General features: G+C 42.8%; 7 protein-coding genes across 9 annotated transcripts; 1 reads left to right on the forward strand and 6 right to left on the reverse strand.

The window, feature by feature from the left end:
- Nucleotides 1-18,564: 18,564 nt before the first annotated feature.
- LOC311146446 (parafibromin) lies at nucleotides 18,565-72,310 on the reverse strand. 2 transcript variants are annotated; one of them, XM_084182949.1, is made up of 17 exons: nucleotides 72,158-72,310; nucleotides 71,092-71,197; nucleotides 70,827-70,896; nucleotides 70,647-70,709; nucleotides 70,300-70,352; nucleotides 70,002-70,090; nucleotides 64,761-64,974; nucleotides 63,243-63,341; nucleotides 62,556-62,634; nucleotides 61,927-61,991; nucleotides 37,241-37,298; nucleotides 27,442-27,477; nucleotides 27,258-27,345; nucleotides 24,491-24,652; nucleotides 22,311-22,411; nucleotides 20,280-20,421; nucleotides 18,565-19,755 (listed from the first exon to the last, which is right to left on the reverse strand). In XM_084182949.1, the coding sequence occupies exons 1-17, from the start codon at nucleotides 72,286-72,288 to the stop codon at nucleotides 19,719-19,721; spliced, it is 1,593 nt and encodes a 530-aa protein (XP_084039075.1). In that variant the 5' UTR covers nucleotides 72,289-72,310; the 3' UTR covers nucleotides 18,565-19,718. The 2 variants fall into 2 exon arrangements, with proteins under 2 accessions (XP_084039075.1, XP_084039076.1); XM_084182950.1 differs by lacking the exon at nucleotides 18,565-19,755 and having other exon boundaries at nucleotides 20,336-20,421; nucleotides 22,248-22,411.
- Nucleotides 50,144-53,432, forward strand: LOC311146447 (beta-1,3-galactosyltransferase 2-like). The gene is made up of 2 exons (XM_084182951.1): nucleotides 50,144-50,416; nucleotides 51,669-53,432. The coding sequence occupies exon 2, from the start codon at nucleotides 51,927-51,929 to the stop codon at nucleotides 53,034-53,036; it is 1,110 nt and encodes a 369-aa protein (XP_084039077.1). The 5' UTR covers nucleotides 50,144-50,416; nucleotides 51,669-51,926; the 3' UTR covers nucleotides 53,037-53,432.
- Nucleotides 72,311-74,054: 1,744 nt separating the features above from the next.
- On the reverse strand, nucleotides 74,055-92,935 carry LOC311147207 (RNA-binding protein RO60-like). Of its 2 annotated transcripts, none has more exons than XM_084183845.1 (9): nucleotides 92,826-92,935; nucleotides 90,947-91,538; nucleotides 90,458-90,678; nucleotides 83,496-83,642; nucleotides 83,271-83,408; nucleotides 79,966-80,082; nucleotides 79,523-79,639; nucleotides 79,079-79,225; nucleotides 74,055-75,264 (listed from the first exon to the last, which is right to left on the reverse strand). In XM_084183845.1, the coding sequence occupies exons 2-9, from the start codon at nucleotides 91,518-91,520 to the stop codon at nucleotides 75,109-75,111; spliced, it is 1,617 nt and encodes a 538-aa protein (XP_084039971.1). In that variant the 5' UTR covers nucleotides 91,521-91,538; nucleotides 92,826-92,935; the 3' UTR covers nucleotides 74,055-75,108. The 2 variants fall into 2 exon arrangements, with proteins under 2 accessions (XP_084039971.1, XP_084039972.1); XM_084183846.1 differs by lacking the exon at nucleotides 74,055-75,264 and adding an exon at nucleotides 76,745-76,851 and having other exon boundaries at nucleotides 92,826-92,933.
- A 7,111-nt stretch (nucleotides 92,936-100,046) lies between these two features.
- Nucleotides 100,047-102,709, reverse strand: LOC311146300 (regulator of G-protein signaling 5-like). The gene is made up of 6 exons (XM_084182790.1): nucleotides 102,635-102,709; nucleotides 102,350-102,422; nucleotides 101,225-101,247; nucleotides 101,013-101,074; nucleotides 100,698-100,864; nucleotides 100,047-100,350 (listed from the first exon to the last, which is right to left on the reverse strand). Exons 1-6 carry the CDS (start codon nucleotides 102,688-102,690, stop codon nucleotides 100,156-100,158), a joined length of 576 nt encoding a protein of 191 aa, XP_084038916.1. The 5' UTR covers nucleotides 102,691-102,709; the 3' UTR covers nucleotides 100,047-100,155.
- A 14,347-nt stretch (nucleotides 102,710-117,056) lies between these two features.
- Nucleotides 117,057-119,542, reverse strand: LOC311146354 (regulator of G-protein signaling 21-like). Its single transcript, XM_084182842.1, has 5 exons — nucleotides 119,380-119,542; nucleotides 119,098-119,157; nucleotides 118,923-118,984; nucleotides 118,612-118,778; nucleotides 117,057-118,194 (listed from the first exon to the last, which is right to left on the reverse strand). The coding sequence occupies exons 1-5, from the start codon at nucleotides 119,460-119,462 to the stop codon at nucleotides 118,009-118,011; spliced, it is 558 nt and encodes a 185-aa protein (XP_084038968.1). The 5' UTR covers nucleotides 119,463-119,542; the 3' UTR covers nucleotides 117,057-118,008.
- A 5,023-nt stretch (nucleotides 119,543-124,565) lies between these two features.
- LOC311146301 (regulator of G-protein signaling 21-like) lies at nucleotides 124,566-128,042 on the reverse strand (the record flags this gene model as incomplete). Its single annotated transcript, XM_084182791.1, has 3 exons — nucleotides 124,566-124,736; nucleotides 125,760-125,926; nucleotides 128,027-128,042. The coding sequence occupies 3 exons, from the start codon at nucleotides 128,040-128,042 to the stop codon at nucleotides 124,566-124,568; spliced, it is 354 nt and encodes a 117-aa protein (XP_084038917.1).
- Nucleotides 128,043-132,029: 3,987 nt separating this feature from the next.
- Nucleotides 132,030-137,729, reverse strand: LOC311146448 (regulator of G-protein signaling 21-like). The gene is made up of 5 exons (XM_084182952.1): nucleotides 137,473-137,729; nucleotides 135,749-135,847; nucleotides 135,299-135,360; nucleotides 134,513-134,679; nucleotides 132,030-132,968 (listed from the first exon to the last, which is right to left on the reverse strand). The coding sequence occupies exons 1-5, from the start codon at nucleotides 137,592-137,594 to the stop codon at nucleotides 132,708-132,710; spliced, it is 711 nt and encodes a 236-aa protein (XP_084039078.1). The 5' UTR covers nucleotides 137,595-137,729; the 3' UTR covers nucleotides 132,030-132,707.
- Nucleotides 137,730-144,179: the final 6,450 nt, after the last annotated feature.

Raw genomic sequence — 144,179 nt, forward strand, 5'->3', positions numbered from 1 at the left:
TCAAAGCTGAAAGCCCATTGTGCCTCCCAAATGGCACCATATCTCTACATAGTGCACTACTATGGGCCTGGTTAAAAGTAGTGCACTATATAGGGAATAGGGTGCCATTTGAGACAGAACCCATTTGCGAAGAATGGGGAAGGGAAGATAAAAGTGTGAAGGAAGGGGAGAGAAAGTGTGAAGGAAGGGGAGAGAAAGTGTGAAGGAAGGGGTGAGAAAGTGTGAAGGAAGGGGAGAGAAAGTGTGAAGGAAGGGGAGAGAAAGTGTGAAGGAAGGGGAGAGAAAGTGTGAAGGAAGGGAAGATAAAAGTGTGAAGGAAGGGAAGAGGAAGTGTGAAGGAAGGGGAGAGAAAGTGTGAAGGAAGGGGAGAGGAAGTGTGAAGGAAGGGGAGAGAAAGTGTGAAGGAAGGGGAGAGAAAGTGTGAAGGAAGGGGAGAGGAAGTGTGAAGGAAGGGGAGAGGAAGTGTGAAGGAAGGGGAGAGGAAGTGTGAAGGAAGGGGAGAGAAAGTGTGAAGGAAGGGGAGAGAAAGTGTGAAGGAAGGGGAGAGGAAGTGTGAAGGAAGGGGAGAGAAAGTGTGAAGGAAGGGGAGAGGAAGTGTGAAGGAAGGGGAGAGGAAGTGTGAAGGAAGGGGAGAGGAAGTGTGAAGGAAGGGGAGAGAAAGTGTGAAGGAAGGGGAGAGGAAGTGAGAAGGAAGGGGAGAGGAAGTGTGAAGGAAGGGGAGAGGAAGTGTTTCACCACTCTCAAAGCCTTATTGTCCATGACCCCACAGCGTGACTTCTACTGTCCACACCTATTTCGAAATGTAGGATACAGCAAAACAATTACTCTTGGAGGACTAGATTTCTGACCATCGCATGTGATACAAATTAGATGTTATGGCGACTCCCATATATGTCATTCTCAGCCTCTGTATGAGTACATTAGAAACTGCATCAGCAGCCATACTATATAAATATTCCCATTCCCATCACCCACCTCTACAGAGCCCCATTCACTCTCCCATCACCCACCTCTACAGAGTCCCATCACCCACCTCTACAGAGTCCCATCACCCACCTCTACAGAGTCCCATCACCCACCTCTACAGAGTCCCATCACCCACCTCTACAGAGTCCCATCACCCACCTCTACAGAGTCCCATCACCCACCTCTACAGAGTCCCATCACCCACCTCTACAGAGTCCCATCACCCACCTCTACAGAGTCCCATCACCCACCTCTACAGAGTCCCATCACCCACCTCTACAGAGTCCCATCACCCACCTCTACAGTGTCCCATCACCCACCTCTACAGAGTCCCATCACCCACCTCTACAGAGCCCCATTCACTCTCCCATCACCCACCTATACAGAGTCCCATCACCCACCTCTACAGAGTCCCATCACCCACCTCTACAGAGTCCCATCACCCACCTCTACAGAGTCCCATCACCCACCTCTACAGAGTCCCATCACCCACCTCTACAGAGTCCCATCACCCACCTCTACAGAGTCCCATCACCCACCTCTACAGAGTCCCATCACCCACCTCTACAGAGTCCCATCACCCACCTCTACAGAGTCCCATCACCCACCTCTACAGAGTCCCATCACCCACCTCTACAGAGTCCCATCATCCACCTCTACAGAGTCCCATCACCCACCTCTACAGAGTCCCATCATCCACCTCTACAGAGCCCCATTCACTCTCCCATCACCCACCTCTACAGAACCCCATTCACCCACCTCTACAGAGTCCCATCACCCACCTCTACAGAGTCCCATCACCCACCTCTACAGAGTTCCATCATCCACCTCTACAGAGTCCCATCACCCACCTCTACAGAGTTCCATCATCCACCTCTACAGAGTCCCATCACCCACCTCTACAGAGTGTCATTCATTCTCCCATCACCCACCTGCCTCTACGATCGTTACTGGCTCAAAGCTGACTAATCAATTGTGGAGGGAGAACGGTCCTGAAAGTGTCACTCTGATCATGTGTTTGATATTCCTCATAGGTTTGATGTACCATACAGACACAAGCGAGGAGGATTTTTCACACCACAAGTGCTCACGATCCCACTATTGAAACAAGGTGACAGTGTGAGAGGAATAGGTCAGCCATTAATTTTTCCCGTAATGAAATATGAATATGCAGACTGGGATGCAATTATTGATGTAACTATTGAGTCACGTGTACTGTGCGTAGAAGATTGGTGTCACGCTCTGGCTCCGGTACTTTGTATGTTGAGCCAGGGTGTGTTCGTTTCGTTGTGTTCTGTTTGGTTGGGTTGTTCTATGTGGTTGTATTTCTTTGTTTGGATGAGTGACTCCCAATCAGAGGTAACGAGTGTCAGCTGTTTGGCTCGTTGTCTCTGATTGGGAGCCATATTTATACTGTCTGTTTTCACCTTGTGTTTGTGGGTTTTTGTTCCTTGTCAGTCATTGTCTGAGGACGTTACGTATCGTTTATTGTTTTGTATTCGTGTGTGCACTTTACTATTAAAGTATGTTCGCTCAACACGCTGCGCCTTGGTCCTCTCTAACCAACGATCGTGACAATTGGTGACCGTTGGTGACCATTGCCATTGATAGGCATTCTCCCCTACAGTATATCTCAATAATTCTCCCGCATTCTCAAACTTACATCAGATGTCAAGCGACACGCTCAAACTTGATAAAACCACGGGAGATTAATGTATTGCTTTCAAATGTTAATCTGACGAAAAACCAGCAAACAAGCGCCATTTCCCATATGTCATACATCAGGCTTAGCAGTAGGGTGTCTACCCATCTGAATAGCTGCCAACAACATGCCTACTTGAATCTTAATTCAACACGATAAGACACAGCATCAACATACAGAGTAGCATAAACTACACAATCCTTAGTTTGTTTCATGACAGAAATGACAGACCCACCACTTGGTTCGGTATAACGCTGAGAAATTGGGCTGGGGAATTGAAACTACTCTCAAATTCATAGATGGAGTTAATCAATGGAGTACCTTATACAGTGCCTTGCAAAATTATCCATCCCCCTTGCCATTTTTCCTATTTTGTTGCATTACAACCTGTAATTTAAATTGATTTTTATTTGGATTTCATGTAATGGACATACAGAAAATTGTCCAAATTGGTGAAGTGAAATGAAAAAAATAACTTGTTAAAAAAAAATCTAAAACATAAATAACGGAAAAGTGGGGCGTGCATATGTATTCACCCCATTTGCTATGAAGCCCCTAAATAAGATCTGGTGCAACCAATTACCTTCAGAAGTCACATAATTAGTTAAATAAAGTCCACCTGTGTGCAATCTAAGTGTCACATGATCTGTAACATGATCTCAGTATATATACACCTGTTCTGAAAGACTCCAGAGTCTGCAACACCAAAGACTCCAAACCTGCCAAGAGAGGGCCGCCCACCAAAACTCACAGACCAGGCAAGGAGGGCATTAATCAGAGAGGCAACAAAGAGACCAAAGATAACCCTGAAGGAGCTGCAAAGCTCCACAGCGGAGATTGGAGTATCTGTCCATAGGACCACTTTAAGCCGTACACTCCACAGAGCTGGGCTTCACTGAAGAGTGGGCAGAAAAAAGCCATTGCTTAAAGATAAAAATAAGCAAAAATGTTTGGTGTTCGCCAAAAGGCATGTGGGAGACTCCCCAAACATATGGAAGAAGGTACTCTGGTCAGATGAGACTAAAATTGAGCTTTTTGGCCATCAACGAAAACGCTATGTCTGGCGCAAACCCAACACCTCTCATCACCCTGAGAACACCATCCCCACAGTGAAGCATGGTGGTGGCAGCATCATGCTGTGGGGATATTTTTCATCGGCAGGGACTGGGAAACTGGTCAGAATTGAAAGAATGATGAATAGCGCTAAATACAGGGAAATTCTTGAGGGAAACCTGTTTCAGTCTTACAGAGATTTGAGACTGGGACGGACGTTCACCTTCCAGCAGGACAATGACCCTAAGCATACTGCTAAAGCAACACTCGAGTGGTTTAAGGGGAAACATTTAAATGTTTTGGAATGGCCTAGTCAAAGCCCAGACCTCAATCCAACTGAGAATCTGTGGTATGACTTAAAGATTGCTGTACACCAGCGGAACCCATCCAACTTGAAGGAGCTGGAGCAGTTTTGCCTTGAAGAATGGGCAAAAATCCCAGTGGCTAGATGTGCCACGCTTATAGAGACATACCCCAAGAGACTTGCAGCTGTAATTGCTGCAAATGGTGGCTCTACAAAGTATTGACTTTGGGGGGTGAATAGTTATGCACGCTCAAGTTCTGTTTTCTTTGTCTTATTTCTTGTTTGTTTCACACACAAAAAAATATTTTGCATCTTAAAAGTGGTAGGCATGTTGTGTAAATCAAATGATAGAAACACCAAAAAAATCCATTTAAATTCCAGGTTGTAAGGCAACAAAATAGGAAAAATGCCAAGGGGGATGAATACTTTCGCAAGCCACTGTATTTTGGGGTGTGATAGGGGAAGAAACAGTTCTAAGCCCATGAGGCATTATATTCTTCAAGATGCAATGGGTATAAATCATTAATATCCCAGATTGTGCCTATAAAACTGTCACTCCATCCTGACTAGAAAAGGGCAATTCTCCATGGGCCAATTACAATGTGCTGCAGTAACCTTGTCTGGGTCACAGCTCATAGATATCCTGTTCCTTTTCTTTAAAGCGACACTGGGGCTTTAGCGTTTATGTTTGCCCCACTCCCAGCAGCTTCATTAATTTGAGTCGTAAATCAGACTTGGAGCCCATTAAAACAGTGTCCGAGAACTAGTTGGAGAGCATCTATATTTTAAACGTTATATAAACACACCAGGGGCCTCTTTAAAGGAAGCAGGCACCAGCTGGCTTCTTCTATTGTTTTTCTGTTTTACGTTGTTCTAACTTGAAATATACTTCCTGTCACTATATAAGAACTTATTGATTACGTTACATGTATGATAACTGTTTATGTTCTGTGTCAATAAAGGGTGGAAAAGGAATGCGAATGGAAAGATACTGAGGGAGGCAAAAGGCAACAGTTAGTCTCTGATAAGGCAGGTCAGCTGCAGAACTAGGGAGGAGCGAGGAATTCGGCTTGAGGTCAAGTCAACAGACGAAGTGAGAAGAAACCTCTAGGAGGGGGCCCGGAGAGGCCCAACCCAACAACCCTCCTACTACAGTCCTATCTCACACACATACACTTCCACGCCCACGAAGGTTCTAGCATCAGGCAGGGCCATGACTACACCTGGGAGAGGAACCAATTAAGTTCCGGCATAGCAACAGAGATGTATTGGCTGTCTAGATGTGTAAAGAGTTGACCCCGCCTAGTAGGAGGTTATAAATAGATGTGCTTGTGTAATCATACCTTGTCTTTGCAGCTGTATGACCTAATGGGATGAATAAACTTGGCTTGAGCTTTTTCTAGTCCTCAGGCTGAGTCATTAATATTTGTTCAGAACCTAACAACGTTTCTAAAAGAGAGAGAGAGCGAGAGCGAGAGCGAGAGCGAGAGAGAGAGAGAGAGAGAGAGGCATAGCTAAAAAGCAGATACTGAATATATTTGTATCTGCTTAACGTTGGTCTCATTTAAACATGACACCATTAAAACACACTCCTTTGTCAGTTGTGTACCAGCAGTTTTAAGGCATGCCACAAGCTGGTCAAATTCCTCTTGCTAATCAGTCCAGAGGGGTACTGCTATTCCTGATCCATCACTGTTGACATTGACAACGTTAGGAAATCAGAAACTCCTGCGATGTGCCTGTTTCAGTAGACAGATAAACATACAATAAAATCATTAGTAATATCCTTAAAGGGACAGCTCAGCTAAATTACAACTTTGATGGTGGTGGGGGCCATACAAAATGGAACTCATCATGAGGGGCCGCAGTGGCTCATGGGTCTGCGTACCCACATCCATACCCCCCCATTTTGCCATGGGGCGTAGAGAAAATGTTGCCGTTTTAAAGCAAGTTCGCTGCAATTCTACAAATTTTTCCATGGGGCGAGGGTAAGCGTTTTCCAATTTTATATCTAGTTTCCTGCAATCTACACATTTTGCCATAGGGTGGAGGCAAATGTTTTTAATAGGATAACTGATGATCAATACACTCCACCCTGGTCGGTAATTCGAGTCCCCCCCCCCATAAAGTATATAGATATATTTATTTTGTATAATTTTATTTTAAATGGGGCCTACAAAAAGGGGGGTCTGTGGCCCACAGCTGCCAGTTGCCCATCCCTGGTGTAGCTCAATGACTTGACTTAAAATGTAAGTAACTTTAAAAGGATTTAGGTATAGTCTCTCTAGTCAGATGGGTTGCTTCACACAATGTACCAATAGTCCAGCTTACATGTCTGTAGAAGTTCCGGCTTCAGTTGGGACAGAGAGGACGAGTCGGAAATGAGACACTCCTCACCGGTGACATCACTGCCGTCTCCGACCTCTTCTCCTTCTGTTGTCCGGATTCTTTTGAGGCCCACTGCAATCTTCCTCTGCTCGTCAGAAATACACTTAATCAAAATAAGACCACTCCTGGTCACTCCGACAGACTCCACTTTTCCAAGCGCATACTTCACCATTCGACACCTCATTCGTGTTTCCCACATCCTTACTCAACAACCACATCCCAACAAGATTCATTCTCATTTCCACACGTTTCCTCCCCTGCAATTATGGACAATTTCCTTTTTGTTCCAGTTTTCGATATTACTGTTGTCCATTCAGAACATTCCTCTTCACCAAATTTACTGGATGCGCTGTTTAATTCGAACTCACAACCACTACAACCATCTTTCCGACTCCTGGCATGTTTTATTTCCGCCTCTTCCCCAGCTAAACATGAGCACAGTTCCCGCTCATATTTTATGCCCCGCCTACCCAAAGACGTGATTTGTTTGGGGGAGTTGTCTGTCTGAAGAGGACCCTCCTCTGATTTTTGTTTTTTTCCTTTGGAAATGTCCAAAATAATCTGACATCCATTCCTCCCCAGACCTTGTGCCGTAGCTCCAACATTGCTCCAAGGTGTGTGATTTCCGAGACCAACTTGGGTATGACATTTTACATGCAAAATCTTGACCAATGTAATGTGAGCATTTTACATGCCTATTAGGGTCATCATCATCATATTGCAGGAACATATGGTGACCAGTTAACAGAAATGGAGCATGCACACAAAGACACACACTAGATATAAAAACAAGAAGGGAGAGAGAGAAGAGGATTTGCATATGACTATGGCCACACTCAAAGGCATGAACAACGGATTAAATCGTGTATGACATAAGTAAAAAGACGGACGACCGTTTGTGCGTGCTCTGTCGGACAATCATCATCCATTGTCATTCAACTGGCAACGGATGACTCAAATCAAATCAAATTTTATTTTCCACATGCGCCGAATACAACAGGTGTAGTAGACATTACAGTGAAATGCTTACTTACAAGCCCTTAACCAACAATGCCTTTAAAAAAAGTTTTTAAAAAAGAAGAAAAAAAAGTGTTAAGTAAAAAAATAAAAGCAAATAACTAAAGAGCAGCAGTACAATAAAATAATAGTAGGGAGGCTATATACAGGGGGGTACTGGTACAGAGTCAATGTGCGGGGGCACCGGCTAGTCGAGGTAATTGAGGTAATATGTACATGTGGGTAGAGTTAAAGTGACTATGCATAAATAGTAAACAGAGTAGCAGCAGCGTAAAAGAGGGGGATGGGTGGGGGTGGGGGGGTAGTCTGGGTAGCCATGATTAGCTGTTCAGGAGTCTTATGGCTTGGGGGTAGAAGCTGTTGAGAAGCCTTTTGGACCTAGACTTGGCGCTCCGGTACCGCTTGCCGTGCGGTAGCAGAGAGAACATTCTATGACTAGGGTGGCTGGAGTCTTTGACCATTTTGAGGGCCTTCCTCAGACACCGCCTGGTATAGAGGTCCTGGATGGCAGGAAGCTTGGCCCCAGTGATGTACTGGGCCGTACGCACTACCAGCTGTAGTGCCTTGCGGTCGGAGGCCGAGCAGTTGCCATACCAGGCAGTGATGCATCCAGTCAGGATGCTCTCGATGGTGCAGCTGTAGAACTTATTGAGGATCTGAGGACCCATGCCAAATCTTTTCAGTCTCCTGAGGGGGAATAGGCTTTGTCGTGCCCTCTTCACGACTGTCTTGGTGTGTTTGGACCATGATAGTTTGTTGGTGATGTGGACACCAAGGAACTTGAAGCTCTCAACCTGTTCCACTACAGCCCTGTCGATGAGAATGGGGGCGTGCTCAGTCCTCTTTTTTTTCCTGTAGTCCACAATCATCTCCTTTGTCTTGATTACGTTGAGGGAGAGGTTGTTATCCTGGCACCACACGGCCAGGTCTCTGACCTCCTCCCTATAGGCTGTCTCATCATTGTCGGTGATCAGGCCTACCACTGTTGTGTCGTCCGCAAACTTAAAGATGGTGTTGGAGTCGTGCCTGGCCATGCAGTCATGGGTGAACAGGGAGTACAGGAGGGGACTGAGCACGCACCCCTGAGGGGCCCCCGTGTTGAGGATCAGCGTGGCAGATGTGTTGTTGCCTACCCTTACCACCTAGGGGCGGCCCGTCAGGAAGTCCAGGATCCAGTTGCAGAGGGAGGTGTTTAGTCCCAGGATCCTTAGCTTAGTGATGAGCTTTGAGGGAACTATGGTGTTGAATGCTGAGCTGTAGTCAATGAATAGCATTCTCACGTAGGTGTTCCTCTTGTCCAGGTGGGAAAGGGCAGTGTGGAGTGCAATAGAGATTGCATCATCTGTGGATCTGTTGGGGCGGTCTGCAAGTTGGAGTGGGTCTAGGGTTTCTGGGATAATGGTGTTGATGTGAGCCATGACCAGCCTTTCAAAGCACTTCATGGCTACAGACGTGAGTGCTACGGGTCGGTAGTCATTTAGGCAGGTTATCTTAGTGTCCTTGGGCACAGGGACTATGGTGGTCTGCTTGAAACATGTTGGTATTACAGACTCAGTCAGGGACATGTTGAAAATGTCAGTGAAGACACTTGCCAGTTGATCAGCACATGCTCGGAGTACACGTCCTGGTAATCCGTCTGGCCCTGCGACCTTGTGAATGTTGACCTGCTTAAAAGTCTTACTCACATTGGCTACGGAGAGCGTGATCACATAGTCATCAGGAACAGCTGATGCTCTCATGCATGCTTCAGTGTTGCTTGCCTCGAAGCGAGCATAGAAGTGATTTAGCTCGTATGGTAGGCTTGTGTCACTGGTCAGCTCGCGGCTGTGCTTCCCTTTGTAGTCTGTAATAGTGTTCAAGCCCTGCCACATCCGACGAGCGTCAGAGCCGGTGTAGTACGATTCAATCTTAGTCCTGTATTGACTCTTTGCCTGTTTCATGGTTCGTCGGAGGGCAAAGCTGGATTTCTTATAAGCGTCCGGGTTAGAGTCCCGCTCAGTGCAGCTCTACCCTTTAGCTCAGTGCAGATGTTGCCTGTAATCCATGGCTTCTGGTTGGGGTATGTACGTATGGTCACTGTGGGGATGATGTCATCGATGCACTTCATGATGAAGCCAGTGACTGATGTGGTGTACTCCTCAATGCTATCTGAAGAATCCCGGAACATATTCCAGTCTGTGCTAGCAAAACAGTCCTGTAGCTTAGCATCTGCGTCATCTAACCACTATTTTATTAAACCGAGTCACTGGTGCTTCCTGCTTTAGTTTTTGCTTATAATCAGGAATCAGGAGGATAGAGTTATGGTCAGATTTGCCAAATGGAGGGCGAGGGAGAGCTTTGTATGCGTCTCTGTGTGTGGAGTAAAGGTGGTCTAGAGTTTTTTTTCCTCTGGTTGCACATTTAATATGCTGGTAGAAATTAGGTAGAACGGATTTAAGGTTCCCTGCATTAAAGTTCCCGGCCACTAGGAGCGCTGCTTCTGGATGAGCATTTTCCTGTTTACTTATGGCTTTATACTCTCATTGAAAGGGAAGACATCCAGAGGTGTATTCACTAGGAGTCAAATCGAAGGAAATGGCGGAAACGGGGCGGGACTAACCTCAACTTGTCCAATAAGAAACGCTTGTTTTTTGTGGCAAAACATTTTTCCTGCAAAACTGTTTGGTACGGTGTGCACTAATGAATACTACCTCTAGTGGGCACCAGAGGCCTTTATAAAACCATCACCGTCACCTACTCACCTCCTACAATCCAAGCACGACGCCACGACGACCAATACAAGCTTGACGGATGGATAGAAAAGAGCTATCCCAACCAGGACCAAGACACATACTACTACACACCTGCTACTACTGTTAGTTCTATCTACGCCTATATCTGATGCAGGGGCGTCAGTTGGGTATGGAAGGGTATACCCTAGCTAAAGACCAAAAATTTGAAGTAGGCAACAACAAGAGAATTAGGCTAAAATCATTCCAATCCCTTTTAGGCAGTGCGCCGACTGCTTTGAATTTGATGTCGGCATTTGAACTCGGCCTTGTAAACCTTGTTGTAATCTGATAGCCAGGGGTTAATTTAATTGGGAGTTGGGGAGCCCTCCTTTTCGGTGACCATTCGAAACCAAAAGCTGTTTTATTGCTATAAAAATATATATGTTGTGATAGCTGTAAGCCTAATTGTTATTTTCATTTATTCGCCCAGTAGGATAGTGCAATTTTGGTTTCATGTAGGCCTATTGGTATGAAAATAAACAACTAAACAACTTGCTATTTAGAGCATTTCCACCAAATACATGTCCTGTTTTTGGCTTCAAAGACAATAACAATTGTAGGCTATAACAAATGTACATTGTCATGCAGTGACAGAATGACAATTGAGATAATGCAAATCATTAATGACTACTTAGTTGGGCTAACTTTTTAACTTCTTGCTGTAGACATACTTCATCATCATCATCCTCTGCCTGCATCCCTAATCCCTACCTGTAGCCTACCTGCCTCTGGTATAATGCATTTCAACCTCTCACTCTATCAGTCTTGCTCGTCCATCTTCCTGAATTAAAATATTCTAACAGATCAATCTTGCTGGCAAAACGTCATTAAATATTGCTAAGTTATTTACATTTTATACGCCAGGCGAAATCGCGTATCATTAGCTCATTGTTAAGGATGTAGCCAAATAAATGTAACTAGAAAACAGCTTAAATGCAAATGCAGCTACTTTGCTGTTATTCTGGCTGCAATGACTAGTAGTTGGCTAGCCAGCTAGTATGGCAATGGAACATTTAGAACGAACGACTGGGTCGAGTCCATACAGTGAGGGGAAAAAAGTATTTGATCCCCTGCTGATTTTGTATGTTTGCCCACTGACAAAGACATGATCAGTCTATAATTGTAATGGTAGGTTTATTTGAACAGTGAGAGACAGAATAACAACAAATAAATCCAGAAAAACGCATGTCAAAAATGTTATAAATTGATTTGCATTTTAATGAGGGAAATAAGTATTTGACCCCTCTGCAAAACATGACTTAGTACTTGGTGGCAAAACCTTTGTTGGCAATCACAGAGGTCAGACGTTTCTTGTAGTTGGCCACCAGGTTTGCACACATCTCAGGAGGGATTTTGTTCCACTCCTCTTAATAGATCTTCTCCAAGTCATTAATGTTTCGAGGCTGACGTTTAGCAATTCTGGGCTGATTCCTCACCGTTCTCATGATCATTGCAACTCCACGAAGTGAGATCTTGCATGGAGCCCCAGGCTGAGGGAGATTGACAGTTATTTTGTGTTTCTTCCATTTGCGAATAATCGCACCAACTGTTGTCACCTTCTCACCAAGCTGCTTGGCGATGGTCTTGTAGCCCATTCCAGCCTTGTGTAGGTCTACAATCTTGTCCCTGACATCCTTGGAGAGCTCTTTGGTCTTGGCCATGGTGGAGATTTTGGAATCTGATTGATTGATTGCTTCTGTGGACAGGTGTCTTTTATACAGGTAACAAACTGAGATTAGGAGCACTCCCTTTAAGAGTGTGCTCCTAATCTCAGCTCGTTACCTGTATAAAATACACCTGGGAGCCAGAAATCTTTCTGATTGAGAGGGGGTCAAATACTTATTTCCCTCATTAAAATGCAAATCAATTTATAACATTTTTGACATGCGTTTTTCTGGATTTATTTGTTGTTATTCTGTCTCTCACTGTTCAAATAAACCTACCATTACAATTATAGACTGATCATGTCTTTGTCAGTGGGCAAACGTACAAACTCAGCAGGGGATCAAATTCTTTTTTCACTCACTGTAGATAAAGAACAAAAAGACTGAAGGACTGGGTCGCGTCTCTGACAACCGAACCGATTGAACGAACGACCAGCCGGCTTGGGTAACAACCCTATATTTGTGTCAGGACTATATCTTGTGTATGGATGAAATAGTATGAATTAATTCATCAAAATAACGTTTTTAATGAAAACATGTCAATCATTATTTGAATACTGTACCAGTCAAAAGTTTGGACACACCTACTCATTCCAGGGTTTTTCTTTATTTGTACTATTTTCTACATTGTAGAATAATAGTGAAGACATCAAAACTATGAAATAACACATGGAATCATGTAGTAACCAAAAAAGTGTTAAACAAATCAAAATATATTTTATATTTCAGATTCTTCAAAGTAGCCACTCTTTGCCTTGATGACAGCTTTGCACACTCTTGGCATTCTCTCAACCAGCTTCATGAGGTAGTCACCTGGAATGCATTTCAATTAATAGCTGTGCCTTGTTAAAAGTTAATTTGTGGAATTTCTTTCCTTCTTAATGCGTTTGAGCCAATCAGTTTTGTTGTGACAAGGTAGGGGTGGTATACAGAAGATAGACCTATTTGGTAAAAGTCCATATTATGGCAAGAACAGCTCAAATAAGCAAAGCGAAACAACAGTCCATCATTACTTTAAGACATGAAGGTCAGTCAATAAGGAACATTAAGAACTTAAAAGTTTCTTCAAGTGCAGTCGCAAAAAACATCAAGCACTATGATGAAACTGGCTCTCATGACCCAGAGTTACCTCTGCTGCAGAGGATAAGTTCATTAGAGTTACCAGCCTCAGAAATCGGCAATTAACTGCACCTCAGATTGCACCTCCCAGAGTTCAAGTAACAGACACATCTCAACATCAACTGTTTAGAGGAGACTGCATGAATCAGTCCTTTGGTCTGATGATTTTTGGTTCCAACCGCTGTGTCTTTGTGAGACGCAGAGTAGGTGAATGGATGATATCCGCATGTGTGGTTCCCACCGTGAAGCATGGAGGAGGAGGTGTGATGGTGCTTTGCTGGTGACACTGTCAGTGACTTATTTAGAATTCAAGGCACACTTAACCAGCATGGCTACCACAGCATTCTGCAGCGATTCACCATCCCATCTGGTTTGCGCTTAGTGGGACTATCATTTGTTTTTCAACAGGACAATGACCCAAAACACACCACCAGGCTATGTAAGTGTAATTTGACCAAGAAGGAGAGTGATGGAGTGCTACATCAGATGACCTGGTCTCCACAATCACCCGACCTCAACTGCTGGTTGAGAGAATGCAAAGCTGTCATCAAGGCAAAGGGTGGCTACTTTGAAGAATCTAAAATATATATTTTTATTTGTTTAACTCTTTTTTGGTTACTACATGATTCCATATGTGTTATTTCATAGTTTTGATGTCTTCACTATTATTCTACAATGTAGAAATAGTAAAACTAAAGAAAAACCCTTGAATGAGTAGGTGTGTCCAAACTTTTGACTGGTACTGTATGTTGGTAACCTGTTGTATAAAAGTGATAATGCCCTCGTGCCAATATATCCTCCAAACACCGGCTTCTCGGGCATTATCACTTAAATACAGTGCTATGAAAAAGTATTTGCCCCCTTTCTAATTTTCTCTACTTTTGCAAATTTGTGATACTGACTGTAATCAGATCTTCAACCAAAACCTAATATTATATAAAGGGAACATAAGTGAACAAATAACACAACAATTACATATTTATTTCATAAACAAAGTTATGCAACACCCAATTCCCCTGTGTGAAAAACGAATTGCCCCCTTACACTCAATAACTGGTTGTGCCACCTTTAGCTGCAATGACTCCAACCAAATGCTTCCTGTAGTTGTTGATCAGTCTCTCACGTCGCTGTGGAGGAATTTTGGCCCACTCTTCCATGCAGAACTGCTTTAACTCAGTGACGTGTGGGTTTTCAAGCATGAACTGCTCGTTTCAAGTCCTGCCACAACATCTCAATTGGGATTAGGTCTGGACTTTGACTAGGCCATTCCAAAACTTCCAATTTGTTGCTTTTTAGCAATTTTCATGTAGAAGCATCCCCAAACCATCACACCACCACCACCATGCTTGACCTTTGGTATGATGTTCTTACTGTGGAATGCAAAAGGTCAAGCATGGTGGTGGTGGTGTGATGGTTTGGGTATGCTTTGCTGCCTCAGGACCTGGACAACTTGCCTTAATAGAAGGAACCATGAATTCTGCTCTGTATCAGATAATTCTACAGGAGAATGTCAGACCATCTGTCTGTGAGCTGAAGCTGAAGCGCAGCTGGGTCATGCAGCAAGACGATGATCCAAAACACACAATCAAGTCTACATGAAAATTGCTAAAAAGCAACAAATTGGAAGTTTTGGAATGGCCTAGTCAAAGTCCAGACCTAATCCCAGTTGAGATGTTGTGGCAGGACTTGAAACGAGCAGTTCATGCTTGAAAACCCACACGTCACTGAGTTAAAGCAGTTCTGCATGGAAGAGTGGGCCAAAATTCCTCCACAGCGACGTGAGAGACTGATCAACAACTACAGGAAGCATTTGGTTGGAGTCATTGCAGCTAAAGGTGGCACAACCAGTTATTGAGTGTAAGGGGGCAATTCTTTTTTCACACAGGGGAATTGGGTGTTGCATTTTTTTTTGGGGGGGGGGGGGGGGGGGGGGGTTGAAGGATTACTTTATCCTATCCCAGGTATTCCTTAAAGAGGTGGGGTTTCAAATGTCTCCGGAAGGTGGTGAGTGACTCCGCTGTCCTGGCGTCGTGAGGGAGCTTGTTCCACCATTGGGGTGCCAGAGCAGCGAACAGTTGCAATATTAATATTCTCGGAGGTGCCTTGTTGATACAAAATGTTTCAATATTCTCTGAGCCGCCTCGTTCATTGATACAATGCTTCAATATTTGCATAATGTTTTCCTTCCCTGCCGCGAATAATGCACACAGGCAAATGCAAAAATGAGCTGGGCGCACACATTAGGAAAATCTCTGAATGCATGGCAACAACTTCGGTGGGAAGCGCACGAGACAATGACTGTCATAGTAGACTGTATGCACCGTTCCACAAGGGTGGCTTCATATAGCCTATAGCAGGGGGTCTGCAACCTTTTTCATATGAGTACCAATTTACAATTGATCCTACCATCTCTAAAGATCTGCGTGCCAGTTATGATTTTCATACACAGTTGAAATCAGAAGTTTACATACACTTAGGTTGGAGTCATTAAAACTCGTTTTTCAACCACTCCACAAATTTCTTCTTAAACTATAGTTTTGGCAAGTCGGTTAGGACATCTACTTTGTGCATGACACGTAATTTTTCCAACAATTGTTTACAGACAGATTATTTCACTTATAATTCACTGTATCACAATTCCAGTGGGTCAGAAGTTTACATACACTTAGTTGACTGTGCCTTTAAACAGCTTGGAAAATTCCAGAAAATGATGTCATGGCTTTAGAAGCTTCTGATAGGCTAATTGACATCATTTGAGTCAATTGGAGGTGTACCTGTGGATGTATTTCAAGGCCTACCTTCAAACTCAGTGCCTCTTTGCTTGACATCATGGGAAAATCAAAAGAAATCAGCCAAGACCTCAGTCTGGTTCATCCTTGGGAGCAATTTCCAAACGCCTGAAGGTACCACGTTCATCTGTACAAACAATAGTACGCAAGTATAAACACCATGGGACCACGCAGCCGTCATACCGCTCAGGAAGGAGATGCGTTCTGTCTCCTAGAGATGAACGTACTTTGATGCGAAAAGTGCAAATCAATCCCAGAACAACAGCAAAGGACCTTGTGAAGATCCTGGAGGAAACGGGTACAAAAGTATCTATATCCACAGTAAAACGAGTCCTATATCGACATAACCCGAAAGGCCGCTCAGCAAGGAAGAAGCTACTGCTCCAAAACCGCCATAAAAAAAGCCAGACTATGGTCTGCAACTGCAGATGGGGACAAAGATCGTACTTTTTGGAGAAATATCCTCTGGTCTGATGAAACAAAAATATAACTGTTTGGCCATAATGACCATCGTTATGTTTGGAGGAAAAAGGGGGGCTTGCAAGCCGAAGAACACCATCCCAACCGTGAAGGACGGGGGTGGCAGCATCATGCTGTGGGGGTGCTTTGCTGCAGGGGGGACTGGTACACTTCACAAGATAGATGGCATCATGAGGAAGGGAAATTATGTGGATATATTGAAGCAACATCTCAAGACATCAGTCAGGAAGTTAAAGCTTGGTCGCAAATGGGTCTTCCAAATGGACAATGACGCCAAGAATACTTCCAAAGTTGTGGCAAAATGGCTTAAGGACAACAAAGTCAATGTATTGGAGTGGCCATCACAAAGCCCTGACCTCAATTCTACACAACATTTGTGGGCAGAACTGAAAAAGCGTGTGCGAGCAAGGAGGCCTACAAACCTGACTCAGTTACACCAGCTCTGTCAGGAGGAATGGGCCAAAATTCACCTAACTTATTGTGGGAAGCTTGTGGAAGGCTACCCGAAACGTTTGACCCAAGTTAAACATTTTAAAGGCAATGCTACCAAACACTAATTGAGTGTATCTAAACTTCTGACCCACTGGGAATGTGATGAAAGAAATAAAAGCTGAAATTAATCACTCTACTATTATTCTGACATTTCACATTCTTAAAATAAAGTGGTGATCCTAATTGACCTAAGACAGGGAATTTTTACTAGGATTAAATGTCAGGAATTGTGAAAAACTGAGTTTAAATGTATTTGGCTAAGGTGTATGTAAACTTTCGACTTCAACTGTAAGCATTGTAGGCTACTTACTCAACGGTGCCCAAAAAACGTCAAACTGTCCACAAACTGAATAATTCTAGCTAGCTACTAGACATAGACGCTGTCAATTCAGCCACACGCCACGGAGCTCCATTATGCCTACCTGTACCGAGGCACTGTCCATTCAGCGGTGCTGAAATCACATGCGCGGCCTTAATGTGCAGATTTTTCTTTTTGCATTTCATGAATTGTTTTAATTCCTTGTTCGTGTTTGTTTATATTCATGCGTCCTTGTCAATTGTACCCCTAAGTAAGTCCTTTGATGTATGCCTTTTATTTCAATGCATGTGTAGGAATGATCTGGCATAGTTTGCATTCAGTCAGCGGTTTTATGCTCCGGTTACTTTCACATTGATGTCGGTATTTGAAGTCGGCCTTGAGACCTTATAGCATGCAATATGCATCCATTTCATGTTGCACTGTATGCGCTGTTCCACAAGTAAATGAGTATGTATGAGGAGGTAATGTAGTACATTGTACATGACACGCTAGACATTTAAACCTAATATAAACGTAATATAATAATAATAATTCATGTCTGGGGTAATTTGTTTGTTTTTGCTGTTCTCCAAATAGCATTTAGAGTTTTTAAATGATGTAGAACTACATTAAATACGCTTCAACTGATACCACCCCAGTTTAGCTGAACTGACGCCACGGATATAAAGCATCTGCACCACACTTCAGGTGAGCAATAAATATTTCGGACCAACTCCACTCCTGGATTTAACCTGGTCAATATAATGTGTTAATGTTGTTACTTACCTCTGTGCTGCTGGGAGTTGTTTCTAAACATGTTTCTGAGTTATGACTCAACATTCCTACCTATTTAGGAGATTATTCATGAAAATGTGTATCATCGGACCAACGATGGTCACCGACTGTGGCTCTGCCACTGATGAGTTCAGATACCCAATTTCGAAAACTCCCCAGAGTCAATCAATCTTGATTTGGTCAGGTCACCTTCACAGGAGGATCACGTTCCATAATAACATAACCACAGAGAGAGTGGCTGGTCATCTATTACACCAGCGTAATATACATTAGTGCACATGGAATCACTTAGAATGGCGCTGCAATGTATAGCAGCTGTTTTACAGGCTCCTGACCAATTCGGGTATTTTTGTGTGTTTTTTTATTGCTCCATTTTCTTCTCTGCATTGTTGGGAAGGGCCCGTAAGAACTTCACTCTTAGTCTACCTATGCCTGCTGTTTACGAAGCATGTGACTAATACAATTTGATGTCATAGCAAAACATTTAACGGAAGACAAGCGTTTCATATTGGACAAGCGCAGGAAGTCCCTTTATGGTTTGTCTGTTTTCTCTCCGTTTTGCGTCTAATGAATAGGACCCAGAGACATGGCTCTGAGCTTACAGGAAGACTGATCTGCTGTCTCTCCCCCCTCCACTCCAACACTACTACCTGGTTGTGTTCCATTTAGGTGGGCCCATCTCTGCGTGGTAAAGGCAGAAGTTAACAGCAACACAAACAAGACCCATTCCTCTACCAGCTTTTATGATCCATTTGCACTGTGAACACATAAGGAAATGTTCGCCATCATTCCTTTCATTTACACAACACAAAAAAAACAACAACAAAAAATTACATGGACCAGAGATTGAACTAGACTGTGGACTGAAAAATGTGAACGCATCAACACTACTAGATCATAAAAGAGCTTTGTTATGCATCAATAATAAGACTAGCTTCTTTGAGTTTCTTAAAAGTCTGTTCAGAAAGTTTGGCTCTAATTTCATCATATATACATTTCGATCGCATGGAACATCACTTAGATGCTACAGGGCTGCATCATAGTGCCCAAAAGCCAGTTTTAGCATGGGCAGCTTTTGACCCTATATATGGAGTAGGGTGCCATTTGGGATGCACACTAGAATGGAGAAAAAAAAACAAAAAAACAAAGAGACAAATATTCCATTCGTAAGAAAGTAAAAACACCGGAAAATGAAACTGACAGAGGTCTCATATCCCTTATGGTTAGCAGTGATTTTAATTTGTACCACCAGATTTCCAAAGGGCTTCTCAGCCAGCTCATGTTTCACATGGAATGTACAGGATCCATTTCACAAAAGGAAATAATACCAGAAGTTGTTTCTTCTCTCACCATCTACCCATCCCCCTCTTCCGCTCTCTCCATCTCGCTCTCTCCATCACCCTCTTCCGCTCTCTCCATCCCCCTCTTCCGCTCTCTCCATCCCCCTCTTCCGCTCTCTCCATCCCCCTCTTCCGCTTTCTCCATCCCCCTCTTCCGCTCTCTCCATCCCCCTCTTCCGCTCTCTCCATCTCGCTCTCTCTTCAACCTCGGTCTCCACAGTAAGATGCTCTGCTGTTAGAAAATAGTTTTGATATATCGTTTTTTTTACATTAGAACTTGAAAAACTTCCCCTCCCAATGTCCAGAGTGACATACTGCATCTGCTGCTTGTAACTATGGAGACCAGGTAGAAGGTATTTTCCTGACGGACTAGCTGAACACAGGGGCTTATTCTGGGACCCCAATGTGCTGGTAGGGTGCCCATTCTCTTCTAGTGGTAGTCCTGGTGGTGAGGAGGAGGGGGGGGGGGGCTAGGTTTGGGGCAGGGGGTTTATAAATGCCTTGACGGGACCTGTGGAGGAAGGAGGCCGCGGTCCAGGCTCAGAACCTCAGGTGGGACTTGTGTTTTACCATGTATCTGTAGGTGGAACAGGAAGAGAATGTAGAATGCATGAGCTCCTTCTGACCACACAATGTCATCTTATTCAAATACACTGTACATCCCAAATGTTTCTAACCCCAGAGAATATGAAGTAGAAACATTTACAGATTAGGTTATTTAACTCCATGTACATGAGTGCTAAAATGTACAATAAACCATCTATATAATAATAATAATAATAATAATAATAATAATATGCCATTTAGCAGACGCTTTTATCCAAAGCGACTTACAGTCATGTGTGCATACATTTTTTTTACTTATGGGTGGTCCCGGGGATCGAACCCACTACCCTGGCGTTACAAGCGCCGTGCTCTACCAGCTGAGCTACAGAAGACCACATGTACACATTAGATGTTTTCTCTCTATTTTTCCCCAGACATTTTATTGAAAATATAGCCCAGTATAGAGGGAAAGGAGGAGAGGTTACATGACGGAGGAGAGGTGGGTTTAATATCGACCCCATTGCGTCACGAGCACACATGCTTTCAAAAACACACCTGTCGAGGGTCTCCCAGAACTTCAGGAACATGGGCCGGTCCAGATGGCGCTTGTGGTGGCTCAGCTCCAGCACGGTCACGTCCCACTTCTGAACGTTGGGGTCCATCTTCTGCTCGTCATACTTCAGATGGAAGGCTCTGACTGCAGGGCGACCACAACCACACATGGTCTATTAGGTAGGACTAACACTAGTTGAGACTTGGGTTGTACAGGTTAGCTTGCAAATATGCATTAACCTAAGTCCAGTTCATTGAACAGGTATACAGTGGGGGGAAAACAAGTATTTAGTCAGCCACCAATTGTGCAAGTTCTCCCACTTAAAAAGATGAGAGAGGCCTGTAATTTTCATCATAGGTACACGTCAACTATGACAGACAAAATGAGATTTTTTTTCTCCAGAAAATCACATTGTAGGATTTTTAATGAATTTATTTGCAAATTATGGTGGAAAATAAGTATTTGGTCAATAACAAAAGTTTCTCAATACTTTGTTATATACCCTTTGTTACCAATGACACAGGTAAAACATTTTCTGTAAGTCTTCACAAGGTTTTCATACACGGTTGCTGGTATTTTGGCCCATTCTTCCATGCAGATCTCCTCTAGAGCAGTGATGTTTTGGGGCTGTCGCTGGGCAACACAGACTTTCAACTCCCTCCAAAGATTTTCTATGGGGTTGAGATCTGGAGACTGGCTAGGCCACTCCAGGACCTTGAAATGCTTCTTACGAAGCCACTCCTTCGTTGCCCGGGCGGTGTGTTTGGGATCATTGTCATGCTGAAAGACCCAGCCACGTTTCATCTTCAATGCCCTTGCTGATGGGAGGTTTTCACTCAAAATCTCACGATACATGGCCCCATTCCTTCTTTCCTTTAAACGGATCAGTTGTCCTGGTCCCTTTACAGAAAAACAGCCCCAAAGCATGATGTTTTCACCCCCATGCTTCACAGTAGGTATGGTGTTCTTTGGATGCAACTCAGCATTCTTTGTCCTCCAAACACGAGTTGAGTTTTTACCAAAAAGTTCTATTTTGGTTTCATCTGACCATATGACATTCTCCCAATCCTCTTCTGGATCATCCAAATGCACTCTAGCAAACTTCAGACGGGCCTGGACATGTACTGGCTTAAGCAGGGGGACACGTCTGGCACTGCAGGATTTGAGTCCCTGGCGGCGTAGTGTGTTACTGATGGTAGGCTTTGTTACTTTGGTCCCAGCTCTCTGCAGGTCATTCACTAGATCCCCCCGTGTGGTTCTGGGAATTTTGCTCACCGTTCTTGTGATCATTTTGACCCCACGGGGTGAGATCTTGCGTGGAGCCCCAGATCGAGGGAGATTATCAGTGGTCTTGTATGTCTTCCATTTCCTAATAATTGCTCCCACAGTTGATTTCTTCAAACCAAGCTGCTTACCTATTGCAGATTCAGTCTTCCCAGCCTGGTGCAGGTCTACAATTTTGTTTCTGGTGTCCTTTGACAGGTCTTTGGTCTTGGTCATAGTGGAGTTTGGAGTGTGACTGTTTGAGGTTGTGGACAGGTGTCTTTTATACTGATAACAAGTTCAAACAGGTGCCATTAATACAGGTAACGAGTGGAGGACAGAGGAGCCTCTTAAAGAAGAAGTTACAGGTCTGTGAGAGCCAGAAATCTTGCTTGTTTGTAGGTGACCAAATACTTATTTTCCACCATAATTTGCAAATAAATTCATTAAAAATCCTACAATGTGATTTTCTGGATTTATTTTTCTCATTTTGTCTGTCATAGTTAACGTGTACCTATGATGAAAATTACAGGCCTCTCTCATCTTTTGAAGTGGGAGAACTTGCAAAATTGGTGGCTGTCTAAATACTTTTCCCCCCCACTGTAACAGGTTAGGAGCCAAAGACCCGTATGGGTAGCACGTTACTTTAACTGGGTAACCATAGTAATTATCAGTAGTTACCTGTAACAAGAAATATATTCAATTACCTTGTAAAAAGTGCTACTCCTGTGTGTATAAAAACAAGTGAAGGGAAACGGGAGGAATCTCACTTTTAGCGAAAATGTCCACAGGAGATCCGTCAGGCAACAGCCAAGGCCAACCCTTGAACTGCCAGGCTGGGCCCTGCACGAACACAGCCACCACACGATCCCTGCACAACACAAAGTCAATATCAACTTTCTAACCCTGGCAGACATTCTGATTGCAGATTGTGGGTGAATTTTTCAAGGGGCGGCAGATAGCTGAGTGTTGGCCCAGTGACCGAAAGGTTGCTAGTTCGAATCCCCGAGCTGACAAGGTGAAAAATCCGCCGCTGTGCTCGTGAGCAAGGCACTTAACCCTAATTGCTCCAGGGTCGCCGTTGATAATGGCAGAACCTGGCCGTGACCCCACTCTCCGAGGGCGTCTCAGGGGGAGTTGGAATATGAAGAAAAAATAAAAAAACATTTCCAATTCACACATGTGTAGTAATACACACTTTTACATGTGTGAAATAGGACACATAAGCACCCACCAAATTATTATTACAAACTGGGTGGTTCGAGCCCTAAATGCTGATTGGGTGACATCCATGGTATATCAGACTGTATACCATGGGTATGACAAAACATTTATTTTTACTGCTCTAATTATGTTGGTAACCAGTTTATAATAGCAATAAGGCACCTCAAGGCCAGAGAAGGTGTGATATATGGCCAATATACCACGGCTAAGGGCTGTGTCCAGGCACTCTGGACTGCGTCGTGCGTAAGAACAGCCCTTAGCCGTGGTATATTGGCCACATACCACACCTTCTCTGGCCTTATTGCTTATTTATAAGCCTCAGAAACCCAATACAACCAAATCATACAAAATGTACCATGTGGCAATTTGTTTTGGGACTAAGACAACCATGGGTCGCATAAAAATTTTAATACAAATCGGCTCACAGGCCACATCTGGCCCAGGGGGCCGTAGGTTTATCTTGGTCAGGTCGCAGTTGTAAATGAAAACTTGTTCTCAACTGGTTTACCTGGTTAAATAAAAAAAATAAAAAATAAAGGTTTGAGACTCCCGGTGTATGGCTATTCAAACAAGACAGGCTGCCTCCCGTGGCTGCTTGTTTATAGTGCCCAGGCCACACAAACCAAGCACCGCCCCCCGCCACTCAAGCAGGCAGCACACAGTTCGTCCACGCTGTTTATTCTCTCAGCATTACATTTACGTAATTTAGCAGACGCTCTTATCCAGAGCGACTTACAAATTGGATGCTGTCAATTCATGCACTCCACACATTCTTCCAAAACAAGAATGATGCTGCTTTCCACATTGCTTCTAAATATGAATGTTTTCTCTATTATACTATTAGTTTGTGTATCTTGCTCTATGCAAAACACGAGTTCGTTAAAGGAAGCTGGCATGTGCCGAAAATAATGCTAATTGCTAACTAGCTAGCTAAATGCCATTTAGCTAAACGTAATAGCTAGGGCAAAGCAAACGTTAGCTCTAATACAGGTTGCTACTAGTGGTGGTGTAGATCAGCATGTTGTTTGTGCAACGGCATGTTCTGAATCAGATAGCCTATTCTAAAATCTTTGTCTAAATGCTATTCAAATGTGATTAGAGTCCCATGGGAAACACTGACCAACACTTTGGTTCCTACCCTGACATAACTCCTACCTGGCTTTTTCATCTGTTGTCATGCCAAACACCAACCATATAATTATATTTCTATGATTCAAACAGTTCACCCCAGTCTTTTGATCTATATCACAAGTAAAATCGTAATATATGGTTTCAAAAATAATAATAAATCGCAATTAGATTTTTTTCCCCAAATCGTGCAGCCCTACTAACAACCTGGTAACTTTACCAGTATATGCAAACATTTGGTGGGTATGGCACAGAAGGAAAGGAAAATGGATACCTGCTTCAAAAAGATCTTCTTCAAAAGTAAGTAGGATTCCTATAGGCCCAATGCAGGCAATATCTCAATCAATTAAAAAAATATATTTTTCTGGTGCTCCTACATTTTTGTGTGGTGCTCCTAACTTTTCTAAGTTAGGCGCACCAGTGCTACTAATGAAACATGTTAATTTAGAGCCCTGTGTAGTCATGTACAGTCCTGGTGACTCCTACTGAGTAAAATGTATGTATGGACAATAATGAATGGTGACTCGGGGCTGTTCGATGATATAGAGTGGAACATATGTATGGAAGATTACAAATATGTCCGGTGGTGGTGACTCACCAGTCCTGCGGCGCTAGTTTGAGGGGCTGGTCGATGACCCTGTAGGGCACGGTGACGCTGAGCGTTGCCCCCCCGGGCTGGATCTGGTCCTTACGTCTCTGGAGCAGCACCTCGTTGTCCCGCTGGATGCCCTGCTTCTTCTTCTCCTCTGAGGTCACAAACCTGACAGACAAAGGTAAAAATGGAGGTTTAAAAAAATAAGAAATTTAAAAAGGGTTGGTTTGTGTGTTGGTCAAAATCAAAATCGCCTGATGTCAATGGGAGATATGCACATCTTTAGGATTTGGTCAATATCAATGCAGTATGAGAGGATGTCGGAAAGCAGCAATTACTGATTCCTGAGAAATCTAATCCCTGACGCATGTATAACCAAGTTCAAGGATGCATTACTGTTATCAACTGTTCTTCAGAAAGGGGGGCAAAGCTAAAAAGAAGTCTATTTTGGGATGATGAAGGTGACCTATAGCTTTATGGATATATGCAAATCTCAAAGGCATTTTAATTCTAATAATGAAGTAAAGTGTTTTTGGAATTTATTTTATACATATGAAGAATTGGTAGTAGTGGTCTCTTGAGGACAAATGTTGCCGACTTGGGTGTGATTATAAGATCAAGTTACTAAATGTCCCAAATAATGAAGTCTTATTACTCATTTCCAGCACTTATTTTATTTATAGCCCAGTCTGAATGGTTTCCACTTGGCCGTCATTCGTTCCAGCCTCTACCTTTAAAGCCCTCCGTTATCTCCCTAGCATGCTAACAAAAAAAACAAGTCCTATCTTTTCCCAGTCACACTAAATCTATAGCCTACATAACAAAACAACAAAAATACATCCCCCGTAGGGTTGTTTCATTTTTTTGCCTGTTTTGAAACTTGGCAGCTGCTAGCACGCTAGCCTCTCCATACACAAAATAAGACGTACCGTGAGTGCCCTGGCCATTCGTAGCCCTAGTATTTAATGTATCAAAAATGTCCGTAAGTTATTCTTGACCAAATGTGCAGATCCTGCTCTTTCGTTTAGGAGAACCAGTTTCTTGACCTCCTTATGTTTATTCTCTTGGACGATAAGGCCATTAACAAGTGCTCATTAAACAAGATCCCTAATAAAAACAACCCTGTTTTTAAGACACTATGACCTCAGGCAACAGGCTGGCTTAGTAGCCAATAGCTATGTGCAGCTATGGTAGCAATGTTTCTAAGGAGCTGTCATGTGTTCGCAAAGCAGGGGGGCGTTTATAAGGAGCTGTCATGTGTTCACAGAGCAGGGGACGTTTCTAATGAGCGGTCATGTGTTCACAGAGCAGGGGGCGTTTTAAAGGAGCAGTCATGTGTTCACAGAGCAGGGGGCGTTTCTAAGGAGCGGTCATGTGTTCACAGAGCAGGGGGCGTTTCTAAGGAGCGGTCATGTGTTCACAGAGCAGGGGGCGTTTCTAAGGAGCGGTCATGTGTTCACAGAGCAGGGGGCGTTTCTAATGAGCAGTCATGTGTCCACAGAGCAGGGGGCGTTTCTAAGGAGCGGTCATGTGTTCACAGAGCAGGGGGTGTTTCTAAGGAGCGGTCATGTGTTCACAGAGCAGGGGGCGTTTTAAAGGAGCGGTCATGTGTTCACAGAGCAGGGGGCGTTTCTAATGAGCGGTCATGTGTTCACAGAGCAGGGGGCGTTTCTAAGGAGCGGTCATGTGTTCACAGAGCAGGGGGTGTTTCTAAGGAGCGGTCATGTGTTCACAGAGCAGGGGGCGTTTTAAAGGAGCGGTCATGTGTTCACAGAGCAGAGCAGGGGGTGGGTAGCTAGACCCTGTGTTCTGCCGTCAGTGCTCTCCCTGGTTATATCTCTCCCTACACCACCATGCTGCTCATCCACATAGACCCTGTGTTCTGCCGTCAGTGCTCTCTCCCTACACCACCATGCTGCTCATCCACATAGACCCTGTGTTCTGCCGTCAGTGCTCTCTCCCTACACCACCATGCTGCTCATCCACATAGACCCTGTGTTCTGCCGTCAGTGCTCTCTCCCTACACCACCATGCTGCTCATCCACATAGACCCTGTGTTCTGCCGTCAGTGCTCTCCCTACACCACCATGCTGCTCATCCACATAGACCCTGTGTTCTGCCGTCAGTGCTCTCTCCCTACACCACCATGCTGCTCATCCACATAGACCCTGTGTTCTGCCGTCAGTGCTCTCTCCCTACACCACCATGCTGCTCATCCACACAGCCGGAGCCGCCACCATCTTATGACATCCAGTGATTTATGACGCCAATTAAACTGCAAAATAGCAATTACTCCACTCATGTGAAGTCTGTGTGTATTTATGTACGCACCTTCAATGAACACGCCGGTGTAATTCACCTTTGTGAGGTGTGGAGGTGGCGAACAATGGCAGTGTTTCATTTTGTAAGCTTCACTCGTGAAGTATTGTTATAAATCAAATAAGAATGTGAATTTGTCTTGGATAAAACTCAACTTGAGGTCATGTACCTTATTAATTAAACTTTTACCACTTTAGACAAATACATGTGCACGTTTCAACGGATAGGGTTTTGCTCAGTCAATCACCTGCTTCCTATTTAGCACTTTATGTTTGATGTATTTGTACAAAGCAGAAGACAATTCAATGATTGATAATGACCGACACCCACCCCCACAAACAGAGTAGCATAAATACTGTGCGTGTATTGATATGATGACTTACCAGGGCTGAACACCAATAGGATTTATCCAAGTTTTTCCTATAGACTCTCTCTCTCACACCAGCCTACTTACTTGAGGTCCTGCAGGAGGTCCTTGGCATTGAGCATGGTGATGAGGGATGTGGTAGCCGCTGGAATGATGACGATGGGGGTCCTAGAGCCTGCAATGAAACAGGATCACAATATGCATTAGTTCATATATTCCCATTTAACAACATTTATCAATAACACACACACTTTGACGTAGCAGTACATACCCTTCTTTTGATTTGGTGGGGGTCTGGCTTGGGAAACTGCAGGGAGAAGGAGACATGGTATGAAACGCATTACAGAGGGAACAGCTCTGGCTTGAATTCAGCTTTCAACAGAAAGCCATAGACCAGGTAAAGCCAAAACACTGCTTTAGTGATCCAATTTAAAGTTGAAGTCGGAAGTTTACATACACCTTAGCCAAATACATTTAAACTCAGTTTTTCACAATTCCTGACATTTAATCCTAGTAAAAATTCCCTGTCTTGGGTCAGTTAGGATCACCACTTTATTTTAAGAATGTGAAATGTCAGAATAATAGTAGAGAGAATGATTTATTTCAGCTTTTATTTCTTTCGTCACATTCCCAGTGGGTCAGAAGTTTACATACACTCAATTAGTATTTGGTAGCATTGCCTTTAAATTGTTTAACTTTAGTCAAACGTTTCGGGTAGCCTTCCACAAGCTTCCCACAATAAGTTGGGTGAATTTTGGCCCATTCCTCCTGACAGAGTTGGTGTAACTGAGTCAGGTTTGTAGGCCTCCTTGCTCGCACACGCTTTTTCAGTTCTGCCCACAGATTTTCTATAGGATTGAGGTCAGGGTTTTGGGATGGCCACTCCAATACCTTGACTTTGTTGTCCTTAAGCAATTTTGCCACAACTTTGGAGTATGCTTGGGGTCATTGTCCATTTGGAAGACCCATTTGCGACCAAGCTTTAACTTCCTGACTGATGTCTTGAGATGTTGCTTCAATATATCCACATAATTTTCCTTCCTCATGATGCCATCTATTTTGTGAAGTGCACCAGTCCCTCCTGCAGCAAAGCACCCCCACAGCATGATGCTGCCACCCCGTGCTTCACGGTTGGGATGGTGTTCTTCGGCTTGCAAGCATCCCCCTTTTTCCTCCAAACATAACGATGGTCATTATGGCCAAATCAGACCAGAGGACATTTCGCCAAAAAGTAAGTTCTTTGTCCCCATGTGCAGTTGCAAACCAAGGTTTGGCTTTTTTTATGGCGGTTTTGGAGCAGTTGCTTCTTCCTTGCTGAGCGGCCTTTCAAGTTATGTCAATATAGGACTCTTTTTGCTGTGGATATAGATACTTTTGTACCCGTTTCCTCCAGCATCTTCACATGGTCCTTTTGCACCACTCCTTCCTGAGCGGTATGACGGCTGCGTGGTCCCATGGTGTTTATACTTGCGTACTATTGTTTGTACAGATGAACGTGGTACCTTCTTTTTTATTTTATTTTCATTTTCTTATTTCACCTTTATTTAACCAGGTAAGCCAGTTGAGAACAAGTTCTCATTTCCAACTGCGACCTGGCCAAGATAAAGCAAAGCAGTGCGATAAAAACAACAACAGAGTTACATATGGAATAAACAAAAACAAAACATACAGTCAATAACACAATAGAAAATCTATATACAGTGTGTGCAAAAGTAGTAAGTGATGGAGGTAAGCAAAAAATAGGCCATATTGCAAAATAATTACAATTTAGTATTAACACTGGAGTGATAGATGTGCAGAAGATGATGTGCAAGTAGAGATACTGGGGTGCAAATGAGCAAAATAAATAACAATGTAAATAACAATATGGGGATGAGGTAGTTGAGTGGGCTAATTAGATGGGCTGTGTACAGGTGCAGTGATCGGTAAGCTGCTCTGACAACTGATGCTTAAAGTTAGTGAGGGAGATAAGAGTCTCCAGCTTCAGAGATGTTTGCAGTTCGTTCCAGTCATTTGCAGCAGAGAACTGGAAGGAACGGCGGCCAAAGGAGGTGTTGGCTTTGGGGATGACCAGTGAGATTTACCTGCTGGAACGCATACTATGTGTGGGTGTTGCTATGGTGACCAATGATCTAAGATAAGGCGGGGATTTGCCTAGAAGTGATTTATAGATGACCTGGAGCCAGTGGGTTTGGCGACGAATATGTAGTGAGGGCTAGCCAACAAGAGTGTACATGTCACAATGGTGGGTAGTGTATGGGGCTTTGGCGACAAAACGGATGGCACTGTGATAGACTACATCCAATTTGCTGAGTAGAGTGTTGGAAGCTATTTTGCAAATGACATTGCCGAAGTCAAGGATCAGTAGGATAGTCAGTTTTACGAGGGCATGTTTAGCAGCATGAGTGAAGGAGGCTTTGTTGCGAAATAGGAAGCCGGTTCTAGATTTAACTTTGGATTGGAGATGCTTAATGTGAGTCTGGAAGGAGAGTTTACGGTCTAACCAGACACCTAGGTATTTGTAGTTGTCCACATATTCTAAGTCAGACCCGCCGAGAGTAGTGATTCTAGTCGGGCGGGCGGGTGCAAGCAGCGTTCGATTGAAGAGCATGCATTTAGTTTTGCTAGCATTTAAGAGCAGTTGCAGGCATCTAGTTTAGATTGTAGGACGGCCGGGGTGTTAAGCATATCCCAGTTTAGGTCACCAAGCAGTACGAACTCTGAGGATAGATGGGGGGCAAGCAATTCACATATGGTGTCCAGGGCACAACTGGGGGCTGAGGGGAGTCTGTAGCAAGACTCCGCCCCCTTTGGCAGGTCTATCTAGACAGAAAATGTTGTAGTTCGGAATGGAAATTTCTGAATTTTTGGTGGCCTTCCTAAGCCAAGATTCAGACACTGCTAGAACATCAGGGTTGGCAGTGTGCTAATGCAGTGAATAACTCAAACTTGGGGAGGAGACTTCTGATGTTAACATGCAAGAAACCAAGGATTTTACAGTTACAGAAGTCAACAAATGATAGCGCCTGGGGGGTAGTAGTGATACTGGGGACTACAGGGCCTGGGTTAACCGCTACATCACCAGAGGAACAGAGGAGGAATAGAATAAGGATAAGGCTAAAGAAGGCTTTAAGAACTGGTCTTCTAGTGCGTTGGGTACAAAGAAAGGGGGTAGATTTCCGGGCGTTTGAAGAATAGATTCAGGGAATTATGTACAGACAAGGATATGGAAGGATATGAGTACAGTGGAGGTAAACCTAAGCATTGGGTAACTATGAAAGAGATAGAGGTACCGATTGAGCCGGTCTCCGCGTGTATGGGGGGTGGGACAAAGGAGCTCTCTGAGGCTGGTTGAGCTGAACTTGGGGCTCTACAGTGAAATTGTATAATAAGAACTAACCCAAATAGCAATAGGCTAGGCATATTGAAATGGGAGATAGGCATAAAGCAATCACAGGTGTTATTCGAGAGGGCTAAGACAACAACTGGTAATGGCGACGAAAGTTTGGGCTGAGGCTAAACAGATAAACAGGATGGGGTACCGTGTAAAGGAACAGTCCAGCAGGCATTAGCTGTGTAGCTGAGTGATCATAAGGTCCAGTGAACAGCACTAAGTAAGTACGGGAGCAGATCGTAGGCTGCTAAAGCACAGGCGAGCAGGAGGCACGGCTGTTGATTGCGCGTGCTAGTGGGCCGGGGCTAGAAGATGGATATTCGTGGTCGGCCCAACGGGAAGCCATTTGAAACCACATCAGATGATTACGTCGGCAGACCAGGCGTGATGGATCGGCGGGGCTCCGTGTCGACACTAGGAGGTCCCGTCCGGTTGACAGAGAGGTAGATAGCCGGGAGATGGGCCTGGCTCGAGGCTAGCTCAAGGCTAACTGGTACGCAGGGAAGTGGATATTAGCCAACAACATATTAGCCAACAACAGCCATTCGGTTGCAGCTAGCTAGTTGCGATGGTCCGGTGTTAAGGTCCAGTGATTCAGTGATTCCTGCGTTTGTAAATTGCTCCCAAGGATGAACCAGACTTGTGGAGGTCTACAATTTTTGGCTGATTTCTTTTGATTTTCCCATGATGTAGGTCTCCCGAGTGGCGCAGTGGTCTAAGGCACTGCATCGCAGTGCTAGCTGTGCCACTAGAGATCCTGGTTCGAATCCAGGCTCTGTCATAGCCGGCCGCGACTGGGAGACCCATGGGGCGGCCCACAATTGGCCCAGCGTCGTCCAGGGTATGGGAGGAAATGGCCGGCAGGGATGTAGCTCAGTTGGTAGAGCATGGCGTTTGCAACGCCAGGGTTGTGGGTTTGATTCCCACGGGGGGCCAGTATGAAAAAAATAATATATAATAATGTATGCACTCACTAACTGTAAGTCGCTCTGGATAAGAGTGTCTGCTAAATGACTAAAAATGTAAATGTCAAGCAAAGAGGCACTGAGTTTGAAGGTAGGCCTTGAAAACATCCACAGGTACACCTCCAATTGACTCAAATTATGTCAATTAGCCTATCAGAAGCTTCTAAAGCCATGACATCATTTTCTGGAATTTTCCAAGCTGTTTAAAAAGGCACAGTCAACTTAGTGTATGTTAACTTTTGACCAACTGTTGGGTTGTGGGTTAGTTTCCCACGGGAGGCCAGTATGAAAAAATTTATGCACTCACTAACTGTAAGTCGCTCTGGATAAGAGCGTCTGCTAAATGACTAAAATGTAAATGTAAATAATCTGTCTGTAAACAATTGTTGGAAAAATTACTAAAGTAGATGTCCTAACCAACTTGCCAAAACTATATTTTGTTAATAAGAAATGTGTGGAGTTGTTGAAAAACAAGTTTTAATGACTCCAACCTAAGTGTATGTAAACTTCCGACTTCAACTGTAGCATCAAGTCACGTATTGCTGTTCTGTTTACCGATTTCAGTTTCACTTGTTCCGAGACACGACCTATAGCTATTTTTGTCCCCGTGCCCAAGGACTCTAAGATAACCTGCCTAAATGACTACCGACCCGTAGCACTGACGTCTGTAGCCATGAAGTGCTTTGAAAGGCTGGTCATGGCTCACATCAACAGCATTATCCCAGAAACCCTAGACCCACTCCAATTTGCATACCGCCCCAACAGATCCACAGATGATGCAATCTCTATTGCACTCCACACTGCCCTTTCCCACCTGGACAAGAGGAACACCTACGTGAGAATGCTATTCATTGACTACAGCTCAGCATTCAACACCATAGTGCCCTCTAAGCTCATCACTAAGCTAAGGATCCTGGGACTAAACACCTCCCTCTGCAACTGGATCCTGGACTTCCTGAAGGGCCGCCCCCAGGTGGTAAGGGTAGGTAACAACACATCTGCCACACTGATCCTCAACACGGGGGCCCCTCAGGGGTGCGTGCTCAGTCCCCTCCTGTACTCTCTGTTCACCCATGACTGCATGGCCAGGCACGACTCCAACACCATCATTAAGTTTGCCGACGACACAACAGTGGTAGGCCTGATCACCGACAACGATGAGACAGCCTATAGGGAGGAGGTCAGAGACCTGGCCATGTGGTGCCAGGACAACAACCTCTCCCTCAACGTGACCAAGACAAAGGAGATGATTGTGGACTACAGGAAAAAAAAGAGGACTGAGCATGCCCCCATTCTCATCGACGGGGCTGTACTGGAACAGGTTGAGAGCTTCAAGTTCCTTGGTGTCCACATCACCAACGAACTATCATGGTCCAAACACACCAAGACAGTCGTGAAGAGGGCACGACAAAGCCTATTCCCCCTCAGGAGACTGAAAAGATTTGGCATGGGTCCTCAGATCCTCAAAAAATTCTACAGCTGCACCATCGAGAGCATCCTGACTGGTTGCATCACCGCCTGGTATGGCAACTGCTTGGCCTCCGACCGCAAGGCACTACAGAGGGTAGTGCGTACGGCCCAGTACATCACTGGGGCCAAGCTTCCTGCCATCCAGGACCTCTATACCAGGCGGTGTCAGAGGAAGGCCCTCAAAATTGTCAAAGACTCCAGCCACCCTAGTCATAGACTGTTCTCTCTGCTACCGCACGGCAAGCGGTACCGGAGTGCCAAGTCTAGGTCCAAAAGACTTCTCAACAGCTTCTACCCCCAAGCCATAAGACTCCTGAACAGCTAATCATGGCTACCCGGACTATTTGCACTGCCCCCCCACCCCATCCTTTTTACGCTGCTGCTACTCTGTTAATTATTTATGCATAGTCACTTTAACTCTACCCACATGTACATATTACCTCAACTACCTCAACTAGCCGGTGCCCCCGCACATTGACTCTGCAACGGTACCCCCCTGTATATATAGCCTCCCTACTGTTATTTTATTTTACTTCTGCTCTTTTTTTTCTCAACACTTTTTTTGTTGTTGTTTTATTTTTACTTTTTTTGTTAAAAATAAATGCACTGTTGGTTAAGGGCTGTAAGTAAGCATTTCACTGTAATGTCTGCACCTGTTGTATTCGGCGCATGTGACCAATAAAATTTGATTTGATTTGATCCTAAGTGTATGTAAACTTCCGACTTCAACTGTAGCATCAAGTCACGTATTGCTGTTCTGTTTACCGATTTCAGTTTCACTTGTTCCGAGACACGACCTATAGCTATTTTTGTCTCCGTTTGTTCAGAGGCTTGGATCCAATGAGTAGCGAGCAGCTGCTTTTGGTATGTTTTCTGTATTTCACTATAGCAAAGCAGCTCTTACTATGGTTTCTACTATGGTTTCTTTTATAGTTAAAGGGCCTGTATTCACAAGGACTCTCAGATTATGAGTGCTGATCCATATATTCTTATGCATTATGCTCTGAAAGGCAAAACTGATCCTATATAAGCTCTCTAACTGAGACTATTTGTGGCGCAGTGGTCTAAGGCACTGCATCGCAGTGCTAGCTGTGCCACTAGAGATCCTGGTTCGAGTCCAGGCTCTGTCGCAGCCGGCCGCGACTGGGAGACCCATGGGCGGCCCACAATTGGTCCAGTGTCGTCCTAGGTAGGGGAGGGTTTGGCCGGCAGGGATGTGGGTTCGTTTCCCACGGGGGGCCAGTATGAAAAAAACAACAAAAAACATGTATGCATTCACTAACTAAGTCGCTCTGGATAAGCGTGTCTGCTAAATGACTAAAATGTAAATATAGGCCCAGATCTCATCCAACAGAGCCATGTGTGTGATCGGAGGCTTCCAAAAATAGATTTGCTGTGATGTTTTTAAACGCTTGCATCTCTTTTCCACTGTTGCCCCACCAAGGACACTAAACAGCATTGATTCTGCCAGAGATACATTTATGCTGGTTGCTGCCTCGATTATTAATAGCTTTTGTGACAGGAGAGATGAGACACCGTGTTGCATTAATGCAACAAACGAACAAATAAGCAGCAAAAGAGAACGACGTTGAAATGTGGGGTTCACAAACCAAATTAAAGTAAAGTTGTCATTAAAGGGACAGATTTTTAAAGATATTTTTTTCATAACTCAAAAGCGGTCCTCTTGAGTTAAGCCCACAACCCAAAATGAATGGAAAGGATAAGCACCATGTAACTTCGATTCGCTGTGCTAATTTTTTTAATTTATTTGGGATTGGAGACAGCTGGGTCTACACATTCAATGGCGTGAGATGTGGACTCATCTTGACTTTAGACTGTACAGTCACATCAAATTCCGTCCTGTTTTCAGACCAGAAAAAGTAACGACCCCTTTAAAACTAATGTGTTGTGTACTGTGGCGATTTGCTCAAATTTACCCACAGCTGAATTTCAGCATTCCTTCCTCCAGGCCAGTGTTTGTGACGTCTGCTACTTTATCAAACTAAGCTCATCTAATAATCTACATCAGCGGTGCGGTGGAAATGTGTCACATTCTGCCTGTCAGGCTATCGCTCATGACGTGGACGGATGTCACACACAAACACTGAACATGACTTTTTCTCTACACAGCCACAGAGACGCCAAATGTCAGAATGGGATAGCAGAACAAACGTGGGATTCAAGGGCCTGAGCGGTGACCTCTACATTTCCACGATAAATGCTATGGGTGGAAACAATGACGGACGCTCGATGACAGCTGCCAAACACTGGTCTGACGGCGCTCCTTGGAGGACGCCGCTCATGGAATTCACAGGACTTTCTAACGTTGCCGTTTGGTGAAGGTCGTGCAACTTTGAAGCAATGACGGTTGTCCCAAGAAAGGTTTTGAAAAGAGTATCCAACGGAGACAGGGGTTAAAGCAACAACAAAAAAATCCCAAGACTGAAACTTATGTCATTCTCAGATCAATTGTTTGGGGCCATGTTAACCTCTCCCCTTTCATGTAAGAAAGTCATGACCATCATGCTTTTAGGGAAAGAGGATAATTTTGTACATGTATTAAACTGCGAGTTTGACAGATTTCAGGCCCCTTGCTCAGGGGGTAGGGTCTGGGGTCCTCCCCTGGAATTTTTTAAATGTAGAAGTACTGAGAAGCTCAGTTCTGGTGACTTTTTAAAAAGGACATTCTACTCAAATTAATTAAAATAAAATGATGCTGATACCATCTAAAATATAATTTCCACCTCCAGAAATTATTTTAACATATTGGATATAGCCTACGCATGGTCTATATTATAGTGCTAATAGCAATAAGCACTATCACCTGTAGCCCAACTGATGAAGCAGTGGCTATATAATGTACACTACCATTGAAAAGTTTGGGGTCACTTAGAAATGTCCTTGTTTTTCGAAAGAAAAGCCATTTTCTCAGACTGGCCAATAAAAATAAAAGATTAAGATGGGCAGTCTGAGATATGGCTTTTTCTTTGCAACTCTGCCTAGAAAGTCAGCATCCCGGAGTCGCCTCTTCACTGTTGACGTTGAGACTGGTGTTTTGTGGATACTATTTAATGAAGCTGCCAGTTGAGGACCTGTGAGGCGTCTGTTTCTCAAACTAGACACTAATGTATTTGTCCTCTTGCTCAGTTGTGCACCGGGGCCTCCCTCTATTCTGGTTAGAGCCAGTTTGCACTGTTCTGTGAAGGGAGTAGTACACAGCATTGTACGAGATCTTCAGTTTCTTGGCAATTTCTCGCATGGAATAGCCTTCATTTCTCAGAACAAGAATAGACTGACGAGTTTCTGAAGAAAGTTCTTTGTTTCTAGCCATTTTGAGCTTGTAATCGAACCAGATACTCAATTAGTCTCAAGAAGGCCAGTTTTATTGCTTCTTTAAATCAGCACAACAGTTTTCAGCTGTGCTAACATAATTGCAAAAGTGTTTTCTAATGATCAATTAGCATTTTAAAATGATAAACTTGGATTAGCAAACACAATGTGCCATTGGAACACAGGACTGATGGTTGCTGATAATGGGCCTCTGTACACCCATGTAGATATTCCATTTTTTTTTTTTATCAGCCGTTTCCAGCTACAATTGCCATTTACAACATTAACAATGTCTACAGTGTGTTTCCGATCAATTTGATCTTATTTTAAATGGACAAAAAAATAGAAATATCCTTGTTTTCCAAAGAAAAGCTAAGTGACCCCAAACTTTTGAACGGTAGTGTACATGGACAAACCCTTTGCTACAGCCTATATGCATTTACCCCATTAGACACTTCATGATTGTTAGGATTACAAATTATGATTATTTTATAATGATTATTAATTATTATAATATGAAAATATAATATACTTTATTTTTTATTACAAAGTAAATATATTTTGTAGAACCGACATGCTTTTTTTTCTTCTGCGTGGCAGTACAGGGGGAGCTACTCAGAGGGAACATTGAGCACAGGGCATGCAGTCCAGCCCATTAACAACATTCTCCATTCAACCCATAAAGATATTGAGGACCTTGAATCACACAAACACCATGTTAGGAGTCCAGCGTGACAACATGGTGTGCAGAGTTTCATTCCAGCCCAGCACCAAAACTTACTTTCTGGACCAGGGTTGGTGGTGACCACTGATACAGTGGTTTTGAAATTACTTGGAAAGCAGTCTCTACAAAAAGCCTACTTTAACACATCTTTTCCATTTGACCAGCTTTGGTGCTGCTAGATACAGACCTGGTCTGGGGACGGGCTGCAGGGCTGGTGTCTGGGCCTTCCTGGCCGACGCTCCCTCCTGAAACACACAAACACACTGGTCAACCTGCAGCTAGGGTTGGCACAGTTACTGTATAACCAATGGTTATGGATGAAGACCGTCATAAAAATAAAATAATCATGAACTCTGTACTGGTACCCCCTGCATATAGACTCGTTATGGTTATTTTATTGTTTTACTTTTCTTAGTTTATTTTGTATGTATTTTTAGGACATTTTCTTTTTTAAATAAATCTGCATTGTTGGTTAAGGGCTTGTAAGTAAGCATTTTATGGTAAGGTCTACACCAGTTGTATTCGGCGCATGTGACAAAAAAAAAAGAGGAAAAAAAGAAAATTGAAGACGGGACGGCCTGGCATTCGTGCGGTTGAGTCTGTTTCTGCGGTTATATGGACTCTTAACAACGCCCCCCACAATGCAGCAGCAGCACACATAGAAATAGAATGGGCTTGGAACCCTCTTACCCTGGCAATCTGACTGGTAAACTCATGGGTACACTCAAAATCAAGTATGTGTAGCTGCAGCCCAATATGGCGAACGGAGTATGGGCGAGTCGAAAGGAGTGGGTGTATGGAAAGCGAATCAGCTAATTGGGCAGATTTGTTGCCACTCAAGACCGTTCTGCGTGGCTGATTGGGCTGCACGATGAGTCGGTGACCAGTGCACCAGTGTATCTACGTGCCTGTCGACCTGCTTCCTACTGGGTATCATGGTCGTGTTGCCGGCGGTAGCTAACGTGGACATTTCTCCCCCCCCCCCACCCCACATTATTTTATTTCAAGTAGGATAGCAGCCGAGTTCCGGCAACGATGTTGCGAGGAGCAGCTGCTAACTAAAGAGGCTGTGTAGCTCCAACTATAACTAATTATTCAACTAGTTACACATTTTGTTAACTAATTGTCCAAGATATCGGTTACATGGAAAAACACTTTTGACAAAAAACACGAAAATGTTGTCTCTACCTGCAGCTAGCAAGGAAAATGGCGGAAAAGAACAGCCTGATGACCCAATTCTAAATGAGATTCATAAAATGAACAAAAATCTCGAAGACAAAATAGCAAAAGTGGGCGGAGATGTGGCTGAAATAAAAAAACATACAGTGGGCGCACTGAAAACAAAAAGTGGACACTCTTACAAACGCAGAAGAGAGGAAATCAACCTTTGAGGACATAAACACCCACCTAAAACGACACTTTAAAAAAATGGAGACTGATTGAAAAACTTGAAGAACGACTTCAATACCAGGAAAATTACAGTCGGAGAAACACACTTCGGATCAGAGGGGTTCCCGAAATCCACATAAATACGGAGGAGTGTGAAAGTGTGATTTTACGCAACCTATTTGATAACACACCGGAGGATGTTAACAACATGACCATTGAGAGAACACGTCGGACACTGACGACACAGCGCCCAGGACCAGCCCCACGCAACCCCCGGCCTATCCTAGTGGAATTGTTCCGATACACCGACAGAGAGAAGGTCCGGCTCAGAGCAAAAGAGCTTAGGACTTTTCACTGGAAGGGACAAAGGTGGAGTTTTTCCCCTGACTTTTCCGAGGTGGTTCAGGACAAGAGAAATGCGTTCACGGAGGTGAGGCATATGAGCATGAAACGGGGACTGAAATACTTGTTTCAATATCCTGCCGTGTTCTGGGTTAGTGTGAGAGGATCACTACGTAGTTTTACAGACCCAAAGGAGGCAAAGAAGTGGGTCACGGACGTCAATGAGGCTGAACAAATTAGCGTGGTAGGCTATGGAAGATCTGCATGGTGGCGGTGGTTCATCATGGATGGACTACCATTTGTCTCTAAGATGATAGGAGAACTATAATTATAATCAGGTCCCTGATGCTTTTTTTTAGATAAATCCAAAATTGGTCTAACCAGGACCTAAAAAACTCAAGCAGCAATTAAAACACTGTGTAAAGATGCTGGTCTTTATGATATATGGAGATTGACCAATCCAACCGCTCGTGATTACACATTATTTTCGAATAGGCACACTGTTTATTCACGCATCGACTACTTCCTGATCTCACACTCTCTCATAGATAAAGGGGGTGCTTGCAGTGTGGGCACGTTAGCTATGTCAGATCATGCACCCATTGATCTGACTGTTGGAATAGGTGAAGAAAGAGAAACATGTAAATGTTTGCGAATGAACACGAGCATCTTACAGGACAAGGTGTTTTGTGAATTCCTTATGTGATTGAACATTGTATGTTGGTGCTTTTCTATAAAACACACTGTGTTCATGCAAGTGACTGATTGAACGAATCCTCACTACCAATATCGGCAATTTGGCAGTACGCCCAGAACCTTGTTTAGAGAAAGGAATATCTCAGTTTCAAGGTCTCAGCTTAGAGAGAAGAAGCCTCGTGAGGTATTGGTCTGTCACATGCATGACCCAGTATTGGTTGGTCACATGAATGAAGCAAACGTCAATGATTAATTAATTATGAATAAGCTAAATCATGCAAATATGACTTGTCTGCAGCATATAAGAGAACTAACGGGACTCCCCTGTTAGAGCTTCTGACAGACGTTTACTATGGTGCATTAAGTTTGTTGGAACCTCTTCAGCGTGCTGACAAACAATGATTCATTTAAGATTGACTTAGAGAGTGTCCCTGTGTAAGAATTTCCACAACAATTTGGCATCAACGAACAGGATGATTGAGTCTGCCTGCAGAGCTTTCCAGTGGTTGGTCTGCGAAGAAAACCGGTGGTGCATTTTATGAAGCGTGAGGGAAATTCCCGCCTGACCAAAAGACGACGAGACCCGCCCAGAACAGACCATTACTGTGAGCTTCCTAGGAGACACATCATCCGCAAACAATTGAGGGACGGCAACTGATTTCAGTAAGTTAATTTAAATGAATCTGTAGAAAAAATATGATACAAAATAAAAGTACGGCGAGTAACGCATAAAAAGGTACCCATTGTCTTATAGAGAGAATAATAATAATAATAATAATAATAAAATATGCCATTTAGCAGCCGCTTTTATCCAAAGCGACTTACAGTCATGGGTGCATACATAAACAATTTTTGTGTATGGGTGGTCCCGGGGATCGAAACCACTACCTTGGCGTTACAAGCGCCGTGCTCTACCAGCTGAGCTACAGAGGACCACGGAAGACTATTCACTAGTTTTATGAGAACTAGAGCGAGGGCGTAACGGTACCATGGAAAGCCCCGCTGACAGCTGTCTCTAGGCATTTATAAGAAACGTCTACGTGGTCTGCAGCCACTACAAAATAACAAGGTATTTTCGAATACGGGGTGTTATTTATATGTATAGCAAGTAGCGGCAAGAGAACCGTCGAAGATACATTTTGTGCATAGCAAGTAACGACAAGAGAATCGTTGAAGATGCACATGGGGTAATGAGGGATTGATGTTAAATTAGTGGCCGCTCACTTGTAAAGGCCTGGTCCCCTGCTCTCGTGTTTATGTCATCTGTTGTTTGGGCTAGAGATAACCTTCCTGTGAAACAATAGATAGCCAGCAGTACACACTGAACTCAAACAGGCTGGAAGCGAGACAGTGGGGAAATTAGGGACAGTTTGTACAGAATTCCATGTCAACACAACAGGTCAAATTTACAATGATTACAAGAGAGGGGCTCTGGGATTGTTTACTTTAGAAGGTGCCTATTCGATGTGTCTTAAGTATAATTCTGTATACGACTGATGGAATGTCCGCTACCAAGTGTTTTTTTCATGTTTATCAATGATTCTGTATCTCTCCTTTGAAAGGCTTCCTAAGGCAAGTGCCTTGGGAGAGCAGTTAAAGGTACCCGGATCCAGCTGTTAAGGGAGCTCCCAAATAAAGTAAGGCCTGGCCATTATTATTATTTTTTCCCTACATACACAAGCCAGCACCCACACACAACCCACCTGTTAATGAATATTTGTTAGTGGTTAATACTCTGATTTATTGTGTGGGGTCTTTATTTTGGTTTTAGGATACTGTACACAAATGACATTTTCTGAAGTTTCTATTGTCAGAGTTTTGGGTGCACACATGTCAATTCTCTTGATTCGAATAAATGTACTGAAAAACCCAATGCAAACCTGATACACAAAATGTTTGAAATATCTTTAAATAATGCCTGAGGTACAGGAAAACAAACACTCACTTAATAGGGCTGACTGACCTCTGTACTGACTTCCTGGTGAGGCCTGATCACCCTCACTAGAAATACTGGAGACATTGGGTGAGATTTAAATGGGCTACAGTGAGGGAAAAAAGTATTTGATCCCCTGCTGATTTTGTACGTTTGCCCACTGACAAAGAAATGATCAGTCTATAATTTTTATGGTAGGTTTATTTGAACAGTGAGAGACAGAATAACAACAAAAAAATCCAGAAAAATGCATGTCGGAAATGTTATAAATTGATTTGCATTTTAATGAGGGAAATAAGTATTTGACCCCCTCTCAATCAGAAAGATTTCTGGCTCCCAGGTGTCTTTTATACAGGTAACGAGCTGAGATTAGGAGCACAATCTTAAAGGGAGTGCTCCTAATCTCAGCTTGTTACCTGTATAAAAGACACCTGTCCACAGAAGCAATCAATCAATCAGATTCCAAACTCTCCACTATGGCCAAGACCAAAGAGCTCTCCAAGGATGTCAGGGACAAGATTGTAGACCTACACAAGGCTGGAATGGGCTACAAGACCATCGCCAAGCAGCTTGGTGAGAAGGTGACAACAGTTGGTGCGATTATTCGCAAATGGAAGAAACACAAAATAACTGTCAATCTCCCTCAGCCTGGGGCTCCATGCAAGATCTCACCTCGTGGAGTTGCAATGATCATGATAAGGGTGAGGAATCAGCCCAGAAACTACACGGGAGGATCTTGTCAATGATCTCAAGGCAGCTGGGACCATAGTCACCAAGAAAACAATTGGTAACACACTACGCCGTGAAGGACTGAAATCCTGCAGCGCCCCGCAAGGTCCCCCTGCTCAAGAAAGCACATATACAGGCCCGTCTGAAGTTTTCCAATGAACATCTGAATGATTCAGAGGAGAACTGGGTGAAAGTGTTGTCGTCAGATGAGACCAAAAACGAGCTCTTTGGCATCAACTCAACTCGCCGTGTTTGGAGGAGGAGGAATGCTGCCTATGACCCCAAGAACACCATCCCCACCGTCAAACATGGAGGTGGAAACATTATGCTTTGGGGGTGTTTTTCTGCTAAGGGGACAGGACAACTTCACCGCATCAAAGGGACGATGGACGGGGCCATGTACAGTCAAATCTTGGGTGAGAACCTCCTTCCCTCAGCCAGGGCATTGAAAATGGGTCGTGGATGGGTATTCCAGCATGACAATGACCCAAAACACACGGCCAAGGCAACAAAGGAGTGGCTCAAGAAGAAGCACATTAAGGTCCTGGAGTGGCCTAGCCAGTCTCCAGACCTTAATCCCATAGAAAATCTGTGGATGGAGCTGAAGGTTCGAGTTGCCAAACGTCAGCCTCAAAACCTTAATGACTTGGAGAAGATCTGTAAAGAGGAGTGGAACAAAATCCCTGAGATGTGTGCAAACCTGATGGCCAACTACAAGAAACGTCTGACCTCTGTGATTGCCAACAAGGGTTTACCACCAAGTACTAAGTAATGTTTTGCAGAGGGGTCAAACACTTATTTCCCTCATTAAAATGCAAATCAATTTATAAAAATTTTTACATGCGTTTTTCTGGATTTTTGTTGTTGTTATTCTGTCTCTCACTGCTCAAATAAACCTACCATTAAAATTATAGACTGATCATGTCTGTCAGTGGGCAAACGTACAAAATCAGCAGGGGATCAAATACTTTTTTTCCTTCACTGTATGTAAACACTAATAATTAGAAGAAGTTTATAATTAATCAACAGTCCCATGTGTGATTCGGACCATGAGAAGGACAGAGAGAGAGCACTGCCCCTGAAATGGGACACCTGTCTCTAGTCTATTTCCCATTACCTTATGGAATCCAATTAAGTTAAGATGGAGTCATCAAGGGTTGTTATTCAAATTGTATTTGTTATTTTGATTTCACAGGCAGTGCTGTTGTTTTTTTGGATGCATAAATCACGATGTGAGTCATGTGTCCAAAAGGGGGAATTACCAGTCCCCAGGGGTATCAGGTTGATTGTTGAGGTCTGCACACTGCGAAATGTATGGTCATTTCGGCTAAGAATGCATTGAGACACTAATCTGTCATTACCACAAGTGATGAGAAAATAAACATAAGATGAATATACTGTATGTCAATGTAAATGTACATTCTGCCAGTATCGGTTTGTGTTAAGTTGAGGGTCTTAAATTAAAGTGATAGAACCAACATGAAGCACTAAGGACTGTCATTCTAAATTTGGGTTGGATAATTTATCAATAGTTATAATTATGATTTGGAAAGGCAAGGCTTCTAGAGACAGAGCTATTCCACTAAAATGTGAGGAGAGCCACTAGATTGTAGCTTGGGCTAACCTTGCCCCAATCTCATTCTTATCAAGGATGGTATGAAACTGTTATAACGTGTTCTCTCTCTTCCCTGTGAAAGTCAATATGACCAAATTCAGAGAGATCTCTAGAGACGCAGAGGAAATTGGCAATACTAAAAGAATTGTGTAAATTGGCTCTTGACTATCTTTTGGCAGGTCAAGGGGGCACTTGTGCAATCATTGGCGATGAATGTTGTACTTTGTCCCAGATCACTCTTCTAATTGTGACTGATCTTGCCGAATACATTGCCACTGTTGCTAAGAATAATTCCCCAAAACCAGAAATTGCCCAATGGGATGCAGTGTGTGTTTTTTTGTTTGTTTAATTTGCTTAATTTTGTTATTAACATGCTGTAAGGCGATCTGTGCCTCTCTGGCTGGTAAGATTTCAGCAGCTATCATGTTGTTTTCTGCTCCTCCAGAGGATGGTGAAACTAATAAGCCGCCAACTCTGGATGAGCTCCCATTTCCCCCTGTAGATAGGGACGATGAGTAATGATTGAAGGTAGTTTTGAGGGTAAGGTCATCTAAACCCTTAAGCCTGTTGCCATTATGTGGAACACTGAGCTGATGACCCAGAACAAACCTTTTGAAGGTCTTAGCAGAATTGTTCAACAACAGGGTTTTATATTTGACTAAGTCGATGTCCCAGGGACATCAGGTCAATCCAACCCGATTGTGGTAAGAGATATGGAAACAATGGTTAACATTGAGATTTATTAACCTCTGAATCTACAGATCCTTGCGTATGTGTGCATTTTATATACTCAATGCCGTTGATTAGAACCTTTTGATAGTAGATTTGAGATTTATTGTGATTCATTATAATTATGTAGTTAATAGAAGTATAACCTTTATTATGATGTATTATAATAATGTAATTTGATAGAACCTCCTTTTGATAGAAGCTCAAATCTAATGCTTACTTTGAGTGATAAGAGGATGGTATGTTGAATATTGAAAATATTTAATACATTGATTGACACAGGTGAGCTCCCATCTTCTATGAGTGATGCAGTATTCACCCTAATCCTCAAAAAGGGAAAGGATCCTCTATGAGTGTGGGAGCTACTGCCCAATTTCTTTGATAAATTGTGATGGAAAATTGTTTACAAAACTTCTGGCTATGAGGGTGAATCATATCATTAAGAAAATCATAAATCCAGACCAGGTTGGATTTGTGAAAGGCAGAACTTCATCTGATTATCTTAGACGCCTATTGCATGTAATCTGGAAGGCAAAATATTTGGATACTTCAGATTATCCCTAGACGCAGAGAAAGCCTTTGATAGGGTGGGCTAGGACTACCTGCATTATATAATAAATACATTTGGATTTGGACAGGGCTTTCAGAATATTTTCAATTTATGTACAACGACCCCAAATCCATAGTCACTAACGGACTACGATCATCTCCATTTTCAGTAGGACGAGGCACGAGACAAGGTGACTCTCTCTCAGCTCTCCTATGTATTATAGCATTAGAACCATTAGCCGAAGCCATTAGGCTGCATCAGTCAATCAAAGGGGTTACTATGGGAGGTAGGGAGAATAAACTACTGCATTATGCAGACAACATATTACTATTAATGTCAGACCCCCAACTCCCCATATCACCTTTACTGGACCTTGTAAATGCATTTTCAGAGATATCGGGCAATAATATTTTTTCTTTTCACCTTTAGTTAACTAGGCAAGTGAGTTAAGAACAAATTTGTATGTGGAGGATGAGGGCTGCAGTAGGTATCTCAGATAGGGGGGAGTGAGGCCTAAGAGGGTTTTATAGATAAGCATCAACCAGTGGGTCTTGCGACAGGTATACAGAGATGACCAGTTTACAGAGGATGATAGAGTGCAGTGATGTGTCCTATAAGGAGCATTGGTGGCAAATCTGATGGCCGAATGGTAAAGAACATCTAGCCGCTCGAGAGCACCCTTACCTGCCGATCTATAAATTACTTCTCCGTAATCTAGCATGGGTAGGATGGTGATCTGAATCAGGGTTAGTTTGGCAGCTGGGGTGAAAGAGGAGCGATTACGATAGAGGAAACCAAGTCTAGATTTAACCTTAGCCTGCAGCTTTGATATGTGCTGAGAGAAGAACAGGGTACCATCTAGCCATACTCCCAAGTACTTGTATGTGGTGACTACCTCAAGCTCTAAACCCTCAGAGGTAGTAATCACACCGGTGGGGAGAGGGACATTCTTCTTACCAAACCACATTACCTTTGTTTTGGAGGGGTTCAGAACAAGGTTAAGGGCAGACAAAGCTTGTTGGACACTAAGAAAGCTTTGTTGTAGAGCGTTTAACACAAAATCCGGGGAGGGGCCACCTGAGTATAAGACCATCATCTGCATATAAAATGGATGAGAGAGCTTCCTACTGCCTGAGCTATGTTGTTAATGTAAATTGAGAAGAGCATGGGGCCTAGGATCGAGCCTTAGGGTACTCCCTTGGTGACAGGCAGTGGCTGAGACAGCAGATGTTCTGACTTTATACACTGCACTCTTTGAGAGAGGTAGTTAGCAAACCAGGCCAAAGACCCCTCAGAGACACCAATACTCCTTAGCCGGCCCACAAGAATGGAATGGTACCGTATCAAAAGCTTTGGCCAAGTCAATAAAAATAGCAGCACAACATTGCTTAGAATTAAGGGCAATGGTGACATCATTTAGGACCTTTAAGGTTGCAGTGACACATCCATAACCTGAGCGGAAACCAGATTGCAAACCAGAGAGAATACTATAGACATCAAGAAAGCCAGTCAGTTGATTATTGATAAGTTTTTCCAACACTTTTGATAAACAGGGCAAAATAGAAATAGCTTGATCTCCCCTATAAATTAAGGAAGCACCATGGCTGCCTTCCAAGCAATGGAAACCTCCCCAGAGAGGAGAGAAAGGTTAAAAAGGTCAGAGACAGGCTCGGTGATGATAGGAGCTACAACCTTAAAGAAGAAAGGAGCTAAACCATCTGACCCAGATGTTTTTTGGGGGTCAAGTTTAAGGAGCTCCTTTAGCACCTCAGACACAGTGACCGCTAGCAGGGAGAAACTTTGTAGCGGGAGAAAAAGAGAGGGAGGAGCAGCGGGGCTAGTTGCATTAGAAGGGCTGGGAGATGAGGAAATGTTGGACGGGCAAGGATGCATGGCTGAGTCAAATAGGAATCCTGACTTAATGAAGTGGTGATTAAAGAGCTCAGCCATGTGCTCCTTGTCAGTAACAACCACATCAACATTAAAATTGACCAAAACTGAAGTAATGCCCCTATCAAAACATTGTCTGAGAAATTACTTCCTCAGCTGGAGGTTTTAATGGGTCCCTAAAAACTTGAGGTACCTGGGGATCGCTTTAAATCCTGGTCTAGAGAACATGATTTCTGAAAACCTTGACCCACTATTGAACAAAATTAAACTCCAGTTTAAGAGCTGGGATAAGCTACAAATCTGATTATGGCGTAGGTTACAGGTTATAAAGATGGTCATAGCGCCTACACTGAATTACGTCATCAGCATGTTACCACTATCCATACCTGTCTATACTTTTAAATCCATAGACAAAATTATTACTGAGATATATATATAGCCACCTTATTAGGTGGATTTAATGGAACTTGTAAGGCCTAAAGGCTGTATGGGAAAAAGACTTGGAGGTAACATTTGGAGAGGAGGAATGGAATATATAATAGTACAACAGATGCTCCTCCCTATGAGAGATGTCCGGTCCAAGCTGATTCAATTTAAAAGTGTTCAATAGGATTTATTGGACTCTTCCGAGGTTGAACAGAATATGTTTGATAGAATCTAACCTATGCTGGAGAAGTACAGGTGACATGATGTTCTGTAACTGTCCAAGCTTGCTTACCTTTTGGCAGAAGGTAATGGAAAAGATTGGGGATATTCTGGGTACCACAATACTTGGAAATCCTGCTTTGCTATTACTGAATTTAACTAAAGGATATCGAAAGACTGAGAAGCTCATGTTAAAACTGGCTAAAAGTTGCTCTAACCACAGCCAAAAGAGTCATATTGAGACACTGGAGAGAGAAGGATCCTCCCTCATATAAGGAATGGTATATAGCCTTGGTAGAAACAGCTTCATATGAAAAAGATTGATTTATAAAATGAATGGTGAACGCGATAACTTTTCTGACATCTTGGGCCATTCTCTCTCAGACATAGAAAACAATATGTAATGGCCTGATAGACTACAGACATGCATAGAACACGGGTAGGGTCTTTTGTTTTGTTAGAATGGATTAGGTATATCATTTTTGGTTGGCACGTGGTGCCCGGTTTGGGGAGCTGTTTTCGAATTGTCATTGTGGGGTGTTGTGTGTTGATTGATAAGGAAGGTTTTTTTATTTGGTCCGTTTTGGAGTGGGGTTGTGGCGTGGCAGGGGTCTGGGTGCTTTCCGAATGCACTGTATATTCATGTCTGTCACTGTATATTCATGTCTGTCACTGTTTAATGCCAAAAGTAATTAAATTGCATTGTTGTTATATCGTGAAAGGAAACAATAAAAACTATAATTACAACAACAAAAAGTAGGATAGCAGCCTACACAAGAAATAACTACTATTGATAACCATCTAGATGGCACCTTGATATATACGCTCTACTAGTCAATGGGGAGGGCATGAAAGACAACATCAGGAAACAGTGCCCTTCACTCCCGCTGGACAAGCACTACTGTCCAGCAACTGAGTTTGCAACACCAGGGTTGTGGGTTCGATTCCCACGGGGGGCCAGTATGAAAAAAATAAAAATAAATAATGTATGCACTCACTAACTGTAAGTCGCTCTGGATAAGAGCGTCTGCTAAATGACTAAAATGTAAATGTAATAGTCTAACCTATAGCAGAGTGCTTTCGACACCCACTCCTTTGCTTTTGCCATATCGGGCAGCAGCTACCCACTTCTCCAAGCAATGGCTGCCTGGTATTGTGATCCAATAATTTCCATGGTAATATAGAATGTTCATTCAAATGATGTTAACTGATGTGGCTCATGCAATGGAATGTATTTTTTTTATAATGTCAGTTGAGTTTAATCAACAGCAAACATTGATGGGTAAACTTCCAGCTTTTACTTCCTGCTTTGCTCCTATGGGTACACCGTCACAGCCCTACCTACAGCCTGATGAATGAAGATCCAACCCTACATATTGGCAGGAGGAAGGCAAGTCCCATCCAACTGGGAGTGGTCTCTAACATATTCATTAGGGACGTGCATATTTCCCTTTTAAGACGATTCAATTACACATCTAGATACATGGGCTCTGATACGTTTTAATTCGGTTTGAATAGAGTAAAGAATCGATGCGATACACTAACATTTGTTGCAAAAAACATTCATTTTCCATTCTAATTTAAAATCTGCTGCTGATGGAGCTCCTGAGCTGGGCTTCTCTGAGTTGGATCTGTCTGAGCTGACTCCTCTTGGTGTGTGCGCGTGTGGTGCCATTTTAGCCTCAAAACACCACAATGGGCACCTCCATATTCCACCCCACTAGAAGCTTCTCACGTCCCACTCGCACACAAAAACCTGAGGGGAGAGAATTGAGAGATAAAGCAAGGGTGGCAGGGTGAAATAGCATTTTGTTGTGCTCCAGTGAGAACATGCTACAGTTACAACTGCCACTCCGGTAAAGGGAAAAAAAGGCATTGAGCTTAAGGTTTGGAGTCCCTCCAAATGCTCTGGCAAAGATCAGCTTATGAGACTGCCTACATGCCTTGGGAGGGGAGCACTGTAGCCCTCCCCTCAGAGAAATCCTTTTGTCCTCCGTCGGAGGTGTGGGAATTAATAGTTCAGGAGCCCTCCTCTTTTAGAGCCGCGGGTGGTGTGTGAGACGTGGAGCATACTATCACCAAGCCTGCAGCTGTCTATCAGACTGTACAGAGAAAACAACCCTCAGTACCCCCCACCAGAGAGAGCGAGTGAGAAAGAGAGATAGCGAGCGAAAGAGGAAACACGAGGGCAGAAAAGATGAGGCTAAGAGCAGTGAGAGAACCAGAGACGTACAGAGGAAAGAACAGGCAGGTATTCATTCATCCTGCGCTCTGCCTAGCAACGTCGTGAGGGAGCAACTGGAGCGGAGTGCCTTTGCCCCTCTCAGCAGCAGTACCGATGATCTGCTGGATCTCATCTCCACGGCTCTGCTAGCCTCAAGTTATCAGCAGCAGCACACAGCCACCACTGAACATGAGACTGCAGCGCTGGTGCTCTACACACACACACACACACACCGAAAAGCAGTGTGTGCTCATGGGAATTTCGTAATGAGTAATATTGAACTAAAACCAAGGGAGGGACAGCTCTGCATGTGGGCGTGTTCACAGTAAGAGGAAGAACTGAGAAAACATAGCAGAGGAAGAACGACAGCATCCAAACCTGAGGATGGGATCCATAGAAGCAGTGGCTGCATGATTGGGCCAACCACACAGTGGGAAAAGTGTAACCGTGCGACGGTGATGAGAGCTGAGCCAAGGTGTGTGGTGGCCAGGGAGAAGAGATAGCTAAACCATTCAATCTGGGGGCAGCACTGGGCAGAGGCATAGGGAGGTTGTTGTACCCTGAGAGATGTGCAGAGCAATTCCTTAGTCCTCCTCCGAAAACGACTTGCACTGGGAACAGGTATGTCTTTTGGTCCGGCGTGCTCAATTCCAGCTCCAACACAGCTGACATATACTCACACACATCGCTCTTCAACAGCGTAGTGGTAGTAAAAACTGCTAAGTACACAGTTTCTGCCTTGTTTTTGTTTAGAACACACTGGGTTGTGTAAGTGTCAGTGTTTCTTTGTGTTCCTAAGTACGTGTCCATGAGGGCTTAACATTGGGCTTTTCAGCGCCTCTTGTGCACTCACAAACAACCCTTTGTTGTTGTCAGAGATGGACAGAGAAGCTCCCTATTTAGTCCACACCTATAGGTATTGACCTTAAAATCACACACAGGAGCTGTTTCACAAGGAAATCTGCAAATAACCCTAAATGTATGTATGACAAGCAGTATCAAAGTGAGACCGGTTCTCCTCATCTCCAAGCAAACTAATACTTTTCAGCTTTATCAATGCCTCCAGTGTACTCTAAGTAAATAGCCGTTGACTGGTCTGGCTCAATTGACGGAGGAGTTCCTACATTGATGTCGTTAGGCATCTCCGACCTGACTAGAGATCTGCTAAGGCTGACCTATAAAAAAAAAAAACGGAATGCAACAAGCAACTGCTAACTTTTTTCAAGCAGCTTTATCAACACTTCTGTTGTACACCGAGAGACAATGTACTATAGTTCTGGATAGTCTATTTACAGCCCAGCCGTTGCCTGGTCTGGCTCAATTGACGGATGAGTCTGTGTTGGTCCATTGACAGGGAGTCACCCCTGACCTGCCAAGAGATCTGCTCAAGCTGACACACGAAGCCTTGTCTCACCACTTCTCTTTTCTTCAGCACATTTTGTTTTTAATGCAAACTTGTCAGTAAGTGACAAAATCAGTCAGTGTAGAGTTTCATACAATCCACAATTCAAACCCATCAGAGGTGGAAAACAGCTGGAATGGATCTCCACTCTGTCAAAGACCAGACACTGTTAGCGTCGCACCCAGCCCGTTTGACACTCGGCCAGTTTTACATAGTGTAAATAACAGTTACCAACGGCTCTCTCAGAAAGCAAGGGAGACTCATTAGCCAGTCTAATCTCTAAATGAAATGCTAAACAGGACTCATAAGCTTTGAAGAGCTGATTACACTTCTCATAGTTAATTCATCATTAGTAGATTAATAGTAGTAGAGTTATGGTCGAGTCACACCAATACAATCCCTCAGTCACCCCACACCAAGTGTTTGGTTTAAGCATGGGTGTTAACAATATCACTGTTGTTTTTCTCCTAGATAAAAACATCAGCCTCTGTTGAAGACTGCACTTCGTCTCTGAGCATCAAGCTGGTTGAAACGTACAGGCAGGTCTGACAACTGACCAGCAATTCAAAAGTGACTTGAATGGAAATACAGCATGCACCACCCCTGGTGTAGCTCCCTCAGGAACCCACGACACGTCACCCTGTCATCGGCGATAAAGGTTTGTTCGCACACAACAAGTACCTGACCGAGTGTCAACGCTGCCCAAGTGAGGTGGTGCACGCAGCCACCATGCAGTGGAGGCGGCGCCACTGCTGCACGCACATCGCCAGGCTCCTGGCTCTCCTCTCGTTGCTGGGGGTCCTGGTCATCCTGAGCCATCAGGACTGGCTGCTGGGCATCAAGGGCTCAACATGGCAGAGGGAGAACCCAGTGGCTTACACTGAGGGAGGAGGACTACACTTTAAAGACAAAGGGAATCACAGCTCCTCACAGATTCTATGGAGGGCGACTAATGCTAGCTTGAGCGGAGAGGTCGGGCTAGGGGGCCTGCTGACCTCGGAACCCTACCCTTACATCATCAACGAGCCCAACAAGTGCCAGGAGGGTGACCCAGCGCCATTCCTGGTACTGCTGATAGTCACGGAGGCCCAGCAAGTGGAGGCCAGGGAGGCCATCCGGCAAACATGGGGAAACGAGAGTGTGGTCCCGGGCCTTGTCCGGCTCTTCCTGCTGGGCGTGAAGGAGGGTGAGGTGGGCCGCCTGCAGCAGAGCAGCCTGGAGGCAGAGAGCCGGAGGCACCATGACATCATCCAGCAGGACTACATGGACACGTACAACAACCTGACCATCAAAACCCTGATGGGCATGCACTGGGTGGCCGCGCACTGCCCGGGCGCCAACTACGTCATGAAGACAGACAGTGACATGTTTGTCAACACCGAGTATCTCGTCCACAAGCTGCTCCGGCCCGAAATTCAGCCCAAACGGGACTACTTCACAGGCTACCTGATGAGGGGCTATATTCCCAACAGGAACAAGGAAAGCAAGTGGTACATGTCCCCCGAGCTGTATCCCAGTGAGAGGTACCCCACCTTCTGCTCAGGAACTGGCTACGTGTTCTCGGGGGACCTGGTGGGGAAGATCTACAGGGCCTCTCTGGGCATTCGCAGGCTGCATCTGGAGGACGTCTACGTGGGCATCTGCCTGGCCAAGCTGCGGATCGAACCCACGCCACCGCCCAATGAGTTCCTGTTCAACCACTGGCGGGTGTCCTACTCCAGCTGCAGGTACAGCCACCTTATCACCTCCCACCAATTTCAACCCAACGAACTGCTCAAGTACTGGCACCACCTCCAGCGCAACAAGCACAACGCCTGCATCAACACGTCCAAAGTCTAGATGGGCAGGTTTCACCAGAGGAGACTTCAGGGGTACAGCCTATTTGGTGACAGAGGATCATGGGTGATGTTTGATCATGGCCTGTGCAGGAGTCACTGGCAAGATGTAACCGAGTAAAGCACATGTTTTTGGACAAACTAATGGTTGACGGCAGTCTTTTTTTTTTTTACTGCCACTATAGTTGTTTTTTATACATACATTAATTGATTGTAGAAATGGATGCGTCGGTGTACAGAGGAAGACCTGAATTAAGGCCGCTATACACTTCATGCAAACAGCGCGACATAGCGTCATATACAGGCCGTTCCAAAATTTAAGCCACACAAAAGTACATAGAACTAAATCAAATCAAAATGTGTCAAATGTGCCAAATACAACAGGTGTAGACCTTACAGTGAAATGTTTCCTTACAAGCAAATAGTCTGGGTAGCCATCTGATTAGATGTTCAGGAGTCTTATGGCTTGGGGGTAGAAGCTGTTTAGAAGCATCTTGGACCTAGACTTGGCGCTCCGGTACTGCTTGCCGTGCGGTAGCAGAGAGAACAGTCTATGACTAGAACCTTCCTCTGACACCGCCTGGTATAGAGGTCCTGGATGGCAGGAAGCTTGGCCCCAGTGATGTATTGGGCTGTACGCACTACCCTCTGTAGTGCCTTGCGGTCGGAGGCCGAGCAGTTGCCATACCAGGCAGTGATGCAACCAGTCAGGATGCTCTCGATGGTGCAGCTGTAGAACTTTTTGAGGATCTGAGGACCAATGCCAAATCTTTTCAGTCTCCTTAGGTTTTGTTGTGCCCTCTTCATGACTGTCTTGGTGTGCTTGCACCATGATAGTTTGTTGGTGATGTGGACACCAAGGAACTTGAAGCTCTCAACCTGCTCCACTACAGCCACGTCAATGAGAATGGGGGCGTGCCCGGTCCTCTTCTTATTCCTGTAGTCCACAATCATCATCTTTGTCTTGATCACGTTGAGGTAGAGGTTGTGTTCCTGGCACCACATGGCCAGGTCTCTGACCTCCTCCCTATAGGCTGTCGCATCGTCTGTGATCAGGCCTACCACTGTTGTGTCATCGGCAAACTTAATGATGGCGTTGGAGTCGTGCCTGGCCATGCAGTCATGAGTGAACAGGGATTATAGAAGGGGACTGAGCACGCACCCCTGAGAGGCCCCCGTGTTGAGGATCAGCGTGGCGGATGTGTTGTTACCTACCCTTACCACCTGGGGGTGGCCCGTCAGGAAGTCCAGGATACAGTTGCAGAGGGAGGTGTTTAGTCCCAGGGTCCTTAGCTTAGTGATGAGCTTTGAGGGCACTATGGTGTTGAACGCTGAGCTGTAGTCAATGAATAGCATTCTCAAGTAGGTGTTTCTTTTGTCCAGGTGTGAAAGGGCAGTGTGGAGCGCAATAGAGATCGCATAATCTGTGGATCTGTTGGGGCGTTATGCAAATTGGAGTGGGTCTAGGGTTTCTGGGATAATGGTGTTGATGTGAGCCATGATCAGCCTTTCAAAGCACTTCATGGCTACAGGCGTGAGTGCTACGGGTCGGTAGTCATTTAAGTAGGTTACCTTAGTGTTCTTGGGCACAGGGACTATGGTGGTCTGCTTGAAACATGTTGGTATTACAGACTCAGACAGTGAGAGGTTGAAAATGTCAGTGAAGACACTTGCCAGTTGGTCAGCGCATGCTCGGAGTACACGTCCTGGTAATCCATCTGTTCCTGTGGCCTTGTGAATGTTGACTTATTTAAAGGTCTTACATCGGCTACGGAGAGCGTGATCACAAGGACGAGGGAGAGCTTTGTACGCGTCTCTGTGTGTGGAGTAAAGGTGGTCTAGAGTTTTTTTCCCTCTGGTTGCACATGTAACATGCTGGTAGAAATGATGTAAAACGTATTTAAGTTTCCCTGCATTAAAGTCCCCGGCCACTAGGAGCGTCACCTCTGGATGAGCGTTTTCCTGTTTGCTTATGGCCGTATACAGTTGAGTGCGGTCTTAGTGCCAGCATTGGTTTGTGGTGGTAAATAGACAGCTACTAAGAATAGATGAAAACTCTCTTGGTAGATAGTGTGGTCTACAGCTTATCATGAGATACTCTACCTCAGGCAAGCAAAACCTTGAGACTTCCTTAGATATTGTGCACCAGCTGTTTACAAATATACATAGACCGCCACCCCTTGTCTTACCAGAGGCTGCTGTTCTATCCTGCTGATACAGTGTATAACCCGCCAGCTGTATGTTATTCATGTCTTCGTTCAGCCACGACTCGGTGAAACATAAGATAATACCGTTTTTAATGTCCCGTTGGTAGGATATACGTGCTTGTAGTTCATCCACTTTATTATCAAGCAATTGTAAGTTGGCCAATAGTATCGATTGGCAAAGGCAGATTAGCCACTTGTCGGCGGCTCCTTACAAGGCACCCCGATCTCTTTCCGCGATATCTCCTTTTCTTTCTACTGCGAATGACGGGGATGAGGGCCCTGTCGGGTGTCTGGAGCATATCCCTCTCGTCAGACCCTTTAAATACAAATTATTTGTCCAGTTCAAGGTGAGTAATCGCTGTTCTGATGTCCAGAAGCTCTTTTCGGTCATAAGAGAGGGTAGCAGCAACATTACATACAAAATAAGTTACAAACAATGCGAAAAAACACACAACATAGCACAGTTGGTTAAGAGTCCATAAAACGGCAGCCATCCCCTCCGGCGCCATTATGTTTACTACATGTCAAATATGGGCTGTAGCTGCGTTTGTGTGAAGGGCCCACCCCGATTCCAGGCTGTATCACAACCGGCCGTGATTGGGAGTCCCATAGGGCGGCGCACAATTGGCCCAGCGTCGTCCGGGTTTGGCCGGTGTAGGCCGTCATTGTAAATAAGAATTTGTTAACTGACTTGCCTAGTTAAGTAAAGGTAAAATAAAATAAAAATATGTGAATAGTGGATACTGATACATCTTAGACTGTATTGGTGGACTGTCACTGTCCGGTATCCATTTTGTTCAACTTGGGTTTAAATAATTTCCTTCTTTTTTTTTTTTTAATGTTGTGTTTCAAAGAGCCTTCAAGGGTACTTCAATTATTCCCCCCAAAAGATTGTTGGGCATACCTGAGCATTCTCAAAACGGTGGTAAAACCACTTCTAGTGCCAATAAAAAGTGTGAAGTATCAAAAAAAAACAAAAAGGAACATTGAATCATCTCACAAGTAGCAGTTGAGCTGCAGGAAGAATGAAGGGCAGGAAATCTGCAAGAGCAGAGAATTTAGTTGAAAGAGGAAACAGATGTGGGTGGTACACAGGGCATAAATTAACACCTGCCAAATGAGTAGATTTAGGTATTGGCGGGTAAGAATGTGTATTTCACCAGCCACAGGGCCCTACAGTGCAAGCATTACATGTGTGAATAAAAATTGTCAAAAGTCAAGTACAAGCACATGTACGAGTTAGAAAACTGCTGCAGTATTTGTTTTCAAAGTACTTCTGCTGTTTTGTTTCATAGCTACTAATTGCACAAATAAATACTAATCTTATATCCCACCTCGCGCAGCAACACTGACTGGCAGGGGAGCTGAGCTCACTGAGTGAAGTACTGATAGATTAATTTTTGGATGAGCTGCGAACAGGCATTTACTCAAAAGTCTACAAAGTGAGACTGTCCTCGTGTTTCTTGGCTATTTACAGTGGGGAGAACAAGTATTTGATACACTGCCAATTTTGCAGGTTTTCCTACTTACAAAGCATGTAGAGGTCTGTCATTTCTATCATAGGTACACTTCAACCAAAATCCAGAAAATCACATTGTATGATTTTTAAGTAATTAATTTGCATTTTATTGCATGACATAAGTATTTGATCACCTACCAACCAGTAAGAATTACGGCTCTCACAGACCTGTTAGTTTTTCTTTAAGAAGCCCTCCTGTTCTCCACTCATTACCTGTATTAACTGCACCTGTTTGAACTCGTTACCTGTATAAAAGACACCTGTCCACACACTCAAACAGACTCCAACCTCTCCACAATGGCCAAGACCAGAGCTATGTAAGGACATCAGGGATAAAATTGTAGACCAGCACAAGGCTGGGATGGGCTACAGGACAATAGGCAAGCAGCTTGGTGAGAAGGCAACAACTGTTGGCGCAATTATTAGAAAATGGAAGAAGTTCAAGATGACGGTAAATCACCCTCGGTCTGGGGCTCCATGCAAGATCTCACCTCGTGGGGCATCAATGATCATGAGGAAGGTGAGGGATCAGCCCAGAACTACACCTGGTCAATGACCTGAAGAGAGCTGGGACCACAGTCTCAAAGAAAACCATTAGTAACACACTACGCCGTCATGGATTAAAATCCTGCAGCGCACGTAAGGTCCCCCTGCTCAAGCCAGCGCATGTCCAGGCCCGTCTGAAGTTTGCCAATGACCATCTGGATGATCCAGAGGAGGAATGGGAGAAGGTCATGTGGTCTGATGAGACAAAAATAGAGCTTTTTGGTCTAAACTCCACTCGCCGTGTTTGGAGGAAGAAGAAGGATGAGTACAACCCCAAGAACACCATCCTAACCGTGAAGCATGGAGCTGGAAACATCGTTCTTTGGGGATGCTTTTCTGCAAAGGGGACAGGACGACTGCACCGGATTGAGGGGAGGATGGATGGGGCCATGTATCGCGAGATCTTGGCCAACAACCTCCTTCCCTCAGTAAGAGCATTGAAGATGGGTCGTGGCTGGGTCTTCCAGCATGACAACGACCCGAAACACACAGCCAGGGCAACTAAGGAGTGGCTCCGTAAGAAGCATCTCAAGGTCCTGGAATGGCCTAGCCAGTCTCCAGACCTGAACCCAATAGAACATCTTTGGAGGGAGCTGAAAGTCTGTATTGCACAGCGACAGCCCCGAAACCTGAATGATCTGGAGAAGGTCTGTATGGAGGAGTGGGCCAAAATCCCTGCTGCAGTGTGTGCAAACCTGGTCAAGACCTACAGGAAACGTATGATCTCTGTAATTGCAAACAAAGGTTTCTGTACCAAATATTAAGTTCTGCTTTTCTGATGTATCAAATACTTATGTCATGCAATAAAATGCAAATTAATTACTTAAAAATCATACAATGTGATTTTCTGGATTTTTGTTTTAGATTCCATCTCTCACAGTTGAAGTGTACCTATGATGAAAATTACAGACCTCTACATGCTTTGTAAGTAGGAAAACCTGCAAAATCAGCAGTGTATTAAATACTTGTTCTCCCCACTTTTAAATTAAATACTTGTTCTCCCCAATTGTTTTGTTCACAAGCTTGGTTGTTTTTCAACATTAGTTTGAGTCTGCTGCTTCAACTGAGAGCAAAGAGCTGTTGCTCAGATCCCAAATCTCATGCACACAGGATTTGAGTGGCTCCATTACCACAGTAACCTCCTGCAATTAAAGGGGCAGCTTTTTGTTTTAGAAACATTACAAAGCATGGTCATCTGTATTTTTTATTTTATTTGTATGTAATTATGGCCCAAGAAATGTTGGCTGGTAAAACATCAGATTGGCTTGTAGGGGGCTACCTGCCAGTGGCTGGTGGACCAAAAATGAAATTTTAGACCCTTGTGGTACACCAAAAACCAAGAGTGGTAACAGACATTTAAAATCAGGTTATACATTTTTCAGCCAATTGCAGAGAGAAAAATAATGAAAACTCCTTGGACAATGCTCAGCCTGAGGGCACCCCACCCCCATCAATGACAATCAGCTATGCAGAGAGAGAGAGTACGTCTGGCTGGAAATTGAATCGTTCTTATAATAATAATAATAATATGCCATTTAGCAGACGCTTTTATCCAAAGCGACTTACAGTCATGCGTGCATAATTTTTTTTTTGTGTATGGGTGGTCCCGGGGTCGTTGATAGTACTGTGGTAAAAGTGCAAAGCCACTTCAAGGGTGTAGCCAACATTTGTGTGAAAGTGCCTTGACACGTCAAGGGTGTAGCCAACATTTGTGTGAAAGTGCCTTGACACGTCAAGGGTGTAGCCAACATTTGTGTGAAAGTGCCTTGACACGTCAAGGGTGTAGCCAACATTTGCGAAAGGTCTTTCTAGCGTGCCATGTTACCATAGTGAAGAAACAGAACACTTACATGCTACAGTTCGGTTGTTACACAGCTGTTAAACGTTACGGTAGACACAATGTAGTTGTAGCTATGTAACAAATAGCTGAAAACACAACGTTGTAATAGAATGAAACGCACTAAAAATAAATAGTTCAGCCTAGTAAATGAGTCAGAAAGGAGATGTCTACATGGTGAGTTATCCTATGCATAACCCTTCATCCATTTTCACACAATTCAGAGTAATTCTATTCTGCTTTGTGAATGAACTTTCTTCAGAAGCAATGTTCTGTGAAATGTATGAAAATGATGCCTTGAGATGAACTGAAACCACAGCAACGGCTAGGTAGAATTTCAGAATGATAAAGCTGGTAGAAACACACTGAAATGAGACCACTGCACTGTGTGTGTGGATGAGGAAGACAAAGCTGCTTGACCTAGGTTTGCCCATTTGTTGAGATGTCACTGAGCCGTGACATGTTCCCCTGTCCTCTGTGGTTCCCTGCAAGCAGCACCTGGAACCCGATCTCATGGGCAGCCTCTGGGTACATTTACATTTTAGTCATTTAGCAGACGCTCTTATCCAGAGCGACTTACAGTTAGTGAATACATATTTTTTTTTATACTGGCCCCCCGTGGGAATCGAACCCACAACCCTGGCGTTTATCACAGGCCCAAAGACCTGCCACCACAGAGGTGGAGTGAGCCAACAGTACACTCCCGAGTGGCGCAGCAGTCTAAGGCACTGCATCTCAGTGCTAGAGGCGTCACTACAGACCCTGGTATCACAATCCGGCCCGTGATTGGCAGTCCCATAGCGTGGCGCACAATTGGCCCAGCGTCGTCCGTGTTTGGCCGGGGTAGGCCGTCATTGTAAATAAGAATTAGTTCTTAACTGACTTGCCTAGTTAAATAAAGGTTAAATAAATAAAAAAACATTTTAAACAAATGGGCTGGGCAGGGCACAGAGCAACAATATGCCTCAATCTTTGGGTGATAGGCTAGTCACTGAAGCCAATCAGTGCAACATGAGTAAGAAATTGACTTGCGTGTTTGCACCTGCTATTTTCCACAGTATGTCATCATTTAAAACAGATTGTTAACATTTAAAGTAGATATTATTAATATCCGTTTACTTTCACTTTGTTGTGGTTCTAGCGCCATGTCTCATTTATAGCATGGTACATGCAATGCTGGGGTTGTTTGGTTCCTGCATGGAGTAAACATACTGAATCTATACTACCAGTCAAATGTTTGGACACCTACTCATTCAAGGATTTTTCTTTATTTTTACATTGTAGAATAATAGTGAAGACATAAAAACTATGAAATAACACATATGGAATCATGTAGTAACCAAAACAAGTGTTAAAATCAAAAATATATTTGATATTTGAGATTCTTCAAATTGCCACAATGACAGCTTTGCACACTCTTGGCATTATCTCAACCAGCTTCATGAGGTAGTCACCTGGAATGCATTTCAATTAACAGGTGTGCCTTCTTAAAGGTTAATTTGTGGAATTTCTTTCCTTCTTAATGCATTTGAGCCAATTAGTTGTGTTGTGACAAGCTAGGGGGGTATACAGAGGATAGCCCACATTATGGCAAGAACAGCTCAAATAAGCAAAGAGAAACTTACTTTAAGACATGAAGGTCAGTCAATACGGAAAATGTCAAGAACTGTTAAAGTTTCTTCAAGTGCAGTCGCAAAAACCATCAAGCGCTATGATGAAACTGGCTCTCATGAGGACCGCCACAGGAATGGAAGACCCAGAGTTACCTCTGCTGCAGAGGATAAGTTCATTAGACTTACCAGCCTCAGAAATTGCAGCCCAAATAAATTCTTCACAGAGTTCAAGTAACAGACATCTCAACATCAACTGTTCAGCGGAGACTGCGTGAATCAGGCCTTCAAGGTCAAATTGCTGTAAAGAAACCACTATTAAAGGACACCAATAAGAAGAAGAGACTTGCTTGGGCCAAGAAACACGAGCAATGGACATTAGAAATGTGTCCTTTGGTATGGAGTCCAAATTTGAGATTTTTGGTTCCAACCGGCGTGTCTTTGTGAGACGCGGTTTAGGTGAACGGATGATCTCCACATGTGTATTTCCCACCGTAAAGCATGGAGGAGGTGGTGTTATGGTGCTTTGCTGGTGACACTGTCTGTGATTTCCTTAGAATTCAAGGCACACTTAACCAGCATGGCTACCACAGCATTCTGCAGCGATACACCATCTCATCTGGTTTGGGCTTAGTGGGACTATCATTTGTTTTTCAACAGGGCAATGACCCAACACACCTCCAGGATGTGTAAGGGCTATTTTACCAAGAAGGAGAGTGATGGAGTGCTGCATCAGATGACCTGGCCTCCATAATCCCCCAACCTTAACCCAATTGAGATAGTTTGGGATGAGTCGGACCGCAGAGTGAAGGAAAAGCAGCCAACAAGTGCTCAGCATATATGGGAACTCCTTCAAGACTGTTGGAAAAGCATTCCAGGTGAAGCTGGTTGAGAGAATGCCAAGAGTGTCCAAAGCTGTCATCAAGGCAAAGGGTGGCTATTTGAAGAATCTCAAATATAACAAATATTTTGATTTGTTTAACACTTTTTTGGTTACTACATGATTCCATATGTGTTATTTCATAGTTTTGATGTCTTCACTATTATTCTACAATGTATAAAATAGTAAAAATGAAGAAAAACCCTTGAATGAGTAGGTGTCCAAACTTTTGACTGGTACTGTATGTTAAACTATAAGCAGACTAGGGTAGCAGAAGACGAAAGGATGGTCTTACCGTCACAGACTTCAGGGTCATGCCGTGGTATGTTCCCATGGTGTCAATCTTGAAACCCTCAGTTTCTAAGGACACAATTAGTCAATCAGTAATGCATCTTACTTTTTATATTAAAATGGTTAAAAAATGATTGGTATCTTCATTTGTTCATTACTGTGTAAGGAAATGAAATGGATAACACGCTACAATATATATATTTACTTTACAAAGTAAAGCACCATCTATGAACATACAGTGCCCCTTGACTTTAACCATATTTTGCTACGTTACAGCCTTATTCTAAAATTGATTAAATAAATAAAAATTCCTCATCAATCTACACACAATACCCCATAAAGCACACTGGGAAGCTGGACAGAAATCCATATTGTGATAAATGGCCTGCATTGATGCAATAACAATAAATAGAACGACAAGTTTATAACATTCATGTGCAGTAGTTTTCTTTAAACTACTGCTTGTTTTATGATTGTAGCCATCAATTGTCCCACTAACAATCACCCATAGTAGCAAACTTCTTTGATTTCAAACTTCACATTTCTCTAGCATAGGCTACTTATCGTAATGAACGATATCAGCAAAATGCCTGCAATAAGTGATAATTTTATCATCCCAGCTCCACCACTCACCCTCTTTTCCTTTGAATCTCTCCTGATCGTATCGGTTATAGGCAGCTGGGACAGGCTGTTTGATCCTTATGGATGGATCCTTGAGGGGAGACAAGAGGTTACACTTAAAACACAGGTCATTTCCAATTAATGATCCACAGAGACTATAATATTGGAGAGTTCAGTGGTAATAATACACTCAACCATGCTTCCAAGGGTTAAATACTCATTGACCTTTTTCTGGAGAAGCTCCAAGTTAATTGCATGCTCCATTTCTTTGAGAAATTAGAACAGGGAGGCATTCATTGATTTTATGGAATTCGTCAGCAAGAGCCTTTACTGGTTAAGGATGTCATTCTCAATTACGCATTTTTACATCACAATGGCAAAAATTTATCACATGGCTGGATTCCTAGGATGCAAAAGTGTGTATCCAAAATCAAACTATGATGGTACATCCCCATCAGTGTGCATCCAAAATCAAACTATGATGGTACATCCCCCATCAGTGTGCATCCAAAATCAAACTATGATGGTACATCCACATCAGTGTGCATCCAAAATCAAACTATGATGGTACATCCACATCAGTGTGCATCCAAAATCAAACTATGATGGTACATCCCCATCAGTGTGCATCCAAAATCAAACTATGATGGTACATCCGCATCAGTGTGCATCCAAAACCAAACATGGGCTGTTCCTTACCACCTGAGTGGTGTTCTGTGCTGGTCTCTGCTCAGGGGCCCGTCCCTCCTCCCTGGCCTTCACCGATTGCAGGATGGCAAAGATGTTTTTGGAGAAGTTCTGCAAGAGCAAAAGATGTATCAGCACAGTGTAAACGGTAGGTGAGACATCTACTGTTCTGTTTAATAAGAGAACAGCAGATGTACCCTACCAAACCAATACATTTCCCTTGACGTGATGCTGCCACCTGCAGGCGTTAAAGAACAATGAAGTGTGAAAACAGATGAGCCAAAGATTGTTGATCACGATAACATAGCACTATACACACACGTACACATGGATTTTGTGTTATAGATACGTGGTAGTAGAGTAGAGGCCTGAGGGCACACACTTAATACGTTGTGAAATCTGTTATGAATGTATTGTAATATTTTTAAAATGTATAACTGCCTTAATTTTGCTGGACCTCAGGAAGAGTAGCTGCTGCCTTGGCAACCATAATAAATACAAATAAGCTATGGATATGGACCATTGCCTCCACCCTTCAAGGCTAGGATTGGGGAAGCTGATCCTAAGTCGGTAACCACAGGTAACGTCTACATGGAGTGAATACGTGTGTTCTTCCCATGTGGCCGGGTTCCTCCTAATAATGTCCAGATGTCCATCTCATTACCTTAACCCATCAGAGTCTAAGCCGGGGGGGGTTCTACTAAGCTATATGGAAATTGTTTTAAGAAGTTCATACCAAGGATAATTTAGCTATTTGATTTTGAATTTTAAGACCCCTTGAAGTATAAAACAAATATATTAAAAAATGATTTGATGAAAAAGTATTTTTGCCTTACTGCTATTAGCCCATACAAATACATTGCCTAACAGATTCACTACATGGAACAACAGATAGTCCCCCCAAAAAATATCAAAAGGAAGTTTGTTCTGAAGTGTGTCTACTATAATTGTTTTTTTTAACATGTATTTAACCCCATATTTTTGGCACTAAACAGTCTTTAAATACTTCCATACATTTTTTTCAACTGGTACAGGGGGACCTTCAGACGAGTCTTGTGAGGCCTGTGGGTGTCCTAGAGCAAAACATGTACATGTTTGTGAGACACTCACCTTTGCACAGAGGGGTCATATTAGTGCGTAGCCCAAACGGGTCTGAAACTACAAACAGAAGTTGGCAGATCGGTTGTACCAACTTCAGACGAGTCTCCTGACACTTGTGGAGGTCATAGAGCAAAACGGAGAACACCATCGTGTTCATGAGCCTCTCATAGAGGGGGTCATAATAGTTTGTAGGCCAAAACATTCGAACGCTACGTACGATTTTGTGAAAATACCTATTTTCAGGGTGTCTCATGGTCTGACAAACACTGCTCTAGCTCTGTAACCTTTCACCGCAGATGCAGAAGTGCAACTTAGGCGGATGAGGTTGACTAACAACAGGGGCACGGAAATCAACCATAGGGGGTTAAAGACAGCATGACCCTTGCGCAGCCCCCCCCATCATAGCCAGTCTAGGGATTGACCTCTGACCTTTCCAGTGCTCTGTAGGATGGTGGTCCTGGTCCTCCACACCCGCTCCCTGCTGACTATGTCCCTGGTCACGTCCACCTCGGCATCAACAAAGCTCCTCTGCTTCAGGGTGATGTCCTCATCCAGGTCTGTCTTGATGGTGGAGCGCTTCTTGGCCATGATCTTGGCTTTGATGGCGGCGATCTTCTCCACGGACATGGCCTCGGACAGTGACCTGGGGTCAGAGATGATTTCTGTTAACCCTTATTTCACCAGGTAAACTGATAGAACACATTAATAATTAGGTGGGTGTTTATATTTGTCCTATTTCACATGTAGAAGTGTGTATTATACACGTGTGTGAATTGGAAATGTGTTTTTAGCATATCCTAACTCTCCCTGAGATCATCATTTAGAGGAAAAAAAATCTAATAAAATGCTAAGTTGCCTCGAGTAGAAATGAATGTTCGGGGTTGATTGAGCAGAACATTTAAATAGTGCAGTGTTTCAAATCAAATCAAATCAAATTTTATTGGTCACATGCGCCGAATACAACAGGTGCAGACATTACAGTGAAATGCTTACTTACAGCCCTTAACCAACAGTGCATTTATTTTAAACAAAAAAAGTAAGAATAAAACAACAACAAAAAAGTGTTGAGAAAAAAAAAGAGCAGAAGTAAAAATAAAGTGACAGTAGGGAGGCTATATATACAATAGAATAAAGTGACAGTAGGGAGGCTATATATACAGGGGGGTACCGTTGCATAGTCAATGTGCGGGGGCACCGGCTAGTTGAGGTAATATGTACATGTGGGTAGAGTTAAAGTGACTATGCATAAATACTTAACAGAGTAGCAGCAGCGTAAAAAGGATGGGGTGGGGGGGCAGTGCAAATAGTCCGGGTAGCCATGATTAGCTGTTCAGGAGTCTTATGGCTTGGGGGTAGAAGCTGTTGAGAAGTCTTTTGGACCTAGACTTGGCACTCCGGTACCGCTTGCCGTGCGGTAGCAGAGAGAACAGTCTATGACTAGGGTGACTGGAGTCTTTGACAATTTTGAGGGCCTTCCTCTGACACCGCCTGGTATAGAGGTCCTGGATGGCAGGGAGCTTTGCCCCAGTGATGTACTGGGCCGTACGCACTACCCTCTGTAGTGCCTTGCGGTCAGAGGCCAAGCAGTTGCCATACCAGGCGGTGATGCAACCAGTCAGGATGCTCTCGATGGTGCAGCTGTAGAATTTTTTGAGGATCTGAGGACCCATGCCAAATCTTTTTAGTCTCCTGAGGGGGAATAGGCTTTGTCGTGCCCTCTTCACGACTGTCTTGGTGTGTTTGGACCATGATAGTTCGTTGGTGATGTGGACACCAAGGAACTTGAAGCTCTCAACCTGTTCCACTACAGCCCCGTCGATGAGAATGGGGGCGTGCTCAGTCCTCTTTTTTTTCCTGTAGTCCACAATCATCTCCTTTGTCTTGGTCACGTTGAGGGAGAGGTTGTTGTCCTGGCACCACACGGCCAGATCTCTGACCTCCTCCCTATAGGCTGTCTCATCGTTGTCGGTGATCAGGCCTACCACTGTTGTGTCGTCGGCAAACTTAATGATGGTGTTGGAGTCGTGCCTGGCCATGCAGTCATGGGTGAACAGAGAGTACAGGAGGGGACTGAGCACGCACCCCTGAGGGGCCCCCGTGTTGAGGATCAGTGTGGCAGATGTGTTGTTACCTACCCTTACCACCTGGGGGCGGCCCGTCAGGAAGTCCAGGATCCAGTTGCAGAGGGAGGTGTTTAGTCCCAGGATCCTTAGCTTAGTGATGAGCTTTGAGGGCACTATGGTGTTGAATGCTGAGCTGTAGTCAATGAATAGCATTCTCACGTAGGTGTTCCTCTTGTCCAGGTGGGAAAGGGCAGTGTGGAGTGCGATAGAGATTGCATCATCTGTGGATCTGTTGGGGCGGTATGCAAATTGGAGTGGGTCTAGGGTTTCTGGGATTATGCTGTTGATGTGAGCCATGACCAGTCTTTCAAAGCACTTCATGGCTACAGACGTCAGTGCCACGGGTCGGTAGTCATTTAGGCAGGTTATCTTAGAGTTCTTGGGCACGGGGACTATGGTGGTCTGCTTGAAACATGTTGGTATTACAGACTCAGTCAGGGACATGTTGAAAATGTCAGTGAAGACACTTGCCAGTTGGTCAGCACATGCTCGGAGTACACGTCCTGGTAATCCGTCTGGCCCTGCGGCCTTGTGAATGTTGACCTGCTTAAAAGTCTTACTCACATCGGCTACGGAGAGCGTGATCACATAGTCGTCCGGAACAGCTGGTGCTCTCATGCATGCTTCAGTGTTGCTTGCCTCGAAGCGAGCATAGAAGTGGTTTAGCTCGTCTGGTAGGCTTGTGTTAGGATGGGTATGTGAATAAAGCAAGGTTCCTGGTTTGTGTTTACGTCTGCCTGCTCTCATTGGGATACCTTAGCATCTTTAAAACCGGTGTAGCAACGGTGAATGGCTTCATGATAATTGCCCACTTTTTGTAACTATGGTCGTTCAATAACAGTGCCTTCATACCCATCCTAACGCTGGTCATAAGACAGTGATAAGAGCTCTCCTCAAGCCAACAGCAGATTATAAATTATTAGTTACTTTCATCCATTGATTAGGACATACACTACCAGTCACAAGTTTGGACACCTACTCATTCAAGGGTTTTTCTTTATTTTTTACTATTTTCTACATTGTAGAATAATAGTGAAGACATCACAACTATGAAATAACACATATGGAATCATGTAGTAAACAAAAGAAGTGTTAAACAAATCAAAATATATGTTTTATTTGAGATTCTTCAAATTAGCCACCCTTTGCCTTGATGACAGCTTTGCACACTCTTGGCATTCGCTCAACCAGCTTCATGAGGTAGTCACCTAAACAAAGGAGATGATCATGGACTTCAGGAAACAACAGAGGGTGCACCCCGCTATCCACATCGACGGGACCGAGGTGGAAAGCTTCAAGTTCCTTGGCGTACACATCACTGACAAACTGAAATGGACCACCCACACAGACAAGTGTGGTGAAGAAGGTGCAACAGAACCTCTTCAACCTTAGGAGGCTAAAGAAATTTGGCTTGGCACCTAAAACTTTTACAGATGCACAATTGACAGCATCCTGTCGGGCTGTATCATCGCCTGGTACGGCAACTGCGCCGCCCGCAACCGCAAGGCTCTCCAGAGGGTGGTGCGGTCTGCACAACGCATTACCAGGGGCAAACTACCCACCCTCCAGGACACCTACAGCACCCAATGTCACAGGAAGGCCAAAAAGATCATCAAGGACATCAATCACCCAAGCCACTGCCTGTTCACCCCGCTATCATACAGAAGGCGAGGTCAGTACAGGTGCATCAAAGCTGGGACCGAGAGACTGAAAAACAGCTTCTATCTCAAGGCCATCAGACTATTAAACAGCCATCACTAGCACATTAGAGGCTGCTGCTGCTGCCTATTGAAATCACTGGCCACTTTAAGAAATGGAACACTAGCCACGTTAATAATGTTTACATATCTTGCATTACTCATCTCATATGTATATACTGTACTCTATACTATTCTACTGTATCTTAGTCCATGCCGCTCTGACATCGCTCATCCATATATGTATATAGTCTTAATTCATTCCTTATTTAGATGTGTGTATTGGGTATATGTTGTGAAATTGTTAGATATTACTGCACTGTTGGAGCTAGAAGCACAAGCATTTCGCTACACCCGCAATAACATCTGCTAAACATGTATATGTGACCAATACAATTTGATTTGAATGCATTTCAATTAACAGGTGTGCCTTGTTAAAAGTTACATTTGTGGAATTTCTTTCCTTCTTAATGCGTTTGAGCCAATCAGTTGTGTTGTGACAAGGTAGGGGTGGTATACAGAAGATAGCCCTATCTGGTAAAAGACCAAGTCCATATTATGGCAAGAACAGCTCAAATAAGCAAAGAGAAACGACAGTCCATCATTACTTTAAGACATGAAAGTCAGTAAATCCAGAAAATGTCAAGTTTCTTCAAGTGCAGTCGCAAAAACCATCAAGCGCTATGATGAAACTGGCTCTCATGAGGATCGCCACAGGAAAAGAAGACCCAGAGTTCTCTCTGCTGCAGAGGATAAGTTAATTAGAGTTAACTGCACCTCAGATTGCAGCCCAAATAAATGCTTCACTGAGTTCAAGTAACAGACACATCTCAACATCAACTGTTCAGAGGTCGAATTGCTGCAAAGAAACCACTACCAAAGGCCACCAATAAGAAGAAGAGAATTGCTTGGGCCAAGAAACACGAGCAATGGACATTAGACCGGTGGAAATCTGTCCTTTGGTCTGATGAGTCCAAATTTGAGATGCTTGGTTCCAACCGCCGTGTCTTTGTGAGACGCAGAGAAGATGAACGGATGATCTCTGCATGTGTGGTTCCCACCGTGAAGCATGGAGGTGGTGGTGTGGGGTTGCTTTGTTGGTGCCACTGTCAGTGATTTATTTAGAATTCAAGGCACACTTAACCAGCATGGCTACCACAGCATTCTGCAGCGATATGCCATCCCATCTGGTTTGGGCTTAGTGGGACTATCATTTGTTTTTCAACAGGACAATGACCCAACACACCTCCAGGCTGTGTAAGGGCTATTTGACCAAGAAGGAGAGTGATGGAGTGCTGCATCAGATGACTGGCCTCCACAATCCCCCGACCTCCACCCAATTGAGATGGTTTGGGATGAGTTGGACCGAAGAGTGAAGGAAAAGCAGCCAACAAGTGCTCAGCATATGTGTGAACTCCTTCATGACTGTTGGAAAAGCATTCCAGATGAAGCTGGTTGAGAGAATGCCAAGAGTGTGCAAAGCTGTCATCAAGGCAAAGGGTGGCTACTTTGAAGAATCTAAAATCCAAAATATATTCGTATTTTTTTAACACTTTTTTTGTTTACTACATGATTCCATAGTTTTGATGTCTTCACTATTATTCTACAATGTAGAAAATAGTACAAATAAAGACAAACCCTTGAATGAGTAGGTATGTCCAAACTTTTGACTGGTAATGTATATTTTGGGTTTATTGCGCTTTGGTATTTTTAACAAACCTATACTCGCAATTCAGCTTGATGCTGCCAGCTGCACTATGTTGTTGAACAGTAAAAAAAAAAAAAAAAAAAACTCTCTCCTTTTCAAAATAAAGGTGACTGGATTATGGAAGGGTGTAGGCGCCTCATACCTGATCTGGTCAGTTTGCACTATGCCCTCTTTGTGGCCTTCCAGTCTAGCAGCCAGACGCTCCTTGTCCAGTCGCACTCGTTCCTCATCCTAGAGAACGACAGAATGTGGTAAAATGCTCTGTTTGATGAAAGACCATCATGTATTCAATTTCTCTGCAGGGATCATTTTCTCAAAATGTATGAATTCAGGATGAAACAGGATTTTTGTAGAGGATTCCTTTTGAGATGAGGAGTATGTTCTATAAATAATTATTGAGCTGAGGAATCCGAATGGTGCAGGTCAAAGATATTACATACCTCAATCCTTGGTTTTTTGGCTTCAGATGACACCTCATCTGCTGCTCGTTTGACTGAGGATGCAATAAAGGTATAATTATAATATAATAACTGTGCAAAATGATGCAATACCTTTTCAATTCTTATCTTCACAATATCTAAAATGACTTGCTTTTTACTTCTCTATTTTAGTGTCTCACCAAGCTGATTACACATGTGCAACAGGCCAATGGAGAACAAAATAGCATATTAGGCCTTAAAGCATGGACTGTTGATATATCAGTTTCAAGGGAACATATTTTCTAATATGCATGGATTAAATCATCCAATCAATGGAAGAGTTGTCATATTCAAAATGCTTAAACTACCTTGCGTTGTCCTTTGCAAACCAATCTCTATGGGGGCACTTCTGTCGATACTTGTCGAAGTAGCTGTGAAGACAAATCAGAGTGGAAATTGCTTTCGTACAATGATCTCAGTGGAATTAACATGCACATTCATTTCACTGTGTTAAATCTGATTTTTATTTGTTTTCAATTTATACTTACAACTTTCCCCATTGAGATAGGACAGTAAGCCCTTTCGATCAGGTCTTCTGACAACCGGAATGTTCTCTGTCTAGGGGGTGATCATAAAACCATGTAAATCACAATGAAATATTACACAATTTACAAAGGTCACTACAAAGCCTCATGCAATGACAACCAATAGACCACTGGCAACACTGAGTTCGAAGACAGAACATCCATGGCAGCAGTATTTAATTAACTCTATACAACTCTCGCTTGTAGTGAGGGCATTAAGTTTACTTACTGCAGCCCTTCGCACGTAGGATGGATGAGGGAGATGCACATTGTTGAGCAGGAACAAAATGGAGTCCAGAGTATAGTACTCCTTGGGCTGACCCTCCTTCCCAGTTCTGAAAATCGAAAATAAAAATTACATTCAGCTTTAGGGTTGCAAAATTCCATTAACTTTCCCCAAATTCCTAGGTTTTCCAGAAATCCTTGTTAGAAGATTCCCAGAATCAACATGAAATACGGAATCCTCAGACCAGGATTTCTGGAAAAACCAGGGAACTTTGGGAAAGTTAGTTATCCGAATTTTGCAACCCTAGTCAGCATTGACCAGTAGTTTTGCCCACTGGCTACAGTTGTTTCAGCGAAATCCAGGTCCCCTCTTGTGGAACTAATCTGGAATTTAGTCACAATGCATGCATTAATAGTGCAGGCTTAGAGAAATAGTCAAAATCCTGTATTTTCTTAATGACCTTACACAGAAATAGTGACCAGGACGACTATGTCACAGCTTTTCCATGAAACTTCCAACTGGTCCAACTTGTTGGGTTAAGATGAGTTTGTCCAACTATTTCATTTCATATGGCCTGAACGACTGCTGGTTCTGCAAAAACCAGGAACTACTTAGCTAGTTGACGTTAGCAGGCTAGCTGCTTGACACAGAACATCAAGGTAAATGTCTAGCTGGCAAGCTAGAAATGTCAAACATGGTGACAGGTATGGTCACGTGCAGTAAATCAGTAATAGCTAGCTGCAATACCGTAACTTAACTACCGCGGGTTTGCAAGCAAGACAGCTGGCTTGCGACAACGTTGCCATTGGTAGTGGCATTTACACAAAGCAATTAGATAGTTAACTAGCGTGCTAGTTAAAAACCCAAAAGAACAATAAACGATAACTGCATTTGCTATCTTTCGGTGAAAATAGTAACTAGCACCTTTTAAACACGGCAAGAAAAGTTTTGGCAACAACAACGTTATCTCGCTACCGTAGCTAGCTCGCAATTAGCTATTACTAGCTAGGCTAGCTACAACAGGCCGGTTGAAGCGAGTCATTGACCAGTTTAAGCAAAATTAACATACCCCCAAATGACATAATTAGTCTTGACATTTTTTGGCCAAGAGAACTCTCCAAAGATAACTTCGTCTCCTTTGGCGACGATTTCTTTTTTCTGGATATTGTATTGGCGAAGAACACTCAACACGTCCGCCATCTTCACTTGTCTTCATGTAACTAGCTAGCGTGATTGCAAGGCCCCCAGTCACCCATCAACAGAGTGCAATGTGGTCTCACAGAATGCCTGATGCGAATTTCCAGTTGTATTTGTGTTCGGTGTCTATGGATAGGTCTATTCTGAACCCAAATTACATTTAACTTTTTATTTAATTTATAATCTCTGTTCTCTATATATAAATGCATAAATGTTTCTCATGATTCATTCATGGCCATTATGCCTAAAAAAAAGTTTGAGATACTCTACTGAAGAGATTTTAGAGCAAGTTGTTTGCCTTCTCTGTAAAAGGTACATTTTGTAAAGTAAATACACCAGGTAAAGAAATGTACATGAAACACTTTATTAAGGTTTTTATTGACACTATGGCTAATGTAAATGGAATGCAACAAACTGAAATCACATTTCTGTTGAAAGTGAAATTGAGTATTAGTCATGCGACAGTAAGGCCTACATTTAACATTTATTCAATTCAACTTTCTCTATCAATATGGACTGTGGCCATTCTATCTCCACCTGTCAATGTGCCCCACTGTATTCTCTACTACTGCAACTGGCTCCAAAGTATTATTACCTCAGAATGAATGAGTTATTAGTCTAGAGCATTTTCAAATGTTGCATGTTCTGTTAACTACTTTCACACCGATGTCCTCAAAGATGGGCTGCTATCTCAACTCATGGGGTTGGGACCAATTAGGGTACTGGTGGGTCCTTAACAGACTGACATACTTTGTGCCAGACTTTATATTGCATAAGATGAAATCGACACATATTAAAGTAAAAAGGTATCTTTAGAAATCACAGTTACATGGTCTGAATTTGTTTTGTCTAAATAGGGGTTGATCTGAAATGGCAGAAGACAGAAAATAACAATTCAATAAACCGCAGTTAATACTTTCCACTTACGCTATTGTAGTTTCAGCCATCATTCTCCCATTGAATTGACTGCTAAAAGGTAAAGCATTTTAGTATTATCCCATTTTATTATCCAATATTTGAAGAATTATAAAGCATTGCATTTTAAATCTCTAAAAGGTTACACAAGTATGACAAAGATACATTCAGTGGAATCTATTACATTGGAAAAGTAGCTAGTGAGTTTCTATGGGAACATTAGTAAGTTAGTATTTGTATAACTGACATACTTACATTAGTGTTTATCATAAACCTCCTACACTGGAATACTTTTAATGTGCGACTAGCAGCTTCAGTCTTCAGACTATTAAATGGCCTTGTTTTGACCTTCAACAACATGATACAACAATGGTCAAAAAGCCATTGGTAATGCATAAATCACTAGATTCCAGGGTCATGATCATTAAGAACCAAACCGAAAACAGATTGAAACAGGGAGGGACTTCCTGCTCTTGTCCAATAATCCATTTTCATTTTCCGTTGTACAAGATTTTAAAACCTTTTAGAATGTCTGCCCTAATGAACATGAACCAGGGAATAAACCCATTTTGCAGGCTTGCTATAAACTGCCAGTGACAATGACTACGATCACTCTCTCATCATGAGTTTGACCTCATCAGAAACACATGAATTTCTAAACACATTAATATTTGAAAAATATATATATATTGCAATCGAACAAAAGAAGTTGGTCAGACCATTTGAGGAAGACAGAAACATAGCCCAAGGGATCTGTCATTCCAATTTCTGATAGGCTCAGTTGTGTATTTTCACACAACTTCAAATAATAACTGACTTTAATTTGCTTTCTCAGACCCTGCTTCACATCAGAGTCCTCTCTGTTTTATCTTTATTTATAACAATGTTACATACAACAAAGGGACAAAGGGAGGCAGGTACCCTAGCGGTTAAGAGCATTAGGCCAATAACCGAAAGGTCACTGGTTCGAATCCTTGAACCGACTAGGTGAAATATCTGTCGATTTGCTCAGGATAAGTGCATTTACTAAATGATGAAAATTGACAGACTTCAAAAGGTTAAAAAGGGCTTTATGTTCACATCAAACTTGCTATAACATATCAAAGGAGATTGGTGGCACCTTAATTGGGGTGGACAGGCTCGTGCTAATGGCTGGAGTGGAAAAATTGGAACGGTATCAAATGGTGTTCCAGCCATTATTCTGAGCCTTCCTCCACTGGTAGATATACAATAACATCTATTCAGGGATTCCCTCCTATATAAACCAAAACTCCCCTACGTATTTATTTGGAAAGTGAAGCTAAAACTTTGAATTTGGCTCTATACTCCAGCATTTTGGACAAATTCACGTATATGAGTATTAAAGTAGTCAAAAGTTTAGTATTTGGTCCCATATTCCTATCACACAATGACTACATCAAGCTTGTGACTCTACAAACTCGTTGGATGCATTTGCAGTTAGTTTTGGTTGTGTTTCTGATTATGTTGTGCCCAATAGAAATTAATGGTAAATAATGTATTGTGTCATTTCGGAGTGACTTTTATTGTAAATAAGAATAGAATATGTTTCTGAATACTTCTACATTAATGTGAATGCGACCATGATTACGGCTAATCATGAATGAATCGTGAATAATGATGAGTGGGAAAGTTAGGGAGACATAAAGATCACACCCCAAAGACATGCTAACCTCTCACCATTACCAATAACAGGGGATGTTATCATTTTTCTGAGGATATGATATTTATGATAAATTGAAGAAACCGTTATTGTAAATATCAATAAAACTAAAAGAATATCCGCTCTCTGCGTAGTTGCGAGCCAAATCCATTTCAAGGTAATCCCACCAATTCTCTCCATATTTTTCTTTCTCCTTGTCTTTTCTTTGCGCTATCCAGAATCTGTTCTCAGATCAGGTCCAGGGCTAGGTTACGGATGACCTCTATGGCTCCCAGGTCAAAGCCGCAGAGGTCCAGCATGCCCCTGTCCTCGGCGGGGTCAGCGATGGATAGGCCGTTGGAGGTCAACCCACACACCATAAGTTTGGAGAAGATACCCAATTTCTAGCAAAACAAAACACAATCGAGACTTACTTATAACAATGTTGCTGTACACACCATTTCTATTCATATACTGTCGATACCTTCTATTCACACCATTATATATATATCTATATATACACACAGTACCAGTCGAAAGTTTGGACACACCTACTCATTCAAGGGTTTTTCTTTATTTTTACTATTTTCTACATTGCAGAATAATAGTGAAGACATCAAACCTATGAAATAACACATATGGAATCATGTAGTAAACAAAAAAACTGTTAAACAAATTATATTTTAGATTCTTCAGAGTAGACACCCTTTGCCTTGACAGCATTACACACTATTCGCATTCTCTCAACCAGATCCATGAGGTAGTCACCTGGAATGTGTCTGTTCCTTGAACTCTGTGAAGCATTTATTTTGGCTGCAATATTACATTTTACATTTTACATTTTAGTCATTTAGCAGACGCTCTTAACCAGAGCGACTTACAGGAGCAATTAGGGTTAAGTGCCTTGCTCAAGGGCACATTAACGTCATTTAGCAGACGCTCTTAGCCAGAGCGACTCACAAATTGGTGCGTTCACCCTATAGCCAGTGGGATAACCACTTTACAATTTGGGGGGGGGGGGGGGGGGGGGTTAGAAGGAATAATATCTGATTATCTGAACCAAATATCTGAGGCTGGTAAGTCTAATGAACTTTTCCTCTGCAGCAGAGGTAACTCTGGGTCTTCCTTTCCTGTGGCGGTCCTCATGAGAGCCAGTTTCATCATAGCGTTTGATGGTTTTTGCAACTGTACTTGAAGAAACTTTCAAAGTTCTTGACATTTTCCGGATTGACTGACCTTCATGTCTTAAAGTAATGATGGACTGTTGTTTCTCTTTGCTTATTTTTTTGAGCTGTTCTTGCCATAATATGGACTTGATCTTTTACCAAATAGGGCTATCCTCTGTATACCCCCCTACCTTGTCCCAACACAACTAATTGGCTCAAATAAAGAAATTCCACAAATTAACCTTTAAGAAGGAACACCTGTTAATTGAATTGCATTCCAGGTGACTACCTCATGAAGCTGGTTGAGAGAATGCCAAGAGTGTGCAAAGCTGTCATCAAGGCAAAGGGTGGCTATTTGAAGAATCTCAAATATAAAATATATTTTGATTTGTTTAACACTTTTTTGGTTACTACATGATTCCATATGTGTTATTTCATAGTTTTGATGTCTTCACTATTATTCTACAATGTAAACAATAATAAAGGAGAACCCTTTAATGAGTAGGTGTGTCCAAACTTTTGACTGGTGGTGTATATACAGTGCATTCGGAAAGTATTCAGACCCCTTGACTTTTTCCACATTTTGTTACGTGACAGCCTTATTCTAAAATGGATTACATTTATTTTCCTCATCAATCTACACACGGTACCCCATAACGACATAGCGAAAACAGGTTTTTGCAAATGTATTAAAAATAAAATACAGAAATACCTTGTTGACGTAAGTATTCAGACCCTTTGATATGAGACTCGAAATTGAGTTCAGGTGCATCCTGTTTCCATTGATCATCCTTGAGATGTTTCTTCAACTTGATTGGAGTCCACCTGTGGTAAATTCAATTGATTGGACATGATTTGCAAAGGCACACACCTGTCTATATAAGGTCCCACAGTTGACATCGCATGTCAGAGCAAAAACCAAACCATGAGGTCAAAGGAATTGTCCGTAGAGCTCCGAGACAGAATTGTGTCGAGGCACAGATCTAGGGAAGGGTACCAAAACATTTCTGCAGCATCGAAGGTCCCCAAGAACACAGTGGCCTCCATCATTCTTAAATGGAAGAAGTTTGGAACCATCTAGACTTTTCCTAGAGCTGGCCGCCCGGCCAAACTGAGCAATCGGGGGAGAAGGGCCTTGGTCAGGTAGGAGACCAAGAACCCGATGGTCACTCTGACAGAGCTCCAGAGTTCCTCTTTGGAGATGGGAGAACCTTCCAGAAGGACAACCATCTCTGCAGCACTCCACCAATCAGGCATTTGTGGCCAGATGGAAGCCACTCCTCAGTAAAAGGTACATGACAGCCCGCTTGGAGTTTGCCAAAAGGCACCTAAAGGACTCTCAGACCATGAGAAACAAGATTAAACTATTTGGCCTGAATGCCAAGCATCACGTCTGGAGGAAACCTGGCACCATCCCTACAGGGAAGCATGGAGGTGGCAGCATCATGCTGTGGGGATGTTTTTCAGCGGCAGGCAGACTAGTCAGGATCGAGGGAAAGATGAATAGAACAAAGTACAGAGAGCTCCTTGATGAAAACCTGCTCCAGAGTGCTCAGGACCTCAGACTGGGGTGAAGGTTCACCTTCCAACAGGACAACGACCCTAAACACACTGCCAAGACAACGCAGGAGTTGCTTCGGGACAAGTCTCTGAATGTCCTTGAGTGGCCCAGCCAGAGCCCGGACTTCAACCTGATCGAACATCTCTGGAGAGCCCTGAAAACAGCTGTGCAGTGACGCTCCCCATCCAACCTAACAGAGCTTGAGAGGATCTGCAGAGAAGAATGGGAGAAACTCCCCAAATATAGGTGTGCCAAGCTTGTAGCGTCATACCCAAGAAGACAAGAGGCTGTAATCGCTGCCAAAGGTGCTTCAACAAAGTACTGAGTAAAGGGTCTGAATACTTATGTAAATGTGATACGTTTTTTATTTTTAATACATTTTCAAAAAAGTCTGAAAACCTGTTTTTGCTTTGTCATTATGGGGTATTGTGTGTAGATTGATGAGGGGAAAAAAAACTATTTAATACATTTTAGAATAAGGCTGTAACGTAACAAAATGTGGAAAAAGTCTAGGGATCTGAATACTTTCTGAATGCACTGTATATATTTATATTCCGGACTCTGACTAGGCTTGTGCAATATACCGTTTATTCCGGGGTATTTAGCAATACTGACGGTATTATTTTCAATACCATAATACGCTACTGATAATAATAATAATAATAATAATAATAATAATATGCCATTTAGCAGACGTTTTTATCCAAAGCGACTTACAGTCGTGCGTGCATACATTTTTGTGTATGGGTGGTCCCGGGGATCGAACCCACTACCTTGGCGTTACAAGCGCCGTGCTCTACCAGCTGAGCTACAGAGGACCACACCACTGCTTATAATGTAACTAACTATAAGTTAAATATAACTATAAGAAATCTCAGATGTGTCAAATTATATCCAGCTCAGGGCTCCAGCTATGCATTTGGTTTGCTAACTTGCTAGCTAAGTGGCTAGATGTCAAGATCAAGCTTCTTGGTTACAGCAGAGACATTCAATCCCCTCCTGGATCAAAAGCCCTGTTGCCTAAATAGTTTTGTGCGTTAAAAAAAAAGGTTGGGAAATACCGCTCCTTGTGTGGACATTCGGTAATACCGTATACCCCAGTATGGTACAGAAACGGTATGACGGTATGAAAAATGTGGATACCGCCCAACTCAAACGTGTATTTTTGGGATTTGTGTGCATTGTTTATATTGCTAGGTATTACTGCACTGAGCTAGAAACATAAGCATTTCGCTGCACCTGCGATAACATCTGTACAATATTTTACCCGACCAATACATTTTAAATTTGACATGATTAAAGAATGATCAGAGCTTACAATATTTGCGGATGTGTCATGCCATTATTGCCACTTGTATGCCACTACAGTGTTGTAGTTCCATGTAATGACATACACAGCTTCATTATTACATCATTATATGGTATCTGTGCAACCAAAAAATAAGAGTTAAGAGGGGAAGGAGAGTGGTACGCCACAGAGCAGTCTCTTACCTGTCGGTACATCCTCAGACACTCCGCTGGGTTGGCCTCGCCGTGCCAGCAGGCGCTGTTGGTGAATATGATGAACATGTCCACGGTGATCCCCTTCTCCGAGGCCCACAGGATGGGGAGAGCACAGTCTGTATAGCCACTGGGGATCTGTGAACAGGTGGTTGACACAGGGGTCAGCTATGACCACGACACACAGTCAAATCAATTTCACAACCTCATGTTTTATCAGAGAAATTGATCATGTTCAGTAGGGCCCAGCGTAGCAAAAAGTATTCAAACGGAAATTAGCTTTTCTTATTACCTTTCAGTTAACTTTTAGTCAGACATCAATGTGACTAATGATTTTGGCAAGAGATCATTTCATTTTTTGCAAGCAAGCTTTCAGTTAAAAGTTTGTCATTCAGAGGTGCATAGTTTGCAGTGAGACACTGCTTGTGTCCATACCTTGACCAGCTCGGTTGCTACTTGTCGAAGAGACATGCCTTCAGTGATGGTGCAAGGAACTATAGCTCCTTCAGAGTAGGCCAGAACCTGCGTCTCTGCCTCCGTCCGCGCAAAAACCTGTAACATAGATACAACCAACTTAGAACACAATGCTGAAATAGTCCCTCTAAGATGCCAGGAATGATCATTATTTAATTGTTTTAATGACAAGTTCTCATTACAGAGCATGCATGAAATGCCTGTGCCCTTTTGAGATGGGGGCATGTGGGGAAGAATGTGGCAGGAATCCATGGAATGTGTCACCAGACCCTTTCCTTGACTATACCTTCTTCCAACTGTTAGAGACACTGCTTAGAAACACAGCTGCAACAACTAGACTAGTCATGTAGCCTTGTTTATGAGCTCATAGTGGTGTTGAGTGCAAGGTAGTGGTGCTGACTTACCATGGCCATGGCTGCAGCCGCTACAGCTGTGCTGACGGAGGTCCCCTTAACAATACTGCTCAGAGATGTGCTGACGTCCACCGCCACCACAAAGCGCTTCCCCGCCGGCTCCACGTTCTGAGGAAAGGAACACGAGTGAGGTAGCCTAGCAGTTAAGAGTGCTGGGCCAGTTACCGAAAGGTTGCTGGCTCGAATCCAGAGCCGGCGAGGTGAACAATCTGTCAATTTGCCCTTGAGCAAGGCACTTAATTGCTTCTGTAAGTCGCTCTGGATAAGAGCATCTGCTAAATGACTAAAATGTAATGTAAAAAAAACAAGGCAATAGTAAACATGTCGTCCCCCAAGAATGATGCATCCCCTTGTGCCAATTGAGAGATGGTGTGTGACTAACACACGTCAGTTCATTACTGTAGCTCCCGCCTTGGGCCAGTCAAGTTGTAAATGCCGGATCTCTATGGCAAGACGCATCATTCACCCAAGTTTCGGAAAGATTGGGCCAGTGCTGTCAGATGTCGCGTGCGACAAACGTATCCATTTCATCGCGGGGGACAAATAACGTTTCGCATTTGTGAAAACTACTCAGAAGAGTGGGATGCATGCTCTGTGAGTAGGGCTGTTACGGTGAGCATTTTACCGCCACACCGGCGGTCAAATTCAACGTGACCATTTAGTCTAGGCTACTCCAAGCTCTGGTGCTGCTGATGGTCATTAGTAGGTTACCAAACTTGCTAACTGCCTGGTACTCAGCACACTATTGTCCCTCTAGTCACTCTGACATCAATGCAAATGTGATTGAAAATCAAATCAAACACTTCATGAGCGCCCATAGGCTATGCAATTGCGTGAGAAAACAGAGTTTTGATGGCCTCTATTAAAAGGAGGAGGATCCCAACAGCTTTCTATAGGCTAGACCTACTATATTTATTTCTCAACTTTCCTAATATTAAACACATTGCTTCGATTAACAACAGGAGTATAGCCTACCTGGCTGGCATGAAAAAGAACCACAGGAAAAGTGTCCACCGTTCACTATTTAAGTACATAGATGACATTGTTTTCCCCTGCCCCTGTTCCGAGACAGGTGCATGATAACGGTCCATTCTAAATCAAAACTAATTTCACACATATAGTGAATTCGGAAAGTATTCAGACCCCTTGACCTTTTCCACATTGTCAATTTACATCCTTATTCTAAAATTGATTAAATTGTTTTTTCCCCTCATCAATCTACACACAATACCCCATAATGACAAAGCAAAAACAGGTTTTTAGACATTTCTGCAAATGTATTAAAAATAAAAAACTGAAATATCACATTTACATAAGTATTCAGACCATTTACTCAGTACTTTGTTGAAGAGCCTTTGGCAGCGATTACAGCCTCAAGGTTACTTGGGTATGACGCTACAAGCTTGGCACACCTGTATTTGGGGAGTTTCTCCCATTCTTCTCTGCAGATCCTCTCAAGCTCTGTCAGGTTGGATGGGGAGCGTCGCTGCATAGCTATTTTCAGGACCCTCCAGAGATGTTTGATCGGGTTCAAGTCCAGGCTCTGGCTGGGCCACTCAAGGACATTCAGAGACTTATCCCGAAACCACTCCTGTGTTGTCTTGGCTGTGTGCTTAGGGTCATTGTTCTGTTGGAAGGTGAACCGTCACCCCAGTCTGAGGTCCTGAGTTCTCTGGAGAAGGTTTTCATCAAGGATCTCTCTGTACTTTGCTCCGTTCATCTTACCCTCGATCCAGACTAGTTTTCCAGTCACTGCCGCTGAAAAACATCCCCACAGCATGATGCTGCCACCACCATGCTTCACCGTAAAGATGGTGCCAGGTTTCCTCCAGACGTGACGCTTGGCATTCAGGCCAAAGAGTTCAATCTTGGTTTCATCAGACCAGAGAATCTTGTTTCTCATGGTCTGAGAGTCCTTTAGGTGCCTTTTGGCAAACTCCATGCGGGCTGTCATGTGCCTTTTACTGAGGAGTGGCGTCCGACTGGCCACTCTACCATAAATGCCTGATTGGTGGAGTGCTGCAGAGATGGTTGTCCTTCTGGAAGGTTCTCCCATCTCCACAGAGGAACTCTGGAGCTCTGTCAGAGTGACCATCGGGTTCTTGGTCACCTCCCTGACCAAGGTCCTTCTCCCCCGATTTCTCAATTTGGCCAGGTGGCCAGCTCTAGGAAGAGCCTTGGTGGTTCCAAACGTCTTCCATTTAAGAATGATGGAGGGCACTGTGTTCTTGGGGATCAAAATCCTGTATCTGAGCTCTACGGACAATTCCTTTGACCTCATGGCTTGGTTTTTGCTCTGACGTGCACTGTCAACTGTGGCACCTTATATAGACAGGTGCGTGCCGTTCCAAATCATGTCCAATCAATTGAATTTACCACAGGGGGACTCTAATCAAGTTGTAGAAACAGCTCAAGGATGATCAATGGAAACAGGACGCACCTGAGCTGAATTTCAAGTCTCATAGCAATGGGTCTGAATACTTATGTAAATAAGGTATTTCTGTTTTTTAATAAATTTGCTACAATTTCTAAAAATCTGTTTTCTCTTTGTCATTATGGGGTATTGTGTGTAGATTGATGAGCGAAAAAAAGTATTTAATACATTTTTGAATAAGGCTGTAACGTAACAAAATGTGGAAAACGTCAAGGGGTCTGAATACTTTCTGAATGCCCTTCTCCCGGATGCGTGCTTTGGAGCACACAGCCGGGAGAACGGAATTATTATTATATTCAGCCCAAGGGCACAACGGCCACTGGCCCCTTAAGGCATGATGAATATATGGCATATAGAAGCAAACCGGATGGACATTATGAAAATGATCGGAGAGGTTGAGAGTAGAAGAAGTTCAGGAGCAAAAAAATAAATATTTTTTTTTATATATATAATAGAATTATTGTAAAATTAACTCTGTCCATAAGGTATAGATAGTAAGTATAGACCGGAAGTAGAGGCCTGGGCATTGTTGTTCACTAATTTACTCCAAGTAGGGAAAGGATGGTGGGGTTGAAAAGTAATAAAGGGGAGTATATATATAAAAAATTAAAAAAACTTGGGGGATTGGAAGTGATGCAGACAATTACATTGATTGAAGATACAATCTATCTGCAATATTAAGCTGATCCATTCCCCCCGAAAAGATATATATATATTTTTTTAAATATCGAAAAATCAACTAAAAAAAATAACAAATAAACATTATTTTTAAAAACAATGGCTTGACAATTACCGGCTGACAACATTTCATGACCGCCACAGCCCTATCTGTGATTATCAGTATATGCAACACTCGACTTACTGTGAAACATTTGTAGAAAGCAGAGTCCAGTGCTTTGATGATGTCACCGTCTGGTTCCCATTTCACTTTCCCCCGGTTGCCGTGGCCCCTTTTGTAGTTTTCCGAGGCCATCAAGACGCTGAAGGGGTGGAGTTTTGCCTACAACAACAACAACACAGTTAGATATATCCCTGGGAAAGCAGTATGTGAATGAACCCCAGTTGGCAGCAGGTAGGTACGCCTCACCATCTTTAAAGCCGCCTCACTCTGGATCCTCTCGCACACCGCTGCCACGTCTGAGCATCCTGGTTCCAGGAATTGGTCTGCTGTCATCTTACCCAGGGTTCTTAGCATTGACGCCATGGGCATCTCCTTTAACAATGCTTTCCATACCTGCAGTGGAGAAAAGGCATCATACAAATCAGACATGACCAAAAAACTTGAACTCTGTGAAGCATTTATTTGGGCTGCAATCTGAGGCTGGTAACTCTAATGAACTTATCCTCTGCAGCAGAGGTAACTCTGGGTCTTCCTTTCCTGTAGCGGTCCTCATGAGAGCCAGTTTCATCATAGCGCTTGATGGTTTTTGCGACTGCACTTGAAGAAACTTTCAAAGTTCTTGACATTTTCCGGATTGACTGACCTTCATGTCTTAAAGTAATGATGGACTGTCGTTTATCTTTGCTTATTTGAGCTGTTCTTGCCATAATATGAACTTGGTCTTTTACCAAATAGGGCTATCTTCTGTATACCACCCCTAGCTTGTCACAACGCAGCTGATTGGCTCAAACGCATTAAGAAGGAAAGAAATTCCACAAATTAACTTTTAACAGGGCACACCTGTTCATTGAAATGCATTCCAGGTGACTACCTCATGAAGCTGTGTGAGTGTGGTGAGTGTGGTGAGGTTGTGTTTTCTCTAGCAGGAGGTAAGCTTGGCTTCTCATATGGTGTTGAGTAAAGCTTAAACCATGTATTTAGATCGTAGGTAGGTAGTTTATTTATGTAGTTATTTAGGTAGTTATTGTAGGTTTCCGTAGGCAATTATTGTAGGTAAGTATTGTTTACGTATTGTTTAAGTATTGTTACGGCGGAGCCCGGCGAAGCACGAGGCTAGCTAGCTAGCGGGTAGCTACTGGTAACGTTTATTGGTAATTATCTGTTTAGTGCAATGGTGGAGAGTGGTTTCCAATGTTAATGTGCTAGCTAATGTGCTAGCTAGCCAACGTTTAATTTTTTTGCTGCGTTATGAAAGGAACTAGACACGGTCATGAATTATCTGTTTAGTGTGTTAACACACTTGGTATGCTAGCTAGCTAGCGGGTAGCTACTGGTAACGTTTATTGGTAATTATCTGTTTAGTGCAACGGTGGAGAGTTGTTTCCAATGTTAATGTGCTAGCTAGCCAACGTTTAAACTGTGTGTTATTGGATGCTAGCATGCTAGTTAGCTATGGCGTCATAGCTAGGCATCGTGGGCTGTTGTGGGTAGTTACTGTGGGTTGGCATTGTTTTTCGGCGGTGCCGGGAGTAGCACGAAGCTAGCTAGCTAGCCGTTCTTCAAACAAGGTCACCACAGTGGCCATTGCTAGCTAGCCAACAGACACGGACACGAATCATCTGCTTAGTGTGTTAACACACTATTGGTGGTTTGTTGTGACCAAGTGTTGGTGCTAAACTGTGTGTTTTTGGATGCTAGCATGCTAGTTAGCTATGGTGTCATAGTTAGCTAGCTGAATAAAGTGGGTTGAGTCTATTCCTTTAAACATTGAACCGCTGTGGCTCACAACAATTCTGATTTCTAAAGGCGGAAGTTGGTAGAGTTTTTGTTCGGGTGGTTCAGTGAAACAATTATAGTTTCTGAGGTAGAAGTTTTTGGTGAGGGAGGCCCTGCTCTCTACCCTCCCAGATGTTTAGTTCATTTCATTCCGATCTGCTCTGCATTATTGTAGCCATTTGCTACAGCCTGTCAACTATGCCTCTGCCTATCCCTGTTCTCTCCTCTCTGCACAGGCTACACAAACGCCCCACACCGCGTGGCTGCTGCCTCTCTAACCTGGTGGTCCCTGCACGCACCCCACACCTGGAGTTCCAGGTCTCAGGCAGCCTCTGGAACTGCCGTTCTGCTGCCAACAAAGCTGACTTCATCCCAGCCTATGCTAATCTCCAGTCCCTCGACTTCCTGGCGCTGACGGAAACATGGATTACCACTGAAAACACTGCTACTCCTACTGCTCTCTCCTCGTCTGACCATGTGTTCTCGCATACCCCGAGAGCATCTGGTCAGAGGGGTGGTGGCACAGGAATCCTCCTCTCTCCCAAGTGGACATTCTCAATTTTTCCCCTAACCCATCTGTCTATCTCCTCATTTGAATTCCATGCTGTCACAGTCACTAGCCCATTTAAGCTTAATATCCTTGTCATCTATCGCCCCCCAGGTTCCCTTGGAGAGTTCATCAATGAGCTTGACGCCTTGATAAGTTCCTTTCCTGAGGATGGCTCACCCCTCACAGTTTTGGGGGATTTCAACCTCCCTATGTCCACATTTGACTCATTTCTCTCTGCCTCCTTCTTTCCACTCCTCTCCTCTTTTGACCTCACCCTCTCACCGTCCCCCCCTACTCACAAGGCAGGCAATACGCTTGACCTCATCTTTACTAGATGCTGCTCCTCTACTAATCTCACTGCAACTCCCCTCCATGTCTCTGACCACTACTTTGTTTCCTTTTCTCTCTCGCTCTCCTCCCACACTACTCACTCTGCCCCTACACAGATGGTAATGCGCCGCCGCAACCTTCGCTCTCTCTCTCCCACTACTCTCTCCTCTTCCATCCTATCATCTCTTCCCTCTGCTCAATCCTTCTCCCTCCAATCTCCTGATTCTGCCTCCTCAACCCTCCTCTCCTCCCTCTCTGCATCCTTTGACTCTCTGTGTCCCCTATCCTCCCGGCCGGCTCGGTCCTCCCCTCCAGCTCCGTGGCTTGATGACTCATTGCGAGCTCACAGAACAGAGCTCCGGGCAGCGGAGCGGAAATGGAAGAAAACTCAACTCCCTGCCGACCTGGCATCTTTTCACTCCCTCCTCTCTACATTTTCTTCATCTGTTTCTGCTGCTAAGGCCACTTTCTACCACTCTAAATTCCAAGCATCTGCCTCTAACCCTAGGAAGCTCTTTGCCACATTTTCCTCCCTGCTGAATCCCCCCCCCCCCCCTCTCCTCTCTCGATGACTTCGTCAACCACTTTGAAAAGAAGGTTGACGACATTCGATCCTCGTTTGCTAAGTCTAATGACACTGCTGGTCCTACTCACACTGCCCTACCTTATGCTTTGACTTCTTTCTCCCCTCTCTCTCCAGATAAAATCCTGCGACTTGTGACTGCAGGCCGCCCAACAACCTGCCCGCTTGACCCCATCCCCTCCTCTCTTCTCCAGACCATCTCCGGTGACCTTCTCCCCTACCTCACCTCGCTGATCAACTCATCCTTGACCGCTGGCCATGTCCCTTCCGTCTTCAAGAGAGCGAGAGTTGCTCCCCTTCTCAAAAAACCAACACTCGATCCCACTGATGTCAACAACTACAGACCAGTATCCCTTCTTTCTTTTCTTTCCAAAACTATTGAGCGTGCCGTCTTTAGCCAACTCTCTTGCTATCTCTCTCAGAATGACCTTCTTGATCCAAACCAGTCAGGTTTCAGGACTGGTCATTCAACTGAGACTGCTCTTCTCTGTGTCACGGAGGCTCTCCGCACTGCTAAAGCTAACTCTCTCTCCTCTGCTCTTGTCCTTCTAGACCTGTCTGCTGCCTTTGATACTGTGAACCATCAGATCCTCCTCTCCACCCTCTCCGAGCTGGGCATCTCCGGCGCGGCTCACTCCTGGATTGCGTCCTACCTGACCGGTCGCTCCTACCAAGTGGCGTGGCGAGAAGCTGTCTCCGCACCACGTGCTCTCACCACTGGTGTCCCCCAGGGCTCAGTTCTAGGCCCTCTCCTTTTCTCCCTATACACCAAGTCACTTGGCTCTGTCATATCCTCACATGGCCTCTCCTATCATTGCTACGCTGACGATACACAACTAATCTTCTCCTTTCCCCCTTCTGATAACCAGGTGGCGAATCGCATCTCTGCATGTCTGGCAGACATATCAGTATGGATGACGGATCACCACCTCAAGCTGAACCCTGGCAAGACGGAGCTGCTCTTCCTCCCGGGGAAGGACTGCCCGTTCCATGATCTCGCCATCACGGTTGACAACTCCGCTGTGTCCTCCTCCCAGAGTGCGAAGAGCCTAGGCGTGACCCTGGACAACACCCTGTCGTTCTCCGCCAACATCAAGGCGGTGACCCGCTCCTGCAGGTTCATGCTCTACAACATTCGGAGAGTACGACCATGCCTTACACAGGAAGCGGCACAGGTCCTAATCCAGGCACTTGTCATCTCCCGTCTGGACTACTGCAACTCGCTGTTGGCTGGCCTCCCTGCCTGTGCCATTAAACCCCTACAACTCATCCAGAATGCCGCAGCCCGTCTGGTGTTCAACCTTCCCAAGTTCTCTCACGTCACCCCCCTCCTCCGCACACTCCACTGGCTTCCAGTTGAAGCTCGCATCCGCTACAAGACCATGGTGCTTGCCTATGGAGCAGTGAGGGGAACGGCACCTCTGTACCTTCGGGCTCTGATCAGTCCCTACACCCAAACGAGGGCATTGCGTTCATCCACCTCTGGCCTGCTGGCTCCCCTTCCTCTGCGGAAGCATAGCTCCCGCTCAGCCCAGTCAAAACTGTTCGCTGCTCTGGCACCCCAATGGTGGAACAAGCTCCCTCACGACGCCAGGACAGCGGAGTCACTCACCACCTTCCGGAGACATTTGAAACCCCACCTCTTTAAGGATTACCTGGGATAGGATAAAGTAATCCTTCTACCCCCCAAAAAAAAATTGTAAAGTGGTTATCCCACTGGCTATAGGGTGAACGCACCAATTGGTGAGTCGTTCTGGCTAAGAGCGTCTGCTAAATGACGTAAATGTGCCCTTGAGCAAGGCACTTAACCCTAATTGCTCCTGTAAGTCGCTCTGGATAAGAGCGTCTGCTAAATGACTAAAATGTAAATGTAAGCTGGTTGAGAGAATGCCAAGCGTGTGCAATGCTGTCATCAAGGCAAAGGGTGGCTACTTTGAAGAATCTCAAATATATTTTGATTTGTTTAACACTTTTTTGGTTACTACATGATTCCATATGTGTTATTTCATAGTGTTGATGTCTTCACTATTATTCTACAATGCAGGAAATAGTCAAAATAAAGAAAAACCCTGGAATGAGTAGGTGTGTCCAAACTTTTGACTGGTACTGTATGAAAAAATGATAGTTCCACAAAGATTAAATTATATGGTGCTTATGTTTCCCATTCATCTGGCATTGAGCCATATAGCTGGAGCAACAAAAAAAAACTGCCAGCCCACATTCAGTGCCTTCGGAAAGTATTCAGACCCCTTGACTTTTTCCACATTATTACGTCACAGCCTTACTCTAAAATTGATTCAATAAATAAAAATCCTCAGCAATCTACACACAATATCACATAATGACAAAGCGAAAACAAGTTTTTAGAATTTTGTGCAAATGTATTAAAAACAGAAAAACCTTATTTACATAACTATTCAGACCATTTGCTATGCGACTCGAAATTGAGCTCAGGTGCATCCTGTTTCCATCGATCATCCTTGAGATGTTTCTACAACGTCATTGAAGTCCACCTGTGATAAATTCAATTGATTGGACATGATTTGGAAAGGCACACACCTGTCTATATAAAGGTCCCACAGGCGAAGGATTTGTCCGTGGAGCTCCGAGACAGGATTGTGTCGAGGCACAGATCTGGGAAAGGGTACCAAAACATTTCTGCATCATTGAAGGTCCCCAAGAACACAGTTCCCTCCATTATTCTTAAATGGAAGAAGTTTTGAACCACCAAGATTCTTCCTAGTGCTGGCCGCCCGGCCAAATTGAGCAATCAGGGGAAAAGGACCTTGGTCAGAGAGGTGACCAAGAACCCGATGGTCACTCTGACAGAGCTCTAGAGTTCCTCTGTGGAGATGGAAGAACCTTCCAGAACAACAACCATATCTGCAGCACTCCACCAATCAGGCCTTTATGGTAGAGTGCCCAGGCGGAAGCCACTCCTTAGTAAAAGGCACGTGACAGCCTGCTTGGACTTTGCCAAAAGCTTCTCTGGTCTGATGAAACCAAGATTGAACTCTTTGGCCAGAATGCCAAGAGTCACGTCTGGAGGAAATTTGGCACCATCCCTACGGTGAAGCATGGAGGTGGCAGCATCCTGCTGTGGGGATATTTTTCAGCGGCAGGGACTGGGAGACTAGTCAGGATCGAGGCAAAGATGAACGGAGCAAAGTACAGAAAGATCCTTGATGAAAACCTACTCCAGAGCGCTCAGGACCTCAGACTGGGGCGAAGGTTCACCTTCCAACAGCACAACGACCCTAAGCACACAGCCAAGACAACAGAGGAGTGGCTTCGGGACAAGTCTCTGAGTGTCCTTGAGTGGCCCAGCCAGAGCCCGGACTTGAACCCGATCGAACATCTCTGGAGAGACGTGATAATAGCTGTGCAGCAACGCTCCCCATCCAACCTAACAGAGCTTGAGAGGATCTGCAGAGAAGAATGGGAGGAACTCCCCAAATACAGGTGTGCCAAGCTTGTAGCGTCATACCCAATAAGACTCGAGGCTGTAATAGCTGCCAAAGGTGCTTCAACAAAGTACTGAGTAAAGGGTCTCAATACTTATGTAAATGTGATATTTCAGCTTCTCATTTTTTATAATTTAGCAAAAATGTCTAAAAACCAGTTTTTGCTTTGTCATTATGGGGTATTGTGTGTAGATTGATGTGGATTTGTTATTTTTTTGCTGTAACCTAACAAAATGTGGAAAAAGTCAAGGGGTCTGAATACTTTACGAAGGCACTGTATACCACTGCACAATGGATTTGAATCAGGCACACTGCTATTTCAGCACTCTCTCCTGGTTAATAAACCAAAACGTGAAGAGTGGGACTACACTTTTTTTTTTTTTTTAAAGCTAGCAGTGACGAGGACATCTCAACATCTGATAAATCTGAACAACTTTAATTTTGGAGAGAAGTACACCTTTAAGAGTTGGTTAAAAATATAAGTGGGTTGGTGCACACTGCTCACCGCTTTGGACTTCAGGTGGTCTGTCAGCAGTTGTTCCCGCTCCAGCTTATGCTCCTCTATTAGATGGCTGACCTCCATCTCGTCAGCACTGTGTTTGACCCTCTCAACCGCTTCCAGGTACGAGAGGACTTTGACCTCCTCCTCCGAGTTCTCCTTGTCGGTGTATGCCACCTGGACCTCCTTCCATCCTTTTGTAATGTATTTACTGATCAACGTGATCGCTGCAAGCACAGCAGAGTTGTCAGAGCATAAATTAGACCCCCAAAAAAGAATTAAACCATGTTTCCTGATACCACCAATCACTTGTTCCTTTAAAGTCTTTACTGAGATACTATTTTATTACGGATTTCATCCATGAGGGTAACCATTCTATTCCTTTTTTCAGCAACACAAAAAACATTATCCGTAGTTTAAATCTTGCACCATTTACTTATGTATATTCATAATAGTATTTGAGAGTGTGTCCATTGTAAATCTCTTGCAGCTCACCTTCGTTAGCAGGCTTGGCGTGGGAGAGTCTGAGCAGATCCTGATGCGACCAGCCCCCTCTCGTTTTATACTTGGTCACCGCCAGAGCCAGTCCCATGGCGTCCTGTTTATTGTACCAATCTGACACAGCTTTCCTCAGGGCCCGTCCCCATATCCCGCATCGCATCCCCTCCTTCGCCTCCTTCTTGTACTGGATGAAGGTGAAGAGGTGCTCGGGCACCCGGCACACGTCACTCAGAGCTCGGAACGCCCCCTGTCTGGTCTTCAGGTCCGAGTGCTGGGAGCACACAGCCAGGGCGAACAGGGAAGGGTTGGCCCTGACTGGCCTGCCCTCCTGAGCCAGCCTCTTGACCTCCTCCACCACCTCGCAGCCCCTGCCCTCCTGGAGCAGAGAGAGCAGAGCCAGGGCACTCTCCATGCCCAGCCGGTGCTCCTTGGTGTCATAGATGGCCATTTCCGAGCCGTAACAGAGGAAGCGGCGGAGCCTGGTCATGTCTGTTACCTCCCATGGGTGCTCACCGACGCCAACTGAGTTTTGGGCATGGTCGTTGGCACCCTGTCCCGATGGCTCCATTGTGATAGCTCCCCTAAACTGTCAGATGGATGCAGAGACAGATGTTTCAGCTTAAAGTAACGTACTTTTTTTTAAAGGACAATTGCACTGGTAGCTAGGGTGTTCAGCAAACAAGAAAGACAACTGTCTTGGTTGTTATGGTTCTAATTATGCACGCCATTGTTTTTTGTTACAACAAAAGCCTATTAGCTAGCTTACAGTGTAGACCTTGTATGGCTAGCTAGCTAATAACATTCATTCCACTGGCTAACATAGAAAATAGCCTCCTTAATGAGTAGCTAGTTTCACAGTTATCAGGTAACTAGCTAGACAACAACCACATGCTATTCACAGCAGCTGCTTAATTGTGTTATGTCAGCTAATGTTGGCTAGCAAGTTGGCTAACACGTTAGCTAGCTAGTCAGTTACTGTAGCTAGCCAACTAATAATTATCACACAAACTAGCTGGCTGGCCACATTCCTAATAGATAACTACAAGCATCCATGGGGCTAGGCATGAGAAAGATTTGAAGGATCATTACAAAAAAACATAGAATCACTGCCGACCAACTCGAGTCTCAGTCAGAGCAGTTCTGGCTAGTTTAGCTAGTGATGTTGTAGCGCTGGTCCAGATGCTAGCCAGCAGATCCGACACGCTTTCCGGTGTATATTAAGTCACTGCAGACCCGGCGCAAGATATGGCTCGGAAAACGTACCTCAATCCAGGAATGAGAAATTAGTTGTACTCCAAATTGTCCCATTATCGCAATTGTTAAACCGATAAGTTTAAGTAAACTGCCGCAGTCGTTCAATCTTCTCGGTTTAACAGTTGTGATAACTGGACAATTCGGAGTACAATGGATTTCTCATCCTTGGATTGAGGTACGTTTTCCGAGCCATATTTAGTTGCGGCTCCGCGGTGTCTTAATAGACACATGCTCCACTACGAGCATGCCCGTGGACCAATGACCGTATGGACCAGAGACAGTCTGGCGCATTGGTCAGGAGGAAAACAAAGTGCTCAATAACGTTGACCAGTATTTCGGGGAAACGACTGTGTCAGCACTCCAGTAACATAGCTAGTTACTTTGGTGATTAATGAAAGTAAATTGAAGCCAGTCACTAAACAAAATCGGGGAAAAGAGAAAGATCAAACCGCACGTAACAACCTTGACCAGAGCTAGTGATGTGGCTGCGATGATAGCTAGCTTCTGTAGTTAGCCACTGTTTGCAATACTATCTGGCCTAGCAATACGGACACATTTATAATTATCCGGTTTCTATTTTGAAGACAAGAACATCACATCGGTTAATTATTTCACTTACCACAATTTGTGAGTAGTTAATATCGTAGCTAATAGTTGATTTTCAGGTCGTATGGGCGTCACTGGGTGAATCCTACAGACTGATTACTATTACCGTTATCCTAGCATCAGGATGTCATGACAGCAAGATCGCGGATACTTCCTTTTCTTTTCATTTTTCTATAAATAAGAGTCCCTCTGAAAACACATGCCAAAGTTTGGGAATATCGAAAAATAATAATAATAATAATCACTCTAGTGCAGTACAATTGTTTTTCACAGCATTGCAATACATTGATAATATGACTTATATTTAAATAAACACTTTTAATAAAATACAAATATATGTTATTAGAATTACTCAATAGAGAAAAACTTAAATGGGTCTCGTGCTGAGCAACTGGTTGAATATAGAGTACTGATGACTCCTTACTCCACACACTCCATTCGCTGCAATGCAATACACTGCATATGAATTACATATTGGCTTAAAGAGAAACTAACTATATTTAGCTGAGACCGGTAGAAAAGTTATCTCTACAGCCCAATATTCTCAATATACCAGTGTCAACATTGTATTTTTTCATTATTGGTCTTAAAAAAACGTTTTTAAAACCATATTATTTTTGTTTTCATAAATTACTTATTGCATTTTGTTGTTGGTATAATAAAAGTGCCCATTGATTACATTTCCATTTCATTTGAATTAGTTATCCACATTGCAATGTTTTGAAAGGTTCCGTCATTACCATACAAATGACGTCATTGTTTGTGCTGCTGGCAGAATAATATTTAGTCTTGGCTAGTCATCGGACTACTATTCTGCTAGCTTCACTATCGATGACGTGACGCTCCTATGGTAATGTTGAAACCTTCAAAATAAAAGGCCGCTTTTCAAGGCATTGCAAAGTGGATAACTTATTCAAAAGATACTACATTTTAATCAATGACGATTTTATTGTGCTCATAAGCAAATGCAAGACTGAATTTATGAGAAAATAAACAACATTAAAAACATTATTTTAAGACCACTATTGAAAAATCTAATGTTCAGACTTGTATGTTGACAATATTGGCTTATAGAGAAAAAAATGTTGTTTGTGCCGATGTAAAAGTGGGGTAGGGAGTATTCAGTAGGGTCTGTAGAATCTACATATGGTGTCATTTCATGGGGCTCTGAATAATCTCCACAGCGTGTTGCTGGCCTTTTACTACACCCCATTCCATAGGCCACAATGCAAATCACTGTAGGCCTACATGAAATACATATTGGCTTATAGAGAAAAAAATATTATTTGTGCCGATGTAAAAGTGGGGTAGGGAGTATTCAGTAGGGTCTGTAGAATATATATATATGGTGTCATTTCATAGGGCCATGACGTGTACATACCCAGCAGTGCTTTCTACCTATTGGCTTATAGTGAAAAAACTATTCTAGGTGCCGATGCCAGTCTACCCACTAGAGTCCCTAGAATACAAAACCGATGAGTTTGGACAAAAAGCTAGGTCATGGGGAGCTTTATGTTGACATTTGAACAGTGAGACGCATATCAGCACCATGGACAGCTGCCATTTTAGACTGTAATGTTGTCGGCCTATCTCCAAATATGTGGCCCAAAAGCATATAAATGTGATTTGATATTTTAGTCCACACACTAGTCCAGTAAGGTCTTGGATAAAAAGGGGAGGGGAATTAAGGTTTGGAATGTTAACTAGGAGGGTCTGACGTCAGGGTGCTCTTGTGCTCATTGTGCTTTTGACCCAAGTACCAATAGCAACAGGTGATTAACAAAGACACAATGGAAATATGGTTTCATCATTAGATGAAGTGCTAACAGGCAGGCATACCTATGCTAGGCATTTGTCTAGATTAGAGTGCTGCCGGACTTTTACTCTGCCCATTCCATTGGCCCCAATGCGTTACACTGTAAATTAAATCCATATTGGAATGTAGAGAGAACTTTACCTGTCTCAAATAAACTGGGGTGGAAAATAGCCAGTACACTCTTTTAGAAAAAAAAATCACGAACACGGTTGTTTTGCTCTAGGATGCCCACATGCCTCACAAGACTCGTCTGAAGGTCCCAGTTGAAAAAAATGAATGGAAGTACGGTATCTGGAGACTGTTTAGTGCCAAAGATAAGGGTTTAAATGCATGTAATAAAAAAAAAATATATGTTTCCTGATCTTTCTTATATCTCTCAGATATAGGATTGACACTTCACAACAACTTTCCTTTAGATTTTTTGGGAGGGACTATCTCTAATGGACATACACAAAATAGTCAAAATTGTTTCAGAAAATTCAAAAAAAAAAATAACAGAAATGTGGTGCGTGCATATGTATTCACCCCCTTTGCTATGAAGCCCCTAAATAAGATCTGGTGCAACCAATTACCTTCAGAAGTCATATAATTAGTTAAATAAAGTCCACCTGTGTGTGCAATCTAAGTGTCATATGATCTGTCACATGATCTCAGTATATATACACCTGTTCTGAAAGGCCCCACAGTCTGCAACACCACTAAGCAAGGGGCACCACCATGCAAGCGGCACCATGAAGACCAAGGAGCTCTCCAAACAGGTCAGGGACAAAGTTGTGGAGAAGTACAGATCAGGGTTGGGTTATAAAGAAATATCCAAAACTTTGAACATCCCACGGAGCACCATTAAATCCATTATTAAAAAATGGAAAGAATATGGCACCACAACAAACCTGCCAAGAGAGGGACGCCCACCAAAACTCACGGACCAGGCAAGGAGGGCATTAATCGTAGGCAACAATGAGACCAAAGATAACCCTGAAGGAGCTGCAAAGCTCCACAGCGGAGATTGGAGTATCTGTCCATAGGACCACTTTAAGCCGTACACTCCACAGAGCTGGGCTTTACGGAAGAGTGGCCAGAAAAAAGCCATTGCTTTAAGAACAAAATAAGCAAACACGTTTGGTGTTCACCAAAAGGCATGTGGGAGACTCCCCAAACATATGGAAGAAGGTACTCTGGTCAGATGAGACTAAAATTGCACTTTTTGGCCATCAACGAAAACGCTATGTCTGGCGCAAACCCAACACCTCTCATCACCCTGAGAACACCATCCCCACAGTGAAGCATGGTGGTGGCAGCATCATGCTGTGGGGATGTTTTTCATTGGCAGGGACTGGGAAACTGGTCAGAATTGAAGGAATGATGGATGGCGCTAAATACAGGGAAATTCTTGAGGGAAACCTGTTTCAGTCTTCCAGAGATTTGAGACTAGGACGGATGTTCACCTTCCAGCAGGACAATAATCCTAAGCATACTGCTAAAGCAACACTTAAGTGGTTTAAGGGGAAACATTTATACGTCTTGGAATGGCCTAGTCAAAGCCCAGACCTCAATCCAATTGAGAATCTGTGGTATGACTCAAAGATTGCTGTACACCAGCGGAACCCATCCAACTTGAAGGAGCTGGAGCAGTTTTGCCTTCAAGAATGGGCAAAAATCCCAGTGGCTAGATGTGCCAAGCTTATAGAGACATACCCCAAGAGACTTGCAGCTGTAATTGCTGCAAAAGGTGTCTCTACAAAGTATTGACTTTGGGGGTTGAATAGTTATGCACGCTCAAGTTTTCTGTTTTTTTTACTTTACTTGTTTCACCTCAAAAAATATTTTGCATCTTCAAAGTGGTAGGCATGTTGTGTAAATCAAATGATACAACCCCCCCAAAAATCAATTTTAGGTCCAGGTTCTAAGGCAGCAAAATAGGAAAAATACCAAGGGGGTGAATACTTTCGCAAGCCACTGTACCTCGGCTAAGGGCTGTTCTTATGCACGACGAATCGTGGAGTGCCTGGACATAGCCCTTAGCCGTGGTATATTGGCCATATACCACAAACCCCTTTGGTGCCTTATTGCTATTATAAACTAGTTAAGTAGAACCCCCCACCACCCCCACCCCCTGTTAGACAGGGTTTAGACTGTTTAGTGTAAAAACATAAGGGGTTAAATACATGTTTCGCAAAAAATAACACGTTTCCTGATCTTTCTTATAATGGAAAGGGAAAAGAAAGGGATACCTAGTCAGTTGTACAACTGAATGCATTCAACTGAAATGTGTCTTCCACATTTAACCCAACCCCTGATTCAGAGAGGTGCCTTAATTTTATATCTATCAGATATAGGACAAACACTTCCTATAGGACAAACACTTCCTATAGGACAAACACTTCCTATAGGACAAACACTTCCTATAGGACAAACTTCATTTTTATTTATTTTTTGGGGACTATCTGTTGTTCCATGTAGTGAATCTTTGTATGGGCTAATAGCAGTAAGGCCAAAAATACTTTTTCATCAAATAATTTGTTTGTATATTTTTTAAATACTTCAAGGGGTCTTAAAATTCAAAATCAAATTCAAATAGAAAAATTATCCTTGGTATGACCTTAAAACAATTCCATATAGCTTAGTATAATCCCCCTCCCCCGTTTTAGACAGGACTTAGTCTCTTATGGGTCAATTTCTCATACCACCAGAGGACACTGTTGGCTAAAATATGGACACTGTAGTGATTTAAACGAAGCAAAAGCCAACCAATGTAAAATGGATGGCAAACTGATTACCTTAATAACACATTGTTACCTTCAACCTGCATCAGGTTTATTCTTATCAATTGTATGTCTTGATTTTTTAAAATGAGAGTGGATTTTACTCTCTTCTTACATAGTGTGTTGTTTTAAAGACAGAAACAGGAAGAGGACACACAGAGAAGACCATTTTAGGACCGGAGGGGCCAAGATTCGACCCCAGGCTGGCAAAGGAATCATATACAGTATGTGCCGAAGACGGCACATAGCCTCTGTCTTGTATTGCTTATCATACATAATAGCTGTGACCTCTTCTGACTGACTGAAGAGCAAGGCGTGCTCAGGTAGTGGTTATATCATATTTAGCACAGTGATCAGATTCTTATCTGCTTCTTGATTGAGAATGTGTGCAATTTAAAATGAATTGATGCTGTAATGACTGCTCAGACAATATGATGACCATTTAGGCTCTGATTATGAGAGGATCGGTTGGGAGGGGAATGGGTTAAATTATATTTGATGATGTCACACTTGTGTGTGTGTGTGTGTGTGTGTGTGTGTGTGTGTGTGTGTGTGTGTGTGTGTGTGTGTGTGTGTGTGTGTGTGTGTGTGTGTGTGTGTGTGTGTGTGTGTGTGTGTGTGTGCGTGTGTGCGTGCGTGCGTGCGTGCGTGTGTGTGTCAATGTTCCGGTGGGATAATGTAATGTAACTAGTGAGTATAATGTAGGTCCAAAATATAATTGTTTATTTTTTTATGGCAAAGCACATCACAGTTTGCTCAATACCTGCTAGCTTTTCATTTTTCTTTCAACCTCTGTGCGAAATGTATACATTCTGTAACCTTATGGTCAAGTCCAACACGTCTCCTTGACAATAGTTAGTCAGCAAGCATGAATTGGTATTCAGACCTTTAATACAAGCATAATTATCATGGCACTTGCTTCATAATCATTGTCTAAGGGCCAAGAGGTTTTGTACAGTACATTTGTATGTAATTTAGTAGCCTATGTATGAAATATACAAAAATGTACAGTCCGGTTGTGGTCTGGTGTCACTTTTGGATGTGATAAGTCTCTGAATAAACCATGCTTTTGTCACTTCAAGATTAGACTACCGCAATGCTCTACTCTCCAGCTACCTGAATAAAGCACTAAATAAACTTCAGCTAGTGCTAAATTGCTGTCTCTGCCTGGCCGGCTCCCCTCTCTCCACTGGGATTCTCTGCCTCTGACCCTATTACGGGGGCTGAGTCACTGGCTTGGTAGTGCTCTCCCATGCCGTCCCAAGGAGGGGTGCATCACGTCTTGCCAGGCTTTTTTCTCGCTATACTCGACTTGAGTGGGTTGAGTCACTGACGTGATTTTCCTGTCCGGTTTTGCGACCCCTCGGGCTCGTGCAGTGGGGGAGATCTTCGTGGCCTATACTCCGCCTTGTCTCAGGCTAGTAGGTTGGTGGTCTGTTGATATCCCTCTGGTGGTGTGAGGGCTGTTCTTTGGCAAAGTGGGTGGGGTTATATCCTGCCTGGTTAGCCCTGTCCGGGGGTATCTTCGGATGGGGCCACAGTCCGTCTGTCCTATTTGGTGTCAATCTCCTGTCTTATCTGGTGTCCTGTGTGATCTTAAATATGCTCCCTCTAATTCTCCCATCTCTCTCTCTCTCTCTCTCTCTCTCTCTCTCTCTCTTTCTCTCTCTCTCTCTCTCTCTCTAGGACCATGCCTCAGGACTACCTAGCCTGACGACTCCTGGCTTTCCCCATCTCTAGTCCACCTGATCGTGCTGCTGATCCAGTTTCTGCTGTTCTGCCTGCGGCTATGGAACCCTGACCTGTTCACCGGACGTACTACCTTATCCCAGACCTGCTGTTTCAACCCTCTCTCTCCCTCTCCCTCTCTACCGCACCTGCTGTTTCGACCTCTGAATGCTCGGCTATGAAAAGCCAAATTACATTTACTCCTGAGGTGCTGACCTGTTGCACCCTCTATAACCACTTCGATTATTATTTGACCATGCTGGTCATCTATGAATGTTTGAACATCTTGAAAAACAATCTGGCCTTAATGGCCATGTGCTCTTATAATCTACACCCGGCACAGCCAGAAGAGGACTGGCTACCCCTAGGTTTCTAGGTTTCTTCCTAGGTTCCTGCCTTTCTAGGGAGTTTTTCCTAGCCACCGTGCTTCTACATCGGCATTGCTTCCTCCTTGGTGTTTTAGGCTGGGTTTCTGTATAAGCACTGTGACATCTGCTGATGATACATTTCATGGATTGATGGATTGATTGAATCTTGGCTGCGATAGCTGGCTATGATTGTGTTATCAGATGAGACCTTCCTGTAATGTTCAGTATGGGTGGAGAGCCATGGTCGATGCCCTAACGCGCCACAGGGGGATGAAGAGGACTAAGGCCGCACCCCGATTCTCTACTCTCTTCCAGAAGTGTACTTGTACTTACACATGGAATTGAATTAAGCATTGGCTGGAGGAGTTTCCACATCGCTAAATCCATGATTATGTTTTTTTTAATTATTGTATAATATATATCAACAAGCTGAATTGCATGTACAACTTATTAATGGAATTATTAAATATGAAATATTACAAGTTTACTAATATACATCACCATCAATATATACAAATAACACATACACTTGAAGTCAGTAGCTTTCATCATCTGTTTATCAGGTGAACCATTCCATGTGAGGTAGTGTTCAAGTCAAGTGCACACTTCAGGAGAAAAGTAGAGAACTGGGTTGTCAGAGTCCATTTTTGGAGTGTGAGTCAGTGAGTCTCAAACTCTTCTATGTTTTCCTAAGCCCCTGCCACCAGCACACAGGTCCTTGTAGTAGTCAGACTGAATGAACCGAGGATATGCATCATTCTCCATAAGGCTACAGACCTTCCTCTGGGCACTGTCGAAACAAGATGGCGTTGGCTGGTGGAGACTCTGAGCAATGGTGTCTCTTGTGTAGTGATCGACGTTAACCTGATTTGAGAAAAAAATGCAATAATCACACTCTACACAAGCTTAAATAACACTATTTAGACACTATTATCTATTATCATATGTCAGTCGTTCTTTGTCTAATTTGGTTTTAGATTTAGGTTACTTTTAAATCTATTTTAGTTTATTTTTTTCATGTCATCCTGGAAAGCTCAAAGATTATATTCTCCCACTGTGCAACAATACAGAGTTACTCACGGGGAATTTCAAAATATAATTATTTTGAATCTGTATAACTTTCAAAGAAAGTCACTAATTTATTATCACTATAAGGAACATAAAGTAATCTAAATGATGGTGTTGTCATAATGATAACAATGTGTTTTTACCTCCATAGGGGAGTCACTTTGGATGAATTCTTCAAAAATGCCAGTAGCTTTACAGGCAAGTTTCTCTGGACTGGTGATGGATTTGAACTCTTCACAGGCAAGCCAAAACTCCAGATTCTCCTCACAAAACTCAGACTTAAGGAAGACCCGAAATGCTGCTTGTCCACCTAGAAGCGAAATGGAGGGGAAATATTTGGGTCAACTTGGGTGTACTCTGCAGTCTAGTAAAGTGTGTTTTATATATTTACTAAAATATGTTGTATATATATATATATATATATATAATATGACTCCTATATATATAAACAAAATTACATTTATGATTGAGTAGTTTCTCTAAGGATTGTCCCCACTGTTTCGCCTCATCAACAGATTGTCTGCAAGAAATAAAATAACAAAAAGAGGTTGAAATATGGGAATAGTGTAATTGAATTAGTGTTGCACGGTATACCGGTACCACAGTCATATCAGAATTTAGAATACATTAGTACCGTTTCATATGATACTACCAACATGTTCGGCCCTACCGATCTAAAGAACTCGCTGTCGCCTGTTATAAAATGGTTATAAAGTCAGTGGTTTATAATTTCAGTAAAGAAAAATGTAACAACAGCAACTAGTCTTTTGTAAGAACCGGTCCAATAATGTACACTTCATTTTCATGTGCATATCACGTGTGGCAGCTGTGATCAGCCAGCCGCATCCCCTACCTGCCCTCTCTCACCTGCTTCTGTCCTCCCGCTCTTCCTTCACATCTATTCCTCCATCAGTTAAAATATATGTTTAATTTAGCCTCGATAGCAAGCAGGGATGGAGACCCTGATCAGTCTTTTGTTGTTACATTTGTACATTTGATACATTGGATTAGTGCGCCGAGCGAGCAAAATTGATACATTGTATATAATTTCATCCCTGATATAACCAAGAGCACAAGCCAATCTGAGTATAGGCTTTGCAAGTTCGCTGTCATGCAGCAGTGCCAGAGAGGAAAAACTGCTTCGCGACAGGTATGCTTGCAGCTTTAGAGCAAAGAAAACGTGTAAAAAAAAAAATCACTCCTATAACCGGAGCTACCTTTTTTTTCTCCCTGCTCGATTTCGTTCGCATAATCGTCCCGCTAATGATTGTTTTGATAACAAACAACGTTGTTCAGTCATGTTACCTATCTAGCTAACAACCTGCTAGCTTGACAGTAGGTCTAGGCAAATTTGATTGGCACAGGAACCCAATTTGTAAGTCGCTCTGGATAAGAGCGTCTGCTAAATGACGTAAATGGAAATGGAAATGAAAAGGGTATGCTACTCGTGAGATGTGCTTCAAAGGTATGATTGATTCATATAGGCCAAACTATATCAAAACTCTTTCTCTTTCTGGTAATCCTTATATTCTGTTTGGTGCCTAAAGTTGTTAAAGTTGGGAGCAGTGTGTGGATGTTTGGGAGAGAGTGGCGTGTTGCAAATATGAGCAAATTAGCCATTCTATTCAGTATTATGTTATACAGTGAACAGTGTGACGTTAAATTAAATATATGTTGTATTGAGTAGAAGTGTGAATGTCAGTGACAGGTTTGTTGTTGAGCACATGCGCATAACGTTTAGAAAACGGGAACAAGCGTCTGGAGGACGGCGCGAAATGGAATATATTGAAAATACATACCTGGGCATTATATTCCTTGATGAACTATGGATGAATTTGTGGAGTCTGGATTTCCAGGGAAAATGCCTGCTGATGAAATGATAAGAAAGCAGAAAGAATGTTCACAGTGTTATTTTTAATAATGTCTTATAGCACACTTATCAGTGACATTATCATTTACCATATATGTGATGAAATTATGGAAATATAATACATAACAAATATGTGCTCATAAAGCCTATAACAACTTTTTATTTAAAAAATAATAATAATTACACAATTAAATTACATCAACAACTTACAAAAGCCTTTTGGTCTTGTCAAGTTCTTCTGAGGCCGTCTCACAGCAAATATCCATTTTTGATTATTTGTGTTCAATAGCTAAATACTGTGTGCATACTCAATTCTTAAGGAAGCTCGGTGGATTCTTTATGCTCTCTGACACAGCCAAGAATACCCAAGCTCCACCTGCATCTCAATCCTGATTGGCTCTTCTCCGTAATCACGGGGAAATCTCTACTCAACAGCCAGCGATGAAGGGTCACTGAGCATTGTCCCAAGACAACAAAAGCTCAACAGATGAGTCCCAGCCAGCACATTTGGTTCCTTTGAAGTTGTGGGAATGTATATTTTTTGGTTTCAAATTGATTGTGGGAACAAAGCCATACGTTTTTGACCAGTAAAACGAAAATGTGTTTTAAACGTTCTGAGAACAGAAGTGAACATGTTGCCTATTCTGGGAATGTTTATTTTTAGAGAGGTTCTGAGAATGTTTCACTCTGGTTCCTTTTTTGAACTCTAAGCACAGATAGGACACATGGAATTAATCATGCAAAGACATTTATTTTTACATAGCATCAGTGAGATTCAAACCTATAATCATATGTTCTCAAACCATGGATTTAGTCCACTGCGCCACCAGGATGGAGCTAGCATGTTATGTTTTTTTAGGCATACAAATCTGTTCATTTTAGTCTATTCAGAGAGACCCCATTTCAAAGGAAACAATCACTCATTAAGATCAGGTCTGGCCAATTAGTGGGCACGGCCAACACACCTGAACACACTTAACAAGATAGAAGATAGAGAGTTTTGTTGATGCTGAAAATGGAATGTATACATTTTTTAAATAACATTCTAATACCTTTCTCAGAACGTTACTAACATTTTCTTGTGGTTTTTATGGAACGTTTTCTTCACGTTCTGAGAACGGATTGTATGTTTTTAAATAACATTCTTAGAACGTTCTCTAAAAGTTACTCATGTTTTCTTGTGGTTTTTATGGATAGTTTTCTTAACGTTCTCTGAATAATTAGAGAATATGACTTTACATAGAGCCACGAGGAGACCTGTAGGAAACGTTATGCTGAAGTAATGAAATTCCCACAGAAGAACGTTGTTTCTTAACATTCTTATTTTAGAACATTCCCAATGTCAAACCTTACCAGTTCGAGACAAATTGAAAGGAAATGTAACTACAGTATGTTTGAACTTTTAGTAAAACTTCCTATTAAAGTAATGAAATACCAAGATTTTTTTTATCAAAGCCATCATCTATCCTGCACCATTCCCATAACGTTGTGGGAAGGTTGTATGGAAAATAACCATAGGACAACCACACTCTCACCAAGCTCTAAGAAACATATGGTTCTCAGAATGTTATGGGCTAGCTTTTATCTGATGAGAGTCACTCCAATTCCTCTCATTTACTTGCCATAGATGGGGGCACATGAGCGCAACCAGCGTCAGACCTCACGCTCCCTTTATTATTGCCTAATTACAGATGTAGGATCTTCATTTGCTGAGGATTTTCCTGCACAGCAGGAAATGCAAACTTGTAGTGTACTTGAGTTATTTGTGACTTAGAGCAATCCAAATGTTTTTGTGTATGACTTTATAAGAAAGATAAATGGGAGAAAGATGCAATATAAGTGGATGGACATGCTTTAAAGTTGCAGATGGCGGATTTCAAACCCCCAGAGCAGAGGGCCATGCATGGTCCAGAGTCGGTTTTAGACCACCGTGCCAAACTCCAGCACATCCAAGGACCGTTAAGCACTTTAAAATACATTCTATGTAAGAAATGTGCTATATAAAGATTGGTTAATTGATTGTTTAGAGAATAAGTGCGTATCTGCATGTTCCCTTTAGGATTGCAAGTGCTTTGAGTTGTCTAACTTTGTGAGCGAGACAAAATGTGGAGTTCAGGGTGTCCCAATTTACAAGGCATTTGCACCTGTTGTTTTCATCGGGGAATGAGACATAAAAAGTGGGGAAAAGGGACAGAAACATTGATAAAATGAAGTGACAAGTAGATCAGAATCTGTGTGTAGACTACTGCTATGTTGTTAGCTGTTCAATAGGCAATGTGAAACCTGTGAGTTCCTTGTGTTTGTGGCCTTTATCCAAGACGTTATCTCAGACTATTTCGTCATCAGGTTGAGGATCCAGTTCAATCAGGTCAAGAATGTTCTTTAAATAGACTGTTTGAGGAGTTAAAAATAAACCTCAGTGGAAGAAGGTGTGGTGAGGAATGACTGGAATGTGCTCTGTTGTGTGACAGGATTGTAAACATTTGGGAGGTAGTCTATTTATAGGATCTGTGTTTGGACGTCAAACTAGTAAATCAACCATCCCAGGATACTCCACTAGAGGATGTGTTCTTTTCAATTTGCAAGGGTAACTTTATATCATGTAATTGTTGTCCATTTCTGACACTACCCTAGTTGTATAATGGTGTTTACAGTCCTTCATGGTGATACTCAAAGCTCAGGGAATGGAAAAAGTATATATTTGCATAGGCCCAGAAATATATTAACCCAAACATAGGCCTAACCGTTCTCTGTTTCCACTGTAGTAGGTTACTGTGCATATAGGTAGACAGCTATGTAGACAATGTTATTTAAGAAAAAGTCTTATTCATGTGATGATCCAGTTGACTCCAACGCAGAGGAAGTGAGAACCTGCTGATCGAAACAGGGTACAATCAGTGGAAATTCTTGCATTGATTTCCTTCAATGAAACAAGCATTGTCAATGTTCTTTGGGTTTGTCATACTGTACAATGCTTCCCTTATGCTTTGTGTACTGTATGTGGCAAGTTAACCTAGAATCACACAGTGTTCCCTTTCAGTCAGTCAACTTCGGTACAACATACTATGGGGAGTGGCACTCGTGCGACTTTGGGTTTAAGGATCTTAAAATCACGCCTGACAAGGCCAATGAAATCCGCGCCTCGCTGGAAGCCCAGCTTTCCACAGGGGATAAGAGTGAGGCTCGGATTCATTCCTTAAATTATTCCGCTCTTCACCTCAGTGTGAACAGGAACGATTCACGCTACTAAAACAAACAATTGGAAAATGAGTCTGTCTTACGTTTCGCCAACTAAACTGTCCCTTAGTGGTAGAGTGTGCTCACCACATGGATGTTGTGTGCTGAAGTTCAAATCAAATCACATTTTATTGGCCACATGTGCCAAATACAACAGGTGTAGACCTTACAGTGAAATGCTTACTTACAATCTCTTAACCAACAATGCATTTTAAAGAAAAATAAGTGTTAAGAAAGTATTTACTAAAATAAACAGTAAAATAACAGTAACAAGGCTATATACAGGCTATATACAGGCTATATACAGGCTATATACAGGCTATATACAGCTATATACAGGCTATATACAGCTATATACAGACTATATACAGCTATATACAGGCTATATACAGGCTATATACAGGCTATATACAGGGAGTACCAGTACAGAGTCAATGTGCGGAGGCACAGGTTAGTCGAGGTAATTGAGGTAATATGTACATGTAGGTAGAGGTAAAGTGACTATGCATACAGTGGCTTGCGAAAGTATTCAAAATGTCAGTGAGCGCGATCACACAGTCGTCCGGAGTAGCTGGTGCTGTCATGCATGCTTCAGTGTTGCTTGCCTTGAAGTGCGCATAGAAGTCAATCAGCTCATCTGGTAGGTTTGTGTCACTGGGCAGCTCGCGGCTGCGCTTCCCTTTGTAGTCTGTAATAGTTTGCAAGCCCTGCCACATCCGACGAGCGTCGGAGCCGGTGTAGTAGGATTCAATCTTAGTCTTGTATTGACGCTTTGCCTGTTTGATGATTCGTCGGAGGGCATAGCTCCTTGAAAGCGGCAGCTCTACCCTTTAGCTCAGTGCGGATATTGCCTGTAATCCATGGCTTCTGGTTGGGGTATGTACGTACGGTCACTGTCGGGACGACATCATCGTTGCACTTATTGATGAAGCCAGTGACTGATATGGTGTACTCCTCAATGCCATCGGAAGAATCCCGGAACATATTCCAGTCTGTGCTAGCAAAACAATCCTGTAGCTTAGCATCTGCGTCATCTGACCACTTCCGTATTTGAGCGAGTCACTGGTACTTCCTGCTTTAGTTTTTGCTTGTAAGCAGGAATCAGGAGGATAGAGTTATGGTCAGATTTGCCAAATGGAGGGTGAGGGAGAGCTTTGTATGCGTCTCTGTGTGTGGAGTAAAGGTGGTCTAGAGTTTTTTTTCCCTCTGGTTGCACATGTAACATGCTGGTAGAAATGATGTAAAACGGATTTAAGTTTCCCTGCATTAAAGTCTCTGGCCACCAGGAGCGCCGCCTCTGGATGAGCATTTTCTTGTTTGGTTATGGCCTTATACAGGTCATTGAGTGCGGTCTTAGTGCCAGTATCAGTTTGTGGTGGTAAATAGACAGCTACGAAAAATATAGATGAAATCTCTCTTGGTAAATAGTGTGGTCTACAGCTTAACAATAGATACTCTACCTCAGGCGAGCAGAACCTCAAGACTTCCTTAATATTAGATTTCATGCACCAGCTGTTATTGACAAATAGACACCGACCGCCACCCCTTGTCTTACCAGAGGCAGCTGTTCTATCTTGCCGAGGCACGGAAAACCCAGCCAGCTGTATGTTATCCATGTCGTCGTTCAGCTACGACTTGGTGAAACATAAGATATTACAGTTTTTAATATCCCGTTGGTAGGATAGTCTTGATTGGAGCTCATCCAGTTTATTGCACATTGGCTAATAGTACGGAAGGTAGAGGCGGGTTACCCACTGTCTGCTCCAACCAATGGCACGCATGCGCAGTGTTGCTCTGGATCATGCGAACAGTGAGATCGGGGTACAGGCTACAATTTGTTGCGCATCCCCCACGCTTCTGCGGCGTCATCAAGTCGACTGTTACTGAGGTCTCAGTGCCTGTTTTGAGGGAGGGAATATCCTCCCATCTCCAGACGCGGGCAATCTGAGTGGTTTTTATGTCGGGTCCAGGACGGCTGGTACAGCCGGTACTTCCTGGTTCCGAAAAGTGGTCAGGACTTTACACCCCGTTCTAGACTTATACAGTGGGGAGAACAAGTATTTGATACACTGCCGATTTTGCAGGTTTTCCTACTTACAAAGCATGTAGAGGTCTGTAATTTTTTTATCATAGGTACACTTCAACTGTGAGAGACGGAATCTAAAACAAAAATCCAGAAAATCACATTGTATGATTTTTAAGTAATTAATTTGCATTTTATTGCATGACATAAGTATTTGATCACCTACCAACCAGTAAGAATTCCGGCTCTCACAGACCTGTTTGTTTTTCTTTAAGAAGCCCTCCTGTTCTCCACTCATTAACTGTATTAACTGCACCTGTTTGAACTCGTTACCTGTATAAAAGACACCTGTCCACACACTCAATCAAACAGACTCCAACCTCTCCACAATGGCCAAGACCAGAGAGCTGTGTAAGGACATCAGGGATACAAATGTAGACCTGCACAAGGCTGGGATGGGCTACAGGACAATAGGCAAGCAGCTTGGTGAGAAGGCAACAACTGTTGGCGCAATTATTAGAAAATGGAAGAAGTTCAAGATGACGGTCAATCACCCTCGGTCTGGGGCTCCATGCAAGATCTCACCTCGTGGGGCATCAATGACCATGAGGAAGGTGAGGGATCAGCCCAGAACTACACAGCAGGACCTGGTCAATGACCTGAAGAGAGCTGGGACCACAGTCTCAAAGAAAACCATTAGTAACACACTACGCCGTCATGGATTAAAATCCTGCAGCGCACGCAAGGTCCCCCTGCTCAAGCCAGCGCATGTCCAGGCCCGTCTGAAGTTTGCCAATGACCATCTGGATGATCCAGAGGAGGAATGGGAGAAGGTCATGTGGTCTGATGAGACAAAAATAGAGCTTTTTGGTCTAAACTCCACTCGCCGTGTTTGGAGGAAGAAGAAGGATGAGTACAACCCCAAGAACACCATCCCAACCGTGAAGCATGGAGGTGGAAACATCATTCTTTGGGGATGCTTTTCTGCAAAGGGGACAGGACGACTGCATCGTATTGAGGGGAGGATGGATGGGGCCATGTATCACGAGATCTTGGCCAACAACCTCCTTCCTTCAGTAAGAGAATTGAAGATGGGTCATGCTTTGTAAGTAGGAAAACCTGCAAAATCGGCAGTGTATCAAATACTTGTTCTCCCCACTGTATGTCCTCAGCAAGCACCTCAGAGTCTATGAATTCGGACAAACCTCCTTCACGCATTTCCCCCCGTGGAGCTGGTTCAGCCCACGTGGAGAGGGTGCGCCTGGAGGGCTTGTTGTTGATTCTTGTGGCTCCCCATTCGCCTTTTAGGCAGGGACCCAAGACAACTCCTGTTGCGCAGGGACCTGTTGTCCCAGGCGCACAGGTAGGTTTACCACAATAAGCTTTTCGAGCAGGGGTGGGCATTCTACATTTTAAAAGTGTACATGGTGGCTATTTTAGCATGCCATGTGGGAATTGATGTTGCCACTCCAGGGGCTCATCTCTTGTTGGTGCGTGTTACGAACCCCGTGGCTCTAAACGTCTAGGGTGGATGGACATGAGACCCGTAACATAAATTATGCAAATTAGGAGTGTGGCATGGAACAGTGCGAACAAATAGGACACAACTACCATGAATTACCGTCAAACACACATGGTTTATTTCAGAACACACGGTAAGGGTTTGGGAAAAAGGGCTGAGCAGGACCCAAGAAATGAAACAATAGTGTAAAACCCCCTAAACTGATCTAGCCTGCCTGAAGAACAGCTAGGCTACTGCTAGTCATACAAAAGTACAGTGGGTGGTCCGCTCAGGTCTAACTAGTGTTTTTAGACAGATTTCTTCCTACGGGTAATGTACGCCCAAGGGCAACTAGCTTAAACTCCCCTTTTCCCAGAAACACACAAAGCTACCAAACAGGGTAATCAGCAATTAAGTAGTACACAATACACAGGACACAACAGTATCCGCACTCACCTAACAAAACAGTAGTCTAACAGAATTACCAATCATAATAAACAGCAACTTAGTGAGTAACCAAAAACAGGACACCACCGTGTCCATACTCACATAGGGAAATATTCTCTCTCCCTCTCAACAAACACAAGACTGGTTTTTATACAATGGGATGTGTGATTGAACAAACGAGTAACAGGTGGTGCAATGCACAGGAATGTTCACTGATTGGTCCAATCAGCAGACATCTCAACGACCACCAATCAGGAACATACAGGACACCTGTGATTAGGGCAGAAGGAGAGAAACACACAAAAACACAGGATACCTGTATCCGTAACAGTGCGGTTCTTAAAAGGGTGTGCGCCGGCTCAGACCGATCTCTAAACGTGTTGCGCCCGCTTGTGATTTAGCTTTGGTTTTGGGTCTGTGAAGCCCCCTTTGACTGGAGGCTGTGGATCTGAGTATCCTCTCCTACAAGACCTCCCTGCTCGTGGCTTTGGCCTTGGACCACCACCAATTACCCGTACACCCTTTATGTATTCAATTCGCCCAGGCGACTCTAAGGTGACATTGCGTCCAAATGCGGTCTTCGCCCCCGAAAGTCATGGTTATGTCCTACAGGTCCTTAGCTTTTGAGCTATTTCCCTTTTCACCTTTTGCTTCTGAAGAGCAACAGAAGTTACATACCCTGTGTCCGGTGTGAGCTTTATGCACATATATTGAACGGCCCGCTAAAAAAATCCAGCTCGCGGCAGGGGGCGCCCTCTGAGCAGTGTCTCTCCCACTGGATTGTGGAGGCTATCTCCCTGGCATATAGCAGCAAGGGGCAAGGGTTACCTAGCAGTGTACACACCCACTCCATCCAGGGGTCTGGCAGCATCTTGGGCGTTGTTTAAGGGTTGACTGGTATTGCGCTGTGTGCGCAATATCAAGACTGCCGCATCTGGCGGGGTCAGGTCTGGGTGGTCTGCCATGGGCGGTTTCATTTAGTATCCGTTGCGGTGGGATTCTATTTACCCATAGTATGTTGTACCAAAGTTGACTGACTGAAAGGGAACATAACATTATGACTATAACTACTGCTCCCTGAAGGAGGTCATAACGTTCAATTTGTCTATACAGATGTACAATCTTAATTTGATCACTTTTGTTGCTGAGAATTTCCCTGATCTGACAATATAGGTCAAATTAAGATCCTACACCTGTAGTTCCCCATGTGATTAGGGAAGTGATGTTCATCTCATGACTTGGACTAAAGTAATGCCCTCTTGATTTGGTCTGAGGTTTGAAGACATATACAACAGCAAAGAGACCATAGATACAGTGCCTTCAGAAAGTATTCATAACCCTTAATTTATTCCACATTTTGTTGTGTTACAGCCTGAATTCAAAATGGATTAAATATTTTAAAAAATTCACCCATCTACACATAACACTCCATAATGACAAAGTGAAAACATGTTTTTAGAAATGTTTGCAGATTTATTGATTTATTAATCTCAATTACAAAAGTATTCACACCCCTGAGTCAATACTTTGTAGAAGCACCTTCAGTCTTTCTGGGTAAATCTCTAAGAGCTTTCCACACCTGGATTGTGCAACATTTGCCCATTATTCTTTTCAAAATTCTTCAAGCTCTGTCAAATTGGTTGTTGGTCATTGCTAGACAACCATTTTCAAGTAAATTTAAGTCAAAAATGTCTAAAAACATCATTCCACTTTGACATTATGGGGTATAGTGTGTAGGCCAGTGACCCAAAAATTCTAAATGTAATACATTTTAAATTGAGGCTGTAACACAACAAAATGTGGAAAAAATCAAGGGGTGTGAATACTTTCTGAAGGCACTAAGCACAGGAAAAATCCTAGAAGAAAACCTTGTTCAGTCTGCTTTCCACCAGACACTGTGTCACGACTTCCTCCGAGGCTGCCCCTCCTCCTTGCTCGGGCAGGCTTTGGCGTTCGTCGTCCCCGGAGTACTAGCTGCCACCGATCTATGTTTCGGTGTTTGTCTAGTTTGTCCTGATTGTTTTCACCTGTTTCCCATTATGTTACATTGTATTCCCTTTATAACCCCCTGTCTCTCATTGGTTATTGTGTGTGATTGTTTTCCGTGAGGTCGGCAGTGTTCGGGTGTATGCGTATTTTGTTCCTCCCTGTTTGGAGGTTTTGTTTGTATTTTGATTACTGTGCTAGTAAAGTTCGTCTGCCAGTAGGTCGGTGTCCTGCGTTTGACTTCGCTCACAGCATACACGTCGCCCTGACACACTGGGAGATGAATTCACCTTTCAGCAGAACAACAACATAAAACACAAGGCCAAATCTACACTGGAGTTGCTTACCAAGAAGACAGTGAATGTTCCTGAATGGCAGAGTTACAGTTTTGACTTAAATCTACTTGAAAATATGTGGCAAGACCTGTAAATGAGAACAGCCAATTTGACAGAGCTTGAAGAATTTTGAAAAGAATAATGGGCAAATGTTGCACAATCCAGGTGTGGAAAGCTCTTAGAGATTTACCCAGAAAGACTCACAACTGTCATTGCTGCCAAAGGTACTTCTACAAAGTATTGACTTAGAGGTGTGAACACTTACAGTATGTAAATTAGATATTTATGTATTTCATTTTCAATACATTTGCAAACTTTTTTTAAAACACATTTTCACGTTGTCATTATGGGGTATTGTGTGTAGATCGGTGAGAAGAAAATCCAGTTTAATCCATTTTGAATTCAGGCTTAACACAGCAAAATGTGGAAAAAGTCAAGGGGTTTGAATACTTTCTGAAGGCGCTGTAGATACTGTACATCGAGGCTATAGATGTCATATGCACAAGCATCCAAGTGAGTTCCATTTGAGTGTGCATCTACTCATGCAGTGTATTGTGTATAAGTGTGTATACGTGGGATCTTGCTTTGTCACTGTGTTGTGCATGTCACCTTGGGTTGTGCATGAAAAGGAAAACGTTTTTTGCAACACTTACTTTATTAAGAATTGTACAGTAGTTTTTATAGTAATTTATCAACAGTTAATTATTAGCTTGTAGATTGTTTATGAATCTATACTAAGAAACTACAAGGTTGCCAAATACTGATCTGATAAACCAGGCATCGGCGACGTAAGGCACACGTGCCAAGGCTGGCACGCAAGTGTATTTGCCTTGGCACGCCAATAAATTTGATAAAATTTATAAAATGAATGAAATTGCATTCGTTTTGAAATTGCATTGGTTTTCCAAAAATGGCTACTGCTTTGGACCTGACACCGTTCCTGAGAGTATTCCTTGGGCCAGTGTTTCCCAACAGTCCCCCAGTAACCCCAACGGCACACAGTTTTGTTCTAGCCCCGGACAGTTTTGTTGTTAGTTGACAAGTGTAATCAGGTGTGCTTGTCCAGGGCTACAACAACAATGTGTGCTGTTGGGGGTACTGGAGGACTGTTGGGAAACACTGCTTTAGGCCTACAGTATGTGTCACGCCCTGACCTTAGAGATCACCTGTATTCTCTGTTTGGTTAGGTCAGGGTGTGATTTGGATAGAATCTAGTGTATTCTATGTCTATGTTGGCCGGGTGGTGGTTCCCAATCAGAGGCAGCTGTCTATCGTTGTCTCTGATTGGGGATCATACTTAGGCAGCCATTTTGCCTACCTATGTTGTGGGATCTTGTTTCTGATGCTGCTTGTTGCTGTTAGCCTTTAGAACTTCACGTTCAGTTGCTTTTGTTATTTTGTCGGTGTTTATTAGAATAAACAACTATGTACGCATACCATGCTGCACCTTGGTCTAATCCTTTATACAACGAATGTGACAGAAGATCCCACCACCAACGGACCAAGCAGCGTGAACAGGAGGAGCAGACATGCTGGACACAGGTGGGGAAGACATTTTGGACACAAACCAGTGGTGCGTGTCCCTAGCCTGGTACGGCCCGTGCCTGCTCCTCGCACCAAACCATTGGTGCGTTTCCACAGCCCGGTGCGCCCCGTACCTACTCCTCGCACCAAACCAGTGGTGCGTGTCCCTAGCCTGGTATGGCCCGTGCCTGCTCCGGTTATCTGCTCCCTACCAGAGCCGGGGCAGTCCGCTTCACCGGTGCTCAGTCCGAGTCCGGTAGTCTACTCTTCCCCCATGCCGGAGCCATCCGCTCAACCAGGGTCCAGACAGGACTTGGTGCATCGCGGGAGGACTGCCGAGCTGGAACCAGACGTTAACCCCTTTCCAGGGTCGGGATCTCCCACACCCGGGTCCAGACAGGGCTTGGTGCATCGTGGGAGGACTGAGAGGGGAAGCATTGCGCCGGGGTCCAGACCGGACCGGGCGTGCAAAGGGGAGGCAGGATGGAAGAGGAGTTTACTGCCTACGTCACGGCCGGAGCCGGAGCCGTCACCAAGGCTGGAAGCCCACCCGGACCCTCCCCTAATGAGTCAGGTTTTTGCGGCCGGAGTGCGCACCTTTGGGGTGGGGGGTACTGTCACGCCCTGACCTTAGAGATCACCTGTATTCTCTGTTTGGTTAGGTCAGGGTGTGATTTGGATAGAATCTAGTGTATTCTGTTTCTATGTTGGCCGGGTGTGGTTCCCAATCAGAGGCAGCTGTCTATCGTTGTCTCTGATTGGGGATCATACTTAGGCAGCCATTTTGCCTACCTTTAGTTGTGGAATCTTGTTTCTGATTCTGTTTCGGCTTGTTGCTGTTAGCCTTTAGAACTTCACGTTCAGTTGCTTTTGTTATTTTGTCTGTGTTTATTAGAATAAACGACTATGTACGCATACCATGCTGCACCTTGGTCTAATCCTTTATACAACGAACGTGACAATGTGTGAAGATGATGTATCTTGGGTATAATTTGAAAGAAGAAGGGGAGCGTGGCTAAGATGTAGAAGGCGTGTCTCTCTCCAGAATGCGCTCTCTCCTGCCAATTTGTGTGCATTCATTGTTTCATAACTTCATTGTGTGAATTGTTTGCCCTTTGATACATTCCCCATTACATACAGTATATCACCAGTAGTACATTTACCATTAATCCCCATAAATTCTAATCTACGATGTTTGTTTGGTTACGGTCATTTATGTTAATGCATTCAATATATTATCATTAGTCGTTTACCTTTCTCATTGTCAGTGTGGACACGTTGTTTGTAGCGCTTGCAACCTTTGCTACACTTGTGAGAAACAAGTTATGTGTTTTTGTGCCTCATAAGCAGGATTTTCAAATTGTCATTTTTGTCAATTATACAGTGGGGGAAAAAAGTATTTAGTCAGCCACCAATTGTGCAAGTTCTCCCACTTAAAAAGATTAGAGAGGCCTGTAATTTTCATCATAGGTACACGTCAACTATGACAGACAAAATGAGAAAAAAAAATCCAGAAAATCACATTGTAGGATTTTTTATGAATTTATTTACAAATTATGGTGGAAAATAAGTATTTGGTCACCTACAAACAAGCAAGATTTCTGGCTCTCACAGACCTGTAACTTCTTCTTTAAGAGGCTCCTCTGTCCTCCACTCGTTACCTGTATTAATGGCACCTGTTTGAACTTGTATAAAAGACACCTTTCCACAACCTCAAACAGTCACACTCCAAACTCCACTATGGCCAAGACCAAAGAGCTGTCAAAGGACACCAGAAACAAAATTGTAGACCTGCACCAGGCTGGGAAGACTGAATCTGCAATAGGTAAGCAGCTTGGTTTGAAGAAATCAACTGTGGGAGCAATTATTAGGAAATGGAAGACATACAAGACCACTGATAATCTCCCTCGATCTGGGGCTCCACGCAAGATCTCACCCCGTGGGGTCAAAATGATCACAAGAACGGTGAGCAAAAATCCCAGAACCACACGGGGGGACCTAGTGAATGACCTGCAGAGAGCTGGGACCAAAGTAACAAAGCCTACCATCAGTAACACACTACGCCGCCAGGGACTCAAATCCTGCAGTGCCAGACGTGTCCCCCTGCTTAAGCCAGTACATGTCCAGGCCCGTCTGAAGTTTGCTAGAGTGCATTTGGATGATCCAGAAGAGGATTGGGAGAATGTCATATGGTCAGATGAAACCAAAATAGAACTTTTTGGTAAAAACTCAACTCGTCGTGTTTGGAGGACAAAGAATGCTGAGTTGCATCCAAAGAACACCAAACCTACTGTGAAGCATGGGGGTGGAAATATCATGCTTTGGGGCTGTTTTTCTGCAAAGGGACCATGACGACTGATCCGTGTAAAGGAAAGAATGAATGGGGCCATGTATCGTGAGATTTTGAGTGAAAACCTCCTTCCATCAGCAAGGGCATTGAAGATGAAACGTGGCTGGGTCTTTCAGCATGACAATGATCCCAAACACACCGCCCGGGCAACGAAGGAGTGGCTTCGTAAGAAGCATTTCAAGGTCCTGGAGTGGCCTAGCCAGTCTCCAGATCTCAACCCCATAGAAAATCTTTGGAGGGAGTTGAAAGTCCGTGTTGCCCAGCGACAGCCCCAAAACATCACTGCTCTAGAGGAGATCTGCATGGAGGAATGGGCCAAAATACCAGCAACAGTGTGTGAAAACCTTGTGAAGACATACAGAAAACGTTTGACCTGTGTCATTGCCAACAAAGGGTATATAACAAAGTATTGAGAAACTTTTGTTATTGACCAAATACTTATTTTCCACCATAATTTGCTAATAAATTCATTAAAAATCCTACAATGTGACTTTCTGGATTTATTTTCCTCATTTTTTCTGTCAGAGTTGACGTGTACCTATGATGAAAATTACAGGCCTCTCTCATCTTTTTAAGTGGGAGAACTTACACAATTGGTGGCTGACTAAATACTTTTTCCCCCCACTGTATGTCTATGATACATCTTTCTCTGTCAGAATACAGCGCAAAAAAACTTCCACACATCCTGTTCTTCTGACGAGATAGAAAGTCTGCTAACTCAACCGTCCTGAGGCTTCTGACTGTTACATGATCCAGTTATCTGAGGAGAATCTGGTTACTAATACACAGTGTTGTCCAAACAAGGAAATGATGACGATTTGTCACGATGTGTTTTTTGTCTCACTACCTCAATCAACAATCAAACACATCTGAGACAGAGAACTGGTTCAGGAAGCGGCAAACAGCCACGTAAAGTTAGATTCTCTCCCGCCAAATCCTTCTCCTGGTAACACTTTACCTAAACTAAAGAATCCTGGTGTAATGCTTTATAAGTTGTTATAAGCATGTAGGAGCCTTTATAATGCCTTATAAAAAGGCTTATAATATGTTGTATCTTTCTATGCATACAGTTTTAAACTATCTGGCTGTTATTTTGTTCAGATGCATAATGCATTTTACCCAAATGCTTGAAGTAAAAAGTTACCTTTTCAGTAAAATGTGTGAAGCTTCTTCAACAAAACTGGTATTTAAAAAACCTTATGATGTTCTCAGTAAATGATCAGTGCTTTGAAGGATTGAAGCAGTAATTTATTTTTGTAAATGTATGTGTTTTTATTGAATTTATATTCAGTAAGATCCTAATTTAGCAAACAAGTACATTAATTATATTGGAAATCATGTTGTATAAATACAACTAGACAAATCTTAATTTTTACATACGTACAGCGCAACATTTTTACATTGTCATTCCTTCACATATTAATTCTCCAACATGTTTTTTTAGCTTACATGCCTCATGGTGTTGTGTTAGAGTACATACATAAACCCATTCTAAAATTGTATTGGATTTAAAAGACAAACTTAGTAGATAATTGTATCTAATGTCTCATTAAATAACTCCACTGATGAACTGCAGATACCTGCTCTGGCTGTTTTAGATGCATCATTGAAAACATCCCCAGAACTTTGACACAGAAAGTCCCTAGCAATCAAATGCTCGGCAAGGTAATCCCCCAGCACCCCATCTCTGTCATAGAAATACAATCTATTTCTATGGTCTCTGTAATCCCTTTCTATGTGTCATATGTTAAATTTACATTTTAATCATTTAGCAGACACGCTCATCCAGAGCGATTTACAGGAGCAACTAGGGTACACCTTGCTTAAGGGTACATCAAAATACTTTTCACCTAGTCAACTCAGGGATTAGAACCAGCAACCTTTCAGTTACTGGTCCAACGCTCTTAACCACTAGGCTACCTGACCAACGAGCTGCTGGCCCTGTTGTGCTTCTTTTTCAAGTGAAAGTACAAAGACTACTAGCCACATAGGTCAACAAGGATTGCCAGCAAAGTCGCTTCTGTACGTTCCTTCCAGCCTTTCCCTTTGGCCTGTTATCTCTGTACCCAGTAGAATTCACATTTGGACACATCTTCTTATGAATCCCATTTGCAAACCCTTCCTGGCTGTCTGACATTGCAGTCCATTGTTGGAAGCCTCGGTCCAGTTTCTACCATTCATTTACATCTTAATGTAGTCTGATGCAGAGTCCAGTAAGGTCCTGTAGATGTTGGCTCTGAGGAACCTGGGGTAGGAGTCTTTCTCCATCAATCTGTACACAATCCTCTGGGCCTCGTCGAAGCAAACTGTGGTGGGCGTCTTCACATTCCGCCTGATGAGATCTCTGGTCTTGTGGTCAATGTTGATCTGGAGAGAGATAGAGGAAACTGATGAGACTTAGTGGATACAAGCAGATGTGTCCATATAAAGTAGATACATACATGATCTAAGATCTACATGTTTTTCGTAAAGTATTATAAACTGGGTGGTTCAAGCCCTGAATGCTGATTGGCAGAAAGCCGTGATATATCAGAGTGTATACCACGGGTATGACAAAACAATAATTTTTACTGTTCTAATTACGTTTGTAACCAGTTTATAATAGCAATAAGGCACCTCAGAGGTTTGTGGTATATGGGCAATATACCACGGCTAAGGGCTGTATACAGGCACTCTGTGTTGTGTTGCGCATAAGAACAGCTCTTAGACGTGGTATATTGGCCATATACCACACCCGCTCGGGCCTTATTGCTTAAATATACTGTGTTTGTGAGTACAACATACCTCTTTTGGAGCCTCGGCTTCAATGTATGTCTTGTAGATCTTCTTGGCCCTGGAGGACAGCCTGAAGGATGACTTGATCTTCTTGTAGTCTTCACAGATCAGCCAGAACTCAATGTTCTCGTCACTGAACTCCGTCTTCAGGAAGGCTTGAAATGTTGTCATGCCATCTAAAGGGTAGGGGGGGGGGGGGGGGGGGCAGACTTAGCTAGGCTGAACAACCTGCAAACCTACGAAAATTGACATATGAAGATCATATCATCAACCTCCTGTTTTATGTTTTAAAGTTGTTTTGAAGTACATGAAATGCTTACTTTTTGATGCGAGAAGTCTCTCTAAAGACTGGGACCACAGGATAATTTCCTCAGGGCTAAGTCTGTAAAAGTGGAGGACAGTTAGTTTCAGATCAAAACACTGGATGGAGATGTGGTTTCATGGATGTGTCCTGAAAGGAAAGGTTCATGGACCTGGAGAGTCTATCCCATTTACCGTTCAGTGTTGGGGGCTTGGGAAGATCTGCGCTGTAGTCGGGATTTCAAGTCGCTTCCCCTGAAACATGGAGTAAATAGGTGAATATACAGTAAAACACAAGAATACACACAAAACGTGCACATGCACAGTAAACCCCAAAGTTGTCTTGTTCCTAAGTGCAAAGGAAACCAGCAACATCATTCAATGTTTTTTTTAGAACAATTAAATCTGCAAAAGTGCCGAATTACCAATAAACCAACTTGGAATGTAAACGGTATCAACAATACTGCAAATACTCACTTTGTCTGCTTTCTTCTCTTGTCCTCCATGTCCACGTTGTGTGAATGCAGTTCCCTTGATGGTGATGTGACTGAGATAGGCATGTTTGGGGAAACAATAGCTGGGTTCTGTGTATGGAGTACTCAGTGTTGGAGTTCTCTGCAAGTCCTCAAAGTGTGTCTGTTTTGACAGTCTCATCAACACCCCTCTTTATACAGAATATGGTTGCTGTGAGCGTCACCCGTTTCGTTCATTCCTAACCGCAGAATTAGAGGAAGTAGAGTATGACGCTTGCTTGTTCATACCAGCTCAATGCAGCTGCCTGTCTGCACGTTCAGAAACCTGCACAGGTCATTACCTGTTGAGATTAAGGCCAGGAGATGCAAATATGATGTTGGAAATTTAAACAACAGATAAGCAAATATTTACCTTTACTCTGCGATTTGGCTTAGGTAAAGAACAAGGTCCTTTGTTAAAGTTTTCAAACACTTTTGTCAGGTGGAAGTTATACTTTCATAACGCCTTTTGATTTCATGTCCCATGATTCTGGAACTTCTGTTTCCATCACTCTAAATGTGACTTTCTCTATTTATTTCTATACAGTTTACCCTCTGTTAGTTAACACCTTTACAAGCATTTTTGGGTGTACGTCAACGCATGCTTTTTACTAGACTTCTGTTTCTACCAACATAAACGTTTTCATTTTGAAGAGTATAACCTTTTGGATGAGACATAATACAGACATAATAGGTGTCAGAAGAGTTGGCATCATGACGCCTGGATGGATTATTTCCCCATTATTCATTTTATCTGGAGTTATTGCCAGAAGTTATTGGTCCTTTGTAGCTCAGTTGGTAGAGCATGGCACTTACAATGGCAACATAGTGGGTTCGATTCCCAGGACCACCCATATGTAAAATGTATGCATGCATGAATGGCATATATTGTGAATGAAATAGGGTGCAAGCAGAAGGGAGGAAAATACAGTACCTCAAAGATTTGACTGGATTCATCACTGAAAACCCCAATGCCCACCTTTTAGTCTCACCCTACAGCATTACATCAGTAGTGGCTTCTGACATTTCCTTTTCTGTCACAGAGAACCAATCATATACAGTATGGTATATACACAGATAGATCGGGGCCTGATCACAATAGATTTAAAAGAAAGTTAGTCTTGACTAGAGGTCCTCTGTAGCTCAGCTGGTAGAGCACGGCGCTTGTAACGCCAATGTAGTGGGTTCGATCCCCGGGACCACCAATACACAAAAATGTATGCACGCATGACTGTAAGTCGCTTTGGATAAAAGCGTCTGCTAAATGGCATATTATTATTTTATTATAGGTCTAGACATCATGCTGTCAAAGACATTTAAAGTGATGCTCCAGAGCTGTAAAAAAAATAAATTCAGCCAGTAGTTTTGAAAGGGGTCCCCAAAAGTTGTAACAATTGTTCACTACATCATCAATTTCCTATGACATGTTACGTCCTGCAAATTTGTATGATATGTTCCGACTGCATCTTCAAGTTTTAAAAATGGCAGATCTTTATCATATGACAACTGAGCAATTTAAACCAGTAGTCAGTGTTGCTTACATCAGTGTTGCTAACAGTTAGTGTCACTATGAAGAACCAATCAGGATAACCGTGTGATGGTCACATGGTAGCAGAGAATGTCATACTTCAAATACAGTCCTCAGGAATACATTATCGTTTCATGCTGTGTTCTGTACTGTATGTTCAATTCAGCAGTATCTCTTTTGTATCCTGTAATCTCTCTCTCTCTCTCTCTCTCTCTCTCTCTCTCTCTCTCTCTCTCTCTCTCTCTCTCTCTCTCTCTCTCTCTCTCTCTCTCTCTCTCTCTCTCTCTCTCTCTCTCTCTCTGTGTGTGCATTTGAGAGTTTGTGTGCACGCCTTGTAGGTTTGTACTGTACAGTAGGTTTACCACCAACAGAAGTAAATAAGAGCAGAGAAAAAACCCAGAGGAAGTTGTGGTGTTCACAACTCAACCCCACCCCTACCGTGTAGTTTACATAGCACCTCTGAAAATAACCTGAACATTCAAAAACAAAACTGAACAAAATGTCCCACTTTCGGTTGGCAGATCACATGTGACTAACCAAACCACCTACTTCCTCTGTCCTAAGCAGCCAACTGAAATGTGTAATGTTATATAAGGACCTGATGACTCCCATGAAAATAAACAAATGAAGTATTGCAGAAATTAAATATATGGGAGGCAGTGCATTCGTCATGAGGTATAGTCATTCCACTGACACAGGATTGGCATATTGACATATTGGGTACCGTACGTTTTTGAAACCTAATGGAATACTGAATGCACTGCTAACTGCAGCCCACGCAGAGCATTTATATTGGATTATTTAGAATTTTGGACATGATAACATATTATACATAACTAGAAAAAGTACATTTCATGAAGAAAATGTGTGTGCTATTTTCAGCTGTTGTTAAAGGTCAATGTAGAATTGAAGCCGAACAGACATTGGAGACTTTCTATGATACCAGGTGTATTCTGGGAAACATGTCCTCTCTGTGTACCTCACTTTGCATGCCTTCACCATGGTTACGTAAGGTATGCAAAGGGCCTCTTATCAGGCCATCGCTCAGCGATGCACCTTTGGCCCCAGTACTCACATTAAACAAACTTTTCAGGGCATCTAAACACTGTGTTTTAAAGCTTCCATTAGATCAATGTAAATAATCAGAAAAAGGTATTCTCAGTGAGTACTGCATAGTTCATTACTGTATTTTTCTTTGTCCTTCAATGATGTGAAAGTTCCCCAAAAAATGTCCACACGTTGTCTGTTAAATAATGTGGTGGTGTGTCATAACGGTCTATGTGAAATTTGTGCAGCGTCTGTTTTCTGTGCTAAATGTGTGTACCATTCACCGTAGGAGGATGTTGCTCCTCAACTTCTGGTGCAGGGCCAGTTTAATTTGTTTACAAAATAGCCTTCATGCTACCAGAACAAAGTCCATTTGAGAGCTTTGCTGCCATCTGGTGTTGGAAAGCTGAACGCACTTCAGGGACCACATCCCTCTATTCCAAAACCCTTTTAACCCTTTTTTCTTAAAGTGTGCAGACTGGCTCACCCCCCCCCCCCCCCCACAGCTTGGGCAAGAGGGAGTTTGCATCATATTTCTTATTCCATTCAGATTTATCCACGATGGGAGGTGAAGGTGTGCACTCTTCAGGGAGAAGGGAAGTTAATCGGACCACAATCATGGTCAATCAAAACAATCTGGATGTTTTGCATCAAATTCAAAATGATAGCACGCAAGATACAGGCCTTCCCTTTGTTTCCCTGGTTGACTGGGCACTTTAAAGGTCCGAATGCACTGTGCATTTTTGTATGACAAAAAAATGCATATAACTTTGTAAAATGTAAATGTAAATGTATTGCAGTAGTCAGTGCACCTATTGCAACAGCAGGCACATAAAGCTTGCACCTTTCTTTCCAAAAAAGATCCACACAGAACAAGGACAGGAGTTTGGGAACTCATTTGGATAGTTTATCTTATTTTGAATATGATGCTTGATTCATTCAGAAAATGTTGATTTCAATTTGAGACAGTATCTGATTACATAAAATTACAAAAGTGATAATACTATTGATACAAATTAAGAGCTTATTTTGTCATTTAATTTATGGTCAAAGGGGTAACATTTAGCCTTTTTAGTCTCTAACAATAACTCAGTTAAATACAACAACATTTCACACGTTATAATATATACAGGAATTCCTCTTCAGTTTTAATTGAGATTGGAATCAACCCATGAAATGTAGTCACAAGTTTAAGAAAAGCTATCTCTGATATCGTTTTGACCTGGATTGCATTAAGATGGTACTGTATGCATAAGGAGATGAAAGGGGTGAAAGACTAGCATACTTAAGCAATAAGGCCCGAGGAGGTGTGGTATATGGCCAATATACCATGGCTAAGGACTGTTCTTAAGCACGACGCAACGCGGAGTGCCTGTATACAGCCCTTAGCCATGATATATTGGCCATTTACCACAAACCCCCGAGGTGCCTTATTGCTATTATAAACTGGTTACCAACGTAATTAGAGCAGTAAAAAGTAATGTTTTGACATACCAGTGGTATACGGTCTGATATATCACGGCTGTCAGCCAATCAGCATTCAGGGCTGGAACCACCCATTTTATACTTCATATTTTAGAGTAGTGTTTCTCAACCTCTGGACCAGTTAGATGGTTTCTGGTTAGATGGTTAGCTGACAGACATTTAGTCTGTTCTCAAGTGCTAGTTTCAACGGGGCAATCTGCAGTTGTGACATCCATTTTTGGACGTATAGATTAATGATATGTACCCATTGAGTCTTGACGAATATAACTTATAGATGCCTCACGAGCATAGTTCAACTGCCAAACCCCATCAGAACCCAAAATATTAGCTTATTTTACTCCAATGTTTGTAAACATTGTTACATTTCCCCAGGCCCATCCCTCAGCTTTTTACCAAAACAGAGGCGGGGTGTCCCACTTTGTTATTTCAACTAAGGATTGCCGCGCATTAAAGGGATAGTTCACTATTTTGCATCACTATGATACAATACGTTTCCACTTGCATTGCTACATGTATCCTTTTCCTGCAGTCAATGACCAAAAGCACCCTCTTTGGCCTCATGGGTGGAATGTTATTAATATATTTCATCATTTCATCATTAATAAATATTATTTAAAAAACCAAACGAAAATCCGGTGTTTCAATGTCAGTTTTGTTATATTTCAGTCATCTGTGATGTATATAAAGTGTAATATTGGGATGCAAACTCAAAATTGAATACATTTCAACTCTATATCTGACATGGTACAATGTGTCTTCTTTTGTTTAAGCCAATAACCATGTGTGTGAGGTGTATACTTGTGTTTCAAAGTAGATTTGTTTAAGACTACCAAGAAACACACTGTGTGACCCTGATTTAGCCCACTGCAGTAAAAAGTTAAAAGCTTTCTTGCCAGGATATTCTGGACATTGCTAAACTACACCCCCAGGTAACAACACCCTAGGAATGTTGAAAATAAGATAACACCTCCAAAAAGTGAACTATCCCTTTAATCTAAGTGGTCCTCCATGGATGGAGGGACTATATCTTGCCAATCTCTGGTACATAAAAGGTTGAGAAACACTTTTAGAGTGCTTGTTGTTTGAGAGAGTCACCTTGCTCTCCTCAGCATATCCTGGTAGATGTCTGACTTGAGGAATCGTGGGTAACAATCCCTGGCCATCAGACTGTAGATCAACTTCTGTGCCGTGTCGAAAGAGGTCAGGCTTGGCTGAGAGATGTTCTTGGTGATATTTTCTCTGGTCCCACAATCAATATTGATCTTTAAACAAGACACAATGTACAGTATAGGCATTTCTTTGGTCTTTCTTTTTTTATATAGCTTTCTAGATCTTATGTCTACTGACTACGCAGGTCATACCTATGAAATAACTCGGCAATAAATCTCTGCAATAAATCTCTGCATATCCGCAATGACAAGCATTACCAGGTGTAGATCCAACCAGGTCCTTTAAGGAATTTGTTAATCTTGAGGGAAGTTTGTTAAATCAAATTGTGTTGAAATGTGGAGTTTTATACTGTTTTACCAGATTGTGATCATGGGGCCGTATGTGTCAAGGGTGTCAGAGTAGGAGCGCTGGTCTAGGATCATGTCTCTCATGGCCATAGTATCTGATTCATTATAATCTAAAAGGCTAAACTGATCCTAGTTCAGCATCAGCGTTGGGTAGGTTACTTTCTAAATGTAATCTGTTACAGTCACTAGTTACCTTTCCATAATTGTAATCAGTAAATCCACTTTTGGATTACCCCAACTCAGTAACGTAATCTGATTACTGTCAGTTACTTTTGGATTACTTTCCTCTTAAGAGGCATTAGAACAAGACAAAAAGGATCCAACAAACACATTTGGTGTGTCATCATAGTGGTCTCTGATAGGTGGTCATCATTTGGTGTGTCATCATAGTGGTCTCTGATTGGTGGTCATCATTTGGTGTGTCATCATAGTGGTCTCTGATTGGTGGTCAGACTCGCTCAGGTGGAACAAACTTAAACGTACGCCTTTTTTCAGCACTGAATTGAATGTCATTGAGAAAATAGAAAGGTGTCATGTTTTTTTTTTCTTTCTTCCAACATCCTTTCTGAATTTAAAAGTAATCCAATAAGTAATCATCTAGTTTTTCAAAAGTATCTGTAGTCTGATTACAATATTTTTGCAGGTCAAGTTACTGATTACAGTTACAGTTTCTTTGTAATCAGACTACATGTAACCAATTCCATGTAATCAGTTCCTCCCCAACCCTGTTCAGCACCATGAAACACACAGTCCCAGATGGCTACTTACCTGTCTTGGTGCTTCACATTCCACAAACTCTGAGTAGATCCTGTTTGCAGAGGAGATCATCTCTGGAAGAGACTTGATGTTCTTGTACTCTTCACAGGCCAGCCAAAACAGAATATTCTCCTCACTATACTCTGATTTCAGGAATTCTCGGAAAGCCGCCTGCCCGGCTGGAAATAGGGAAAAATAGGAAAAGGGAAAATGTCAGATTTATTGGAAATGGGATTTCTCAATGATTGTTATTGTTAGAAAGTATATGAACATGAGTTCTGATAAAGGCAGTAATACTAACTTGATACTTTTTAGTTACTGGCAGTAATACTAAGTTGATACATTTTAGTTACTGGCAGTAATACTAAGTTGATGCATACAGTTACTGGTAACAGACAATAATAATTTCCTAAATCTGATATCCTCCCTAATCAGTTTAGCACTCTCTGTGATACCTTTCAGACAGGCAACATAGTAAAAAGATATAACTTTGTCTTTACATTTACAACCCAGGAGTTTGTCCACAGACTCTCCCCAAGTCTCAGCCTCTTCAAGCGGCTCCTTGGGAAAGCAACAAAATCTACCCTTGAAAAGAGTGTTGAGATCCATCACTAGCGCAGTAATCAGTGGTTCTCAAAACACAATATCAAATCTACCTCACACCTGGAGAGAAAATAGATTAATATCGTTTTTCATCAATGAGTTAGCTTCTTTTTTTTTTGTCCAGTCAAAACATCCTCCAAGACTTAAAATGACCTGTTATCCAATACATTATATATTTATATAAACTTAAATCCAAAATGGACATACGACACTTTTCTGTAGTAAGTTGTAACTTATATTGAAACATAGTCATTAATATACAGAATCAGAAATAAAGAAACTCACTTTATTGCCATGGCTGCGTTGTCTGTCTGGGAGAGAGAAAATAGTTCCTGCAAGTGTGAAGCTGAGATTGTGATTGTTTTGAGGTGAAGGAGTTAAGTTGCATGGACTGATCTAAACAAGGCTCCCCTTGGACATATGAAAATCAGTATGCAAAGCGATGTTTGGAGAGAGGGTATATATATATATATATATACATATTTGGTGAGAGAGTATGCACCTGTGATTCAAGGAGTGGCCCTCATGCCGTCTGTTATTTCCTGTCCACCTCAATATCATTCATAAACATGAGGATGAATGGCAGATTATATAACCCTAATGTAACCCTAATATAACCCTAATGTAACCCTAATATAACCCTAATATAACCCTAATATAACCCTAATATAACCCTAATGTCAAAAGAGCCTACCATGGTGCACATGAATGATGCCCCAGTCAATGAATGGCACTTTGAAGAATTCAAAAACAACTGGTAACTACCTGGTACCAAATTAGTCATTCCTAGAATATTAATCAGAGATATTATATGATTATTACTGCATAGTTACCGTTTCACCACATCATTTCTCGGTGGATAAATACTGTACAGTAAAAGAAAGTGCTACCAAAATCTCTTTCAGATAGTCATCTCTAGTCAGTAAAAGCAACATTCATAAGATAAACAAACATGACCATGTGCAATATAGTATTAGAGAAAAATATTCATCCAGTGCAGGGTTTCCCAATAAACATACATGGCAGTATGTTATAGTATTACAACAAAGTAAGTCCGCAATAGAATAAATACACATATTGAAGTATGTGTTTATGCTTTTTCAGTATTGGTATATGTATTTATGCTTTTGAGGAAAATTCCTGCACATGCTATATGTATTTGGCGAATAAAGGTGATTCTGATTCTGAACAGCCTAAAAACCTGCACATGGAATATGAAATTAGGTAAACAGATTATGTTTAGTGCTGATGAAGCCAGTCGACGGGAGCCGTAAACTAATAGAGCATAAAGGGAAATGCCCTGCGTCCTGGTGTTATACTGGATTTGCATATCCGTTGTGGAATATCTTCCACATGAATCTCAAGGACACATCAACAATAATATGGTATGCTATGTACTGGGCTGCACTCTGTGCAGACTGCATATGATATCTATCTGTCAAATCTAACACTGCACTAAAACTAGGCTTCATAGGGTTTTGTGCGAATCAGAGCATGTGAATTGGAGTTACTCGATGATTTGTGTGCTTTTGAGTGGTGTTAAGTATTTAACATCTGGTGGAGATGGAGGGTCAAAGGTCATCAACAGTTGCAATCAGTGCAAGGTATACCCTTTCTGCCTAAAGGAAACCCACCCCCATGTGTGTCAGACACGGGATGCTGCCTGGGTTGCTCACCTATCCTGTCCCCCATTGTCATCCAGCCCAAGACCTAATGTGCTTCCCAAACTAAACCAGGAATGGAAATCTCACCAGGTGATGGAAAACACCACAGCGATCCCGATTTGCATCCGTGTGGACAAACCAAGACTGGGAAATTTGATTTTCAAAAGAGGTGCCTGTCTCGCACGTGCACAGTGCTGAGAAGTGTTGTCATGGGTGCACTTCAGACTCTGAGACACTGTTTATTGCTGATTTGGTTGTTATTGATTTAGGTGGATAGATACTATGCCTCCTAACACTACATAGCTGGTTGATTCTGTGGTTGTTATTGATTTAGGTGGATAGATACTATGGCTCCTAACACTACATAGCTGGTTGATTCTGTGGTTGTTATTGATTTAGGTGGATAGATACTATGGCTCCTAACACTACATAGCTGGTTGATTCTGTGGTTGTTATTGATTTAGGTGGATAGATACTATGCCTCCTAACACTACATAGCTGGTTGATTCTGTGGTTGTTATTGATTTAGGTGGATATATACTATGCCTCCTAACACTACATAGCTGGTTGATTCTCATTGAAAATAACCCAGAAGACTTGGCTTTGAAAGCATCCCACACAAAAACAGAAATAAAAACAGGCTTTGTCATACTGTTGTCTTTGTCATTGTTCCTCTAGCTTCCATGTAGATATGACATTGTGAAATGTTTACTATACTAATAATGTACAGGTGTTATACTAGTGTCTTCCTCTTCTAACACCATGTCATCTAGATGCCATACCTAGGACCAGGAGTTTTCCCTAGTAAGCAGATCACACGGTCAGGTAAAACTCCAGGCCCTAGTCATGAATCATAACAAGGGCCAATAGTTATTTTTCGGCCTACTGGACTTGCCCAGGAAATTCTCCTGTCCCACACTGTGTTAGGGAGCCTCCTCTACTAAGCCACAGTGAGGCGCTGTATGTCCTCGTCGGCCCCTTCAGCAGCCTGCAAATAAACCAAGTTTATCTTCCCCATGTGCTGCAACAATGCCAATTTTTTAAAAAGTCAAGACAAGGATTTGAATCCTACAGTGTCCATCTGCCTCCACTCCTGACAGTGTATGCCTCCTCCACTGTAAGTCAGTCATAGTGTCGGGGTTCATCTCGAGGACATACAGGACCAGTCAAAAGTTTGGACACACCTACTTTTTCTACATTGTAGAATAATAGTGAAGACTTCAAAACTATGAAATAACACATATTCAATCATGTAGTAACCCAAAAAGTGTTAAACAAATCTAAAGATATTTTATATTTGAGATTCTTCAAATAGCCACCCTTTGCCTTGATGACAGCTTTGCACAGTCTTGCCATTCTCTCAACCAGCTTCATGAGGTAGTCACCTGGAATGCATTTCAATTAACAGGTGTGCCTTCTTAAAGGTTAATTTGTGGAATTTCTTTCCTTCTTAATGCGATTGAGCCAATCAGTTGTGTTGTGACAAGGTAGGGGGGGTATACAGATCAACCTATTTGGTCAAATACCAAGTCCATATTATGCTCAAATAAGCAAAGAGAAACGACAGTCCATCATTACTTTAAGACATGAAGGTCAGTCAATACGGAACATTTCAATAACTTTTATAGTTTCTTCAAGTGCAGTCGCAAAAACCATCAAGTGCTATGATGAAACTGGTTCTCATGAGGACCGCGACAGGAATGGAAGACCCAGAGATATCTCTGCTGCAGAGGATAAGTTCATTAGAGTTACCAGCCTCAGAAATTGCAGCCCAAATAAGTGCTTCACAGAGTTCAAGTAACAGACCCATCTCAACATCCACTGTTCAGAGGAGACTGTGTGAATCAGGCCTTCATGGTCGAATAGCTGCAAAAAAAACACTACTAAAGGACACCAATAATAAGAAGAGACCTGCTTGGGCCAAGAAACACGAGCAATGGACATTAGACCGGTGGAAATTTGTCCTTTGGTCTGGAGTCCAAATTTGGGATTTTTGGTTCCAACCGCTGTGTGTTTGTGAGACGCGATGTCAGTGAACAGATGATCTCCGCATTTGTATTTCCAACGGTAAAGCATGGAGGAGGAGGTGTTATGGTGTGGGGGTGCTTTGCTGGTGACACTGTCTGTGATTTATTTAGAATTCAAGGCATACTTAACCAGCATGGCTACCACAGAATTCTGCAGCGATACGCCATCGCATCTGGTTTGGGCTTGGTGGGACTATCATTTGATTTTCAACAGGAAAATGACCCAACACACCTCCAGGCAGTGTAAGGGCTATTTGACCAAGAAGGAGAGTGATGGAGTGCTGCATCAGATGACCTGGCCTCCACAATCCCCCGACCTCCACCCAATTGAGATGGTTTGGGATGAGTCGGACGGCAGAGTGAAGGAAAAGCAGCCAACAAGTGCACAGCATATGTTGGAACTCCTTCAAGACTGTTGGAAAAGCATTCTAGGTGAAGCTGGCTGAGAGAATGCCAAGAGTGTGCAAAGCTGTCATCAAGGCAAAGGGTGGCTATTTGAAGAATCTGAAATATAAAATATATTTTGATTTGTTTAACACTTTTTGGGTTACTACGTGATTCCATATGTGTTATTTCATAGTTTTGATGTCTTCACTATTATTCTACAACGTAGAAAATAGTAAAAATAAAGAAAAACCCTTGAATGAGTAGGTGTGTCCAAACTTTTGACTGGTAGTGTAGGTTAGATCAGTGAGGGTTAAGGAAACATTAGCCAACGTTAGCATTCCTCTATTAAATCAATATAATTTGAAGCTAAATGCTTTATCACGTTTATTTTTTTTTGCCTGAGGGACATATGTATGCATTAGGGATGTTTCCTCGTTATATCCTAAGGCAAGTAAAGTATTGCGCTTATTGATTTCTCTATTCGGAGGATTCGGCATTGTTGTGAACTGTCTACGAATTTTAACTAATAATAGTCCTTGATTTTCTAATGTCCAGGCAATGCAGTTTTTTAAACAGACTGACCAAACTCCCATGGTGAAGATGCCATGGAGCCAATCATGGACGTCATTTAACTCCTACAGGAAGGGAAAGAAGCGAATCACTTTGCTGTGACGAATTAAACACCAGCACTGTATTAAAGAGACTGAACGGGATCTTAAGCGCTTACAAATTCGTAACCTATTGTACGAATTCGAATCCGTAACATATTATACAAATTCCAGGGGATTTTTTATTTTATTTTTTGCAGGACGTAACATATTATAGGAAATTGATGACGTAGTACACAGTTGTGCACAATTTTGGGGGACCCGTTTTGGCACGTGACCGTTACTTTCAAAACTACTGGCTGAAATTATACCTTTATAACATCTTTAACTAGACTTTTGATATTGGTTATTCTATTCTATTCTTTCCACCATTTCAATGAATACAAGTCAGAGCATTATTCATTCCAACGCCATTTAAATGCATACATAAAGATATTAATTTATGAGTCATTCTGATCATGCTGGAATGACAGTAACTCAGCCTGAGAAGGCTGTATTGCTCCAAAGGCTAAAGGAGACCCTGACATGTGTGTTAATGACAGAAAATAGGCCCACTAAGCCCAGGGAGTATGTGAATTATGCGTGCGCTTCCTCCCACCACATACATATTTGAAAGGGAAAGGCTGCGTGCCAAATGGCACACTATTCCCTACAAAGTGCACTACTTTTTTTTACCAGAACCCTATGTAGTGTACTTTATAGGAAATAGGGTGTCAGTTGGAACGCATACATAGACTCAGTTGGATCACTGGCAGCTTGGAATGATTACATATTTGTCTTTGTAAGGAATACTGTGTGCATACCAATGACGTGAATAATTCCAATCCTAGAGTGGTTACTCAGTTGCTTGGTGAGGTCTATAAATGTTTCAGTGATTTGGGTTCCTTCCAGATACTTCTATCAACCCTTCTGACTGTGTAATGCACTAACATTACATTTGTCTCTTTTGACATAATTGAATCTTTTGCTAAAATAAAAAAAATTAAAAGATTTCATAATATATTGTTTATTTCAATAATTACTCTCCAGACAATAAATACAATTTACAACTAAAAGCCAACATAACAGATTATTATAATAAATTATTGAATTAATACAAGCAATGGCAAGACATTTAACGGTAAACAAGATGAATATTGCATATTAGTATTTTTACACAGTATGTGCATGTTTGCTGTCTAGATGGTGAACATTTTAATTGATAGCTGTAAAGTCAAATCTCTTCAGAAAGTCTCTCAATAAAATGTTTCAACTTTCCAGTCACACCTGTGCCACACCTCCCGAGTGGCGCAGTGGTCTACGGCACTGCATCGCAGTGCTAGCTGTGCCACTAGAGATCCTGGTTCAAATCCAGGCTCTGTTGTAGCCGGCTGCGACTGGGAGACCCATGGGGCGGCGCACAATTGGCCCAGAGTAGGGGAGGGAATGGCCGGCAGGGATGTAGCTCAGTTGGTAGAGCATGGCGTTCGCAACGCCAGGGTTGTGGGTTCGATTCCCACGGGGGGCCAGTATGAAAAAATAAATAATTATGCATGTAATGTACTCACTAACTGTAAGTTGCTCTGGATAAGAGCGTCTGCTAAATGACTAAAATGTAAATCTAGTCAGCTACAGGCATTGCACTGCAAGGGAAATTGGAAGTGTGTGTGGTACTACTCTTGGCTTATGATGCTACAACCAGTCAGAGGAGTCGCTGGTGGCCTCCCCTCGCAGCTCATCGAAAACGCAGGACCGTGACCTCCGGCGGTACATGGTGGTCCCGGGGCCTTTCCTCTTGGTGAGGCGCAGGTAGATGTCTGACCTGAGGAACCTTGGGTAGCAGTCTTTTTTCATCAGGCTGTAGACTTTGCTCCGTGCCACATCGAAGCAGGTATTGGTCGGCGAGGCGATGGTCTTCTGGATGGCCACCTTGGTGGCATAGTCGATGTTGACCTAAAAGACAAGTGACACTATTATCAGTATGTTGAGTGGATGTGGCTCATCAAACCTTAGATATGGTGAAATGGTAATAGCTCCACTTACATTTACATTTTACATTTTAGTCATTTAGCAGACGCTCTTATCCAGAGCAACTTACAGGAGCAATTAGGGTTAAGTGCCTTGCTTAAGGGCACATCGACAGATTTTTCACCTAGTCGGCTCGGGGATTAGAACCAGCGACCTTTCGGTTACTGGCACAACGCTCTTACCCACTAAGCTACCTGCCGCTACCTGCCGCCCTCTGATAGGCTGGGTGGATGTTTCACTATATTGCTTATACCAATCAAATCCTCTCCGATCTCCACAAGTGCACAGGACGTCGGGTCTAGTGGTCAGTTTTGAGATTGGCCCTGTGTGTACCCAAAGCATGTGTCACTTTGCACTCAGCTTAGTACAGTCAAAATACAGTCATGAAAGGTGAAGAGCTACTGTTCATGGCTGGCCCAAGCCTCTTTGAGGCATTGTTTTGAGTTGACTTTACTCAGAGCCTCTTTGAGGCATTGTTTTGAGTTGACTTTACTCAGAGCCTCCTTGAGGCATTGTTTTGAGTTGACTTTACTCAGAGCCTCCTTGAGGCATTGTTTTGAGTTGACTTTACTCAGAGCCTCCTTGAGGCATTGTTTTGAGTTGACTTTACTCAGAGCCTCCTTGAGGCATTGTTTTGAGTTGACTTTACCCAGAGCCTCCTTGAGGCATTGTTTTGAGTTGACTTTACTCAGAGCCTCCTTGAGGCATTGTTTTGAGTTGACTTTACTCAGAGCCTCCTTGAGGCATTGTTTTGAGTTGACTTTACCCAGAGCCTCCTTGAGGCATTGTTTTGAGTTGACTTTACTCAGAGCCCTCCATATAAGCAGAATGTGGGGTCAATGTTACACTTTTCGGTCTTCACATGTCGCTGTACTTGCAGCACATTTAACACCAGACTGAATAGGCATGTGGTTTTGAAGTCCTGCTAGCTTATTATCTGACTGAGCTTAGAAGACTTGATCTCAAACTGAAAGTGTGTGGGTGTCTATATCACTGGTTCAGTTGCTGCTAGTTGCAGAGAAACAAAACCACACGGTCACGTCAGTCTGCGTCCAATGCTGCTTGTGGGTATAACGTTTCTAAACCACATGGTTCTGTAATGGTCATGTCTGTCTCACTAAGGGTATAGAACGTCTTCTAAACCACATGGTTCTCAGGACTCTGTTCATGCATCCTACTAATTGTAACCTCTGCATAGTTCCTGTGCATAGTTTATAAAGGCCAAAGTATGTATACCAGTGAATGTTGATGCATTGCATCTAATCAGCCACCCTTTGAACTAGATCAAGATCATAGAAGCGCAAAGAAGATTAGATTGTATCTTTCTTTGAATAGTTTGAAAAGTCCCATTGACCAAGCAGCAGCTTTAGGGAATTTACATTGATAGGGCCCACAGTTTTTCCATTGCCATTGATATAAAGCTCCAGCAAGGCCTATTTGGTTTCATTTCTCGAGCACTATATATTTACCTCTTTTGGGGCCTCGGCTTCAATGAAGACAGAATACATGTGCTTGGCTTTGGAGATGAGCCGGATCTCCGAGTCGATGGTCTTGTACTCCTCACAGGCCAACCAGAACTCAATGTTCTCCTCACTGAACTCTGTCCTGAGGAACTGAGAGAACATCTCCACTCCATCTGCATCAGGGGAGAAGAACATACTCTTTAATGATCCATCGGATTCATTGGATTCAATGGTGAGGTCTATATGAATGAAAATTAGCATGTACTGTTACCAGAGTAATCGTGACAGAGGGATCTACACTCCACCTACTTGAGGCTGGTGCTGTAGATGTGTTACTTTGTAAGCACCTTATTGATTGAATGTCAGACTCTATTCACTGAGACTTGCCTTATTTTTGTTTAGGCTACCTGTTTATTATTTATTTATTATTATATTTGTTTCTTGTTTATTCATATTCCTAAAATAAATTGCCAAATTCTATAGATTCCCAACCAGCTCTCAATGAAAAGTGGGAAAGATAATATTGAACATTCAACCATTGATCTCAATGACTCTCTAGACCAAAATGATGTACAGCTGCAAGGAAACACTCTTCAATAGACATATCAGGAAGTTAGACAGGTTTGATAGTCTTACCGAACACTGAAAACATCTAGTCAAATTCCATTGTTCTTCTCTAACCTTTCATTTCCCAAAAGACACTGTGGCTTCCCATTAAAGTTGTGCTTTGAACAAAAATGGTTTAGACTTGCAATTTGTGACTAAATGAGAGATCGCTAGCTTCAATCTAACCTGAGTGCCTGAGCAGATCTTCAAAGGAGTCGCTCCATCTCAACGCTGCCTCCGGTGAGATGCTGCAGAAAAAAAGTCAGAGATACCATTAAAGTCCTCTGCTAATGATGCTGCATTAATTTGTTTATATATCTTTCTGTTTGATCCTGTTGAAAGCTGACGGTGGGCCGCGTTTAGATTACGTTGTTTCCCTCTGGTATTAATTTAAAGGGGTAATTCAGCGACATTACATATTTAGCTTCATATTCATTTCCTTGAAGTAGTCTTTGGGCAATGCTGCTTTCAAGATAAGGTAACAATTATCTAAACGTAATTACGCTGAAATATCCCTTTAAGATTGAAAATACTCTTCAAAACAAATTGGGCAACTGGGGCAATTAAACATGTTATGTTATTCTGCAGGGCAATCTCCTTCCATTGCTTTGCCTTTATACTTGACTGACGTCTTACTTGATGGTGGCGGTGGCGGTCTTTTTTTCTGGACTGATGTTTTCGTGGGAGCCTGATTTGGTCAGCAGAAGAGTCAGTCGGCACTTCCTGTCTTTCAATCTGCAACCAGAAGGAATGGACACTTTAGATGGTGACTCCCAGAAGACACATACTTTAACTGTACATAATGATAGTACATTCCCGGGTTATTCTACTGTTGAATCATAATGCACAAAATCACTCGCCTGTCCCAGATCTGTTCGTGCCGTCTTACCAACTCCTATGGTTATTGTCACGCTAAACATTGTTTGAGTCGGCAAGACGGCACCAACATACAGTATCTGGGAACTAGGCTACAGAATCACATACAACAGAGGAGTAAACCAGCCAGTTTGTTACTCGTGCTGAGGACCTTTAACATGGAGGTTCACATGACAACCGGAAACAAATAGACCCTGATCTTTCTTTACACCTTAGGTCACATGATGTAAAGGTCAACAGATCATGCAGCGTTTCCCTAAAGGCAGCAGTGGCATCTCATTTGTGGATTGCCCTTGAAAATACTAGCAAAGCAAGATGGCGTCAGCGGGCTAACCAACATTCTGAAACTAGAAACCAACCACCACATATGACCAGAAACACAGAACAAAGGTGAACCAAGGGGAAATGTACTTCAGCACTTCTACCCAGAGAGCAACAGTAACAGCAGCACATTCAAGGGAATTTGCATAGACAGGAATTCACGCCGACAGCAACTGAAACTGCCGCGAAACTATCATTCGCAGAAAGTTTTATTTTCCTGTCTCCTCTCTAATTCCTGTCTAGGTTGTATCATTCAACTGTTTGAATAGTTAATGAATGGATAGTTAAGAAGAGCAACTGTTTTACGGTGTCACAATTTATCCCCATCACGTAGAGTCATTTAATTTGCCTCACTGTTCTACATCAAAAGTATCAACAAACTTTATCACAAATGACTTTTATACACTCAAACAAACAACATCACGACTTTTTAACGCCTACTTTATGGCTCCACTTGCCTTGGCAAATAATCTGATACAAATAAATTAACCAAGGTACATAACCCAGAACTGTTCATTCTAAGGTGTCACCTTAATGAAGAAACATTTGTTTTCGCATCTCCAGCTATTGAGATCATGGAAATGGCTCTCAGATACACATGCACTGTACTCTGTAGTCAAGCATGGTGCTATGGTCAACCCTTTACATCATGAAGTTGACAGCAACACTTAAAGAGTGGAAGAATAAGTCACACTTAAAGAGTGGAAGAATAAGTCACACTTAAAGAGTGGAAGAATAAGTCACACTTAAAGAGTGGAAGAATAAGTCACACTTAAAGAGTGGAAGAATAAGTCACACTTGAAGAGTGTAAGAATAAGTCACACTTAAAGAGTGGCAGAATAAGTCACACTTGAAGAGTGGAAGAATAAGTCACACTTAAAGAGTGGAAGAATAAGTCACACTTGAAGAGTGGAAGAATAAGTCACACTTAAAGTGTGGAGGTCACAATATCAGATAGCATATTCATATTAGAGGTATACTTTTTCTGTCTTTCTCCAATTCTTGTTGTGCAATGCAAATAAAGGAAGTGGCATTCTTACAAAATGTAATGAAAGAAAGACTTAGAAGCTTTATAGAATTGTTAAAAGACACAAAAATTGAATTCTGCTTTCAATCAAATAAAAAGGATCAGAAGATTTCAAGTAAAAAAAAAGAAAACCTACCTGGAATTACTAGCTTTCATTCTCGGTGCCTTCAAGTCCTCAGGACCGAGCATTTTGAAATATGCTTCCTCTTTTGGGGCCGAAAAGTTGAATTGAGGAAACAGAAAAACAAGTGTCTCCATTCTAGCTTCTTATCTTCCTTCTAACTTTAGCATATGTGAAAGCAGAGTACGATCAGCTCTTAGCGCTCGTTTAACCCTATGGTTTGTACCACATCTCTTTTTAAAGCTGCAACGTAGCCCAAACATTTCCCCTGTACCTTCCACACTACTTCCTGACCTAGGTGAACTACTCAGTTTACCGCATCATCAGTTACAGAGAAAATCCCCCCACGCTCAACATCCTGCTTTAAAACGATAAACTATGAACTTCACAGAATACAATAGCTTCCTATTAGCAGACAAATGCTGCATTTACAGCAGTAGGACTGTACAAAACGTGGATTCATCCTACAATAGGACTCCCATCAAGCTTCTATAAGTAATAGATCGATATGCAAAACTACTGTTGCAAATATTCTGATCAAAGTATTGTACTACTGTACAGTGATGTGCTTTGAAGATGTATTAATAAATTATAGTGCAAGGAAATGCGTCTCGATAAACAAGATCCCGTTTTTTATAAGCATGGAAGTGTAAGGTCTATGACTTGACTGGGCGTCGAGGTATTGTTCAAAAACATGAAACACGGTCTTGTTTCTGACACGCTGTCAGTGTTATGACCACCCCCAGATATCTGGGTAGTTGTCTGACAATGCATGATCTAACAGTGACTGATTGTGTTACTCTGATTATGTTGTCGCATACTGCATACTGTAGATGTCATATCAGGCCATGTGTCTGTAAACTGCTAAAAGGAACAGTGTTGCAACATAAAAAAAACAACACACAATTAACGTTCCGAATTATGTGATTCCGCCGCGCTACCATCAGCCAGCAAGTGCAGACATAGAGGGTATATGAGATGGAATGAATAGTAAAATGGGTATGCATAGAGGATAGGCTGGGTATAGGCCTGGCCGTTTCCAGGGCAACAGTGGCTTAATAGAGATAGACAAACTCACTGTGACACGGCGGAGAGCAACAGGGAGTAGGTGCCCTCGCAAGTAAACACAGACAAATGTGATGTCTTTGTTTTTAAAGGTGAAGAGGGGGAACAACAACCACAGTCCAGAGAAGAGAATAGAGGTGCGAATGGGAACAATGCAGTTGTATGTAGCAAACACAGACCTCGGTCATGGTTCATAGTAGAGTTTGACACCACACCAACGATCCTACGGTACTGTAATGCACCATCAGTCCTCCTCTACTTACAGTATACCAGATCAGTTATACTCATGCCATCTTAATAATCACACGACAGCACATGTTGAAAATGGCAACTTGCGGTTGTTGACGTAACTGGACTTCAGCATTTATGAAATGCTTTTGTACGCCTTATGAATGGTATATGCGTGGGTTATGAATGAGTTACGAAGGCCTTATATAGGGGCCCTTCAAATAAAGTTTGACCTAGAATACTGGCTAGCTCCCTTACTTCATGATGTGTATAAGTAGCTATTGTATTGCACTTAGTGTGTGACAGTATAGCCTTTTGTTTTGCTGAAGTCTGCTGGACTGCGGCAACACTCAAGAGCGACGTCCCGTAGCGGCAAGTTAATTACTAGCAGGTGAATCATTACAACCAATTAAAATGAAAGTCTATCAAATTAGTTTGTAAGCCCGGGTGTGGTTGACTCATTAAGTATTCTGGGCCAAATGACTGGAGGATCGATGCTTTTGCAGAACCGAATGAATGCCCCCAGCTGGTCACCAGTGACTTGATTTGTTTCATTATTCAAAATAATATTCAGATAACCATTACAGTTTAATTACTTTGCAACCGGCTCCTGCAATTAATTCCAAAAGCAATATAGCTACACGTCGTTAGCTTGAACACTGTAGAGGAAAAAGCAGTTTTTCTGTCTTTATGGATTTTCAGGAGGCTTTATAATCTTTATATACTTGGAGTGTAGTTGCTGGGGTTGGTGGACGAGTAGATTCAGTGTAGCTAACACGCTAGGGGAAATGAAGGCACTATTTTTTTTAAACTGGTGTGCAGCGTTTTCCTTTCTGTTTTCCTTTAAATGTAACTGGCACCATACATTACCACTGTGAATGACACACAGAGATCAACACACAGGGAGACAGGGTGACAGGTGCTGTGGTTTGTGTTTGTCTCGCCTTCATTGGTTGAATGCCCTTATTGTAAATCAGTCTGGATTAGGCTGTCTGCTAAAATGACTTACAAAACACCATCCTGGTTAAGAGTGAGTCTGTGTAAGGCCTGTAGAAAAAAAAGGAAATGAAAGTTGAAACTGAAAAGTGCTGACTTGTGGTGGGGGGGAGCAAAGAGTAAAGGGAAGTGCTTCCTGTCTGATGTTCTTCCAAATAAAGAACTGTTACCATAGTTCAGGTCTGGTCTGTTCTGGTTTGGTCTGTTCTGGTCAGGTTTGGTCAGCTCAGTTCTGGTCTGGTCTGGTCTGTTCTGGTTTGGTCTGTTCTGGTCAGGTCTGTTCTGGTCTGGTCAGGTCTGGTCTGGCCAGGTCTGGTCAGGTCAGGTTTGGTCAGCTCAGTTCTGGTCTGGTCTGGTCTGTTCTGGTCTGGTCTGGTCTGGTCTGGTCTGGATGTAGACGTCAGATAATGTCTCAGTCTTGCCTGAGTGCCTGTATGTTTGTGCTATCATGCCGACTCAGATCGGGGACCAGCCAAGTCTTAGACATAGACTTAAAACAGGGACTCTATGTTCATATACCGGTCACAATATCACCACTCTGTCCCAAAGTTAATGCTAATAACAAAGGTAGAAAGATATGTAGGAAGCTAGCTAGTCATCCCGATATTGCATTAAGAATAAATGTTACAAAGTCAAAACAATCAAACTATTTCTGAATAGAAACCATTTCTGCTTTGGCTACCATCGAGGATTGACATATTGAGAGGATGGTGATCAGAATGCAATATAGTGGATGTTGCTACGTACTGACAGCAGGCCCCTTGTGAAAAACATCAGGCCCTAGGGCCCTCATTCTCACAAAGAGGGGTATGGCAGTAAGAGATGGACCCCTGATGGAGCACCCTCTCCATATGCCTTTTCAGCATTCTCCCTATTGGGTATTCTGTTCATGAGTGGCACGCTGCTTGGTGCCTTCCCCAAACTGGGTTATAATTCTTTAACAAGTGAGATCAGCAAATATAAGGAAAATGAAAATATTATATTTTATTAGGCTTATCAATTTTGGCAGCCTCATCGTACAGCCTGTTACAGTATATCGATAATGTCTTCCTAGAAATAAGAAAATATTTAAGCATGTGCGCTGTCACTTTGACTCCATTTCCAATCATCCACCAAATACATTGGAATTGACATTTCTCGTCTGTGGGGAGCTGGTTTCAGCTGTTGTTTACATAGTATATCAACTCTGGGATCTCCCTTACAATGTTAGACCTTTACCAGAAAGCTACAGGCTTCCAGGAAGAGAAGCTCTCTCAGCTTTCAACTCGTCGGGTCTGACAGAGCAAAGCAATGACACCTGGATACCAAGATCTCAAGTGACATCATTTCCTTTGAGAAACCACACGGTTAGCAGATCTAAACGCAGATAGCTAACCACAGCTCAGGGACATTTACATACTGGGTAGGTCTCAAAGCAGGGCAGCAGGAACAGCAGCCAGTGTGTGTTTACATAGATCCAGAAGTGCAAATGGGGGATGTATATGGAGGAAGACAAGAAGAAGAAAACAAGCTATATTATATTTACAGAATGTGGTATAATGAGCAAATGGCTGTGGAAGAGAAATGTATCAAGGTCTCTGTAGCAGTAGCAGTATCTCTGTAGTGGTATCTCTCAAGTCTTTTTTTTTAATTTTTATGAATTTATCAGAAGCCATGTTTCCTTATCTGATGTGGATGTTTTACGGGCAACCAAGTCTGGCTTAGTCAGGCTCAGGCCGTCAATATATTTAGTATTGGGCAGCAGTTGAAGCTTGATAGTTTCAGACTCTGCAGGATGGCTTTGTCCTTTTGTTATCCCGTTATAGTCATACGAGCACACACAGACTCGATGCTGCCACCTACTGCTGTGCAGAACAATGAGGCTTTCTACCCCAAGGACAATATGGCCAGGCTATAGCCAGCCACAACTGTCATTTGGGATCTAAAGATACAACTTCATGATCACAAGAAGTCCAGTTTCTTTACTTCAACCCAAACTCATATCTTCAAGAAAACGTAACTTTTCTTAAAAGACACATAGTGGCTTTGCTCCCCACATATTGAATCACAGACATTAAAGTATTTCATTTGGGCCTTTTTCAGGCCCAGGACACAGGCTGTAGTGGCTCAATGGGGGCTAGCCTAAGTTAAGGTGACTGCGGAGAGCAGGGTGTTTTGTAGCAATGCACTGTCCCATCGTGCAGACACTCTGAGTGATGCGATAGCAAAGAGGGCCGGACAGAGTTCTTTATCATAGGTCTATGAGAGTTTCAGAGTCTATCTTGTAATCAGCTCTACATGCCAATAGTGATGGATTCCACTCTCCCCGTTGCCCAGCGCTGGACAGCGCACCACACATACAAACAAGGATTTACATGCCAAAGTCGCCTTGATCAATAAACATTTTCTCCTCAAGAGAGATTTCTGTCTTCTCTCTCAAGGTTGGAAAATAAAATAAAGGTTTCAGATGAATTGTGGTCCTGACTGGGGATTGTGCAACTCATAAATACAATGTAAGTAGCTGAGCTGTCATAATGAATATAAAACGTCTAGAACTATTCACAGTGCATCATTTCCCCATCAACACATCAGAGAGTTTAGTCTTAGCGTTTTTTTTTACATAACAGAGCAGCACCACAGAGAATGAGGAAAAAACACCAAAAAAGGAGCAAAGATTTGTGGAGCATTTCATATCTATGCTTATTGATATTTCAACACTATTGAAAACTCAAGGCTACTGTTTTTCTCTGTCTCATCTCTCGCATAAATCAAATCAAATTCCAAATCAAATGTAATTTTGTCACACGCACCGAATACAACAGGTGTAGTCCTTACAGTGAAATGCTTACTTACAATCCCTTAACCAACAATGCAGTTTTTAAGAAAATAGAGCTAAGAAAATATTTACTAAATAAACTAAAGTAAAAAAAAATAAAAAAAAAGAACACAATACAATAACAGTAATAATAACGAGGCTATATACAGGACGTACCGGTACCGAGTCTATGTGAGTGGGGTACAGGTTAGTCCAGGTCATTGTATAAATGTAAAAAATGTGTATATCTAGTTAGGGGTAAAGGGACTTAGGTAGGGGTAAAGGGACTTAGGTAGGGGTAAAGGGACATAGGTAGGGGTAAAGTGACTTAGGTAGGGGTAAAGGGACTTAGGTAGGGGTAAAGTGACTTAGGTAGTGGTAAAGTGACTTAGGTAGGGGTAAAGTGACTTAGGTAGGGGTAAAGTGACTTAGGTAGGGGTAAAGTGACTTAGGTAGGGGTAAAGTGACTTAGGTAGGGGTAAAGTGACTTAGGTAAGGGTAAAGTGACTTAGGTAGGGGTAAAGTGACTTAGGTAAGGGTAAAGTGACTTAGGTAGGGGTAAAGTGACTTAGGTAAGGGTAAAGTAACTTAGGTAGGGGTAAAGGGACTTAGGTAGGGGTAAAGTGACTTAGGTAGGGGTAAAGTGACTTAGGTAGGGGTAAAGGGACGTAGGTAGGGGTAAAGGGACTTAGGTAGGGGTAAAGTGACTTAGGTAGGGGTAAAGGGACTTAGGTAGGGGTAAAGTGACTTAGGTAGGGGTAAAGTGACTTAGGTAGGGGTAAAGTGACTTAGGTAGGGGTAAAGTGACTTAGGTAGGGTTAAAGGGACTTAGGTAGGGGTAAAGGGACTTAGGTAGGGGTAAAGTGACTTAGGTAGGGGTAAAGTGACTATGCATAGATACAAGTATAATGACAGCATTTTACACAGATGTTGGGCTTTTCACTTAGCCTAGGTCCACCAACCATATGACGAATCCAGAGAGAAACACCCCGTAGTGCTGGCAGGGTCATAACGGAGAAGTGTATGTAGTCAATATTTAACACCTTCTTGGAGAAAAATTAAATGTCAGGCCAATAACAGTGACAGGCATTCAGCCTTGCTCCAGTAACACCTGGACTGGATGGGTGGTTTGGTGGAGGAATCGCTCGGATGATGTACCGATCCGTTTCATCTGAACAATTCCTTTCTGGGATGCTTCCTCCTCAGGGAGGAAGTCTTGTTTATATTATTATTTTATTATTATTGTTTATGATGAAAGTAATATGTACTATATTCACTTTGTACACCACTTTCTAGTAAATGATTTATCATCCATTTCAATGGTGTTGTATGCTTTGAAATACAGTGCCTTCAGAAAGTATTCATACCCCTTGACTTATTCCACATTTTGTTGTGTTACAGCCTGAATTCAAAATGGATTAAATTGATTTTCTCTCTTACCTTTCTACACAGAACACCCCATAATGACAAAGTGAAAACATGTTTTTTAGAATTTTTTTGCAAATGTATTGAAAATTAAATACAGAAATATCTCATTTACATAAGTATTCACACCCTTGAGTCAATACATGTTAGAATCACCTTTGGCAGCGATTACAGCTGTGTCTTTCTGGGTAAGTCTCTAAGACCTTTACACAGC

This window comes from Coregonus lavaretus (genome assembly GCF_964263955.1).
Source record: "Coregonus lavaretus genome assembly, chromosome: 19".
Taxonomy (NCBI): Eukaryota; Metazoa; Chordata; class Actinopteri; order Salmoniformes; family Salmonidae; genus Coregonus; species Coregonus lavaretus.

Coding starts and splice junctions, on each gene's coding strand:
- LOC311146447 (XM_084182951.1), top strand. CDS start 51,927: ATGCAGTGGAGGCGGCGCCACTGCTGCACGCACATCGCCAGGCTCCTG.
- LOC311146446 (XM_084182949.1), bottom strand. CDS start 72,288: ATGGCGGACGTGTTGAGTGTTCTTCGCCAATACAATATCCAGAAAAAA. Junction 27,346..27,441: donor CCCACCAAATCAAAAGAAGG/GTATGTACTGCT, acceptor GTTTCATTGCAG/GCTCTAGGACCCCCATCGTC. Junction 22,412..24,490: donor AAACTAGCGCCGCAGGACTG/GTGAGTCACCAC, acceptor TGTGTTGTGCAG/GGATCGTGTGGTGGCTGTGT.
- LOC311147207 (XM_084183845.1), bottom strand. CDS start 91,520: ATGGAGCCATCGGGACAGGGTGCCAACGACCATGCCCAAAACTCAGTT. Junction 83,643..90,457: donor ACCACCTGAAGTCCAAAGCG/GTGAGCAGTGTG, acceptor TCTCCACTGCAG/GTATGGAAAGCATTGTTAAA. Junction 79,226..79,522: donor TAGCAACCGAGCTGGTCAAG/GTATGGACACAA, acceptor ACCTGTTCACAG/ATCCCCAGTGGCTATACAGA.
- LOC311146300 (XM_084182790.1), bottom strand. CDS start 102,690: ATGGATATTTGCTGTGAGACGGCCTCAGAAGAACTTGACAAGACCAAA. Junction 101,248..102,349: donor GGAATATAATGCCCAGGTAT/GTATTTTCAATA, acceptor ATTTTATAACAG/GCGACAGCGAGTTCTTTAGA. Junction 101,075..101,224: donor ACAGCGAGTTCTTTAGATCG/GTAGGGCCGAAC, acceptor TATTTCTTGCAG/ACAATCTGTTGATGAGGCGA.
- LOC311146354 (XM_084182842.1), bottom strand. CDS start 119,462: ATGCCTATCTCAGTCACATCACCATCAAGGGAACTGCATTCACACAAC. Junction 119,158..119,379: donor AAGAGAAGAAAGCAGACAAA/GTGAGTATTTGC, acceptor TCCATGTTTCAG/GGGAAGCGACTTGAAATCCC. Junction 118,195..118,611: donor AAGCCGAGGCTCCAAAAGAG/GTATGTTGTACT, acceptor ATCTCTCTCCAG/ATCAACATTGACCACAAGAC.
- LOC311146448 (XM_084182952.1), bottom strand. CDS start 137,594: ATGGAGACACTTGTTTTTCTGTTTCCTCAATTCAACTTTTCGGCCCCA. Junction 135,848..137,472: donor ATGAAAGCTAGTAATTCCAG/GTAGGTTTTCTT, acceptor TTCTGGTTGCAG/ATTGAAAGACAGGAAGTGCC. Junction 135,361..135,748: donor ACCGCCACCGCCACCATCAA/GTAAGACGTCAG, acceptor TTTTTTCTGCAG/CATCTCACCGGAGGCAGCGT.